General features: G+C 35.2%; 9 protein-coding genes, 1 non-coding gene and 1 pseudogene across 12 annotated transcripts; 7 read left to right on the forward strand and 4 right to left on the reverse strand.

Moving 5' to 3' along the window:
• Window positions 1-14216: 14216 nt before the first annotated feature.
• On the forward strand, window positions 14217-30584 carry LOC146883829 (uncharacterized; annotated as a pseudogene).
• A 7289-nt stretch (window positions 30585-37873) lies between these two features.
• On the forward strand, window positions 37874-38542 carry LOC146883830 (uncharacterized). The gene has a single exon (XM_085666729.1). The coding sequence runs from the start codon at window positions 37874-37876 to the stop codon at window positions 38540-38542; it is 669 nt and encodes a 222-aa protein (XP_085522855.1).
• A 171-nt stretch (window positions 38543-38713) lies between these two features.
• Window positions 38714-39379, forward strand: LOC114163577 (uncharacterized). The gene has a single exon (XM_085666730.1). It carries the CDS (start codon window positions 38714-38716, stop codon window positions 39377-39379), a length of 666 nt encoding a protein of 221 aa, XP_085522856.1.
• A 6093-nt stretch (window positions 39380-45472) lies between these two features.
• Window positions 45473-46585, forward strand: LOC114163300 (uncharacterized). The gene is made up of 4 exons (XM_028047528.2): window positions 45473-45788; window positions 45900-45958; window positions 46107-46224; window positions 46325-46585. Exons 1-4 carry the CDS (start codon window positions 45547-45549, stop codon window positions 46401-46403), a joined length of 498 nt encoding a protein of 165 aa, XP_027903329.1. The 5' UTR covers window positions 45473-45546; the 3' UTR covers window positions 46404-46585.
• Window positions 46533-50330, reverse strand: CRL (crumpled leaf). Of its 2 annotated transcripts, none has more exons than XM_028047524.2 (10): window positions 50175-50330; window positions 49822-50001; window positions 49684-49733; window positions 49521-49581; window positions 49367-49402; window positions 49109-49159; window positions 48401-48493; window positions 47223-47327; window positions 47028-47120; window positions 46533-46902 (listed from the first exon to the last, which is right to left on the reverse strand). In XM_028047524.2, the coding sequence occupies exons 2-10, from the start codon at window positions 49981-49983 to the stop codon at window positions 46762-46764; spliced, it is 792 nt and encodes a 263-aa protein (XP_027903325.1). In that variant the 5' UTR covers window positions 49984-50001; window positions 50175-50330; the 3' UTR covers window positions 46533-46761. The 2 variants fall into 2 exon arrangements, with proteins under 2 accessions (XP_027903325.1, XP_027903326.1); XM_028047525.2 differs by having other exon boundaries at window positions 49822-49993; window positions 50175-50312.
• Window positions 50331-54368: 4038 nt separating this feature from the next.
• Window positions 54369-56253, reverse strand: LOC114163299 (uncharacterized protein At4g14100-like). Its single transcript, XM_028047527.2, has 2 exons — window positions 55718-56253; window positions 54369-54822 (listed from the first exon to the last, which is right to left on the reverse strand). The coding sequence occupies exons 1-2, from the start codon at window positions 56196-56198 to the stop codon at window positions 54662-54664; spliced, it is 642 nt and encodes a 213-aa protein (XP_027903328.1). The 5' UTR covers window positions 56199-56253; the 3' UTR covers window positions 54369-54661.
• An 18321-nt stretch (window positions 56254-74574) lies between these two features.
• SDHAF2 (succinate dehydrogenase assembly factor) lies at window positions 74575-76724 on the reverse strand. The gene is made up of 5 exons (XM_028046134.2): window positions 76505-76724; window positions 76325-76432; window positions 76099-76225; window positions 75027-75095; window positions 74575-74927 (listed from the first exon to the last, which is right to left on the reverse strand). Exons 1-5 carry the CDS (start codon window positions 76600-76602, stop codon window positions 74781-74783), a joined length of 549 nt encoding a protein of 182 aa, XP_027901935.1. The 5' UTR covers window positions 76603-76724; the 3' UTR covers window positions 74575-74780.
• Window positions 76725-98976: 22252 nt separating this feature from the next.
• LOC114162999 (calcium-dependent mitochondrial ATP-magnesium/phosphate carrier protein 3-like) lies at window positions 98977-102168 on the forward strand. Of its 2 annotated transcripts, XR_003599341.2 has the most exons (5): window positions 98977-99555; window positions 100531-101313; window positions 101451-101541; window positions 101702-102017; window positions 102108-102168. XR_003599341.2 is itself a non-coding variant. In XM_028047035.2 (4 exons), exons 1-4 carry the CDS (start codon window positions 99192-99194, stop codon window positions 101892-101894), a joined length of 1431 nt encoding a protein of 476 aa, XP_027902836.1. In that variant the 5' UTR covers window positions 98977-99191; the 3' UTR covers window positions 101895-102168. The 2 variants fall into 2 exon arrangements, 1 of the variants encoding a protein (XP_027902836.1); XM_028047035.2 differs by having other exon boundaries at window positions 101702-102168.
• A 1025-nt stretch (window positions 102169-103193) lies between these two features.
• Window positions 103194-103275, forward strand: TRNAS-AGA (transfer RNA serine (anticodon AGA)). Its single transcript has one exon. It is a non-coding gene; the product is annotated as a tRNA-Ser (tRNA).
• A 5226-nt stretch (window positions 103276-108501) lies between these two features.
• Window positions 108502-115143, reverse strand: LOC114163110 (ribonuclease TUDOR 1-like). Its single transcript, XM_028047199.2, has 16 exons — window positions 114949-115143; window positions 114522-114691; window positions 114355-114429; window positions 113958-114071; window positions 113757-113861; window positions 113096-113302; window positions 112807-113019; window positions 112590-112697; window positions 111656-111826; window positions 111384-111581; window positions 110703-111305; window positions 110438-110626; window positions 110282-110359; window positions 110002-110196; window positions 109044-109421; window positions 108502-108936 (listed from the first exon to the last, which is right to left on the reverse strand). The coding sequence occupies exons 2-16, from the start codon at window positions 114678-114680 to the stop codon at window positions 108748-108750; spliced, it is 2982 nt and encodes a 993-aa protein (XP_027903000.1). The 5' UTR covers window positions 114681-114691; window positions 114949-115143; the 3' UTR covers window positions 108502-108747.
• Window positions 115144-138284: 23141 nt separating this feature from the next.
• On the forward strand, window positions 138285-143646 carry LOC114163579 (uncharacterized). The gene is made up of 8 exons (XM_085666731.1): window positions 138285-139007; window positions 139130-140498; window positions 140613-141071; window positions 141172-141464; window positions 141645-142070; window positions 142192-142356; window positions 142518-142744; window positions 143367-143646. Exons 1-8 carry the CDS (start codon window positions 138285-138287, stop codon window positions 143644-143646), a joined length of 3942 nt encoding a protein of 1313 aa, XP_085522857.1.
• Window positions 143647-144179: the final 533 nt, after the last annotated feature.

Genomic DNA, 144179 nt, shown 5'->3' on the forward strand with positions numbered 1-144179 from the left:
TTGAAATTAACTTTTAAATGTATTAATATGCTTGATGAGAGAGTAGATTCTAATATTAAAGAGGATGATGAATCAATTCAAACATTTAGAAAATCCGACAGGGGTAGATTACGAAAGAAAGTTAATATTAAATTTTCCAAAACAAAAACATCTAGAAAGTACTAATGAGTTTAGAGGTTCTTTTTGGAATGTGAGAGGATTGACTAATTATAAGTCTCTTAATATGTTGAGGAATTTGATTATTGGTATTGTTTGGTGTTTGCATTTTTTTAAACATACAAAGTTCAAAGTTTATCATATTTTTCTTGAAGAAAATCATAGAGAACCATTTAAATGATTTGATGTTTTATAGCCATGTTTTTTTTTTTTTTATCATGGATTTAGTGTGGTTTTCCTATTTTTCTTTCTCTTTTTAATAAAATTTTAATGTGATGCCTAATATGAATTTATTTGGAAAAAAACATTATGAAAGAATTGTTTAAAATTTGACTTTATATATTTATGTTTTTTTTATTTAGACTAATAAAATTGAAATTATTTTATAAAGTATTAACATTTTAAAACGTATATCTTGGTGTAACTCGTTTAACTTTACCTTTTAGAAAAAAAAAATTCATTTGTATTAATATTTTACTAATTAATTTTATTTGAATTGTACTTAAAAATTAATATTTTAGCTAAGTTTATATTTTAAAGATTTCATTTTAAATAATTTTTTTTAATATTTTAGAAAAACAAAAATAAAATATCCACCAATTCAGGTATAAAAAAATCATAAGTATTCACTTATAAATATCCGACAAATAACAGATAATGTGATAAATGAAACTAATAACATAAATGTTATTCATATTTAATCCGATTTGTTGTCGTCTTTAATGTTAACTTATCATGATTTTATTTTTATGTGAGAATAATGTATAAAGATGTAAAATAAATTATTTACTATTAACAATGATACTAATTATCAGTTTAATTTTTCATGTACAATATTTTCCATTTTTTTTTTGAAAATAATTTAAAATTAAATAACAATAAATAGGATATTTAATAATAGAAATGGGCAACCACACTAAGTCCAACAATTAAATAAAGTAAATAGGGTATTACTCCTGGCCTCTTACTACATTTGCAAGAAACAACATTGAACAACATAAACATAAACGAGGTTGAGTACATAAATAATACAATTTCATTATATTAGGTTAAACATCGGAAAGGTAGAAATATTACTACATTTAGGGTCGTTTAGTAACAGATGAATAAAAAAATGTTTGGCACATATTATACTAAGAAAGAACAACCAATGCTAGACTGTAATAAACCGTAAGATGATTAAAGAAGAATAGGTTGATTAGACTATGAATTTATGATTAAGACATGCACTACTAATAATAAATTTGATGCATACCTGATATATTCATATTCAATCTAACGTGTGTTAATGAGTTGAAACAAGATTTATTAAGAAAGCATTTATGGAGATCACATGATCCAAGTAAAAGAGAGATGACCAGACCATACTAGGCAATGTATTGACTAGATTAGGGATATCAACGGTAGGGATAGGATAGGGGTAATAGCATCCTCGTACCCTATCTACTGTATAAATATCTGTCCCGTATTCGTACCCATATTCGTCGGATATCCATTATGTGGGTACCCGCCTATTTTTTTATATTCGTAGGTATCCACGAGTACCCGTGGGTATTTACAAAATTATTTAAAAAATAAATATTTAATCATAAATTCAAATAAAATAAAATAAAATACATCATTGTCATAAATTTTAAATAAAGTTCAAATAAACTCAAGTTCATACAAGTCCAAATAATTAAAAAGAAATATAAAATGACGTTCAACACAATGAAAATTCTTTAATTAATGTTTTTTCTCCGATTGATTCCTGATAAATAAATAAATAATAAATCTCAACTGTCACGTGCCAAGTATTCTTATTTTGATTCCATCATTTGACAACAAGCATACCATAAACGTCACTATCTATATAGGGTTTGATTATGCCCAATTTCAAAGAAAGGAAAAAGAAGAATGTTAAGGGATGTACCTAGAAGAAGACAACGTACCAATACTTGAAACGAGAAGAATGAAGACAGAAGACAAGATGTGCAACTTAGAAAAAAATAGGTCAGAATATTTTTTACTAATATATATGAGGGTATTTTTGTGAATTAAAGTTTAGTGGGTACGAATATTATGATACCCATACCCGCCCCGTTAACATGCAGGTATCAAAAATACATGTACTCACGGGTAGCGAGTATTAATTTTTAATACTCGTTTCCTACTCATTGCGAGTTTTATCTGCGGATACCCGCGGTACGAGTTTTATTGACATCCCTATACTAGATGATATGATGTCAAACACCATCAAATGATGAAAGTACAAATAAACACTAGTCAAACGAAACAAGACAAAGTGATTCATCAAACAAATTATTAAGTCCCTATTTTATTGCACTTTTGATAGTTTATAGCATTCCTTTTGGGCCTTATTTAGTTCTATTTTTTTTGTTTTTAGTTCAGATTTTTTTTTCTTAGTAAAAGTCTTGCGTTTTTTTTTTGTTGAAAATGTGTTAATTTGGAGTTTTTAGATAGATATTTTGTTAATAAGTGTAAAAGTAAATTCTGACAATTTTGACCTATGCTGCTTGTTTGATCTATAACTTTTTAATAGTTATCCAGTTAAGTTTATTCTTTTTGCATCACATTCTTAATTCAATTATCTATAATTTGAGTGTAAGAACATAATTTGTAGAGTTTTATGGAAGTTTCAGTTTTACTTTGGAAATGCTAGACAATTTGTAGAGGTGTTGACTTGTGATATTAGGTGTAATTTTTTTCTTAGCTTGTGATACAATCCTATTCAGGAAAGAGTATGATCGTTTCTGAATTTGAATCCTCAAGAGGCACGACACGAATAAATCAGAGAAGAACGCGGAATAAGACAGAGATGAAGGACGCCACAATCTAGCAGATTGATAAGTCAAGTGAAGATTTGCCACAAAGATGTTAATCTTTGATAAGAACCAGAGGCCTAAGCCAAGAACAAAGAAAATTCTCTTTTTAATGAAATCAAATTCAATATATGACTAAAAGTGTCCACATCAGTTTTTAGTACCTTTATTTATAGGCACATAAGTTTAAGCAAACCTATAAACCCTACAAGAAGGCCCAAGCCCAAAACATAAAAGCATAAACTAATTATAAAAGAAAGCTCAAAGCTCAAAGCCCAAAAACATAAAACATAATTAATTTCTAAAAGAAAATCCAAAAGTTCATCTTCAAGTTCTTCTTTTATGGAATCTTGGGATAGTCCTCTATCATTCCCTCCTTCTTGAAGAGAATTTGTCCTCAAATTCGTACCACTTGAAGTTTAGGAAATAGACTTCTATCGTACCCTCCTTCTTAAAGAGAGTTTGTCCTCAAATTCGTCTCACTTGAAGATTCTGTATCATTCTCCCCTATTTGGAGAGAATTTGACCCGAATTCTGAAAGGTCTTCCCGGATCAAATACGCATCTTATAATGATATATTTGATGGCCCCGCAGTCATTGCACATTGACCCCAATCTATCTTTCATAGGTACCAGAATGACTAGAATAACACATGGACTCAAACTTTCTTGAACCGATCCTTTGTTCATAAGTTGCTCCACTTGCTTCTGTAGCTCTTTCGTTTCTATTGTGTTACTCCTATAAGTTAGCCTATTAGGAAGGGATGCACCTTGAATGAGATCTATATTATACTCAGTACCCCTTTTAGGAGATAAACCATGAGGGATGTCTTTAGGAAAGACATCATCATACTTCTTGAGAAATTGCTCCATACCTAAAGACAAATAAACTTGTATAGAAGAGAGACAAATATTGTTAGGCATAAACAAATATAAGGGCTGTTTCTTAATCAACGCTCTGTTTATTTCTTTTTCTCTCAATAAAAGGCTTTTATCACTCCTTATTTTTTTACCTTCCTTTTTCTTTCCTTTTTCTGGAATTTTCTCTCTTCCTTCTTTTCTCTCTTGCTCTCTTCTCACTCTCATCTTAATTTGATCCTCACAAACTTCTCTAGGAGATAAAGGTGTTAGGGACACCTTCTGCCCCATAAACAGGAAATAATACTTATTGGTTAGACCATCATGGGTTACCTTTCTATCATATTGCCAAGGCCTCCCCAACAACAAGTGACTCACCTCCATAGGTACCACATCACATACTACCTCATCGACATATTTACCTATAGAGAAAGCAATGTTCACCTGCTTATCTACCACCAATTCTCCATCCTCACTCAACCATTGCAAAGTATAAGGACTGGGGTGCATAGATGTCACCAAACCAAGCTTTTCCACTAGTCGTTTACTAGCTACATTTGTACAACTTTCTCCATCAATGATGAATGAACACACCTTTCCCCTAACCATACATCTAGAATGGAAAATATTTCTTCTTTGGCTCTCATCTTCCTCCGTATTCATACTACCCAACAACCGCTTAACCATCAAGAGATCTCCCTCCACAGGGGGGACTTCACACTCCTTTTCCTCCTCATCACTACTAGATGATTCACCCGCGGAATGCTCACTAATGTACTCACCATTCACCAACAACATCACAGTTCTTCTGTTGGGACATTCAACTGCGATATGTCCTCTACCCAAACATTTAAAACATTTTATTGCACTAGAACGTGAAGAATCATCATTACTAGCTTGAGAAGTTACTTTACCATTTGGGGACTCCTTCTCCTTAGATTTAGGAATGGTAGAAGTAGCTCCCTCCTTCTTATATTTCTCTGTATCTCTCCATGAGGTGGATGACTTCCTATAGGCACTTCTTCTCTTAAGTTGTTGTTCCACTCTGGTGGATTGGTGAATAAGATCCTCCAAGGTCTAATAATGGTGCATTTCCACCACATCTTAAATCTCCCTATTTAATCCATTCAAGAATCTATCCATTGTAGCCATATGTGTTTCTTCCACTTCAGCTTTCATCAAGGTGACCTCTATCTCTTGAACATACTCTTCAACACTCTTATTTCCCTGTGTAAGTCTTTGTAATTTGTTGAAGATCTCTTTTTTATAATAAGGAGGCACAAATCTTTCCTTCATAGCTACCTTTAATTGCTCCCATGTAGAAATTGGCAATTGCCTTCTTCTAGCTATGTCCACGGTGATTTGATTCCACCAATTCATAGCATAGCCTTCAAACTCCAAGGAAGCCATAAGCACCTTATCATCATCCTCATAATCGTAAGAGTTAAAGATTTGGTCAAGCTTCATTTTCCATGCCAGGTAGGCTTCTGGGTCATTAGCTCCATTAAATTTAGGAATTATAATCTTCCTCCACATCTTATCTCTTCGAGGTGTGTGGTTCCCGAACTCCTATCGTCTTTGGCCTTGTCTTGGCTTAAAATCATGCTCCTCCTCATCATTATCCCTCCTAAGCATGTGGTTCCCAATTGCCTCTCGTGTTTGGCCTCGTCGTGGCCTAAAAACATATGACGCTTCATCATTATGAGAAGAATGGTCTGAATCATCATGTCTCCTTCTTCTTCTCTCCACTCCCTCTAATCTCACGCTCACATCTTCATTAAACTTTTGGAGCCTTTCGAACTGTTGTTGATTGTGTTGTTGCATTTGATTCATTTGTAATGTGAGCTTATCAAGTGCAACCATAAGTGTCACAGTCTTAGGTGATAGAGGCTCACTATTCTGGGAAGAAGTCATGCCCTATAAGCAAATGTTAGCAACAATATTGTTTTTATTTATTTATTTATTTATTGGGACCTCACCACTCTGCTAAGTGTTTCATTCAATTTTTCACTCGTGTATCACACTTATAGGCTTTTCTTGAATGTACTCTCTTGCCTTTTACCACTCAAATTCCCTTTAGGGCTTAACAAAGAACTCTAGTAACTTAAGCAAAGAGTGAACAAACAATGTGAAAAATGTTGCGAGATATAAATCTTGACTTTAGAGGATAAAGAAAATTCAAAACTCTAGACAAAACTTCAAGGAATTTTAAAGACACAAAACAAGAAAATTAAAATTAGAAAATAATAGGACTACCAAAGAGATTCAAATGAGACAACACAGAGACTTTAAGAGAAAGACTGATTGCAAGGAGATATCAATAAATCACAAATAAATTGCAATAAAAGTTATGTTGAACTCCCTTTTTTTTGGATCCTTCTTTTTTTATTTCTTTTTCCAATATATATTTGTTTCCTTTGGCCTTGATCCACAATATTTTTTTTTGTAGTTCAACAAAAAAACAAACTTAAACAATTGATCCTTTAAATCCTCATACTCATGTAAATCAAAAGTAAGTGTACTTGCAAATCCCAAACACAAAAACAAATAATTTTCACGAATCAAATGTAGAAATACACAATTTAAATAAAGAACAGAAAAAAAAATACGCCAAATAAAAAAAATTCAACCAAATTGGAAACAACCTTAGGGGTTTCACTCCTTACAAACGAAACAAACAAAATTTAAAACAAAAAACAGAACAAGGAGACATTGAAAAATTGTAGTTTTTTTATATGACAGAAAAATAACATATAAGAAGAAATTTAAACCAGAATCTATCTCTAGATACCAGATGATACAATCCTATCTAGGAAAGAGTATGATCATTTCTGAATTTGAATCCTCAAGAGGCACAAAATGAATAAATCAGAGAAGAACGCAGAATAAGATAGAGATGGAGGACGCCACAATCTAGCATATTAATAAGTCAAGTGAAGATTCGCCACAAAGATGTTAATCTTTGATAAGAACCAGAGGCCTAAGCCAAGAATAAAGAGAATTCTCTTTTTAATGAAATCAAACTCAATATATGACTAAAAGTCTCCACATCAGTTTTTAGTACCTTTATTTATAGGCACATAAGTTTAAGCAAACCTGTAAACCCTACAAGAAGGCCCAATCCCAAAACATAAAAGCATAAACTAATTATAAAAGAAAGCTTAAAGCCCAAAAACATAAAACATAATTAATTTCTAAAAGAAAATCCAAAAGTTCATCTTCAAGTTCTTCTTGTATGGAATCTTGGAATAGTCCTCTATCATTCCCTCTTTCTTGAAGAGAATTTGTCCTCAAATTCGTACCACTTGAAGTTTAGGAAATAGACTTCTATCGTACCCTCCTTCTTAAAGAGAATTTGTCCTCAAATTCATCTCACTTGAAGATTTTGTATCATCTTGTTTATGCAGTTCATTTGAAAGAGTGGGACTTAGATGATTTTGTGGTGTTGTGAAGGTTTTGCTGGTATTTGGTCCAGTCACACTTGGTTGTGATGATTAGAGAAGCTTGCAAGAGAAGCTAAACCTGGATGAAACTATTAACTTGTCCATCACTTTACTCAATGGGTTGGTTGGTGTTGTGGTGCAAAGTTAGTTCTTCTGTAATTTTATCCTTCTTTGAGTGTTCATTGATATAAAATTTTGGAAATGCCACTATTGTGATGATACCTTAGTGATTCGTTGAATAAATCAACATAAGGGTTTAACTTTGGGCTTGGGAAAAAAATGAATGTGTGATGACGATAATGTTTGTTGTCCATGTTAAAAAGGTTGTGATTGTCGTGTTTGGTTGAATGTAATTGAGCGTGTACGGATATGGGAAGGCCAAATTGATATAATAAGGCCAGATTGCTACTGTTTTGGGGAGTTTGGTGTATCAATGAAAGTGTGGTATGTAAGTGAAACTTGGTTTGGCATGAGGGGATGGATTAAAGGAACTATTGCAGGTATTGTATTGGTGAGTTCATGATTCGTTGTTAATTTCATGTGTTAATATGAGCCAAAGTAGTGAATGCATGTGTGGATATAAGATAATGCATCTGATGTGTGGTAGTGTGTTTTGAGGCATGTTGTGACGTGTGGATCTGTGTTATTGTATTATGGAAGTATGCATTAGTGGTTGGTAAATTGGAACCTGTTTTGGGACATAAACCAACAGTTTGACGCTACTAGTATAGCGCATGGTGGCACTGTTGGACCGCCAAGCGATAGGTGGGACAAGGAGGCCCTAGAGGGTGTGGCACCAGGCGGTGTTACTGAACTGCTAGGTGGTCTACAATAGGAACCGATAGGCGGAGCTTTTGTTCTGCCAGGCGATGGTCAAAAGGTTGGTTGCGGGTTTTGGTTTTTATGCATACGTGAGTGTGATGGTCTTGTGATCTGGTTCCATTGAGAAATTAAGGGGCTTGTATGCTAAGTGTGATTAAGTGTGGTAAGCGATAAGGTATGAATCCTATGGGCTCCTCATGTTGGGTTATGGATATGCTACACTTGAATGTTACAAACGGGGAGGTTCATAAGGGAGGATCATACGCATGATAAAATACGGACGAGGAGGTTCGTTATGGTGGTTCCTTTGTGTGAGAAGTACGAGCGAGGAGGTTCATAGGATGATGCGTTCACACTTGGATTTTTTACGAGTAGGGAGGTTTGTAATTGGTTGTGTTCATGTGTGATGAAGGATTGACCCTAACCAAGGATGAAGGCACATGCTTAAGAAGACTAAACATGTTTAGAAAGGAAGTTCATTAATCTTTCATCCATGTTCATTGTTTTCATTATGTTTGAAATTCCCTAAGTTGACTTTGGATATTGAATTTTGGATTGTGATGCTTAATTCTAGTTTTAAATGTTGTTTTACACTTTTTTCTACACTAGAGTCATGATTGTGAACTTAATTATTGGTTTAGACTTTAATTTCTAGTTCTTGCTAGTAAGGTTACTTAATTTTGATATTTTAGGTTTCATGCTTTGGTTATAATTAGGATTTTTGACTATGTTATTGTTCTTGTTAAATTCTCCATTCTAGTAGTCAATTAAGAGAATTTTAAACTTGTTTGCATTTATGTTTGGTAAAGTTACTCAATTGTGCATTGTAGAATAAATAATATACATTGGATCAAAATGTTGTCATGTTGGTTCTACTACCAAATCGGTTTTTAATTGTTAGTCTGTGAATACATTGCATAAATTCAGTTTTGTATATTAGACCAAATAAACCTAGTGCTGTAAAACCTGGGTGCTAACTTGACTATAAATCTACCAAATGTGGTTTGATAATTTTGAATGGTTTGATAGTTCTTGATTCATCTCATGCATGGTTTTATATATTCAAGTAGGTTTCCATTCCTAGCATTACATCTATCTCAATTCTTCACAATATACTACAAGAAAATTGTATATTATCTATAAAAATTTATTTACAAAATATATTTCGTAGATAATTTAAATTTATCTACGAAAGTTGGTCGTAGATAAAATTAAAGTTCATAGGTAAAAAAAATAAATTATATGTGAAAATTTTCATAGGTAAGCATGGTAGATTTTGGCGGAAAATTTTCATACGATACTTTACCTATGAAATTTGGTGTAGAATGCTTTGTATGTAAGAATTTTTAATTTTGTTTATTAGAAATATATTTTTTTCTAAGTTACACATTCAAAAGCTAGGCAATTCCTTTCTAAAAGTTAGCCCTATGCAAGCATTCGAAAGCTCATGTCTGAAGCTCACCATGATTTCTGCAACTCCGAAGGTCACAATGTTCTCTACAACTCCGAAGCTAACTACAACTTCAAAATCTCAGTTTGAAGGTTCATCAACTGAGGTTCATCCACCGTTGAGGTTCATCCCACTTGATGCGTTGAGGTTCGTCGCGCAAAGCTAACGCAACAACGAGGTTGACTTCACGCGAGAAAGGTAAGGCATCCCAATTCCAACAACAACGAGGTTGACACTCATGAATTGGGTTTTTTCGTCAAGTAAGTGATGGGGTTTGGGGTTTTACATTTTGGGTATTTTTGAAAGATATGTCAAAATTTCTTGGAATCTTGAATGAAAAAAATTACAATATGATTATCATCTTTTCGATTGATTGATACACAGTTAAATAATGGCATAAAGAACAATGAAAACTTTGAGCATTATGATCTGGAAAGTATGTATAGGAAAAAAATTGTTATTTTGGAAGCTAGTGATTCTGTTAACGTGATAAAAAGGGAAGTGGTTCGATTCAAAATATTTAGATTGCTAGATTGCTTAATTAAGTACTAATTAGCTAGTATTATTATTATTATTGTCATGTGAGTGGTTTTGCAAGTGCCCCATCTTTGGAAACCGGGAATACAAGGGGAGCTTACCTAGTTTGACATTAAAGCCACAATCATGGACAAAGGTTGAGTATGCATGCATGTCTAGACATTGACTTCTTTCTTGAATTAGAAGTATTAGTTAATAACATTGATTTCATTTGCTATGTAGTTATTCCTTCTAGAACTTTCTTTGTTATTAGAATAATTTCTTTTATCCAAATAAACATAGGCTTAACTACACTGTTTAAATTTTTGTTTAATTATATTGTTTATATTTTTGTTGGTCAGGTAGGTAGCATTATATTTGTCGTCTGCCTTCGGGTACATGATTTTCTTATCCAAAAACAAAACTTGTTGTTCAGCAAAGGGCCTCCAAGCTAGTTCCCTATATCTCAAAATAAGTAACACTAATTTTTCCCATATCTCATTACTCCCAAGACACTTCAAACAACTACCATTGATAGCTTTCAGTTAGATAGATAAACAAATAATTGAATTAAAAACTACTGAAAATACAACGATTGTAAGAAAACTCGAGAAAACTCTATACTCTAGTAAGAGTACCACATCATTTGAGATAAGCATTTTAGTCGTGACTTCCTTGTTGGTTGCATTACACTGATAAAAATTGTGGCATTAGAAGGGATGAACTAGTTGTAGGATAGAAATTATGGTCCCTGTCTCCTTATCCTTGTTCTTCTACTGTAGTTATAAAATTTCAAATAAATTCATTATTTTGAAAATGTTATTGTGGTCAAAGGTCAAGAATAGCAAGTGTTATAAAAATACTAACTAACTGTTCTTGCAGAGAACAAACAAGATAAGTTAGGCACAAGCATCACCTTACCCATGTAGTCCGTTATCTTCTTAGTTGGCCTCTTCCTGCTTGACACATGTCAGTTTGGACCCAGCAGGGGTTACTGCAGAAGGGACTCCGAAGCTCAAGTGAGTCAAAACTCTAAAAAAGGTCAAATATGTGATTAAGGAATGCGTACCTTTAATTACTGGGGTCCACGCGTATTTATAGAGCATTAATTATGTCTGATTATCCCATGAGCCTGGCCTTGACTTGGGCTCTAGCTTGGGCTGTGAGTGGGCCTGGGCCCTAACCCAGGCCCTTAAGACCTATTGAACGCGGGGGCTTCCATTTTACTAAGTATATTGAAGTTATCGGCCTCAACTGACTACTTCCCTTGACGGTTTGTGTTGCTCGTGTACCGTCTTAGGCGAGTAGTTCCTCTAGACGTCTAGGTTACCGGTCTTGGCCGGTTACTCAAATGCCTTGGTATATGGTGATCGTTTTATCATTATTTTGTTAAGCTGGCTTGGTGTGATACACTAACAAAAAGCAAATCACACACACAATTGCACAATTATGCTATATCAAATTGGCATAACCCCAACTTAAATAAGATTTTTCTACATATATGCACATAATGAAAGTGAAAATAACGAGAGAGCAAAGATGCAAAATATGTAAAAAAAAAACACCTAAAACATCAACTAAAACCATCCATACAAGTCCTAATTAACTAAAAATGATCAAATGAAGTCTCAAAACATGACTCCTAAAAGAACTTCTAAAACCTACTACTTAAAACTCACAAAACTTGACTAGAACAACTAAAAACTTGAAACTACACTAAAATAGCTTAAAAATTTGTAAAGAAACTATCCTAACAAGTTTGAAACCATTAAATTTAGCAAAGAAACAAGTCACATTACAAAACTACCTAAACCAAAATTTGACTACCTAAACTAGGCTTAAAGTGGTAAAACTGAAAACTACATTACTCTAATTATTGAATATGCTATCTAACTACCTAAACAGCTTCCAAATGGTAGGAAACTAACAAGAAAAGAACTACCTACTAGAAACATGTAGAATATTATGTAGCTTGCTTTGTTTCCCTTCTAGCCCCCTATTAATCCTTTTGTTAAACAACCTAATTAGCGACTTAACCAATTGCTAAAATACTTGTATGTCACTGTGTCTCTGCCATAAGGGAATCCAAAGAAAAAAGGGCCTACAAACATCTTTTTAAACTGAATGAGAATTCGGTTTTGGAATATTGTCCATGGAAATAATAAAAAGAATCATTTTTATTGTTCTCCTAACACAACACTCTATGCTTTTGGTAGGATAGAGAAGTAGGTCATTATTCTTGATTAATCCTTAATCAAATTTTAAGCGCAAATAAATGGGTAATCTCCTCTTTAGCAAGATTTATTTCATATTCAAAATAATGATAACAACTATTAGAATTATAAACTTTATAGTCCATACATATAGTTCATATAACATTGTAAAGGTAGCTTACAAATTTAAATCCAACCTAGAATATGGATGAACAAACACATAAAATAATTTAAATCCTTACTGTTGAGAATAAAGAAGATAGAGATTGAGATTAATCTCCCTTGTGTATAAACCACACATAGGGTAATCTATTTATAATAGAGAGAGGTACAAGTAAAAAGAGTAACTGAAAATAAAAAGATTAAATAGAAGATATTGTTTGATATTGTGGTTATCAATATCTAACAATATCTTAATAATATCAAACTATATCTAACACTCCCCCTCAAGCTGGAGCATACAAATCGTATGTGCCAAGCTTGTTACAAATATAATTAATTCTAGGCCCCCGTAAAGACTTCGTAAAAATATCTGCTAACTAATCACTTGAGTTAACAAACTCAGTCTTGATGTCTCCAGACATAACCTTTTCCCGAACGAAATGACAATCAATCTCAATGTGTTTAGTCTTCTCATGAAAGACAAGATTAGAGCTAATATGAAGGGCAGCCTAATTGTCACACACAAGTGTCATTTGAGTAATATCTCCAAATTGTAACTCTTGAAGCAATTGCTTGAGCCAAACAAGTTCATAGGCAGCTGAGGCCATAGCTCTATATTCTGCTTCTGCACTAGATCTTGCTACAACACTCTGTTTCTTACTTTTCCACAAGATCAAGTTACCACCAATGGAGACACAATACCCAGATGTAGATCTTCTATCAGAAGGAGATCCTGCCCAATCAGCATCTGAATAGCAAACAACTCTTGTATGGTTATTAGAACCATATAACAATCCTTTTCCAGGAGATTTTTTAATATACTTCAAGATGCGAATGACTACATTCCAATGATCTTCACATGGAGAATTAAGAAATTGGCTTACCACACTGACTGCAAAGGAAATGTCAGGATGAGTAACAGTAAGATAATTCAATTTCCCAACCAATCGTCTATACTGCTCAGGATCAGATATAGGCTCCCCCTGATTTGGTAGAAGTTTAGTATTGGGATCCATGGGTGTATCAACAGACTTTGAACTCATCAACCCAGTTTCCTCCAGAATATCCATGGCATACTTTCTTTGAGATATAACAATACCATCATTGGACTGTGCCACCTCAATACCCAAGAAATATCTGAGTTTGCCAAGATCTTTGGTCTGAAAATGGTGACAGATATGTTGTTTCAACTGAGAGATGCCATGGTTGTTACTCCCTGTAAGAACGATGTCATCAACATATACTATCAAGTAAACACATCCAACACTCGAGTGTTGATAAAAAACAGAATGATCTGTTTCACACCGAGTCATACCAAATTGTTGAACAACATTGCTAAACTTTCCAAACCAGGCCCTAGGAGATTGTTTTAGGCCATATAGTGATTTGCGAAGACGACATACCATCCCAAAAGACTCCCCCTGAGCAACAAACCCAGGAGGTTGCTCCATATAGATTTCCTCTTGCAAATCACCATTGAGGAAAGCATTTTTAACATCCAATTGATAAAGAGGCCATTGTTTAAGAGCAGCCATGGCGATAAATAAACGAACAGAAGCCATCTTTGCCACGGGGGAAAAAGTATCTCCATAATCCAACCCTAAAATTTGAGTATAAACTTTGGCTACAAGACGAACTTTGAGGCGATCAATAGTACCATCAGGTCCAACTTTGATAGCAAACACCCACATGCAACCAACAACAAATTTCCTAGACGGCAACAGGACCAGTTCCCAAGTTCCACTATTATGAAGAGCACTTAATTCATCTGTCATAGCCTGACGCCAACCAGGATGGGCTAAAGCGTCACAGACAGTTTTTGGAATGGTCACAGAAGAAAGAGAGGAAAGACATGTATAAAAAGGTAATGACAAGCGATGATAACTCAAAGCAATATAATGGGGAGAGGGATTACGGGTAGAACGCATACCTTTTCGAAGGGCAATGGGAAGGTCAGACTCAGGTGTCAGAGCCAGAGGAGACAGAGTAGTTGGCACTGGAGTGGAGTCACATGGTGGTGGTTGTGATCGATTACAGCGACTATAAACCTGAAGAGGTGGTGGAGCAGGAACCGAGGGTGAAGAAGACACAGTAAGAGGGTCACAAACAATAGGAACATTAAAGGTATTAGAAGAGTTGTCAGGATTGGATGGAGTCAGAGGTGAAGATTGACTCTTAAAATAAAGGGACAACTCATTAAAGGTGACATCTGCAGACACAAAATAACGGTTAAGAAAAGGAGAAAAACATTTGTATCCTCTTTGTGATCTTGTAAACCCTAAGAAAACACACTTATGTGATCTAGGAGAAAGCTTGTCAAGACCAGGACTAAAATTATGAACAAAACATGTAGACCCGAAAACTCTCAAAGGTAAGGGATGAAGAGGTTCATGAGGGAATAAAATAGAGTGAGGTATGTTATTCTTTAAAACCGAAGAAGGCATACGATTAATGAGATAACAGGCAGTAAGAATAACATCACCCCAAAAATGTTCAGGAACCTCGCCATGAATTAAAAGAGTGCGAGTGGTTTCCATAAGATGTCTATTTTTACGTTCAGCTACACCATTTTGTTGAGGGGTATAAGCACAAGAAGTTTGATGTAGAATGCCGTGAGAAGCCATAAATTGTTTGAAAGAATGAGAAAGATATTCACGACCATTATCACTACGCAAAACTCTAATAGAAACACCGAACTGAGTTTTAATTTCATTAAAAAAAGATTGAAAGATATGAAATAATTTCGAACGATGTTTCATTAGAAATAACCAGGTGCATCTGGAGTAATCATCAATGAAAGTAACAAGGTATTGAAAACCTAAAGTAGACTTAACGCGGCTAGGACCCCAAATGTCAGAGTGAACCAAGGCAAAAGGGGACGAAGCATCACGTGTGACACTACGAGGAAAAGAAGTATGAGTATGCTTGCCTAATTGACACGACTCACAATCCAAACGAGACAACTTGGACAAGGCAGGGACAAGCTGTTGTAACTTGGCAAGGCTTGGATGACCAAACTGAGCATGAATAAGAGAGGGAGACTCCATAACTGCACCAATGTGTGTAGAGGGACGGAGATGATAAAGACCATGAGACTCATATCCTGTGCCAATCACCTGTTTCGAACTCTGATCCTGTAAACAGACAGAATTATTGGTAAAAGAAACAACACAATCAAGAGAACGAGTTAGGCGACTAATGGACAACATGTTAAAAGGAGACCCAGGGACATAAAAAACATTATCAATGGTTAAAGAAGGAAAAAGTTTAACAGTGCCAACACCATGAGATGAGACTCTAGAACCATCAGCCAGTGTAACAGAAGGTAAAGGATTAGTAAAGGATAAAGAAGAGAATAAAGATTTGTTACCAGTAATATGATCAGTGGCTCCTGAATCAAAAACCCAAGGACCAGGAGAAGAAGATTGAGTCAGACCAACAAAAGATGTACCTGTGTAAGCAACAGATGCAGTGGAACTAGAAAACTGTTGATCCTTATACAATTTGAGAAATTTGTTATACATAACAAGTATATCAGATGAAACAAAAGAGAGTTCAAAACTGAAAGAGGCAGCGGAAGGTAGTATGATTAAAGCTTCTACTTGAAGTGCTCTATTGTGGCATAAGTAAGGTTGAATTTTATGTACAATCTTGTATATAATAGTAGTTTGTAGTAATAAAACACTAATGTATTTATTTTCTTTACATTCAGTTTATGTATTTAGTAACTTTGGTAAACAAAGTGGATTGACATCTAAACCAACAAGATTAACAAACACAACCATTAAAGTGGAATGAAATAATAAGGCTCACATGCAGGACATTCAATAAATTGCTATTGAAGTTAATGCTTGTAATTATGAATCACTAAAATAGTTGTCAATTTTTCAATTGCACAAAGTACCGGTATACTACTTTTTTGTCTTGACCCCCAAACTTTGAATTACTAAGCAATCGGAAATACTACTTCTACTTTTGTTTCTCAAGCTTAAATTAACATTTGCCAGTAAAATTACATGCAAAGGATGAATTTTCTCGACAATTTCACATACCCTTAAAATGGCATGTATATTATACTATAATGTTGAACAATTCACACTAGTTAGATTGCATCTATGTATTAAGTTGTTATCCCATAGTGCTATGGTGCAGCCAATATTCATTCACATTTTTTCGTTCAAATTTCCTGAACCCACTAATTTCCCTCTTTACATCAACTATCATTGATCCTGGAAAGAACTTTGTCAAGAATTTTCTCTGCAAATCAGTCCAAGTAGTGTATGGACTTGAATAAGTGGTGTAGAAGAACCACTCCTTAGCTTTTATATCTAAAGGGAAAATAGAATGCCTTCATGATGATCTCTTCTTCTAAAACTTTTGTTGGCTTCATTGTTGAACATATCACATGAATTTGTAGCAAAAATCTTAATGGATCTTCTTCAGTATTATGTAATACTTAGGCAACTTCTCATTCAATTCTCCCATAAAATCCTGACTGGAAACTGAATTTCTATTTACAACAGAATTCACTTTTGAATTTCTATTTACAACAGACACTAAAACGTCAACTAAAATCATCCATACAAGTCCTGATTAACTAAAATTGAGCAGTATATGACAACAAGATTTGAGGTTGATATGATAATAACAAAGTCTCAATTACTAAGGTTTCACATTTTATCATTTGGAATTTGTTTATTGATATTGAAATGAATTACTAAAGTATTATTTTTTAGTATCTTTTAGTTTGGAGCATCTTATCTGTGTGTACTAGAATATCTTTTGCATTGTTACCATTGTCTATTTATTGTGAATGCATTTCTTTAGGGTCTAAGGGAAGCCATGAAGAATATTTCCCATAATTTTCATGATGCTTTAGGAAGTGGTATTCCTTTGACTAAAGGTGAAACAATTAACTTGATGCATGACATGTTGTGTAATGCTCTTAGACAACATAGGTCATTTGAAATACCGAAAACAAACTTTGAAGAGCCTCCGAATGAAGCAACTCAGCAATTTTATAATCTGTTAGTTGAGTCAAATGAACCATTATTTGAAGGATCATTAGAGTCTAAATTATCAATTTGTGTTAGACTTTTAGCATGCAAGTCTAATTGGAATGTCCCTGACTAATGTGTCGGTTTTATAATAAAAATGCTTCGAGATATAACGCTGATGAATAGAGCTTTGCCCAAAAATTACTATGATGTTAAAAAATTAGTATCAAAGCTTGGATTGACTTCTAGAAGGATTGATTGTTGCATACAAGGTTGCATGTTGTTTTATGACAGTGAATATGGGAAAACTGATGATTCACTTATTCGCTGCAAATTTTGTGATATGCCAAGGTATCGTGATCACAACATAGGAGGAAACACAAAAAAGCTTGTTCTGATAAAAGACAATGTTCTATTTACCTATAATTCCAAGGTTGCAGAGATTGTTTGCATAAATGGAAATTGTTGGTCACATGTCTTGGCACCATGAAAATAAAAGTACCTCGGGCGTGTTACGTGAAGCTTGGAAGCATTTTGATCGGGTACATCTAGACTTTGTAGCCGATCCATGCAACGTACGCCTGGGTTTATGCTTTGATGGATTTAATCCATTCACTCAATCAACAATCCCTTATTCTTGTTGGCCAATAATTGTCACCCCATGCAATCTTCCTCCTGAAATGTGCATGACAATGCCATTTATGTTCTTAAGTTGTCTAATACTTGGTCCACACAATCCAAAGGTAGGAATTGATGTGTATCTTGAACCTTTGGTGGATGATCTAAAGAAGTTATGGACTGGTGTAGAAACATATGATATCGTAAGAAAGAAGAATTGTATCATGAGAGCTAGTTTAATGTGGACTATAAATGCTTTCCCTGCATATGGGATGTTATCTGGTTGGGGTACTCAAGGTAAATTGGCTTGTCCACATTGTATGGAGCATTCAAAAAGCTTTTACATTAGAAAATGGGGGTGTAAGACCCAAGAAAAATTGGAATAAAGGGAAACATATAGAAAAATTGATGGATTGTTTGAGATTGTGGAGATATTTAAATTAGGTATTTTATTTAATTTTGATATATGATGAAATAATTAATTTATTGATTTAAGTTAAGTGTTGTTTATTTATTTTAATTATTTTATGGAAATATTAAATATGGAATATAAGTGTATATAAACAATTGCTGCGCTTTATTTCATGAGAATCTGTCTAGTTTAATGGCTAGCGCTATGAATTTGTAGAGCATGTACATGGGTTCGAATTTGGTCGTCCTCATATAGTGGTTTTAATTATTTTATTTATTATTCAATTAAAGCATGTGTAGCTTATGCGTTTAAAATTCAGTGGTGCGTAGAAGAGAAACATTCCAGAGAGACCCATCAGGTAGGGGAAGCCAACATTGCTTTCTTCTCTTGTTTTCTTGATGCTTGATGAATGAAGCTTGACCTTGTCTTTTTCTCTCTTTACACTTGTGCTGATTGTATGATTTATGAACCTAGCTTGTTGTGTGTATGCCATGTTTCTCTTTTTTTCTTGTTATGCATGTGTGGTCGTAAGGGTGATGTTTGAACGTAAGTTTTGGCATTCATGAAGTTTGGGTACATGGTATTTTTGGGGTAGTAATCGGAGATGGTGCATCCATGCTTGCCTTGTTGCAGCCACAATGAAAACAAAAGGAATTTATGTGCATGACCAGTCTTTCTTTGTTTTCTTTACTCTGCCATAGTTGTTGTTGTTACATGAAAGGTTGCATTTGGATGGCTTTCTAAGGTGTTAAAAAAAAAACTAGGTTCGTTTTGGTGTGGTCCTCTGAATTCTGCAACATGCCTCAGTTTTTGTTTTCCATTGTCACGGGGTTTGTTTTTGTTGTGCATGATGCAGCGAGGTTGGTCTCTTTCATTTGATTATATCACGTGAGGGGTTGGGTTACATGAAACCCAAGTCTTTTCTTTATGTTGTTTTGGTGTAGAAACTCATAAAGGTGTGGTTTTGGTTCTTCTTCGTGCAGACCCTTTCTTTAGGATTCTATTGTTTTATACTACATGCTTTTCATGCATACCTTTCTTACAATTCATGGTTCTTTTCATTTTGATTGTTTTCTTATCCACATTATGTTTTAAGTGCTTGGACCCACACATAAAACTAATTGCTTTAATCTTTTGGAATGGTGCAGACCACACATTTTTGGGTCCATCTATATTTGTGCTAAACTTTTGTGAATGTTTCTTATGCTTGAATCATGTTACTATATATGAAAAGAAAAGCCATGTATGCTCCATTTTTACGTTTTTAGTTCTTCTTTTTCCCATTTACGTTCTAGGTGAGAGACATGGAATTACAACCCTTTGTTTCACTCATCAAATATTCAAATATAGTATTCCTGTTGAAACCATGCCATTAGTTCTCTCTGTTGCCTTTGCGTCACATACGATAATTGAAACCAATAAACACTTAAGTTTCTTTTTCATATGGCTCCACACGTTTTGTCCTTTTACTTTAAAGGTTTGGGGTGCTTGCATGATCTTAGTACAAAGTTTATTTCTCTTTCTTTTTTTTTTCTATTCTCTTTCACGTAGCATGGTTCATGGGCACATGATGATTGGTTGTGAATGGTTTTGGTGGGGTTTTTCTTTTGGTTGTTCCCCTTTGTTTTAAGTGTAACCACATTTTTATTTTTGTAAAAGACTATTTAATAACTTTGTTTTCTCTCTTTCATTATCATTTAAGATAACTTTTCCTTGTGACAATCATGCATGGCCCACAAGTTATTTAAATTCTCTTTTTAGGCTTTTGGAGTGTGGATTACGAAAATAAATATGGTAATATAGCGTTTGTTTTTTTTTCTTGGTTCATATTAAAAGTATGTTTCGTTTTCTTATAGTCTTGGGATGAAATTCCATTTTGGTTTTTATACATTTGTGTGGTACTTTTTATTTGGTTTTACTAAAGTGGTGGTTTGAGGATAATTACTTGAGTGTGATGTTATGCTTGTGTTTGAATGAATGTCATTCCTTGAGTTTGTTGCAAGAATGTATTATTTGATAAGTTGATGGGTTTATGTTATGGAATTTTATTTCTCATGCATGATGTGGTGGCGTGTATTTTGTTGGCAATATATAAATTCTCATGTGTTGCATGTTGAGAGTGTTTTGCCTTGTTGATAACTCTTGGTGAAATTAAGTGTTGTGTGAGGTTTTCCGTACCTAGGAACCCAGTGAAGACTCTTTCGCCTGTGTGAAGCAGTGGAAAGGGGTTCTCTTTGCCTGTGTGAAGCAGTGGTCGAGGATTGGTTCAAGTGTTGTACTCGCTCGCCTGTGTGAAGCAGTAGGGAGAGGAAAGATGTTTCACCTTATTTTGGCTCATTGCGAGTATAGTGCCCGATGTGCGAAGCATCAACGTTTTTACTCATAACTCCTTGAGGAATAAAGGAGACAATTTGGTTGCGATAGTGGGACACGTCGAACCATCTCTTCTAGGAAACTAGATGTTGTTGTGGGGTGAGAGGCCGTGGAAAACCAAAGTTTGATTATGATCACTATGTTTGAAGATTCTAGATGAATGTGTTGCTATGTTTGCTTTGGTATGATTGGTTAGATTTTGGGGTTTGTGTGTTCAAACCAAGGATTAATTGTGATCATAATGCTTAAGTGTTACTTGAATGCGACGTTGAGTATTATTGGACATGTTTTATTTATGAATATCATTGTTTATGGTTAACTTACCCCTATTTGTTTGTTTTTGTGTTTGTTATATGTGCGATGATCGTATAACGTGTGTGTTATACGGGAGCATATGATATTGCAGATAATTTTGGCATAGAGTAGATTGACGAGAGGTTGGGGTGGATTCGAGAGTTTTTATAATATATTTAGTTGTGTTTTAAATCAGATACTAGAAATTATGTAATTTTCTTTTGGTCGCAAATGTTATTGGAAGTTTTTGACAAAGTGTTGGTGTGATGCAATTTAAATTAAATTAAAAGTTTTTATTAGTACATTTTCAATGTTAATTCTTTTTCCGCTAAACGCAAAAATTTTCTAACGTTCTGTGACGTCCCAAAAATTGGGGTGTTACAGGAGGGATTGTTGGTTTGACTCACACTGTAGGTTTTTACCTAGTGGTCATGCATTTAGAAAAAATAGAAAAGCCTTATTAAAAGGGAAAGTTGAAACCAATGACCCATCACCTACAATGACACCTGATTTGGTTTGGGGAAGAGTAAGGGATTTATCAATGGCCACGGAAAATCCTCGTTTGCCGAAATTACGAGGATATGGCGAGTTTCATAATTGGAGGAAAAAAAAGTATATTTTGGAATCTTCCTTATTGGAAAGATAATCTCTTAAAACGCAACCTAGACGTCATGTGTAAAACTTGGGAAAATTAAATAATTAAATAAATAATTATTTAATAAATGCGGGTAGTAGAAGCCTTTATGGCATTTAATATTAGTTGTTGTGACGTGAAAAAGTACTAGGCCAAGTGGTTGAGAGTACTTGATTGAGTGAGAGGACTTGGGTTCAAGACTTATATCTGTCAGTTGTGTGTTATTTTAATGTGTGCATTATTTTGTTAATATATTTGAATGCTAGCTATGATAATATAATCCTAAAATTATAGGAATTATCACAAATGTGAATTGGTTGAATTGGTTATGCACTTAACTTGTTAATTGAGTGGTTGTGGGTTCAACCCTTGTTGAGAACAACTTAATCTCTTTATTTTTGCTAGAATACTTGTGGTCTGAATGTGAAATGGTGGGAAAGCCCTAGAGACAATGGGCAGCCAAGGGAGTTGGGAAAAACAACCTATAAAAGATAATAATAGACATTAAAAAGGCCACTTTTCTTTTTATTTCTTTTTACCACAATTAGGAGCCATATAAAAGGGGAGATTTAGGCAATTAGAAGGGTTTTAGAAGTCTAAAACCTAGAGTGAGAAGGGAGCACGAATTCTGAGTGGAAAAGGTGAGTTTGGAATTGAGAGCAAAGCTGCAATTTTTTTGGGAGAGCACAAGAAGGTTCTTAGGTGTCACAAAGCCAAAGTACACAACCATTAGAAGCAAGGATTTTCAGGTTAGGGGAGCTAAGCCTAATTTGTGTATTGTTGAATTGTTTGCCTGATTTTGATGCATGCTCACTATGAATTTCGTGACTATTCTGTTGTGAATCAGAATCTGTTTGGCTTAATCTTATTGATTAAAATTTTGAATGCAATACTATGAATAAATGAGAATTTGATTCTATATGTGTGAATTGGGTTATACCTTATGTGTTGTGCGCAGTTTCCAATTGTATAAAATTGTAAGATATAGGTTTTGGGATATGAATTGGGCATGGCCTCTGGTTTTTCGTGTGCATAACAGTGGAAAGGTCTGGTATTCTCGAGCGAGCCAGGCTCGCCTAGGCAAGAAAACCAGAAATGCGAGAATGGTCGTACGCGAGCATCTCGCTCAAGCGAGTGTATCTCGCCTAAGCGAGAACCCATAAGGGTTTTGTAGTTCTGTTTGGGCACCTCGCTCGGACAGAGTGTTTTACAGTGGTGAATGAATTGCATGATTTCATTAATGAGTACCACGAATTTTCGTGCTAAGTCGAATTTGGTCTAAAGATGGGTTGTTTTGATATGTTTTGGAAAACATCTTATATTATTGTGTGAATATATATTGGGGGTTCCTATTTTGCATGATTGTCTGTATCAATCCTGACTCTTCTAAGGGGACAATTGGAGTTGGAACATGTTTATGCAAATTGTCACTGATTTTGGGGGAGAACATCTGAGGAGAGATTGCAGTCAACAAGTTGGCAGTGGAGGCAGTAGTGTTAGCACTCGTAAGTGTTATGCATGTGATCAGCCGGGGCAGTTTGCTAATAAGTGTCCTAATAAGAAGACCACTCCCGGAGCACGATCTCAGCCACCTTCCTCTGATAGGCTGAGAGCAACAGGCCGGGTTTTCGCCATGACCAACACTTAGGCCATCCGGTCAGGTAATCTTATTCTAGATTACTTTTTTTTGTATGGTAATAGTGTGTCAGTGCTTTTTGACTCAGGAGCTTCACACTCCTTCATATCCCACGACTGCGTGAAGAAACTGGGATTGTCGACTCGCGACCTGGGGTGCGAGTTGATCGTCTTGACACCAGCATCTGGGCAGGTTTCAACTAATTCTGCCTGTGTTGGATGCTCGTTGGAGGTAGAGGGCAGACAATTCAAGGTGAACCTTGTATGCTTGCCTTTGGAGGGTTTGGACGCGATATTGGGAATGAACTGGTTGTCAAGCAATCACATAGTCATTGATTCTGGACAACGCAGGGTGGTGTTCTTAGAGTCAGAGGGAATTGAGTTTATCTCTTCTCACAAAGCCTTGAAGGAAATTGAAGATGGAGCTACTTGTTTCATGATAGTGGCTCAAGGAGAAAAGAAGAGTACAAAGGAAAAGATCAAAAGTATACCAGTGGTGGACGAGTATGCCGACGTATTTTCTGACGAAATACTCGAATTGACACCAAGCAGGGACATAGATTTCTCTATTGATCTAATCCCTGGAGCGGGTCCAGTGTCGGTCGCCCCTTACAGAATGGCATCGGTGGAGCTGGCAGAGTTGAAAAAGTAGATCGAGGATTTGCTAGAAAAGAAATTCATCAGACCTAGTGCATCACCGTGGGGAGCTTCGGTGTTACTAGTGAAGAAGAAGGATGAGAGTTCTCGGTTATGCGTAGACTACCGACAGCTGAATAAGCTGACGATAAAGAACAAGTATCCATTGTCGAGAATTGATGATCTACTGGACCAGTTGAGAGGGGCAGGTGTATTCTCCAAGATTAACTTGAGGTCTGGATACCATCAGCTTTTGGTCAAACTAGAAGACGTTCAGAAGACAACATTCAGATCGAGATATGGGCATTACGAGTATGTAGTAATGCCATTTGGAGTGACTAATGCTCCAGCAGTCTTCATGGATTATATGAACCAGATTTTTTGACCTTATTTGGACAAATTTGTGGTGGTGTTTATAGATGACATTCTCATCTATTCCAGGAATAGGGAGGAGCACGCTGAGCATCTGAGAGTTGTATTGACAGTACTCAAAGAACATCAGCTCTATGGCAAGTTGTCCAAGTGCGAGTTTTGGTTAGAGGAGGTACAGTTTCTGGGGCATGTCATTTACTCACATTGTATTTTAGTGGATCCAAGCAAGATTGATACGGTATTGAAATGGGAATGACCACAGATTGTGACTAAGCTACAAAGTTTCTTGGGATTGGCCGGATACTACAGGCGATTTGTAGAAGGGTTCTCTAAAATGGTGAGTCCTTTGACCCAACTCACTAGAAAAGACCAACCATTCTCCTGGACGGAGAAGTGTGATGAATGTTTTGAGGCGATGAAGAAAAGATTGGCAACCGCTCCGGTGTTAGCTATACCAGACACAAGTAAGAAATTTGAGGTGTATTGTGATGCATCCTATCATGGCTTGGGGTGTGTATTGATGTAGGAAAAGAGGTCAGAAGCTTACGCGTCTCGACAGTTAAAGATGCATGAAAAGAACTACCCCACCCATGACTTAGAATTGGCTGTTGTGGTGTTTGCTCTCAAGACATGGAGGCACTACTTGTATGGCTCCCAGTTCCAAGTTTTCAACGATCACAAAAGTCTAAAATACCTGTTTGACTAGAAGGAGTTGAATATGAGACAGAGGTGATGGATGGAGTATCTCAAGGATTATGACTTCGAGTTACTTTACCATCCAGGTGAGGCGAATGTGGTAGCGGACGCCTTAAGTCGGAAAAGGATTCACATGTTAGCGATGATGGTGAAAGAGCTAGAGTTGATTGAGAAGCTCAAGGATATGAATATGGGTATACAGTTGGGAGAGGGTTCTATCTGATGTAGTTTACTAACCTTAACTAGTGACATCATGGGGTTGATTCGTGAGGGGCAAAAGAGTGACGCTGAATTACAGCAGTTTGTGAGCTGGTTGGGTACTGAGAAAGGGAAGGACTATCGAATGGGATCTGATGGCATCCTGCGTTTCAGAGATAGAGTTTGTGTGTCGGGAAATTGAAGATTGAGGAAGCAAATTCTGGAGGAGGGACACAAAAGTCGTCTTAGCATACACCTAGGTATGACTAAGATGTATCAGGATTTGGAACAGTCCTTTTGGTGGAATGGGATGAAAACTGATGTCGCCGACTTTGTGGCATCGTGCTTGGTGTGTCAGAAGGCCAAGATTGAACATCAGCGACCAGGGGGTACACTAGAACCATTAGACATCCCGCAGTGGAAATGGGATAGTATTACAATGGACTTCGTGACACATTTTCCGATATCAGCTAAGGGAAATGATTCGGTCTGGGTGATTGTTGACAGATTGACTAAGTGTGCCCATTTTTTGGCAATTAATCAAAAGATGTCAATGGACAAGCTGGCTGAGTTATATGTTAGAGAGGTAGTCAGATTGCATGGGGTGCCAACTAGTATCATATCTGACAAAGATTCAAGATTTACTTCTCGTTTTTGGCAGTCGCTGCAGGCAGCTTTAGGGACTCAGTTACGGATGAGTTTTGCTTATCATCCTCAGACGGATAGGCAGTCTGAGAGGACGATCCAGTCCTTGGAAGACCTGCTGTCATTGGGGTGACATGCTTCCTTTGGTGGGATTTACATACAACAACAGTTATCACTCCAGTATTGGTATGGCGCCATATGAGGCCTTGTATGGGTGACGGTGCAGGATAACACTTTGTTGGAATCAAGATGGCGAATCACTAGTATTGGGTCAAGAGTTTTTACAGCAGACTACTAAGAAGGTCAAAGCCATTCAGGAGAGAATGAAGGCAACTCAAAGTAGGCAAAAGTCCTATGCGGACAAGAAGAGGAAGCCCTTGGAATTTGAAGCAGGGGATCATGTGTTCCTCCAAGTAACACCGACGGCGTGTATGGGAAGAGCCATCAAATCAAGGAAGTTAACTCCAAGGTTTGTTGGACCCTATCAGATACTGAGAAGGATTGGCGCTGTAGCCTATGAGATTGCCCTGCCACCGCACTTGGCAAATCTGCATAATGTATTTCACGTTTCTCAGTTGAGGAAATACATAGCAGATCCATCGCATGTGCTGGAGTCAGATGATATTCAGATCATGGAAGACTTGACCATAAACACCGGACCAATACAAATTCTCGACTCGCAAGTGAAAAAGCTGCGAGGAAAGGAATTAAAGACAGTGAAGGTCCTGTAGGATGAAATTACTCAGGAGATGACTTGGGAGATAGAGGTTCACATGAGGCAATCCTACCCACACTTGTTTCCTGGTAAGTCTAATTTTCGAGGACGAAAATCTTTAAAGGTGGGGGGAATGTAAAACCCGAGAAAATTAAATAATTAAATAAATAATTATTTAATAAATGCGGATAGTAGAAGCCTTTATGGCATTTAATGTTAGTTGTTGTGACGTGGAAGAGTACTAGCTCAAGTGGTTGAGAGTACTTGATTGTATGAGAGGAATTGGGTTCAAGTCCTATGTATGCTAATTGTGTGTTATTTTAATGTGTGCATTATTTGTTAATATATTTGAATGCTAGTTGTGATAATATAATCCTAAAATTATAGGAATTATCACAAATGTGAATTGGTTGAAATGATTATGCACTTGACTTGTTAATTGAGTGGTTGTGGGTTCAACCCTTGATGAGAACAACTTAATCTCTTTATTTTTGCTAGAATACTTGTGGTCTGAATGTGAAAGGGTGGGAAAGCCCTAGAGACAATGCGCAGCCAAGAAAGTTGGGAAAAACAGCCTATAAAAGATAATAATAGACATTAAAAAGGCCATTTTTCGTTTTATTTCTTTTTACCACAATTAGGAGCCATATAAAAGGGGAGATTTAGGCTATTAGAAGGGTTTTAGAAGTCTGAAACCTAGAGTGAGAAGGGAGCACGAATCCTGAGTGGAAAAGGTGAGTTTGGAATTGAGAGCAAAGCTGCAATTTTTTTGGGAGAGCACAGGAAGGTTCTTAGGTGTCACAAAGCCAAAGTAGACAACCATTAGAAGCAAGGATTTTCAGGTTAAGGGAGCTGACCCTAATTTGTATATTGTTGAATTGTTTGCGTGATTTTTATGCATGCTCACTATGAATTTCGTGACTATTCTGTTGTGAATCAGAATCTGTTTGGCTTAATGTTATTGATTAAAATTGTGTATGCAATACTATGAATAAATGTGTATTTGATTTTGTATGCGTGAATTGGGTTCCCAACTCGAAAAGTTATGACCAGTATGAGTCTAGATTATACCTTATGTGTTGTGCGTAGTTTCCAATTGTATAAAATTGTAAGATATTGGTTTTGGGATATGAATTGGGCATGGCTTCTGGTTTTTCGTGTGCGTAACAGTGGAAAGGTCTGGTATTCTCACTCGAGCGAGCCAGGCTCGCCTAGGAGAGAAAACCAGAAATGCGAGAATGGTCGTACGCGAGCATCTCGCTCAGGCGAGTGTATCTCGCCCGAGCGAGAACCCGTAAGGGTTGTGTGGTTCTGTTTGGGCACCTCGCTCGGACGGAGTGTTTTACAGTGGTGAATGAATTGCATGATTTCATTATTGAGCACCACAAATTTTTGTGCTAAGTCGGATTGGGTCTAAAGATGGGTTGTTTTGATATGTTTTGGAAAGCATCTTATACTATTGTGTGAATATATATATTGGGGGTTCCTATTTTGCATGATTGTCTGTATCAATCCTGACTCTTCTGAGGGTTCAATTGGATTTGGAACATGTTTATGCAAATTGTCACTGATTTTGGATTACTTGGTGATGTTGGGAACATAGTTTGGTAATTGTTTCTACTTTGTATGTGCGTGAACAAGAATTCCATTCGCTAATTTCGCTCAGGCGAGCCTAGACGAGAGTTGCATAGACTTGACCCTGGTTCTGTTTGAGCCACTCGCTTAGGCAGAGGCCAAGTTCTTGGGCGACTGAGACTCTCGCTCAGGCGAGAGGTTCTCGCTTAAGCGAGAAGTCGTGCAGGGTTTTGTAGTTGGCTTAACTCGCCGCCTAAACGAGCGTTTTGGTGTTAGGCGAGGGACAATCTCGCCCAAGCGAGTAGAGGCTCGCTTAAGCGAGGCTTCGCTATGAATCACTGTGGCACGCTCGCTCAGGCGAGGAAGTTTCGCTTAGGCGAGACAGGCCTGGTCGCTTAAGCTAAGACTTCTAGCCCAAGTGAGTTTAGTGCAGTTTAGGTGTATTGTTTGTAAGCATTGATGCGAACGTGGATCAGGAGATGTTGTGCCATAAGCGGGTCGGTTCATGGATGGTGGTGGACATGTGATGGTATGAGCGGGGAGGTTCATACTCAATTACTCTCCTGTGGGGATACGAGTGAGGTAGGTTCGTATGTTCTGTGCTCACAGTTGAGAGATGCTGCGTGCGGGAAGGTACGTAGCTAGTGGATCACATATGTTGGACTACAGGCAGGTAAATCCGTGGAGTAGGACTACGAGCGGGTAGGTTCGTAGAGGCAGGACCACGAGCGGGCAAGTTCGTGTGAGCATCATGAATCCTGAGTCCATGGCTAACTTTGTTGTTAAATTGGAGGTTTAAAAGCCTTAGGGTATTGAGGATGTGACCATGGTCTAACTATGAGAATATAAAATGGGGTGGTTGTTCTATATATTATTTATTTGATATGTTTCTTATATTTCTTTTGAGCTCACTCTTTCTATGTGTGTGTGGCAATGATTGTGTAATTCGTTACACAGGAGTAGATGATGATACAGGTGATGCTGAGGGTGCTCAGGCGATGGAGTGAGGGCTATTTGGGATAGAGCTAGGGATTTACCATTGTTTTCATAGTTTTATTTGGAACTTGTAATGACTTTAGATTTAATTACATTTGAAATTTTTGTCACGTTGAATATTAAATTTTGTCGTTTCCGAGTATGAGATTTAATAATATTGCGACGTTTAACCTTCTTTTTATATCTTTAATATTTATTTAAGTAATATTCACTAGGGATGTTACATCATGCACATAGAAAAAAATTTCTTTGACAATATATTGAACACTATCATGAATGTCACTGGTAAAAGAAAAGACAATGAGAAAGCAAGGATGGGTCTCGCTTTGTATTGTAGTTGCCCTAACTTAGAGCTCAAACAGCTAGCTAATGGAAAAAGGTTTAAGCCAAAAGCCAATTACTCTTTAAGTATAGAGGAAGCGAAATTAGTTTGTCGTTGGATAAAAGAACTCAGGGTGCTTGATGGTTATTCATTGAACATGGAAAGATGTGCTCATAGGATGAAAAGCCATGATTGTAGCGTGTTCATGGAGTGTTTACTTCCTATTGCATTTCGTACATTGCCAATGCATGCTTTGAATCCCCTAATCAAAATAAGTTATTTCTTTAAAGACTTATGCTCTACGACATTGAGGTATGAATATTTAGTTACAATTGGAAGAAAACATTTCACTAATTCTTTGCAAGTTGGAAAGAGTATTTCCTCCTGCATTCTTTGATTCAATGAAACATCTCCCAATTCATCTAGCATATAAACCTAGACTTGGTGGCCCAATTCAATATAGGTGGATGTATCCTTTTGAAAGGTACTACATGATCAATGTATTTCACATAAAATGCATTTCTTTAACTATTACGAAGCATGACCCATTTATTATATTTGTATAGGTTTATGGGAGATTCTAAGCGATCAAAAAAAATAAGGCAAGGATTGAAGGATTGACATGTGCATCTTACGAACAACGAGAAACAACTTAATTTTGTTCCCATTATTTCAAAAGTTATATGTTATCAGTGCGAAGTAGTAAAAATGAAATGGGAGTTGAAAGCCAAAGTTGTCTAACATCGTTATCCATCTTCAACCATCCAACTCGTCCTTTTGGGAATCCATCAATTCACTGGTTAACCCAAAGAGAATGTGATTCGGTCCATGTTCATGTGCAGATCAATTGCCAAGAAGTCAAACCATACCTTGAGTAAATATTTTCCAACTATCCATTCCATTCTTATAATAAAGTTAATTCTTGTATTAAATTAACCTTTTGAATGACTTATTTGAATAGGTCATTCCTTCAATCTCAGGACTCAACTACTTCTAGTCGTGTACATGCTGATTTTCCTAGATAGTTCAAGAATCAAGTATGTACTTGAAAATTAATTTACTTTTTCAATATATAATAAATAAAATATGACATGAGTTTGTGTTATAACATAGGTTTACAATGAGTCTTTAAGTGTAACAAACCAACACTTGAGAGATTAATCATTAGGTCCTTTTACCGAGGTTAAACAATGGCATACGTTATATGTCAATGGGTATAAGTTCCACATTGATGCTTGGAGTCAAGGTAAGAAAAACAATGATGTTTGCAATGTGACCTCTACCAAGACACTTAAAGCCCTTAATGTCACTAGTGTGAGTGTGTGATGATGGTCCTTCCCTTTTTTTTTTCCCTTTCCTTCTCCTTCACTAGGATCTTATAGGGTTCTTCTCAAACTTGTTTGACATCCCTCTTGTATTCCTTCTTACCATAAGAGCTAGAGTGGATAGTTTTTGAACCTTTTCTCAAATTTTGTTGCTTTACCTTTATGTAGATTTGTTATGAGTCATTAAGTCTTTGTAGAGCAATAATTCCACTTTATCTCTTATGTTAAGGTAAATACCATTTAAGAACCTAGAGATTGTTGTATCCTCATGCTCACTAATCCTTTCCCTCAACATGTATAACTCCATCTTTTTGTTTATACTCTTCCACACTCATGTTCTTCTAATGGCGTCTTTGTAGCTTACCTATAAGCTCACTATGGTAGTAGGAAGGAATGTGTCTCCTCCTAAGGACACTTTTAAGATCATTCCAATATTGCATCGCGGGAGTTGTGTTAATTCTACACTCCCTCTCTAGTGATGTCCATTAATACATGGCATATGCTTGGAAGCTAAGGGTGGCCGAAGGCACTTTCCTCTCTTCACTCACTTAAAGGCAAGCAAAAGGTTGCTCCACCTTCATCTCTTAATCTATATATGTTTCCACATCATCCTCAATGTCTCCTTGGGATATGTTCTCTTCTATGTCTCCTTGGTGAAGGAGAAAAAGGTTGATAAAATTGATCCACTAAACTATTGTCCTCTTCAAAGGGTGTGATAAGTGTTGGAGTCTTGGAGCTTCTTGAGTTGCTCCTACTATTAATTTTCTTTTGTAACCTCTCATTATTTTTTGTTAAAATTCTAAGTTCCTTATCTAGAATGGCAAGTTGGACCTTTCTTTCAATTCTATCTTTTTCCTTTTGAATTGCCTCTTCCTTTTCTCCAAAGTTGTAGTGACTTTAGCTCTTGAGAAATTTTGGTTAAAATTTTTGAAGCTTTTTCACTACAATCATTACCAATTTGGTAAGAAGGATCTCTAGACATGATTTTGGTTTTTAGGTGTTTACTTAGTCTTTCAAATAAATTCCAAAGGAGAAGTAGCCAAAGCTAGGAAAAATAGGTGAATCACTTAGATTGCTTAAGTACTAGCCAAAGCTTACCTCAATACTTCTTGCCCAAAACTTATCAAGTGGAATTAAGTGAAAGAGAAAGTTAACACACACTAAACTATAAAGCAAAAAAAAAAAAAAACAAATCAAGAAAATTAAAGCACCTAAACTAAGTGTGTTCTAAGGTGAGCCTTGTTGGTACTTTTGAGCCTCAAGACACACCCACTATCTAAGCGCTTTTATTATTTGATTAAAGTTCTAATAAGAAGATGAGAGAACACCAAAGGCTCTCCCAAGACACCTAATTAGGTTGCACATACACATGTTTAGAAGCAAAAAAAATTACAACAAAAATAAAAGAATTCCTCTCTAAGTGTGTTTCGCTCCACTCCTTTCTTTTGCTCTCTTCTTTTGCTTTCTCTTCAATTGTCTCACTCTCTGGAACCTCCACTTGTTGAGTCCTCCATAGATGAGTTCCCTTCAAACTAGATGCTCCACTTCCTAAGATGCTACCTTAGGAATGTTAGTTCACATCCAAGCAGGAAACAACACCAATATAGCATAGCCAAACCAAGAGGTCAAGAAAATAAAGCAAGAAAAGCACATATTAAAGGATGCTAAATTCAAATAGAATGAAGTCAAGACATACTCAAAGGGTTTCAAACAAGACAAGAAAGAAATTAAAGGTGTAAAACAAAGAGGAAGCACTCTAAAGAAATTAACTGTAGAATGGCACTAGACTGGATTCAAAAACCAAAAATCAACTAGAATAAGATGAGTGCTACTAGCTATCACCAAGGTTGAATCAAAACAAAGTTTCTAGGTCATGAAATGCTATAAAGCCAAGAGCTCAATGTGCTGGAAAATCAAGATTTACAAGCTCAAATAACAAAGGCTTCAACACACACACTCAACTACATGTAGTGGTCAGCATATGATTTTTCAAACTTTTCTTTTCAATTATTTTTCTCTTTCCACAATTATTTGTATATATCTTTATGAATACTTCTTTTCAAAAATTTTGTTCAAACTATTCGGCTAATCACTACACTACACACATTCCTTCAAACAAAAGTTGCATTCAACCAAGGATGAACACTAGAGAAAAATGTCAAATGGAATTACCTGAGGAATCAACAATTTGATACACAAATTCAAATAAGAAACAAAAGACACCTAACTCTAAGAACTCACTAATAATCTACTAGGAAGTATGTACTCAAAATTGAAAAACAAAAGCATTCAAAGGAACATATTATCATGCGGTTTTCAAGACAACATTAAGATAACATGTTTTTCAATTTTTCAATCAATCAAACTATAAGTAAATGACATAACAAGGACTAAACATGACTCTAGACACAACATATGGATTTCAAAATCAAAATGACTAAAAATTAAAGCAAACCAATAGAACAAAATGAACAAAAACACAAGAAAATGTAAAAGCACACGCGACATATATTAGAAAGCCTAAAAGCACACATAGATGGTTCAAGATGAAGCAAATGAGTTTGAACCAAAGCAAAAAGACATAAAACAACAAATCAATTGGTGAAATGAACTCAAATCATGGAAAACATCATATGAACAACACAGAAATTGAAGACTAGGAGAATAAGCACTTATCTCTTGTAGAAATTGTGTAGAACCACGACTCTAAATACAAATTGATGGCCTTCATTAAAGTAAGCTTGATTCCAATGTATAGAATGGATGAAGCATGGTGATGTAATGGCGTGGAATAAATGAATTGATGAAGGTTTAAAGGTGTTTGGTTTGGCTATGGTGAGAAACCTAGGAAAAGGTGAGGTTAACTCCTAAGGAAGGAAGCTAGATTGGTCTAGAAGAGGAGACTAATCTAGAGAAAACTTTAAGATAAGTGAGTGGCTCAAATTTGGCACCATTTATCTACTAATCTCAAAGTTGATTTTACAAAAGGTGAGGCCTTTTATTTATAGGCCAAGAAACCCTAAAGTGGTCTCTAAAAAGGAGTGCCAAAATTCAAGTTCAAACACTCAAAATATGGAGCCAAATGAGTGATGTTTCTAATGTGACTTGCCTCTGTGGCAAGTTCATGCTTCCCATGCATAGAGGTGCCAATCGTACCTCTTGGAGAACAACCCATGCGGTCTAAGGTTGCTTGAGGCCCAAGTTAGCCCAAGTAATCATAATTCATGTCTCATACACAAAAGCCCAACCCTTTAGGCCCAAACTAGACTACTAAGCCCAAGCCCAAAGTAAAGCCCAAATATAAGTCCAAGGAGAAACATATACTACTTGGCCCAAAATACAAGGCACAAAAGAAACTTATTCTACTCATTTACAATCAGCATTGACCCAAGAAAATAAGAGCTTAGGCCCATTTATCTTAGATGGAGTCCATTCTTCTTGTGTACTCCTGGTTAGAGGTTTGCCATCCCTTGTGGAATCAGAAAGATGTGACTATCATTAAGAGTGGATCAATGTTTTTCAGGTCAATAGATGGATTTGGTGACATAAAAGATAAATATTTTATTGTTAAACACATGTGAGATGAAATTATGAAGGTTGGACCGAAAAATATGGTACAAATTATAATTAATAATGCAGCTATATGTAAGGCACCAAATATGCTCACGGAATTAGAATCTCCTTCCGTCTACTAGACTCCTTATGTACTACACACCTTGAATCTTGCATTAAAAAATATTTGTGCAACAAAAAGTACAAAAAAAATAGTGATACTTATCAAGAATGTACTTGGATCACACAAATTATTGACGATACTACATTTATTAAAAACTTTATTATGGGGGCACTATTTTATGAATGTTCAATAACATCAACTAATTGAAGCTGCTCTATGTTGGTCAAACAAGATTTGCTTCAAGCATTGTCATGCTCAAAAGGTTTAGAAGTTAGAAAAAAGGACTCCAAGAGATGGTTATTAGTGATGAATGGAATTCTTACATAGAGGGTAATGTGGATAGTGCACAATTTCTGAAAGAAACTTTATAGACTGATAATTGGTGGATGAAAGGTTATTATGTACTTGTTTTTAAGGTTTAATATGTTTTTGGTCCTTTAACTTTCAGTGAATTTTGGAATTAGTCCATTTCAAAATTTTGGACCAATTTAGTCATTCATCTTTCGAAATACGTGAATTTAGTCCTTTTAATCAAATTTTATTAAGTTTATTTGACATTTCAAGTGCATTTCAAGATTGTATTTGAGTTGTTTATACTATTTGACACATTTTTGCTTTAATGTTATGTCAAATATTGTTATGAAAGGTACTTGAAATGTCAAATAAACTTAACAAAATTTGATTAAAATGACTAAATTGGTCTAAGGTTTCGAAATGGACTAATTCCAAAATTCACTGAAAGTTAAGGGACCAAAAACATATTTAACCCTTGTTTTTATTATTCCTATTTATGATGTTATTAGAAAAATAGATATGAGGCTACTATTCGCTAAGTGTATGAAATGTAGGATTTACTGATTGAAAGTGTGAGAAAGATCATATACCAACATAAAAGAAAGATAGAAGTTGAACATTTATTCTTTTTTTAAGCAATAAACTCAATATTAATTGATCATTGGACTAAGTGTAAGGCCCATTAAAATCTGATGTTTCTCTTATGCCCTAAGTTAAAGGGGCTACCCTTGTGAGTGGGCCTAAGGGGCTGGCCCAGAATATAAAGCCACTCCTAGTTGCCCTAACTCATACTTCCATTCTTTCAGTGAACTTTAAGCCGCAGTCGTCAACCCCCTCTGCTAGGGTTTCTGCTTCCGTTGTTATGTTGAGCGAGGAGATTTCATTGCTCCATGTAAGTGTCCTTCGAGTTCATGCTAGTTCTCTTTTACCACTTTTTCGTGATCTACAGCTAAGAGCCTTGGTTAACTCCATTTTTGGTTTTGTTCCACTCTCATCTCAGCCCTGTAGTTTGTTCCTAGAGTTGTTGTGTTCCTCACGCTTGGCTGTCAAGTCCTCTTATTCCCTTTCTAGGTAAGGGAAGTTAGAACCCACTCGTGTGCTTCATTTTTTCTGTTGTTTTACTTTTGTGCTGAGAGTCTTTGGCTGTTTTGATGTTCTGAATGCGTGCAATGGTTTGGGGTGTTGTTTTGGATTGGTGGGTGTGACTGTTACAGGAGAACAGTGGCGAGACCTGTTAATCTCGCCCAAGCGAGCCAGTCTCGCCTAGGTGAGATGAACAGGGGACTCGCCCATAAAATTTGCGCGAAAGGTCGCCCAGGCGACCTGCTCTACTTTTTGAGCGAGCGAACACCTCGCCCAGACGAGAGGGGTCTCGCCTAAGCGAGATCCCGCATGTGCTCCTACTTCCTTTTCGAGCCCTCACCTAGGCGAATGGGGGCTCGCCTAGGCGAGAACGTCTCGCCTGAGCGAGACCCTTCAGCCTAAACGAGGGGCTGGGCGAGACAGTGCGCTGTTGGATTGTTTTGTGGCTCTCGGATGGTTGGTATTTGTTTAAGTATGCTTTCTATGATGAGAAATATATATATATATTGGAGTGTTATGTATGCGTGGCATGATTCATGAATGTTAGATGATGGGTTTGGTATGAACTTGGCATGTGAACTAAATGAGGTGGTTATTATTAAAGTGACATGATAACGAGATGAGTTGAATTCTATGTGCATGGATGGGTTATGATGAGTTGGAATGAGTTGGATTTGGAAACATGAAAGGTATGGGCTTTAAAGGTTGACATAATGAATATATCCTTGCATGATGAATACTAATTGACTGTGTGACCATGTTTTGTCTGTGTCAGTGCATAATCCCTTGGGGTCTCTAGGTGAGACTTTCAGGGTCGCGCTTCAGTGGTCGGGACGTAATTCCATGGCCCTTGTTAGTGGGTGTCCATGGTGGTTCCCCATCTGTATAACTAGGTAAGGATTCAAAGTAAGGTTGCATCCTGACACTCTAAGTAGTCTGTAGTCTCACCTAGAGCAGACTGACTCCTGTGGTGAGAGTAGCAGGAGGCCTGAAATTCATTAAGGGCTAACCTTGTGGTGAGGGAAAATTGATCCATCGTAACACTTGTGACACATAGCTCGGGGGTGAGCAGAGGTAACCACCACAAGTGCTAGCATCTGCTGAATCCGACCAGGTTATACGTATCCGGATGAGTTGAGTTGAGTTGTAGTGTATTGATTGAAAAGTCATAACATGCTTGATTGTTGTATGGATATTTAATGGTGAAAGTATATTTGACTGTATGATGAAAATGTTGTTGGCTCTAGCTTACCCTGTTTGTTGTATGGTTGTCTTGTATGTGGCTCTTCTTTCTTGCGATGATCATCAATTTAATTGATGGGAGCAGATGGGCGAGGTTCCCGCGGTCAGCAAGGAAATGGTGATTCCGTTGCTTAGCCATCTGGGCTGGAGTTTATGTTACTTTTCTTTATGAGTTTTCTTTAGGGCTATGGCCCATGTATTGCTTTATGCCTTACTACTTTACTCTCTTTTGTTAGACTTTTATCTAGTTTCCGTTGGCATCGTGGTGTGCCCAGTTTGTAGAGGTTGTGTTAAGGACCCCAGGACTACTCTACATTACTATTTTGTGTAACGTTTCTTTTGATTTCGCTTAATAATTAAATAGGACGTTACATTTATGGTATCAAAGCGGTCATTTCTTAGGTTTGTGGACTTGGATGTTCGCTTAAGCTTTCTCTGTGTCTTCTGAGTGTTCTTAGTTAAATTCTTGCCTTTATCGAGCCTAACCAAGTGATTTACTGTGTGCCAGTGAACTATGACACCTCCTCGTAGAACTTCGCAATTGTCCCAGGGTGACGTGCCCGATATCGCCAGGGCAATAGAGACGATGGTAGCTGCCATGACGCAGCAAAGCATAACTATGATGCAGTAGCATGAGGCATCAATGCAGCGACAGGCGGTGTCGCTTGAGCAACAACAGGTAGTGATGCAGTAGATGGAAGTTGCACGTGTGGCTGCCGAGGATGCACATAGGCAGCATATGAAGGCCCTCCCCCAGCTGGAGGAGAACAGGGCAACCGCCCCTGTGTTTGGCCCGGAGCCACGACCACCAATCAGGGAGTGGAGTCTGGAAGACTTCTTGAAACACCATCCCGTGAAGTTCAACGGGAAGACGAGCCCTGACGCAGCAGACCAGTCGTTGAAGGATCTGGAAAGGATCTTTGATGCAAAGACATGCCCAGCGGAGAACAGGTTGGCTTTCACAGTATACATGCTCACCGGGGAGGCTAAGCATTGGTGGATCAGCACCAAATCCATCATGGAGGAGAGGGGAGAACCAGTCACATGGGAGGTTTTCCGGGGGAGATTCCTCTCGGAGTATTTCCCCGATAACGTCAGGTATGCCAAAGAGGTGGAATTCCTCCAGCTCACCCAGGGAGGGAAGTCAGTAGCCGACTATGCTGAGAAGTTCAAGCACCTCAGCCGCTTCTATACCTTACCGCTCGATGAGGAGTGGAGATGCCGAAAATTTGAGAACGGCCTCAGGGGAGACATTCGCTTGATGGTAGCACCCTTATCCATCAAGGATTTTGCTGCGCTAGTAGAGAAGGCCAGAGTAATGGAGAAGATGAAGAATGAGGTAGAGGGTCAGCGGCCTCAGTAGCTTCAGAGGATTGATGGACCTTCTGGGTCCAAGCCCAAACATGACGAGCGGAGGAGACCATATGACAAACCTCTCCCTCAGCCTCAAGGGTTTAGGGGTCTTCCTCCCTAGCAGGGTAGAGTGTAGTGCTACATATGTGGAGGCCCTCACCTGAGGAGCGCCTGCCCACGCATGGAGGGTTACCGTAGATGCAACAACTATGGCAAGGAGGGCCACTTTGGGAAGGATTGTCCCACTCTTGCTAGGACTGCGGCACGCCCTCCGGTTCAGGCTTCCCACCAGCATCAGCGGAGAGACAGAGGCAACAGGCCTCAGGCGATGGGCCAAGTTTATGCTATGACAGGAGCAGAAGCTACAGGTTCAGGTAACCTCGTGATGGGTTTTTGTTTGATAGCTGGGATGAAATGTTGTGTGCTATATGATTCTGGAGCGATACACTCCTTTGTGTCAGATGCTTGTGTGAAAAAGTTGGGTCTGCCGGTGTGTGAACTGCAGTGTGAACTTGTGATATCTACTCTGGCATCGGGTTTGGTCAGGACGTCGTCCTTGTGTGCTAGGTGTCCTGTGGAGGTGGAGGGACGCAGATATAAGGTGAATCTGATATGTCTGCCTCTCCAAGAGCTAGAAGTAATCATAGGGATGGATTGGCTCTCTACCAACCGCATCCTTATAGACTGCCGGGAGAAGAGGTTGTTGTTTCCCGATTCAGAGGAGCTTGAGTTGGTGTCGCCTCAGAGGGTGGTGAGGGAGATTCAGAGTGGCGTGCAATGCTTCATAATCTTCGCCCGTATGGAAGTGGGGGAGAGAGAGACCATTAGTTATACCTATGGCACATGAGTTTGAGGACGTGTTTCCGGATGAACTGCCTGGGTTACCTCCTAGTAGAGAGGTGGAGTTCTCTATTGACCTAGTACCGGGGACAGGTCCGGTATCGATGGCTCCATACCGCATGGCTCCGGTAGAGTTGGTGGAACTCAAGAAATAGATAGAGGAACTGATGGAGAAACAGTTTATCCGACCCAGTACTTCGCCGTGGGGAGCACCAGTGTTGCTAGTAAAGAAGAAGGATGGGAGTTCACGTCTGTGTGTGGACTACAGGCAATTAAACAAGATGACTATCAAGAACAAATATCCACTTCCGAGGATTGATGACTTGATGGATCAGCTGCATGGGTCATCGGTGTTCTCGAAGATAGACCTACGGTCAAGATACCACCAGATTTTGGTAAAGGCTGATGATGTGCAGAAGACGGCCTTCTGATCCCAGTATGGACAGTATGAGTACGTGGTTATGCCTTTTGGTGTGACCAATGCTCCAGCAGTGTTCATGGACTACATGAACCGGATTTTCAGACCCTTCCTAGATAAGTTTGTCGTAGTCTTCATAGACGATATCCTTATCTATTCCCGGACTCAGGAGGAGCATACAGAACATCTGAGGCTGGTGCTAGGTGTTTTGAGAGAGAAGCAGTTGTACGCCAAGTTGTCCAAGTGTGAGTTCTGGATGAGTGAGGTTCAGTTTTTGGGACATGTGATATCCGCTCAGGGTATTGCAGTGGACCCATCGAAGGTCGAGGTAGTGGTGAAGTGGGAAAGCCTTAAGTCTGCCACAGAGATCAGGAGTTTTGTAGGGTTGGCGAGCTACTATAGAAGATTCATAGAGGGGTTCTCCAAGATAGTGGCACCCTTGACACTACTTACTCGGAAGGACCAGCCCTTCACTTGGACGAACAAGTGTGAGGAGAGTTTTCAGGAGCTTAAGAGGAGGTTGACCAGTGCTCCTATTTTGGTGATCCCTGATGTTGGAAAACCCTTTGAGGTTTATTGTGATGCCTCTCACCTTGGGCTCGGCTGTGTGTTAATGCAAGAGAAGAAGGCAGTAGCGTATGCTTCAAGGCAACTTAAGGTTCACGAGAGAAACTACCCCACTCGTGACTTGGAGTTGGCGACGATTGTCTTTGACTTGAAGATTTTGAGGCATTATCTTTATGGTGCCCAGTTTCCTGTGTTCAGCGACCACAAAAGTTTCAAGTACTTGTTTGACTAGAGGGAGCTAAACATGAGGCAGAGGAGGTGGATGGAGTTCCTGAAAGATTATAACTTTGAGCTCCTATATCATCTGGGGAAGGCAAACGTGGTAGCAAATGTCCTAAGTAGGAAGACTGTACATACGGCACACCTCATGATTAAGGAGGTGGAACTACTGGAGAAGTTCAGAGACATGAGGCTACAGGTGGAGATGGGGTCCGAGTCCATTAGGTGTAGTACCCTTACTATATCTAGTGACTTCTTGAGCTTAGTGAGAGAGAGACAGTTATTAGATGTCAGCCTGAACAGAGTCAGAGAGCAACTTGGGTCAGATGAGACTAGAGATTTCACTTTGGGCGATGATGATATCTTGAGGTTCCAAGGCAGGATCTGTGTACCAAATGATGTTGAGGTAAAGAAGTTAATTCTTGAGGAAGGACATAAGAGTCGTCTTAGTCTGCATCCCGGCATGACTAAGATGTACCAGGATCTCAAGGAAACTTTCTGGTGACAAGGGATGAAGAAGGATGTGGCTCAGTTCGTATCAGCATGTTTAACTTGTCAAAAGGCGAAGGTGGAGCACCAGAGGCCCAGTGGGAATCTACAGCCCTTGGAAATACCAGTGTGGAAATAGGACAACATCTCCATGGATTTTGTAACCCATTTGCCACGGACTTTTAGAGGACATGACACCATCTGGGTGATAGTGGATCGATTGCCAAAGAGTGCCCACTTCTTGGCGATGAACTTGAGGACGTCCATGGCCAAGTTGGTCCAACTGTACGTTAAGGAGATCGTGAGATTGCATGGAGTACCTTCGAGCATAGTCTCCGACAGAGACCCACGGTTTACATCCCGGTTCTGGCAAACCTTGTAGGAGGCCTTGGGGATCAAGTTGACTATGAGCTCAACCTACCATCCCCAGACTGATGGCCAATCGAAGAGGACCATTCAATCACTTGAGGACTTATTGCGGACGTGTATACTGGACCACCTGGGAGCTTGGGATGAGGTATTGCCTTTGATAGAGTTTACCTACAACAACAGTTTTCATGCGAGCATTGGCATGGCGCCATACGAGACTCTTTATGGCAGGAGGTGTAGGACTCCTCTTTGTTAGTATCAGGATGGAGAAGCGGTGTTGGTTGGACCAGAATTGTTAAAGCAGACCACCGAGAAGGTGAGGATGGTGAGAGATAGGATGTAGGCCTCTCAGAGTAGGCAAAAGGCATATGCAGACCGCAGGAGGAGGCCTTTAGAGTTTGCGGCAGGGGATCATGTATTCTTAAGGGTTTCGCCCAAGTTCCTTGGCCCCTATCAGATCATGAGGAGGATTGGGTCGGTGGCTTACGAGATAGCCCTACCCCCGCAGTTGGCAAACCTTCACCCAGTATTCCACATCTCACAGCTGAGGAAGTATGTGTTTGACCCGGCTCATGTGTTGGAAGCCGAGGATATACAGATCAGGGAAGACCTCACCGTGGAAGTGCCATCCATCGCCCTAGAGGAGCGCAAGGTTGAAGAACGCCGAGGAAAAGCGGTCAGTCTCGTTAAAGTCATCTGGGATCGGATAACGGGCAACTCGACTTGGGAGTTGGAGGAGGACATGAGAAAATCACATCCGCATTTGTTCACCTGGTGAGTCTTTATTTTCGTGGATGAAAATTTTTGATGTTGGAGGGGATGTAAGGCCCATTAAAATCTAATGTTTCTCTTATGCCCTAAGTTAAAGGGGCTGCCCTTGTGAGTGGGGGCCTAAGGGGCTGGCCCAGCAGATAAAGCCACTCCTAGTTTCCCTAACTCATACTTCCACTCTTTTAGTGAACCTTGAGCCGCAGCCGTCAACCCCCTCTGCTAGGGTTTCTGCTTTCGTTGTTACGTTGAGCCAGGAGATTTCGTTGCTCCATGTAACTGTCCTTCGAGTTCATGCTAGTTCTCTTTTACCACTTTTTCTTGATTTGTAGTTAAGAGCCTTGGTTAACTCCATTTTTGGTTTTGTTCACCTCTCATCTCAGCCTTGTAGTTCGTTCCTAGAGCTGTTGTGTTCCTCACCCTTGGCTCTCAAGTCCTCTTATTCCCTTTCCAGGTAAGGGAAGCTAGAACCCACTCGTGTGCTCCGTTTTTTTTCTGCTGTTTTACTTTTGTGTTGAGAGTCTTTGGTTGTTTTGATGTTCTGAATGCGTGCAATGGTTTGGGGTGTTGTATTGGATTGGTGGGTGCGACTGTTACAGGAGAACAGTGGCGAGACCTGTTAATCTCGCCCAAGCGAGCTAGTCTCGCCTAGGCGAGATGAACAGGGGACTCGCCAAGAACTTTTGCGCGAAAGGTCGCCCAGGCGACCTACTCTGCTTTTTGAGCGAGCGAACACCTCGCCCAGGCGAGAGGGGTCTTGCCTAAGCGAGATCCCGCGTGTGCTCCTGCTTCCTTTTCGAGCCCTCGCCTAGGCGAAGGGGGGCTCGCCTGGGCGAGAACATCTCGCCTGAGCGAGACCCTTCAGCCTGAGCGAGGGGCTGGGCGAGACAGTGCGCTGTTGGATTGTTTTGTGGCTCTCGGATGGTTGGTATTTGTTTAAGTATGCTTTCTATGATGAGAAATATATATATTGGAGTGTTATGTATGCGTGGCGTGATTCATGGATGTTAGATGATGGGTTTGGTATGAACTTGGCATGTGAACTAAATGAGGTGGTTATTATTAAAGTGACATGATAACGAGATGAGTTGAATTCTATGTGCATGGATGGGTTATGATGAGTTGGAATGAGTTGGATTTGGAAACATGAAAGGTATGGGCTTTAAAGGTTGACATAATGAATATATCCTTGCATGATGAATACTAATTGACTGTGTGACCATGTTTTGTCTGTGTCAGTGCATAATCCCTTGGGGTCTCTAGGTGAGACTTTCAGGGTCGCGCTTCAGTGGTCGGGACGTAATTCCATGGCCCCTATTAGTGGGTGTCCATGGTGGTGCCCCATCTGTATAACTAGGTAAGGATTCAAGGTAAGGTTGCATCCTGACACTCTAAGGAGTCAGTTAGTCTCACCTAGAGCGTGGTGAGAGTAGCAGGAGGCCTGAAATTCATTAAGGGCTAACCTTGTGGTGAGGGAAAATTGATCCATCGTAACACTTGTGACACATAACTTGGGGGTGAGCAGCTCGGGGGTGAGCAGAGGTAACCACCACAAGTGCAAGCATCCGCTGAATCCGACCAGGTTATACGTATCCGGATGAGTCGAGTCGTAGTGTATTGATTGAAAAGTCATAACATGCTTGGTTGTTGTATGGATATTGAAAATGTTGTTAGCTCTAGCTTACCCTGTTTGTTGTATGGTTGTCTTGTATGTGGCTCTTCTTTCTTGCGATGATCATCAATTAATTGATGGGAGCAGATGGGCGAGGTTCCCGCAGTCAGCAAGGAAATGGCGATTCCGCTGCTTAGCCATCTGGGCTGGACTTTACGTTACTTTTCTTCATGAGTTTTCTTTAGGGCTACGGCCCATGTATTGCTCTATGCCTTACTACTTTACTCTCTTTTGTTAGACTTTTATCTGGTTTCCGTTGGCATTGTGGTGTGCCCAGTTTGTAGGGGTTGTATTAAGGACCCCAGGACTACTCTACATTACTATTTTGTGTGAAGTTTATTTTAATTTCGCTTAATAATTAAATGGGATGTTACACTAAGAGTAGCTCATCTCTTTATTGTCTTACTCATTCTTTAAATCCAAGGTAATTAATTATATTATTAAATTATTTTATGATTATATTTTGTTACATATGTCTTATTTATAATCTAATGTTAATTTTTATTTATGTATTTTTTTAATATTGTAGATATTATAGCCATAAGAGGTTAAAAGAAGATTCACAAAGACGTATCCCACTTCAAGATATGGAACTTACTTATGAAAAGAAGAATTGTGTAGAGAGGTTTTCTGATGATGTGGATGTAAGGAGACAAGTAAATATAGAGTTTGCAAATTTTTCAAATGGAAGAGAAGATGTTGTGGATATTAACTCTTTAAGGGATAGAGGTAAAATGGATGCAAAATCATAGTGGATTATTTATGGATCTCATGCACCAACAGTTCAAAATATAACTCTTAAGCTACTCGGGCTACCATGTTCTTCTTCTTGTTGTGAAATGAATTGGAGAGTATCTACTCTTTTATAAATGCTTTAAAAATAAATAAAGTGACACCTAAAAAGACAGAGAATTTAGTAGTTATCTATAGTAATCTTTGTCTTCTCTCAAGAAACTTCTCAAAATACAAAGAGGAAACTAAATTGTGAGATGTTGTATAAGATAACTTTTCATTAAATGACAAAAGAATTTTTGAGATTTCTAACTTATCTCTTGATAATCCTGAATTATAAGTTGTATTTGTTAATGAAGAAAAACAAACATAAAAGTCAAACATTATGATTTATTTAACTTTTTTCTTTTGTTAGACTTCTTTTTTTTATAAATGTTTCCAAAAACTTTTAGATTATAAAGTATAATTAATATATTTTAATATATATATATATATATATATATATATATATATATATATATATATATATATAGCTGTGTATGATTCCTATATTTTAGCAATTTAGTTGTATGTTCTTATTCGTGTCATTGTCCGTATCTATGTTTCATTGGTGTTGAACCTAAACAACTTAATAAATTTATCCTCGTTTTGTTATCGGATTCAAGCAAAACTAAAAATTAGAAGGTATTGTGAAGGTTGGGACCATAGCATAGTTGCAGTAATACTTGGTGCCTATTGCATGAGAGTGGGAAAGAGCTTGTGTGGGGAGTATGAATGCCACGCTTTCCACGTAGGCTTCAGACACAAGCCGATTCCACAACATTCAAATGAGAATCACCCGTCGTTTCACAACCTTTTTCTTATCAACTTGTTTTTCTTTATATTCTCTCTTCCTTAACTCACTCTCCGTCCAGATACATAGTAAAGCAAAGGAAAACAAATGGCCATGCACCTGCAGCCATCCACAATAACCCTTAACACTGCAAGGTCCCCTCCTTCATTAGCCCCAACACTCAATGCTGGCTTGCGACCACAGTTCAACCCTTTAGCTTTGAAGTCGTCTTTCTTCTCTGGTCCCCTTAACCTCTTGTTTCATCCAAAACAACAACGTGTAACTTCTCCAGCTCCCAGGATTTCCATGCGTGTGGCTTCCAAGCAAGCTTATATCTGTCGTGATTGCGGGTTTCCTTTCATCTTTCCCTCACCCTTTATCCTTCTCTTTTCTCGGTCATAGATGATTCATGTATGAAGTATATCTAGCACAATTTTATGCCTCTGTTGATAATGATGCAGGTATATTTACAATGAGAGGACACCCTTTGAGAAATTACCCGATAAATTCTTCTGTCCGGGTAGTTAATCACTTTTTACTTCACCTCCTAAGTTGCTAACCAAAAATGCTAAAGGAAAATCATTGCATAATATAATTTTCTTTCCATGTTATATACAAAAGAAACATGGTATACTGTTTTTTCATTGCCTTAAAATGGCCTTTTGCAGTTTGTGGTGCTCCAAAAAAAAGGTTTAGGCCCTACGCTCCAGCTGTTGCAAGAAACGCAAATGATACAGATGTAAGAAAGGCAAGGAAATCCGACATCCAGAAAGAAGAAGCAACTGGGTGAGACATTTGTGATCTTTTTACCTTGTGTAGTATCTTCACTTTATCACATCATTTTCGCGTCTTAACAATATCTATCTAATATATATTAAATAAACAGGAAGGCACTTCCAATTGCAGCTGCTGTGGGAATTGCAGTGCTTGCAGGATTATACTTCTATCTGAACAACACGTTTTAGGCAGGATGTTAGATTCCATTACCCTTTACTTCAAAAAATATAGGCCTCTCATTTATTCCTATTCCTTTGTTATTTAGTTCAGTTTTACAGGTTTCTATCTTATTCCTTCCGTTAAGTTACCAATATATCTGTATCCCCAACAATTTGTTTTCAATGAATCAGATTATAATCTCTAAACAAAATCTAATACAAACATATGATCTAACAAGCCATCTCTTTATTTCACTATTACTTTTAACACTAACTGGGATAAAAATATGACTGAATATTGACAAGATAGCGCGACTAACAAGAAAGACATTACATTGACATACAGCTACAATAGCAGAATTACACAATGTAGTGATATGGAACGCTTTCATTCTTGCAAAACAAATGAGCCCTCTATTCTTCTTTCCATGGACGGTGGAGGGGGGAAGTTGAAGGGAGAAAACATATCATTAAAACTGGAGGTTGGTGCAGGCTTAAACTCATAAGGGCCTTCTTTCTGTCCCCAGACCTGCAAACAAATAGGAAGTAATTTATGTTTTTGATTTTCTATTGTCATATACTATATATCTATATTTGCAACTATAAAGGTAAAGCAATCCAACAAAGTAGATAAAACGAGATGAAGAAACTAACTTGATTTCCATCGTCATCATAACCCCTATCCCAGGTGTGTATCTCGTTGCTCTTCATAATTGCAAGTTCTGAAGTACAGTAGCTTGCTCCATTCTGCTACCAAGAGTACAGGTGTTTCAACCCAACTTTTATATAGTACTGGTAAAAAAGGACGAGGATGACAGATATTAAGACAACAGTGTGAACTGAAATTACCCATGAATTAGGAAATCCACCAGGTGGGGTTGAACCTTCATATAAGCAACGTTTTCCGCGTGAACAACGCTTAAGATGTACTGTTGTCAAATGTTCTGCAATATCCTGCAATCCGCAGTACAAGTATTACAAGTATTCAAGTACCAAAGACATCAAGACATTCAAATACACAAACTTGTCATGAATACCCATTTAGAGCATGCTAAAGTAATTACCTAAAAAACTTTCAATCAAATAGACTTATGCCCAGAATATTAAACAAGATAATCCATTTATGTAAAGTCTTTCAGAAATCTAAATATCAACTGAAATAATCTAAGAAAACCCACAGCAACACACACCAGAATAGCGAGAACAGATGGAGAAGACAAAATCAACAATGCATGGATATAGATCACTCTGTGATTAATCTACATGCATTTCATTAAAGAAAACTCCTTTATTATACCAGATCCTGTCCAGATAAAGACTTAAGAAGCCAGCCAAAAAAACTTCTACATCCTACTTTCTTAAGTCAGAATTATCGTAACATCATCTTATAAACAAAATTTGAGGAAAATAACAGCTGCACTTCCACAGACAAACAAGAACATTGTTACACTCATTTAATCAATTGTCATTTAAGAATAGTAGATGATACTGTGATGAATTTGACTCGCCACACTGCATTTATCAACCTAATGATGACCGAATTGATTGTTGGCATCTATGGCATTTTGTGAAATGGTCTATTTTATATGGCTCCCTAGTTATTAATATATTATGTTGATGTGGTATTAAATTAGGGAAATTTTATAACAAACTCTTGATTTAAGCTGTGATTTTATAATTGCTTCCCAAATGACATGTCTAACCAGTTTCAGGATATCCACTAATCTAATTACAATAATTATATTTTCAAAAAAATCCCACGGTTTTTATAGCATCCCCCTTTCCTTCTTTCTATCCTGAAGATATCTTTAATTTTCCCCTATCTCTTTCTTCCTTCTATTTACTTTTTACACTCTATACCCACAGAATTTATATTTAACATCCTAAGATTTGCCTCTTTTATTTTCAAATCATTCTCTCCTCTATTCCAGTCCTCTCTCTCTATCGATAAAGAAATCATAAATGTCTAGTGAAGAAGCGTCTAAGCTAAGAGTATGAATGAACAACGAGCATGACTAAATGCTTACCCCGATGACTTCTTCTGGCTGTGGACGCTGATCCCTTGGCCGATCACAGAAATTTTTGTACTCCTCCATGTCTCTAATGGCGTATGCACTTAACTGCCATCGAACAGAAATTAGTATGCCTGCTCTCATCATACAAATCCTAGCAGCATTTTTTTAAGTTGCAACAAGAAAACGAGTATACTATTCCTCTGAAAAGAAATAAGCCAAAATGAAATCATACTTCTACAAATCAGAGCATAAGCACAAGAGAAAATCTCAATAATAATCGAATGCTGGTAATATTTAAATCAATATTGTACACCAATGTAAATATAATCATCCATGATAGCCGAAATAGCAACCCCGCATTTAACTATAATTTGACCCCTACTGTCCTGCATTATTGTGCATATATAAAACTGGGAAAGCTTCATAAGAAGTTTCATACAGTCCAGACCACATTACTTAAGGAAGGTTTAGCATAAATTTTTATAATGTCATTCTGTATCAGGTTATGATACATTCCCTTTAAAGATCTCAATATTGTTTTACAAAGCTATAGATGTAAACAAGACAAAACATCAACATCATAAATATATGCTTAAGGCAAATGTGGTATGGCTAATTGAGCTACTCTTCTCAAAGAAAACTAAGCACCAGCACATGCCTCTACAACAAAGTACTAGAACAGAAAGGGTATCCTCATCATTAAAGTGAAGAAATACATACCTCAACGTCACATTTCAACTCTTTCGGACAAGGTTTCACCATAAAAAACCTCTGCAAACAAATGAATGGTAAAAACGAAGAATAATTAAAAAAAAAAAAACAGCTTTAAGAGATTAACATGCTGACATATTCCATCATAAACATATCAAACGGAAGCATCTTACTCCCGCTAAATATCTCAAGCACAAAGAAACAGAAACAGAAACAGAAACAGAAAACATAAATAGAAATTCTCACACACAAGATATGAAACTCTACCTGCCGAAAGGGCTTTTGTGGACTCCTCCAAAAAGCCTAGCAGTACAAAAAAGAACATCATTGAGCTAATAATATTTAATGCAAAGATAAAACGACTGAAAACAAAAACTCACAGATAAGTAACTTCCAAACTCGCATAGAAATGCTCACTCACCTGTTCAAAATACAACACCTTGGAACCATCCACTAGCTCTGCGGCGGGGCACGTAAGCATCCTGCAAAATCCAATTCTCAACGTTGTGCCGTTTCAAAAATTCCCTCCCATCCCAAAAAAGGAGGATAAACAAATATAACGACGATTACAAAAATAAAAATACCTAATATTGAAATAGTTATCAGGGTCTCTGGAAGCTTGGTCCTTTGAATACTACAGCAGCAAGAATAACAACAATTGAGAAATGGAAGTGAAAAGAAACATTAGGAGGTGAGAAGAGAGAAGAGAGAAGAAAAAGAACCTTTTGGCCGGTGAGGGCCTTAGAGACGAAATGAGCATGGTCCCAGCGCGTGGTGGACTTGCGGAGTCGCTTGACAAGAAGTGCGCCACCAATGAGTAGCAGAGTCTTAACAGCCAACCCTCTGGCACGGTTCCATCCATTCGAATCCGACCCCGAACCCATCTATTCTTTTCTTTTATGCTAATAATAATGAATACTCAATGATGGAATCTAGAGGAATTGGTTTTAGTCGCGGCGCTCAAAATCTCAGTGGAAGCGCCACAACCATAACCAGAATCGTGAAAGGTTGAATCCAGAGACAGAGAAAGAATAGAAAGAAGAGATAGAGAGAGAGAGATAGTTGAATTACTTACCTCTGCCTGTGTTATTTGACTCTGCCCAGTAAATCGCTCATCGTCTAGAGGTAGAAGCAGACACAGAGGAAGCAGAGATTCCAATTTCGATTCCACCCATATTGGTTCGGTTCGGTTTGTTTATACCCAAAATCCCAATTCTGTAAAATAGCTTATGTTCTGCAATAGTTTTGTGCTGTGCTATGTCCTGCGTTGTGCCAATAAATTAAATTAAAATAGTAATATAAAATCAAGCTTAAATTACTCATTTATTTTCTTTTTTATTTGTTACGAAGTTTCAGTTTAATTTTCAAGTTGTTTATTGCTTTAATTTGGTCTTTATTTTTTTGTAAAAGTTATTTAATTTGATTCTTATCGTTAATTTTTGGTTTTTTTTTTTAAATTTTTTGAATTTTTTTAAAATTTTTTAATTTTTGACACATGGTACAATTGTGAAGTGACACATGTCAAAAATTTAAAAAAAATTAAAAAAAATAAAAAATATTTTAAAAAAATTCAAAAAAATCAGAAATTGATCCGTGGTGTTCACTTTAATACCGTCTGGTCAAAGTGAACGGTGAAAACCAAATTGAGTCATTTTTTAAAAAATGAGGACCAAATTGAGACAACGAAAAAACTTGAGGATCAAACTGAAATTTCATGACAAATAGAAGGACAAAAAAGTAATTTAACCTAAAATCAACACTCTGATCTATATTATATTATTATTTTATTTTTAATCTCATTTTTTATTTTTGCAAGGATTATGTATGTTCTTCTATCAGTATTTTTTTATCAAATTGAAAATTTATTTTCATTTTTCTAATTTAAGAGAATGCGATTCTAATCTGATTTTAAGGATGATGAAAAACTGCAATGCAACTACGTGATTATCTAACATGTGTTTACTTTGAACTGTTTTAAATAATGAGGTATGATTTTAGATGCTATATTCATGTTTTTAAAATTTAGAGAAAAGCAAATTATTACAAATTTATGCTCTAAAAATATGATTAAGTCAAATTCATATTTTTTTAATATGTATTTTGTCATTTTTTTATATGAAATTAAACTAGGTAAAACATAGAATATGTCATCTGTAAGATTTTCGAGATAAAAAAAATAATAATCTTAAACTAGTAAAACATGTAACGTGGTTATGTAGGACCTTTCTTGTACATTGTGGTGAGGTAGATTATATATACTAGTTTCTTTTCTATCTTTAATTTGAAAACATATTAGTACAAATTATGAGTCTAAACAATCTTATAAATTGAATATAAATTTCCTAAAAATTAATTTTATTTAACATGATTCTATAGATAATAAAGTTTATCCATTTAATTTTTTATATATATTTTTAATTGTTATCATAAGTTTGAGAATTACATTTATTTTCGTCAATAATTATTTATGTTTTTTTAATGTTACTTTCATATATATATATATATATATATATATATATATATATATATATTTTGTTATTATTTTGTTTTTCAAAAAACATCCCCTTGTATTTTGTAATCCATTTTTCTTATTTATTTGTATAAATTTATTTATAGCTTCTTTTTGTAATGTAATTAAAGCTTCAATTTTTCTCTTCTTCTAGATTTTGAATAGCCTATTCAAATTTTCTAGTTAAGATATCTATATATTTTTATATGAAATGTGATTATTATCCACAACAACCACATGATTCATATGGTTATGAGCAACAAATTGTCACACTTACTACTACACTTGATACAAGTATGTTAACTATTTTTCAACTAAATTATCTATATCCTAGACCATCTTTTTTGGAATATGAGCGACCAACATTCCATGAGTAACAACTATATTCTAAATATCCACCCTAGCCATCATATGTTCCATTTGATTCTCAACCGCAACAACATGTACCACCACAACAAGTTACACCTACCAATGAATCATCCTATAAAGAAGTTGTGTTATTAATGGATGAAGTAGGGTGAGACTAGAGGTCAAAGATCAAAGGTTGTGAGCTTATCAACGATGAAAAAATATTGAGTAAGAGTGGTAGGAAAATGATCAAGTATTATACAACATAATGGAAGATGCAAATAACAACAACTTTGTAGAATTACTTTTATATGTTAACTCCATGTTCCAACTGAGGATTTTCTGAAACCGCAAAATTTAGAATATTTCATCATGACATAAAAACTATGCTCCTAAAGTTGGCTATTACTGCAAAACAAATGTTTGATAATTTAAATCATTTTTTTTTCTTGAACAAAATTATGATTTATCGAAAAAAAGTTTTAACTCATTAAATATCCAATGACACTAATAATAATTTAATTAAATTTTTTTTCAAATATAAATTTATAATTAATTTAATATAAATACATTAATACTATTTTTTAAATTTTTTTATCTTAAACATAATTTTATAATTAATTTAATTGAAGTATATTAGTACTAAAAATAAATTTTGAAATGTTTTTTTCGAAAGCCTAAAATGAATGCTTTGCATGCCGAACCGACTCTGATTGAAAACGAAAAAAATGTGAAAACAAACTTCTACAATTTACTAAAAATTAAATTTGATTTCCTCAGCTTATTGAGGAAGTTTTATTTCTATCACTGTAGTTCAATTTCTCTTTTGTCTAAATTAATAGCATCACATTTTCAATCTTTTTTTACAGTTCGCTTTTAATGAAGGGTATGCATTATTTTTTATTTAAAAGGGTTTGGACCAGAAAGAAGTTCGTTCACCTTTATCTAAGGATATAAGAAATGGGAACCTATTTGCACACTCTTTTTTCAATTCTAGCTAAGAATAACCGGTCACCACCAGCAGAAGAATTATTCTAGCTATAATAGAGAAAAGGGCTATGAATCGATTGTTAGAGTTCAACAACAAAAAGACTAGAAATTAAAAAACAAATTGTTATTGAAACATAAATAAGATGAATGTAAAAGTTTAAACGAGATAATAGAAAAGAGATGCAGAACCAGTTTATCTTCGTTTAATCACAACGTATTAACTTGAGTCCATATTTAAGTAATTATTTAAAAATTATATAAAAGTTTTGGGTACAACTTAGAAGGATTGTGATGAATTTCTTCTATGTCACACCCCAAAGCACAGTATATAATGGTTATGGTTTGATTTAAAAATAATAATAATTTCATAGAATCACGCTAATACTCTGTTTTTTTCTCCTAGTGATATTCTCTCCTAAATGTGCTTATAAATTTTCTTATAAAGCAAACTGCACTCATTTTTATTCTTAATGAACAATATTTTTATAAGTACAAAACTGCCAAAAATTCGACAGTGACAAATAACTAAATTTCATACAAATGTTCACTAGGGGATTTCTTTGATGCAAACAAAATAAATCATTAACTATCATGTGAAGAATTTAGGAGACAGATGTGACGATTTTTTTGTTATTACAAGATCGAATATATTTTACAAATAACTCTTCACAACGTTGACCAACCTTCAATCCGAGATGTTCAGGTTCCTTTGATTTGTTAGCTATCAGAGTGTTATCAGCCACACACAGTTCTTCAGTAGTTGGTTTATGTATTTTCCATAATTACTCTTTTCATTAATAATAGTTATTGATTTAACTTATTTTCTTTGTTATTTAATATTATATATGTCACACTTTTGCATTATTAGAAGGTTAGAATTTAGGAAGCAATCCATAAGGCTTAAATCATAACAACTCATTATTTTCTAATAATAATGGCATTTAAATCATTGACATGTTTTAGTGTACTACACACCATGAGTCAGAGAATTCTTTCATGAACAAACAAACAAGATCATAGTTGAAAGTTTAATGGTGCTTACCTCAACAACTCATTGTCTTTTTAACTTGGTTTTGAATCCATTTCAAGCTCTTGAGTGTCTTTTGATGTCTTTGATTTTTAGATCAAATCTTCTTCTTCATCATACTCCATAGAAAAGTATGAGATCACACAAAAGTTTTCACCATAAGCTCAAATATATATCTATAAAGAAAGTAGAGAAGAGACATATTTCATGAAAGCTACACTAGCTTATTCACGTCTCTTCATGTAGAATTTTATTCAAATCATAAGCAAAAGAATTGCAATGATTCCGCTTATCAGGATTCTATACAACATTAGGTTACACTTTCCCACTTCACTTACAATGGTTCCACTTATCAGTCATAAAAAATGTTTGACAAGTGAATGGAAGACCAACACTTTACAAAATATCTCTTTCCAAAGAGAATATTTCAAATTTTCTAATTCAATAACTTACAAGTATCTGGTAAACTAAGGCCAAGCCTTGATACCATCTCTTATGAGCCAACAAATTAAGCCTCTTTTACCAGAGTGTGACTACTAAAAGTAACAAAACATTAGATAAGTCCCACAAAAACAGAGCAAATTCAATAAAATTTGTGGGTACTTGGTCTAGCACAAGTTCCAAAGACTGTCATAGCTCACAAACAACAGAGTGATGCATGAGCACCTCTAGTTGATAAAAACTATAATTACATCATCAAACTCCTAAGAGAACCACCACGAACAGCAGATCTTAAAATGGGGTTATCATTTTCCTTTTCATTCTCAGTAAAACAGTACACAGGAGCCTGCCAATTTGGATCCTCAAGTACTGCACCGACCTCAAATGTCATCACGTGAGCAGTGTATCCTAAATTCACCAAATTAGATTAGTATTCACTAAATCAAACCGTGCTAACTTCAATAAACGCCCAAGGAAAGGTTTCAAAAATAAGGAAGACATACAAACATAGCTAACAAAAAAATACCAATAACTGCAAATTGACTAATGATATGACTACAATATAATTTTTGGGGTAATAACTGTTGATGTTCAGATAAAATCAAACTTCAGTTTTAAGATAATATCATAATCTATATAATAGTAGCTATTGTTGAGCTGATCGAATTAGTCATTATTGAAAAAAAATGAAGTAGTCCTAATCCACTACACGTACATTCATGTTTTCCATCAATATCTATTTAGCAAATATGTTCAAGCTTTTTCATTTGACAAAAAATAATAACAGTTGATTATCTTTATGTGTCTACGAAGATTAGGCATAAATCACCTCTCCCCATTTCCTCTACTGAATCATGTTCCTCCAATCAAGTTATGGCACATCAATTAAAAACTACATCTAAGGTTTAACTAAAGACAACGTGTTTGTGAGTGGGACTTTATTCATCCTACTAAGTTCAGCTTTGGGTTCACATGGTGACTGCGAAGTTATTTCTTCCCACTAAGATCAGGTGAAAAAGGTGTGTCAATTGTTGTTATCAGAAGTAATCATTTTTCAAAATTGAAACTTTGGAGACCTTTGCAAAAACTATGATTGAAGTTCAGAAAAGATAAAGTCTTGGACTATGGAAACGACTCATAAATGTTTAGTGCTTCAAATTTCATTTCTCCAATAAGTACTGATATATTAACTATCAATGTTAATTACATAATCAATTAAGTAATTGTTAATTGATTATATAATTAACATATAATGAATCATAGGTGAGGGTTTAGAAAGCAAGAGAGGAGTGTATAAGTGTACCTGAGTAGAAGATCCACTTAACAGGCCTGCGAGTGAGGACATCCTCGTAGTACCAAATGAAATCGACCTTCTCCCACACATTGCAGAGGAAATTATCAACGCGCTGCTGACCCAGATAGGTTGCACCCTGGAGCCAATTGGGGCGGAGAATACCCACTTCTACGTGCAGGACCTGGCACGTGGGGTTGGAGGGATGGAGCGTGTAGACGAAGGAGGTGCCGTTGTTCCACTCCAGGTCGTAGGTTACAACGTTGTCCAGCTGATTCTGAATGATGTTGAAGTTGCGACCGTTGGACCAGTCGTACCACAAGTCCACTTTCTGGAGAACTCCGGTTCGGTTCATGAACATCAACGCGTGGAACTGGTGAGGCCAATCTGCGGGAATTGGGTCCTCTGTTGCAGCCTCTGAGAATCTCAATCCCGAAGGAGAGAAGAGAAGGAGAAAGGCTATGAAATATATTCCTTCTCTTCCACTCCCCATTCTTGCTATTTTGTCTTTGTGTTTCCTCCCCTGAAAGGAAGATAAGAAGGAGAATTGATGTTAATGGATTTTAAAATATTAAAAACTATTTATATACTCTCCGAAATACTAAAACAATTATTTAAATTTGTAAATATAACGATAGGAGAATTATTCAAACAAATTTTTGTCATTTTAAAATTACTCATCAAATTTCATTAATTTAAAATTAAGATAGAGAAAGATATTTTATTGCTTAATTTCACACTTATTAATGTAAGGCTCATTTCTTTTCTCAGCCCTAAAAGTTATTGGGCTGCCCTACAGTATTGGGCCTAAAGGCCGGCCCACAGTATAAGTCCTTAGGTCTGCCCTAAACCTAATGTACTCTACCATTTTCAGAAAAGTTTACCCTTGCCTTGAGCTGCAGTCGCCTTTCACTTCCGCTAGGGTTCCGTTCGACTGTCACGTAAGCTAAAGGGGCTTCTACTCCATGTAAGTGTCTCCCCCAGCCGTACTGATTCCCTTTTCGCTACCTTGTTTCATATTTCCAGTTAACAAGCCTCTGTTGACTCAGTTTCCCTGATTCTTTTTCGCTGTCCTGCCAGTTCTGCGAGCCATCCTTGGGTTGGTGCACTCCGAGGTCCCGTGTTGAAGCTCCATTAGCCCTCTTCCAGGTACAGGAAGTTAGGGTTCTAGTTTCGAGTCTTTTTAGAACTGTTTTTGCGTTGGTTGTTGATTGTATGGTTGGATCTGTCGTTTTGATGTGTGAAAATACTTGGTATGTGTTGTTCGGTCGGAAAACATGGTTGTGCAGTGAAGAACAGTGGCGAGACCTGTTAATCTCGCCCAGGCGAGTCAGTCTCGCCTAAGCGAGATGAAATAGGGAGCTCGCCTAGAGCTCCTGCGCGAAGAGTCGCCCAGGCGGCTCGCTCAACTTTTGAGCGAGCAGGCAACTCGCCCAGGCGAGAGGGATCTCGCTTAAGCGAGATCCCGCGTTGCTCATGCTTCTGCCCTTGTGCCCTCGCCTAGGCGAGGGGGAGGCTCGCCTGAGCGAGACCCCTCAGCCTGAGCAAGGTGCTGGGCGAGACACTGCTGTGATTTGGATGTTTGATGGTTCCCGAGGAATTTATCTTGGTTGAGTATGATTGTGTAATGATGGATATGTATATAATAGAATATTCTGCATTTTTGGCATGAGTTATGAACGACGTATGACGGGTTGGGTATGATATTGACATGTGGAATGAATGAATGGATTGGAACTAAAGGAATACGTGATTAATATGAGATGAGACCCTAGATTCATGGGGTGGTGATGATCCGAGGTATGGATTTGAAATCTGACACGTATGAGGAATTAATCTCAGGGGTTGGTATGGAAATGTAAATATGGTGTTAATATTCTCTTATTGCTGAATTATGACTGTTAGTCCGTGTCAGCGTGTAAATTCCTTGGGATCTCTAGGTGAGACCTCTGGGGTCGCGCTTCAGTGGTCGGGACGTAATTCCACGGCTCCTGTTAGTGGGTGCCCATGGTGGTGCCCCATCTGTATAACTAGGTAAGGATTCAAGGTAAGGACTGCATCCTGACACTCTAAGGGGCCAGTTAGTCTCACTTAGAGCAGACTGACTCCTGTGGTGAGAGTAGCAGGAGACCTGAAATTCATTAAGGGCTAACCTTGTGGTGAGGGAGATTTGACTCATCGTAACACTTGTAACACATAGCTCGGAGATGAGCAGCTCAGAGTCGAGCAGGGGTATGCACCACAAGTGCAAGCATCCGCTGAATCCGATCAAGTTATACGTATCCGGATGAGTCGAGTCGAGTCGTAGTGTATTGAATGAAGAGTCATAACATGTTTGGTTGCTATGTGGATATGAGATGAGGAAAATATATTTGACTACATGATGAATATGTTGTTGGCTCTAGCTTACCCGTTTTGTTGCATGGTTGTGATGTATGTGGCTGTTCTCTCTTGCGATGATCATCAACTTGGTTGATGGGAGCAGATGGGCGAGGTTCTCATGGGCAACAAGGGAATGGCGACTCCGCTACTTAGCCATCTGGGCTGGATCTCACACTTCTTTCTTTCGTGTTTTCTTTAGGGCTATGGCCCCTGTATTCGTGGTTTTTAGATTGTAACTTTTAGTTAAACAACTATCCTACTTTTGTTGGCATCGTGGTGTGCCTAGTTTTGTAGGGGTGATGTTGGGAACCCTAGGACTGCGTTGTTATGCTATCTTATGTGTGGCGTTTCCTTTAATTGCGTTTATATATTAAATGGGACGTTACAATTAAAGTAGTATAAGTGAGATTTAACATTTTTATTTGGTCTACACCTTTTCACAAGAAGACATATGAAGTATAAGAATAAACATTTGGGACAGTGATTCAAATATCAACTATAACATTAATGATGTGTTTGGATATGAGTTCACACAAATGAAAAAGCGAGTGTTTATCTTCTTTGGATAATTGAGTTTCCAACGATTTGAGAGTGTTAATTTGGGAATAATTATCATTTTTAGAGAGCACTCATTTAAGTGAGAAGAACCAAAGGGAAAGTCACTTTACCAAACCCAAAATTACTTCTAAGAATTAAAGGGAAAGTCACGTCACCAACCTTGAAATTACTTCTTTCTCTCCCTTTGATTTTAACATCTTTATAGAGGTGAGTGATAGAGACTTGTGGTTTTGTGATTCAGTTTGGTTTGGGAAGAAGTTTAGAAGGAGAGAAGTGATGTAGATGAAGTTCTCATGTACAGAACGATCACAAAGGAAAGTTGATAGTACGATCATAACTAGAAAAATTAGAAATGAGTCAATCTCCTTTTTAGAACGAATTCAGAGTGATATTTGTGGTCTAATGGACCTATCATGTGGATCCCTTAGATATTTCATGGTTTTAATTGATGCATGAATTAGATGATCATATATTTATTTATTATCAACTTGCAATCAGGCATTTGCAAAGTTATTAAGACAATTTAAAGCTCACTTCCCAGATTATCCAATTAAGAAAATATGACTTGATAATGTTGGTAAATTTACATCTCATTCTTTTCATGAGTATTGTATATCAATTGGAATTGAAGTTGAACATCCAGTAGCACATGTTCACACTCAAAATGGACTTACAGAATAATTAGTAAAACGTCTAAAATTGGTTGTAAGATCATTACTTATGAGAGCTAATTTTCAATGGCTACTTGTAAGACCCGAGAATTTAAATAATTAAATAAATAATTATTAATAAATGCGGATAGTAGAAGCCTTTATGGCATTTAATGTTAAGTGTTGTGACATGGAAAAGTACTAGCTCAAGTGGTTGAGAGTACTTTGATTGTGTGAAAGGACTTGGGTTTGAGTCTTATATATGCCAATTGTATGATATTTTATTTTGTGCAATATTCTAAGGTTATGATTGAATAGGAGTAATGATAATCTAATCCTAAAACTATAGGAATTATCATGAAACATGATTGGTTGAATTGGTTATGCATATGCTTTGTGTTTGAGTGGTGGTGGGTTCAAACCTTGTTAAGGACGAAATTAAAAATTTCTTTTTGCTAAATTTTACCTTGACTTGAATATGAACAGGGAGGGGAAACCCTAGATGTCATGAGAGGGCAGCCACCAAAGTCCTTAAATGACCATTAACACCCAAAATATCAAATCATTAAGGACAATTTTAATTATTTTTGTTTTGCCATTTTTACCATAATTAAGGACATATAAAAAGGGAAACATAAGGCCAGTGGAAAGGTTTTGAGACTGAAAAACCTAGAGTGTTGAGAGGAGGACGAAATTCAAAAGGGAAGAGTCAGTTGGAATTGAGAGAAAAGATGTAGTTGTTTTGGGAGAGCAAAGGAGGGTTCTTGGGTACCACTAAGCCAAGGTTAGAAGGCCAAATTGGAGCAAGGATTTTCAGGTTAGGGGAGCTTTATGCTTTGATTTTATGGTTGTGAATGAATTGCATGATTTCATTATTGAGTACCATGAATTTTCTTGCTAAAGCTGATTTGAATTAGAGATGGGTTGTTTTGATATGTTTTGGAAAGCATCTTATGCAATTGTGTGAATATATTGGGGGTTTTCTGATTTGTATGATTGTCTGTATCAATCTTGATTTTTCTGAGTGGTCAATTTGAGTTGGAACATGTGTTATGCAAATTGTCATTGTTATTGGATTGCTTGGTGATGTTGGGAACAGGTTGGTAATTGTTTCTGCTTTGTGCGTGAGTAAACAGGGATTCCATCTGCTAATCTCGCTCAGGCGAGCCAATCTCGACTAGGCGAGAGTTGCAGAGTCTTGACCCTGATTCTGCTTGAGCTAATCGCTTAGGCAGAGTGCCCAGGTTTTGGGCGACCTGTTATCTCGCTCAGGCGAGTACCACTCGCCTAAGCGAGAAATCGAGGGGTGTGAGACTTTGATTTGAGCACCTCACATAGGCGAAAAGGTCAATTTTTAGGCGATAAGGCTTTTTGCTCAGGCGAGAGGTTCTCGCTTAAGTGAGAACTCTTGCTTAACTTTGTGTTTTGCTTAACTCGCCGCCTAGGCGAGAGTTTTTGGTGTTAGGCGAAGGGCGATCTCGCCCAGGCGAGGAGAGACTCGCTTAAGCGAGACTTCGCAGATAAACCAGGTTAGCACGCTCGCTCAGGCGAGAAAGCTTAGCCTAAGTGAGACAGACCTGGTCGCTTAAGCTAAGGCTTCTAGCCCAAGCGAGTTTAGTGCAGTTTGTGTATATTGTTTGTACGCAATGATGCGAACGTGGATCAGGAGACGCTATGCCATGAGCGGGTAGGTTCATGGATGGTGTTTAACATGTGATGGTATGAGCGGGGAGGTTCATACCCAGTTACTCTTATGTGAGGATACGAGCGAGGTAGGTTCGTATGTTCCGTGCTCACATTTGAGAGGTGTTGCATGCGGAGAGGTACGTGGCTGGTGGATCACATGTGTTGGACTACAGGCGGGCAGGTCTGTAGGGTAGGACTACGAGTGGGGAGGTTCGTAGAGGCAAGACCACGAGTGGGCAGGTTCGTGTAAGCATCATGAATCCTGAGTCCATGGCTAATTATGTTGTGTGTTGTGAAGGTTGCAAAGCCTTAGGGTTAGGGGTCTTAACCAAGAATTAATTAGGATGAATGAGATGGGTGCATTATTTTTATTTTGTTATCTTAAGTGCTAATCTATTTATAAGCTCACTCTTTTTGTGTGTGTTTGGCGATGATCGTGCGATTCATTACACGTGAGCAGATGATATTACAAGTGATGCTGGTGATGCATAGAGACGGAGAGAGGGCTAGCTTGGGGAATTTTGAGCTAGGGATTTTCTTATGTTTTCCATTGTTTTGTCAGATTTTGGAACTTGTAATGAAATTACTATTAAGCTGTATTTAAATTATGACACGATTAATAATGCTTTAAATTTTCCCACATTTTGGGAGTAATAAAGTACAACATTTGAATTTATTTATTCTTATTTATTTATTTTAATCAAGTAATTTCCAGTAGAGATGTTACACTACTTGGGTATATGTAATTTTGCATGCTATAGTATTGATTCGCATCAAGCCAACAAGTTATCATAAATACTATGTTATGCAGTTGGTTTTTAGTTAGTAACCTAATGTTTCTCCTTTAAGAATTTTTGGTGTGGTGTATATGTTCCAATTTCCCCACCAAAAGAGATTATGATGGGTCCTCAAAGACAAATGAGAGCATATGTTTAATATGATTCTCCATCAATAATAAAAAATATCTTGAACTATCAATAAAAGACTTATTTATAGTTTGATTTGACGATTGTCTTTTTGATGAATAAACTTTTCCAACATTAGGGGGAGAAAGAAAACAATTGAAAAAAGATATTGGTTGAATGAATTAACATGATCTCATCTTGATCCTCACAGAAAAAAAAATGTGAACTGGAAGTTCAAAGGATAATTCATTTACAAAATTAGTCAATCAATTACTAGATGCTTTTACTCACAAAAAAAGAGTATCTAAATCATATATACCAACTGTTAGTTCTCCAAATATAATTGACATTAATTCATAACATGCCTACAACATGGTAGGACTGTTGGTTCCAAAGACATAGTTGAAGCGTGGTAGACCTATTGGTTCCAAAGATAAAAACTCTTGAATGAGAAAAGGAGCTAAAATGCAAGATGACCTAGTCAAAAACTTGGAAATCCCAAGAGATTTATTTGAAATAATTAATGATTTGGTTCCAGAAGAATCTCAGGTACCTGAAATTGTTGAAAATGATGAAATCTCAATAAATTATGTCATAAATAAGATAATATGGAACCAAAATAAAGTCAATGTTGATAAGACTTTTGCATATAATATAACAATGAATGTTATGAGTGACAATGAGGATCAAGAACCAATTACAATTGAAGATTATTAACAAATAAATGATTGCCAAAATGAAAAGATGTAATAAATGCATAATGAGATGTCCTTGCAAAACGAAAGGTTTTTGAACATGTAGTTCACACACCTGAGGATGTAAAACCTGCTGGGTACAAATGGATTTTTTCTCAAAAACAAAATAAGAATGTTGAAATTGTTAGATACAAAGCATGATTAGTTGCTCAAGTTTTTTCACAAAAATATGGTATTGATTTGTGATAAGACATATTCACTAGTATGGATGCATCAATATTTCAAATATTTAATTATCCTAATTGCACAAGAAGCTTTGCATTTACATTTAATGGATGATGTTACATCCTATTTGTACGATTCTCTTAAGAATGATATGTATATGAAAATCCATAAAGGATTTAATTTGTCTAATAAAGAAAATTCTAAAGAGGATTATTCAATAAAATTGAATAAGTCCCCTTATTGATTAAAGCAATCACGACTAGGGATGTCAACGAGGCATGCAGATACTGACATATTTTTTTTAATATCCACAGGTACTCGCAAGTATTTACAAAAGAAAATTTTAATATTTAACAACATATTTTGACCATAAATTCAAATAAAAATACAATGCATAACATTCATAAATTTCAAACAAAGTGCAAATAACCCATTTAAATAGTGTTGAATGATAATTTACAAAGAAATAAAGATTTTTTAAAACCAATTGATAAAAAATAACCCATTTAAAATCAATGTGTGAATGTTTTAATCATTTTTTTTTAAATTTAAATTAGAGTATAGTGGGTATGGGTATCCATAGGTATAAATACTATGATACCCGTACCTGCCCCGGTAACATGTAAGTATAAAAAATACACGTACCTGTTACTCGTGGATATCCATTTATAATATCTATTTCCTACCTGTTACGGGTTTTATTAGTAGATACCCGCAGGTACGGATTTTTTTGACATCCCTAATTAGAACGTAAATGGTATAACCGTTTTAATGAATACTTGTTAAAAGGGTATATAAATGATTATATTTGCCCTTGTATTTATATGAAATTAGAAAATTGATTTGCCATAATTGTTGTTTATGTAGATGAGATAAACATCGTTGGAACTCTTAATGAGTTCACAAAGGCAATTGATTGCTTAAAGAAAGAATTTAAGATGAAGCATCTTGGGTAGGAAAAATTTTGTTTGAGATTCAAAATTGAGTATTTAAATAAAGGTGTTTTTATATATCAAGAGACTTATATAATGAAGGTGCTTAAAAGATTCTAAATAGAAAGACACACCCATTATGCACTCTAATGATTTGAAGTCGATAGATGTTGATAAAGGCTTTTTTAGATCCCAAGAAAATGATGAAGAACTTTTTGGTCCAGAAGTACCACATCTCAATGTTATAGGAGCACTAATGTATCTTGCTAACTATACTCGATCTGATATTGTATTTATTTTAAATTTGTTAAGCAAGATATTGTTCTTCACCTACAAGAAGACATTGGATTGGAGTAAAACATATACTTTGTTACCTTAAGAGTATTATGAATATGAGCTCATTTTATCCAAATAATTTAAAATCATATCTAATGGGTTATGGAGATGCATGTTATTTATCAGATCCTCACAATGTCACAATGGTTGATCACAAACAAAATATTTGTTCACATATGTTGTAGAATAATGATTTCATGGTGACATGTGAAACAAACCATAACAACAACATTGTCAAATCATGATGAATTTTAGCATTACATGAGGTAAGTCATGAATGTGTTTGGTTAAGGTGTATAATTCAACATGTGCAACAAACTTGTGGTCTATCCTCGGGAAAAATGGACTCAACAACCATACATGAAGACAATAATGCATTGTTCAATTGAAAGGGCGATATAGAGGTCCAAAAGATTTGTTCATATTAAAATTTGACAGATCTATTTATTTACAAAGTCTTTAACAAGAAGAACTTATGAGTAATTGGTTTATAAGATTGGACTTCGCGAACTTAATGATATGAGTTTACATCAGGGGGAGAAATAAAATATATGATGAACAATATTATATTAAACAATACAAAATGTTGTACTTTTTTTCCTTTACTTTTTTTCACAAAGAACATCCTCTTATCAATGGACACCCAAGTTGTATTAATTATTTTATTTATATCCTTTATGGGTTATATCTTCTATCCATAAATAAACTATTCCTATCACTAATAAGACACATAGAAAATTTAGTTCAATTCTCTCTTATTCTTTTTTTTTCTTCTCTATTATTAGCTTTATTTTATAATTATTTTGTCATTTTAAAATTACTCATCTAATTTCATTAATTTAAAAATTAATTAAGACATATATTTTATTGCTTAATCACTTACTGAAATAGTATAAGTGAGGTTTAACTCTTATTTATTTATTTTTATTTGGTCTAGATTTCCAATACAGCTTCTCACAAAAGATATACACCGAAAACAAACCTCACTTATTCGTATAGGTTAAGAGGATTTATATTATGAATTATAATAATGTCCACTAAACTAAAAAAAATAGATACATTATTAATAAATTAAAAAGTAATTAAACAGTGAATCAAAGTCTCTAAATTCATTGAAATTCGCTTGAATTAACTTCTGAGTTGAATAAAATTAAATCAATGTGATAAATTGCTAAATATTGTTAACTTTTATAAGTTTTAGAGATAAAAAATTTAAGTTTAATTAACAAAATATCACAAGTTAATTGTTTTACGTGAGAACTTAAAAAATGACTTTAGAGTAACTGTGATTTTATAAAAATATAGCACTGTAATATTTTAATAATAAAAGGTTAAGTTATATAAAAGCTTTTAAGAAAGAAAGTTTATTTTTAGAAAAACCACATCCTCTCTAAAAACCATTACTCTAAGTTCTATCTATCTTCTCTATTAGTTTATGACTCCAGCCTTTATCTGATTGAAGATCAGAGACCATACATTTGCTCCTAGCGAGAAGCTCTACAAAACTCACCGATCAGAAAGTTAAATAGTGTAAGTTTTTGTTTTGTTCTTTTCTACGTATTTTAGGTCTTGAGTCGCATATGATTCAAGGTTGCTCTTGGTGACTCTTTGTTGCTCTCTCATCCTAATGGTAGTCTTAGAACTCTAATCAGTATTTTTGTTGTTTGTCTAGGGGATCGTGTGCGTTTTGGTGTTTAGTGTTGTAGGATTTATTTAAAGAAGCGAGTTTGATTCAATTGGTACTAAAGAGTGTGTGTTGTTCTCGTAGAACCTTGGTTTTCTTGTTGATAGGAATTCCTTTATGAGACCTTGATTGATCAAATATGGTACTTCTTGAGTTAAAATATAGTTATACTACAATTTTATAAAGTTGTTTAAGTGGGGAATAACTCAGGACAAGTAAAAATTCTCAATCAAAACTCAGAGAAATATCTAGCTTCTCGTGCACCATTGAGCACCCTATAGTGTTGTCAGGCACCAATTGTGCAATGGTCACTAACTTTGCTTCTGTTGTGCAAAACTTTGGTACCTCTTGGCGCTACAAAGTTAGTGTGCTCACTAACTTATTGACGTTAGGCGCCAGAAAAGAACCACTAGGCGCAAGTCTCGTGTGAATATCCTGGGAAACATAAGCCTAATCACAAAGAAAGGGACAATAAAATTTCCAAAGCTAGGGGATGCTTCAAGAGTAAAGGTTGGGAAAGACCTCATGGGAGGGAGGAGAAATTACTTGCTCAAATAAAGTTAAACTCAACCAAGAAAGTCTTCAAGAATTTATGGTCAAACTCTTGCCAAGAATAGGAGGATGATGAGCCCTTAACCCCTACTAAGGATAGAGACACATGCTTAGGTAAAATAAACATGTTTAGAAGTGGAGTGATAAGTGCATATTTATGCTCTCAGTTAGCCTTTAACATTGGATTCCTAATTGGTTTTTGTGCTTTAAAATATTGTTTTAATTAGGATTTGTTATAATTGGATTTATTATACAAAAACATGTTAAAAATAGTTTTTTAGTTGCATAAATGTTCTTTGGATATTTTGAGGTGTGTTAGTGCAGTTGCAGCTAAGTTGAACTTATGGAGGTGTGGAAATAAATTGATTAAAGGTTCATGACATCTTAAAGGTGAATCCAAGAATAGAAAATTATCAAAATCACAAAAATCCAAGTCAAGCATTGAATGAAGAAGGCAAGAAAATATTGAAAAAGTGAAGTTTGGCTAAGCTAAGAAGAGGGAACATGCAACAAAAATTGAACCTTGTAGTTTTCTCTATCTTTTTCTAGGAAAAAAGGGCTTTGATAATTCATAAATATTTATGATTAAAGATAATCTGGAGAAAATATATCTTTAGATATTTTATTTGATATTTTAAATAATTATCTTATTTAATTATATCATAAAATATCAAAAGATAATAACTACCAATTTTTTTTAAATATGGCAAGATCTTCTTAAATCTTTTAAGATTTCCACAACAAACAACTATATCTTGAAGATATTGAATTATTTAGAAGATAATTGGAGGAGATTGCAAAAGGCTGATTTGAAAAAGTAATGCAAATATTAGTTGGTAATAATTTATAAGATATCTATATGTAATTAATTTATTTACTTATATCAGAAATTGTCAACTAACTATATTTATCAAATAGTTTAAAAGTAGTTATATCTCTCTAAATATGTTTAGATATTCATAACCACTATAAATATAAATGATACTTATGATTATTTTAAAGATATTTGAGAAATTACAACAATAGAAAGGCAAGATCTAAGCCCAATTAAGTCCTATATAAAGAAACCAAGAGAAAATAGAAGAAAAAAGTTTGGATCTTCAGAGGTTAGGAACCCTTTAAAGGGGGCCCTAATTTCATCCTCTCTCTACCCTCTCTTCTTTTATTTTGATGTTATTTTGATTCCATGGAGGGTTAAGCTTGTCAAGTTTGTTCCACTACAATTTCATTAGGGATTATGAGGTTAGAATGCAATAATTGGTTTGTTATTTTGATTACTACTGTGATTTATATTTTTCTATGTCTTTTGCCTTTTAATCAAGTAAAAGTAATGGTTTTTATATTGTAATAAGTTAGCACGATGTTAAATCTACATAACATATCAATCATATGTGTTCAAAGGTTTTTAATTTTAATTGAGAATGTACTTTGATTAAATTTAGAAACTTTCATATGATTGAGTGTGTTTTTGCCAATGATTGAGAATGTACTTTGATTAAAGGTAAAAACTTTAACAATAATTAATGAAGAATGTACTTTGATTAATTAGCTTTTTACTTGATATAAGAGGGAAAAGAATAAACATAATTAGGCATAGTAATATTTAATTGAGAATATACTTTGATTAAATTTACTATGATTAATTTATAAAGTTCTTGCTTTTAATAAATAATGTAATTTGGTTAATAGTAATAACGCCAACAAATTAATTGAAAACTTATATTGATTAATTTAAAAATCTAAGACAATAATTAATTGAACAATAATCCTTAGATAACTAGTGAATAATCTATTTTAAAAGAAATGAAACCAATATATTTTCTTTATCATTGTTTTTATATCTTTTTATATCTTTTATTTCTTAGGAGTTTCTTCATCTTCTTTTGGTTTAGTTTTTTTTTGACTTTCCCTAAGTTGACTTATTATGACTTGACTTTGGTTGACTTGTTGACCTTAGTTGACATGTTTGTAGAAAATGAAAGAAGTAATTAGCTAAAAAGGGGGTTTGAATTGGCCTTTTTGAAAACTTTAGTTCCTTTCAAACTTGTAAAAACACATGTAATTGAACCAAAATGATCAAGAACTCGGTATGCAATTACTACTGGAACATGCATTTTGAATCGATTGAAAATAGAGTTAACAAGTTGATTTTATTAAATAGAGAGTCAACCAAATAGATCAGTAAATTTCAACAGATTAAGACACATAAACTCATAAACAGTTCAAGCAACTCATCAAAATTGATTCCAAACAATGATACAAACAAAATTACAAGTCCATATTATGTCAATTCACACAAATGCCATACAAAGATTGCTAAAAACATGTTTCTTGAAACTTTTTATCAAAATATCAACCAAAGAGAGAAAGATCAAACCCTTGCACAAAACTTTTTGTACTAGTTTACTCAAAATTGAGCTACATCTAATTAGTCAAGGCAATCTGAGTCTGACTTTACACTATTTCAAAAGATTTACACAATTCACCAAGATTACACTTTCGAGATATACAAAACAACACCAAGACTCTTAAATCCCACAAGAATCTCTACAAAAGCACAACAAGACTCCTACTTGTAGACCTGGAAACTAACCAGGCAACACCCAGAAACTTGAGAAAGACCAAACATGGTTGATAGCTCTCCCTATCCAACTAAAACAGTTTCTCCAAGTCTCTACACCAAGCAAAAATGCTCTAAGAAATCAAAGATTACAACACGAATAACTGAAAATGGAACTCAAAAGAGTACAAAGAGAGAAATTTCTAAAAGTTCACATTGATTTCGCGCTCAAAATGGCAATTGTTACAATTCTCTCTAAAAAACTAGATTTTATAATCTATTTGTTAACATATTCAATAAGTTAATTTATCTGTTAAATCTGTTGATTTCATTTGACTTAAGGTGATTGAAATTTAATTTAACTGATTGAATATGTTAATAACAGAACTATAGCAGCTAGCCAATTAACATGTTAAAAACTCATTCAACAAGCTAAGACTGCAACCAAACATAAGAAACCTATACTATGTCAAATTGTCTTCACTTTAAGCTCTAATCTTCAATCACCTACTTATGAGGTGAGGTTTGCACATACTTATATGCTTTAAATGGTCTTATCTTTAGTCATTATGAGACTTCCAACACTATTCGTGGAAGAAATTCAACTGTTGAAAGACTTTTTTTTCATCACTCAATATATTTCAAAGATGCAAACAAAATTGACCAATTTATTGCGAAACCAAACACTACTGAGTCAATGTTCACAAGTTGGATCAAATGTAACAAGAAATTACAAGAGGCATGAAACTTAACCTACAGTCAATTTGTATTTGAGTTTGTTTATGTGAAAAAAGATAGATGTTGGAAACCAAGGAAAAAGGAAACACTATTGGAAGACTTATGTGGATAGCACCAAGTACAAGATAACTTTTGGTGGAAAAGTTAGTGTTTGGTGGAGAGTTCAGGCATACTCCTAGTTTTGTCAAGAGGAACAAGATCAAATATTATTCATACTACTATAAATTCTTCTTACCTTTGGAATCATTGTCAAATATTATCTTCGATAAAGAACATGTGTGTATCACAAGCTAGATTGGACCTGACTAAGACAGAAAAAATTAAAGAATTTGTTGATTGGATGGTAAAGGTCAGAGATGGTATATTAGTTGGACTAAATGATGCTTTAGTAGAAATTAACATTCGACCAGAATTTTTGATATTGGATTTTAATGATCGTATTGAAACTATTATCAACAGCGCATACCCAGATCTAACACAAAACTATTTCAATGATTACTTATTGTAGTCTAGACCATTTTTGGTTAGCAGAATAGAAATTGTAAATGAGATTAATGAATGTGTTTTGTCCTTAACACCAGGTATGCCCTTGATATTAACATCATCCTTCGGTGTAGTATGTTTAAATATATGAATAATGGTATATAATGCCTACTCAGTGTACTATTATAGGTAACACAAAGAATATCTCAATTTTGATACTTTGTCAACACTGAAGAAATGGTTGTTGATGTATATGATCAAATTACCTAAGAATATCTAAATACATTAAATACATCAAGTCTCCCAAAACATAACATTAAACTCAAGATTGGGCCCCAATTATGTTTTTTAGGAACTTGGACCAGGCTCGGGTATTATGTAATGACAGTAGATTAATAGTAAGTACACTAGCAAAATATGTTATTATAACAAAGATAATTACTAGAAATAGAAAAGGTCATGAAGTATATATACCTCGAATGTCTATGTCACCATCACATTTCCTATAGCCTTCCAAGCTTATTAAAAGACAATTCTCAGTTATCCTATCATATTCATTGATGATAAACAAATATCAAGGAAAATTTGTAGCATCAATAGGATTGTACCTTTCATCACCAATTTTCAGCCATGAACAACTATATGTTGTAATATCTAGAATTCAAAGTAAAGTTAGACCAAAAATACTAATACATGGTAGTCAAAAGAAACCTTTGAATTCTACAAACAATATAATCTTCAAAGAAGTTTTCTGCAATCTATTCCAAATATGCACCTAGGTTCCATCTAACCTATGTTATGCAATTCTAAAGTGCACAAAACAATCTAGGTTCCATCTAACCTATGTTATACAATTCTAAAGTGCACAAAACAATCTCAAACGTATGTTCCTATAATCATTTCTTCATTTATGCATACCAATATATTTTTCTATCTTCATTAGACATAAACTTATAATTTAATAAATTCCTTCGCAGTATCTAACTCAAACACCACGATTCTTCGGCAGTACCAGTCGTTGTTACTTTTCTTCAGCAATACTACTTGAAATTGTCGTTGTTATTACCACTACTATTGAAGGGATCGATACAATTAACCCCCACCCACGATATAACTTTCATATAACTAAATTACACAAAAATTCAAATTCAAAAAAGACCCAAACATTCCAATTAATTCATTCAAAGATGACGTATAATAGAGCACCAAGTTGTCCTCATATATCCTCCACAAGTTTGCTCTTCCATCAAGAAGAGCATTAACTACCCAAAAACCATCAAATTTTAGCCATCCAGGTGCACCCTAATCGCCACCACAGATCTAGTCACACAGTTAGGGATGGCAACGGGGCGGGGCGGTGACGGGTTTCGCTATCCCATACCCATCCCCGCATAAAAAATTCATCCCCATCCCCATACCCAAACCCAACGGGTATCAAACTTTTTTCCCATCCCCATCCCCACCGGGTAACGGGTATAATCTCGTACCCATACCCGTACCCGTGTTCTAATTACTTCAATATTAATTTTTATAAAAGAAAAAAATTACGGTAAAGAAAACATAATATTATGAAATTCAATATTAGGAGGATTTTCTTCGATGTCAAATACCTTAAAATAAATTATAATTGTTTACATTTTATATTAGAATACCAAATAAAATTTCATGTGAACCAAAACATTTATTAAATTTGCAAACTACAACATTGATGAACTTAGTTGATAAAATTAAAAAATATTTCAAAAAAATATAAAAGGAAAACAAATATTCAAATTAAAATATATTTTAAATGTTTGTTTACTTCAATTTTTTAAATTCTAATGAATCTCTTTTTTATACACTAATAAAAGTTATAATACATCACTTGATCAAAATGACACAAAGAACAAATAATAAACATAATAATAAAAGGAAAACAAATAATCAAATTAAAATATATTTTAAATGTTTGTTTACTTCAATTTTTTAAATTATAATGAATCTCTTTTTTATACACTAATAAAAGTTATAATACATCACTTGATCAAAATGACATAAAGAACAAATAATAAACATAATAATAAAATTTTGACATAGATTTTCTATCTTTTGAACTTCAATATATGTTGGATAGTGACAAAAAAATATTCATAACAATTACATTAAATTTTTATATTGTAGTAAATAAAAGTTATTTATACAATTAAAGTGAAAAAAATTACAGTATGATTAATAGTGAGTTATAAAATAACAAATAATTAGATAGAATATATCGAAATATTATTCTACATGATGAAAATAAACAATAAATAAAAATATTAAAAAACTAACAAATGTGTGTTTTAGAAATAATTTGAGAGATTATCGAAAGAAATCGCACAAAGAAAATCAAATGTATAATTAAGGTATGATAAAATGAAAAATACCTTAGAGAACTAATTATTAAATTATGTTTGAAGTGGTCAAAATTAAATAGAAATATCATTAGTGACCAAAAAATTTGTCATTAAATTACAAATAAATTAGTAATTAAATTGGTCACTAAATCAAGTACCGATTCGATCATTGAATCGGTCACTAATTTAGTCATTGATTCAGACAATAAATCAACTACTACCACCAATGACGAAAAATAGTGACTGATATGGGTTACTGACTAAATCAGTCACCATTTCATGTTTTTCTTGTAGTGAATTATCATATACTATTCCTAAATATCATTATATATATATATATATATATATATATATATATATATATTTAACCACTTCAAACAAAATTTAAAGTGAAAAGATTACATTATGATTAATAATGAGTTATTAAATAAAAAATAATTAGATAGAATATATCGAAATATTATTCTACATGATGAAAATAAAAACAATAAATAAAAATATTAAAAAACTAACAAATGTGTGTTTTAGAAATAATTTGAGAGACTATCGAAAAAAATCACACAAAGGAAATCAAATGTATAACTAAGGTATGATAAGACGAAAAATATCTTAGAGAACTAAGAAAACTTTTCAAATATCAACATATATACTTAATGGTTGAAAAATAATGAAAATTATTTTAATGAAACAAAAGAGTTCTTCAAATTAAACAAAAATTAATAATAATAATAAGTAAAGAATTTTTTTTATATTACCTTAAATTGAGAGTATAAACATTCTCATGTGAAAGGAAAATTTATAATAAATAAAAATATTAAAAAATAATATAAATATTCAAATGTGAGGCATAATTTTTTTTTTATTAACATACATCATTTTAACATAATTATATAAAGGTTATGATAAGATAAAAAATATATTGGAGATGAGAATGAGTTTCATGACAAATGAAATAATTAAAAGAAATAAAAAATAGAATATATATATATATATATATATATATATATATATATATATATATATATAGGGGTTACTTGATTAATTGTGAATATTTTAATAATTTAAACGAGAATGGAAATATGGCGGGGACGAGTATTATGACGGGTATATGTACATCCCCATACCCATCTCCATACCCAACTGAAAAAGTCGGGGATTCCCCATACCCATACCCATACCCAGTCAATGCGGGGATTCTCGTCAAAACGGGGACGGGTTCGGACAATACCCACGGGGACAACGGGGACGGGTTCGGACAATACCCACGGGGACAGGTTTATTTGCCATCTCTACACACATTCCACTTGTGTATGGTCTTTAATTACTGCACCCCACTAATTTCTCGTTGCATCCTTCCTATATCAAATTTATCTTTCAATCTCTATTTTCAAACCACATTAACCGACCAAATCATTCTGAAATAACAATTTTAAGTAACAATATTATTCTGACAAATACTTATTTCACCCACATGTATATGGAATACATATAAACAGATACATATCCATTACAAATCCTCTCAAAACCACACTTTCAAATTATACATATAAGTTCCTACTAAGCTTCAAATTTGACCATTTTAAACTTTAATATGATTACATTCAACCACGTTTATAATCACCATTTTAAATTGATATATTTAACTATTAAATGTAAACTATTCAATATTAAATAATATTCATTTTATTGTCATTTTAAAACCCATATTTATTTAAATACTTATACACAATTACAACATCTAAATATAAATATGTAAATAAATTATTTATTAAATATAATACTTATTCCATTAATTTTTTTTATTAAAAAATAAGTACAAAAACGACGACCCATGCCTAAACTCGGTCTCAAGCTAGTTAATATAAACACATAAAAATCAAGAAAACTGAGTTTTTATCTTTTCATTTTGGTTGCCTGTAGTGACAGCACATTGAACTGAACTTACTTTAAGAAAAATGAAACAAAACATTTAGCTACAAACCTACGAGAAACATTAAATTCTAAATATGAGACCATAAAAATTTAAAAATTAACACTTAAAATTATTTCTGTTTTACCTTCAAATCCTTTCAAATTATTTCAATCCGAATCAAACCACGCTAAGGATATCACTCAACAATAAACTTAGTAGATATAAAACAAACAAAAGTAAAGGTTACAACCAAGAAGGTTACTATCATCATAAAGTTTAGATCCTTTTTACTTAATTCTAGAAGCTAATACAAACCTTTGAGTTGTCCCCAACCCCTATTTATTTATTCATAGTTATAAAAATGGTGGACCAGATTTCGTTCATGGTAAAGATGACAACAATTTACTGATTTCCAGAAACGGGACCGTCTTGTCCTTTCTTAATATCATCCCAGCCTCTTACCCATGGTTGGCCAGGCGTTGCTCTTACTTCTGGAGCAGAATGGCTATTGAGGTTTTTCATAACTCTTTCATGCACTGCAGCAAAGACCTAAGCAACATATGACTAACCGGCATCAGAGCGCGCAAAGGGGAAAAAAATCAACCAAATTATCAGATTTCATCATTCAATTAATAAAATAAAACTCACTGGGTTTGTGCTGACTGATTCTGGGGGTTGTTCCTGCCCTGATATCCATTTCCATAAATCTGGGTTTTCCTGTACAGTACAAATATTTTGCCTTAAACTATTGGCATCTAGTTGCTACTTGCAGTTCTATTGTCATTTTCCATCACAACTTGGCAAAGTCCTCTAACAAAACCATTGCACATACGTGATTTCTCAGCCACCCTTCTAAATTAGGTTCAAATCTAGTAGTGACTAGAAAGGGGCAAAAGTTACGAAACTTCAGTCCAATTATATATGTGATGCATTATCAACAACTAGGAGAATGGAAAGCATCATTCAAAAGATCCCTTTTTTATGTACAAAAGAGAAAAGTGTTTTTGCGTACAAAAGAGAAAAGTGAAAGAAGCAGCAGCATTTTCCATTCAAAGATTCTAATTTCAAAACAGAAACTCTCTTAACAAAAACTAATAAACTAAATCCTCTTTAAGAGACAGAATAGAAACTTGTTTCCAAAACATCTAGATTCCTGTAGCCAGACTCTTATCCTACAGATGAACTCCCAAATTTATAATATTACAGATTAGGCTCTGTATTATTAACGGTCTTTAAGGCTTGATTTTTCATATAGCTTTGAAATCATGCAAACATCAAGTTGCCGTAAACCAAATAGCTGTTGCTTTCACTTTGAAACTTCCATCTCTTGTGCCCTTTAACTGAATTTAAGTCATCCTCTCAAGTCTCAAACCAGAAAACAGTTTTAAAAGACATCACTGACAGAAACAAGCTTATCTAAGAGATAAAAATGGAAATAAGATCTTAAGCAACCTTCATTATAATCTTTCAGTGAAAATTCTGATTCACAACTTTTCACAAGAGCCTTTTAGTGAGAATTTCAATTTGCTTAACAGGAGGACAGTGCAAATATTTTATGAAATATGCTAGTCCAAAAAACCTCACATTCAGGTTTAGAAATTGTTCAAGTTCCTGAATATCATAAAGTAGCCGAGAAGCAGCAACTCTAGCATTTGAATTGTTCAAAATTTATATAAGCCTAATAATAGTTCCAATGTGAAGATGAAAATAAATAAATTACCAGGTCGAGAACATAGATGAGAGCCTTAATCCGATTTTCATCCAAAGTGTGAATGTTTTCCTCAACCCATTTGCCGAGGACCAAATCGAGTTCCAGGAACCCTCGTTGCTTGCTTCTATACAATAGCCTGTTGAAGAAAAAATAAAGCAAATCAAAAAGATTTTGAAAATAACAGATTCACCAATTGAAAAAACTGATAAAGCTATAAAAAAGGAAAAACACTAACTGGTTAAACAAGCGTCTTTTGCTTTCTTCGTTTGATAAATCGATTTCCTGGGATGGGGTTTGAGTGTGGGACGAGAAAGGGGTAAACCTGGAATAACCAAAAAAAGGTCTGCGGAAAAAACTTGGTTAAAAGGGGAAAAATAGAAGAAGAAGAACAAGTGAAGGTGCGATTGAAGGGTACCTGAGAGTGTTAGCAGGGTTTGTGAAAGTAGCGATGGTGGCTTTGTTGGAATTGATGACTCTGTAGACGTTGATCGCAACTTTTCTGAAACTTGCCATTAGAAAAACAACTCAAATTCGAATTTAATTTGATAGGAATGTTTTTTCTCCAGCCATTCGAGAAGAAGGAGTATACAATTTCTGCACAATTTCCACCGTGAAAGGTAAAACTTGAACTCTTTTGTATACCTACCATTTTAACCATCCAACATATATTGTGACCTTATGTCAATTAATATTAGTTTTAAAATATTTTAAGTTATTTTTTTTAATTAGTCGTTATAATATACTAGCAAAAACATAGACGTTGTCCCATTTATGTGTTTGATTTTTTTAATTTTTATAGAATATATAATTAATTTTTGAAATAGTTGTTAAATGTAAAAATAGAAAAAAAATATGTACACAAATTTTTTTAAAAAAATATATGTTAAAGATAAAAGAAGGTTTTAGAATAACGGTTAAAAATAAACAATTTTTAAAATAATTAAATTTAAAATACTTAAGGGTAAAATTGAAATAACGAATGTGGACAGAGAAAAGGATATTTCTTTATATATTCTTATAGATAATTTTTGGTCATGTTTGTCTATTCTTTCTTAAACGAATTTTCCTCTAAATGATTAGGAAGAACGTCAATCCATCCCTAGCTCTACTTTGAAAATTAGGAATCCCAAATAAATTTGTTTTGTGAATATTATTTGAATTCGTCATCGTTTTGACAAAAAATTTCTGCATTGACTGAATATGGTATGGATTTGGAGAGTTCCTGACTTTTTCAATTAAATATGGGAATGTCCATATCTATACCATCTTCGTCTCCGTACCCGTCATAATACTCATCCCCACCATATCTCATCCCTATTTAAATTATTAAAATATTCATAATCAATCAAATAATCTTTATATATATATATATATATATATATATATATTATTTTGACTCGTGCATTGTGCGAGATTATTTTGAATATTGAGTATAAATTAATGTTCTACTATAAATAAAATTTAGCATAAATTAATGAATAAAATTATGAATATTATATTTGACATACTTTGAATCAATTGATTAAGTTATAGAGACATAGATGTAGGTTAGTAACCAAAAAAACCTTCCAACACAGTAATCTTCTAACATAGAAATAATGAAATATAAAAGAAACATATATTCAAATTTTACTCAACAAAATAGCAGTAGATGAATAAACATGTATTTAAACTTAGTAGTAATTGATGCTTCTACTTATTAGAACTAGTACCAAAATTTGAAAGCCCAATATGTCTTCAAGTCGACACATAACCAAGTTGAATAACCATACATGAATGTTCAATAGTCATAAAGAAGTAAAGAAAGTGTGGAAATACAACCTCCTGTTTTTAAGGCATTTTCAATACCTAAAAAAGAATTTATTGTATTTATGAAAATTAAGAAAAGTACGTTGTAGCCACTTGCATCTTTCTGAAGTTTGGTTCCATACATCAGTTTTCGTTATTTTTCATTCATAAATATCTATGTGAAATTGGACCTAATTCATATCCAAGTTTCCTTTAACCTATAGCATATAATGGGAACCAACACTATTTACAGAGCAACCATATAATGGCATACCTTCGAATCGAATATATGTAGATAGTGTTAAACTTCTAAAATATGGTTGTGTAGGTTTCATGTTGCTTCATGTCCGTTGTCATACTTGTAGAAGAGACTCACTCCTCATATATTTGTGAAATTGAAATTTGGAGATGGAAGAAATAATAACCATACGAACATGCAAACAGTGAAAAATAGTAAAAAAGTCTTAGTGGGAGGTCCAAACAAAGCCTACATTATTGTCCACATTTACATTAATGGGAGGGCCTTTAGAATAACCATGTTAATGTTAATAATGTTGGGTTAAAATTTTAAAACATGAATATAATTATAAGTAAATTAAAATATTAAAAGATTAATATAATTAAAACTAAAATAGTCATCGGTGTAATTTTCTTTTCAAGAAATTTTTTAAGATTGTATAAATTTTTATAGTATAATTTTATTAAGGCAAGCCACACACACACATATATATATAATTATAAGAAAATTAAAATATTAAAAGATTAATATAATTAAAACTAAAATAGTCATTGGTGTAATTTTCTTTTCAAGACTTTTTTTTAAGATCATATAATTTTTACTGTATAAAACTAATTTTTTTTTGTTTAGTCAGCAAGATTATCATGTAGTAGCATTCACCTGATCTTGGAGGAACATATGTCAGTCTACCAATACTATAACCATGTTTTCTTGGTTTCCATTGTTTTTTTTGAGACACCCAAACAAACTTTGTTGGAAATTCAACATAGGTCAAGTTCATGCCTTTCTCAAATTTCTTGTTAGCTTCAAACCAAGTTAAAATCATTGTATTCATATTCTCATTCTTGTCCAACATCATCAATTCAATCATCATCTTTAAACAAAACTGGTTGTTGATCTTGTAGGTGAAAAGTTGAACGTTGAACAGCAGGTCATCTATAATGGATATCAAAACCAAAAATTCTCCAAACTGCTTCACATGGCAATAAATATCTACAATCATAATATCGTTTTATCTCATCAACAACGATCGTTTATGTAGATTCATTCTCTTTATTTGTAATTTTCATTGTGGCTTTATCAGGACATTTGTTGACATATTTGAACAAATATTTAATTGAGTTTGATTTGTTACAATATTTTGTATTAACATGAGCTTCTCATTAAGAGAAGAGGACTATAAGGCACCACATTTCTATTGCCTAATTTATGTCCATTTTTCTCCACAAATAAACCATCATCTCTACATCTATATACATGTCTAAACTTTTCAAGAAAAAATTTAGAGCACCGACCTTCTTTCATGTATGGTGAGTTGAATCTAGCAGCTCTACATGGACCATGTATCATATATATTTGAATAACCTTTGAAAGTTTTAGATATAGATCTGGATGAGGAAGTTCAGTAAAGATTACATGATCTATGTGCTTTGCATTTTCTAACTTGTTTGAGTCACTCAACCATAATAATATACGAGCATGTGGCAAATCTCTCTTCTGAAAGTCTATTATATACATTCCTAAAATCAAAAAGTAATGATTAGATACAATAATTTATAGTAATAATCTGAAATATATTCTTTATATATATATATATATATATATATATATATATATATATATATATATATATATTAGTACATTTATATATTTTAGTACATTCAGTAAACGTTGTTATAAGAACCTAATCTCTACTTTGAGGATTGACTATTTTCCAAGCATAATACGCGTCAGTTGTACCAAAAAGGAAGTATACCACATATGCACATTCTGAAATGAAGCATAGCAATGTTGCTAATCACTATTTTGGACATTGCAAATCAATTTTCTTTGCAAAAGATACGTTGTTCAAAATATCCAATTATGTGTTTAAATTTTGATATTTCCATATAAATTACTGGGTTGCTCTTCTGCCTAAAAAGATTGAATGTATATTACCCAGCTTAGAAATAATTTGCATGGAAGACTATAAATGTGCCTACATCTGGTCATACCCTTTTAGTGTCGATGTTGATTCTTCTTTCTTCATAGTGCACTACTAATGATGTTTATGTATATTTTTTCAATATTAACTTGTACATCGACCCATACGTATACATATGTTGCATTTTTTATTTTGTATAACAAAATAATAAAGTAGTGAAAATATTATGAAAATTAGGTTATGTTGTTGTAAATGTTATTATTAAAGTAATAAAGTAATAAATTTAAGTGATATGATAATAATTTCAATTTTAAATATAATAAATAAAATTGATATTAAAATATGGTGCAATTAATTGATTTTACGAAATAATTATAATAGTCTATGATCCTGTGTACGTAGGTTTTTTTTTTTTATTTCAAATCTTTTCAGAATAATAATATAATTGTTATTATATTTATTTAACCTTTAATAATAATAATAATAATAATAATAATAATAATAGTAATAGTGATTATTATAAATTATAAATTTTTAAAAGATTAAAAATCTATTTAGCAAAAGTATTTAGTATAATAACGTTTTTTATAATTAAAAAAATGTATAATTACGCATTTGGTACCTCAACTTTTTCGTTAAGTTCAATTTGATACCCAAACTTTTGGTTTGTTCAATTTAGTACCCCAATTTTTTAAAGAGATTCAAATTGGTCATCTCCGTTAAGTTGGAGTTAACACCGTGTCCGTATAGGACACGTGTCAAGCCATAAAATTTTTAATTTTTAAAAAAAAAAATTTTTAAAAATTTTAAAATGCCACGTGTCAGTTTATCATCGTGCCACATGGCAACTTACAATCATGACACATTGTAGTGTAATAGTTGTTTTCAATTTAATACCCCAATTTAAATTTTTGGTTCAATTTAGTACCCCAATTTTTTAAAATGATTCAATTTCGTCCTCTCCCATTTCAGACCAAATTAGTAAATAAGCTTAATTACATCATGTTACAATAACTTTTTCTAATATATACATCAAATCATTTCACCTAAATACTTAAATTATTTAATTTTTTACATTTTAACCTTTGTAATTTTTTACACATGAAACCTTTTTACACTTGTAAAAAATAAAATAATTTGAATATTTAGATGTAGTGTTTGATGTATAAATTCAAAACAATTATTTTAACATGTATATATAAGTTATAATTAAACTTAGTTACTAATTTGGCCTCAAATTGGAAAGGACGAAATTGAATCATTTTACAAAATTGAGGTACTAAATTGAAACAAAAATTTAAATTAGGGTACTAAATTGAAAACAACTATTATCACTGTCACGTGTCATGATTGTAAGCTGTCACGTGGCATGATGATAAACTGACACATGACAGTTTTAATATTTTTTGAAAAAAAAAATTTTGAAAAAAAATTAAAAATTCCATGGCTTGACACGTGTTCTGTACGGAGACGGTGTTAACTCCAACTTAACGGAGAGGACCAAATTGAATCTCTTTAGAAAATTGGGTACTAAATTGAACAAACCAAAAATTTGGGTACCAAATTGAACTTAACGAAAAAGTTGAAGAACAAATCAGTAATTATACACTTAAAAAAAACTTGTATAATAACACCCATATGAATAATAATAATAATAAAAAAATAATAATGATACCAATATATTTAACAAAAGTATCTAGTATACTAAAAAATTTTATAATTAAAAAAAACACTTCTAATAATAACACATAATAATAGTAATAATAATAATAATAATAATAATAATAATGATAATAATAATAATAATAAAAATAATAATAGAAATGATACCAATAATTAAAAAACTAATCTACTATATGTATAAGAAAATTAAGTACTATTGAAATTTCTAAACCACCCCTATTTTAAAATTTGACACCTATACACTTTTTGGGTTAATTGGTAACTTTGCATTGATCTATTATCCAATTTACGAAGCTGTCTTTACTACTTTTTCCCATACACGAAATTGCCACTGAATTACTACCCCTACTATCTTTCCTTATTCACGAACATGCCACTTACGTTATTTACGAACATGCCACTTATAATACTTTTATTATTATTACTATTATTAAATTTATTATTAATAATACTTTTATTATTATTATTATGAAAATTAATATTAATAATACTATAATTTTTATTATTTTTATTATTTTTACTACAATGTAATTATTATTATTATTAATAACATTATTATAATTAATATTTTTATTATTATTAATGTTACTTTTTTATTGTAATTATTACATTATTATTATTATTATTATTATTATTATTATTATCATTAAATAAAATTTATATTAATTATATTTCTGTTTTGTTTATTGCAATATTTTATATTATTATTAATATTATTATGAATATTATTATAATTATAATATTATTATATTCATTGTTGTTATTATTATTATTATTGAAATTATTACCATTTATATTGTTATTTTCGTTTTTAATATTATTTTTAATATTAATATATTAATTTTATACCTCAAATCATTATAATTATTTGTAATATTATTATTATAATTATTATTACTTTCATTATAATATTATCATAAATATTGTTATTATTATAATGTTTTTGTAATAATATTATTTTTTCTATTATTATATTATTATTATTACAATTAATTTTATTTTTATTATTAATATTATTTTTATTATTATTAGAATTGTTAATACTAATATTATTTTTATAATTATAATACTTATGATTATAATATTTTTATTTTATTTTTCATATTAACTTTTATTAATACTAATATTATTATTGTGAATATTATAATATTTATTATAATAATAATTATAAATATTATTTTATTTATAATAGTACTTTTTTATTGTAATTTATATCGTTACGATTATTACAATAATAATTATTATGATAGTATTATTATATTAATTATTTTTACAATAATTATTGAAATTATTATTGTTTTTATTGTTTTTTAATTATCATTCTTTTTAAAATTATTATATTTTTATTATTATACTTTTTATTATTATTGATATTACATCATTTAGAATTTACATTATTGTTATTATTTTTGTTGTTGTTATAATTATAGTAATAAAAATAAATTGTTATTATATTATTATTATTATTATTAAAATTATTATTAATATTATTAGTATTATCATAATAATAATATTATTATTATTATTATATATATATCGAATTAATTTATTGAATTCAAATAAGTAGTTACAAAATTAATAAAATAATAAAATTGAAAAAAAAATTCTATCATCTATAATTATTTAAATTTAAAAAATAAAAATTAAGAGGATAAAATTATAAAAATAAAATAGGATATTAAATATGTGTATCTCTTTACATACATGTAGTTGTTGTATTATCATTATAATTTTTTATCACATAATAATAATAATAATAATAATAATAATAATATTAGTATTATTATTATTATTATAGACACACATTTTATTTTTATTTACTTCAGGATCATAGTACTTTTATTTGTGTAGTGGTTGATTTATCTTTAAATATTTCGCCTAAAAAAATAGTTACTAAAATAAGTAAATTAATAGAACTGGAAATTTTATTTTTATTATGATAATCATACTGTATTTATAATGGTTATTATTATTATTATATTTCTATAAAATTATTTTTATTATTATTATATTACTATATAATAATTATTATTTGTATTATTATTATTATTATTATTATTATTAGTTTTATATAAACAAAATGTTAATTTTATAGTGGTATCGTAAGGTCCACTTTTCGTTCTGCCCTTTTATTTAAAAGCTGCCCCAAACTTTTGGACCTTAGGGCTGGCCCAAAGGGGAAAATAGACCTAAGTCTGTCCTAACTTACTCTTTCAACTCACTTTCAGAAAACCTTGAGTTGTAGCCGTCTTCCACTCTGCTAGGGTTTGGTGTCACCTTGGTCAATCGAGTTAGAACCAATACTTTTTGTTCCACGTAAGTTGCCTCCCATTCCTTACCTCTCTTGTTTAGCGGTGTTACTTTGTGTCCCAACTAAGGTCGTTCTGGGGAGTTTCGTTTTAAATTGTTCTGTATGTTTCCAGCTCGCTAAACTGCTCTAGGAGCTGTTGTGTTCCTCTATTCGTACCCAAGAACCCAGCTGCTAGCCCTTTTTCCAGGTACGAGAAGCTAGGGTTCACCTTTTTATCGTGTGTAATCTGTTTGTACTACTGTTTTATCGTGGCTTAATATGAACCTGTGAATGGCGTTTTTGAACTATGGGTGATATGTTGTGTGTTTGTGCACGCGAGAACAGTGGTGAACTCTGGTTTTCTCGTCCAAGCGAGCATGTCTTGCCTAGGCGAGATTAACATAGGCTCGGCCAAACTACTTCACGCAAGTAGTCGCTCAGGCGACCCACGTCCTTTCTGAGCGAGCGAACATCTCGCCTAAGCGAGAGGGGTCTCGCCTAAGCGATTTCCCGTGTGAGATTATTGTTCCCCTCTTCGAGCCCTCGCCTAGGTGAAGGGGGCTCGCCTGAGCAAGAGTCTCTCGCCTGAGCGAGACCCTTCAGCATGAGCGAGGAGTTGGGCGAGGGCAGTGAGGTTTGTGGTGGTTTATTGTTCTTGGATGATTGGCACTTGCTTGGGTATATTGTTTATGATGAAAAATATGTGATGAACTGCTATGTATGAGTGATATGATTAATGGATGGTGAATGATAGGTTTGGTATGAACTTGGCTTGTAAATTAAATGAGGCAATTGGTATCAAATAGGAATGACATTGATATGAAATACAAAGGTTGAGTTGGCATGGATTCAATACTTGGATATGAATGAGGATTGGTTAAAAAGGGTTGGCATGAGGATACGTGTATGATAAATATTACCTGATTGATTGAGCATGATTGGTCCGTGTTAGTGCGTAATTCCTTGAAATCTCTAGGTGGGGTTTCAGGGTAGTGTTTCGGTGGTTGGGACGTAATTCCATGGCCCCTGTTAGTGGCTGTCCATGGTGGTGCCCTATCTATATAATTCGTTAAGGATTCAAGGTAAGGATTGCATCCTAACACTCTAAGGAGTCAATTAGTCTCACTTAGAGCGGACTAACTCTTGTGGTGAGAGTAGCAGGAGGCTTGAAACTCATTAAGGACTAACCTTGTGTGGGGGGGATTGATTCATTGTAACACATAGCTCGGGGGTGAGCAGAGGTATCCACCACAAGTGCAAGCATCCGCTGAATCCGACCAGATTATATGTATCCGGATGAGTCGAGTCAGAGTCTAGTGTATTGCTTGAGAAAGTCATAACATGTTGGATGATTTACAAATATTGCTTGGATTGGTTCATAGTATGTGACTGCATGATAAATTGTTTTCTACTCTAGCTTACCCTACTATTTGTTGTTGTATGTTCTGTGGTATGGTCTTTTCTTTTGCAATGATCATCAACTTGTTGATGTGAGCAGAGGTGAGAGCTTCTTGTAATCATCAGGGTGATGGAGGTTCTGCTACATAGTCTGCTTGGACTGGATCTATTCTTTTTGGGTTGTGGCCCATGTATTAGTTTCCTTTTTAATTTCCTTTTGAAATTACTGTTGAATGTTGTAACTAGTTTAGTTTTGGCATCGTGGTGTGCCTAGGATATTGTAGGGGTTGTGTTTAAGACCCCATGAATGCGCTACTATACTGTTTGTGTATGACGCTTCCTTTAATTACGCTTATTAATTAAATGGGACGTTATAGGTATTATTATTGTAATTACACACACATTTTAGTTTTATTTGCTACCACTCTTATCTCTTGCAATTTTTTTTATTGGTTGTTTATTTATCAATCCAACCGAGTATTATTTGAATTCAATAAATAGTTACAAAAAATAATAAAATTTAAAATATTTTTTTAATGAAAAATTAGATAAATTTAAAAATTAATAAGATGATAAAATTCTAAAAACAAAATAGGACATTAAAATGTTTGTTTCTTTATTTATTTATTTATATATATATATATATAGTTGTATTATTATTATTATTATTATTATTATTTTTCACGGGATATTATTATTATTGTGGTATTAATATTATTATTATTATTAGTAGTAGTAGTAGTATGGTGGGACAAACATCTTATTTTTATTTAATATGGGATTATATATCAATTATTTGCATTTTTTATTTGTTTTATTATTGATTTATCTTGAAATCTTTGAACTCAAAAAGTAGTTAGTAAAATCAGTAAATTAATAGAACTGAAAAATATTTTTTTATTATGATAATCATATTGCATTTATAATAATAATAATAATTATATTATTAGAGTGGTATTATTATTATTATTGTTGTTGTTATTATTATCACTCCGAAATATTATTATAGTGATAATATTATTATTACTATTGTTATTAGTATTTTTATCATTATGGGATATTATTATAGTGATATTATTATTATTATTATTATTATTATTATTATTATTATAATAGTTAGACATACATTTTATTTTTGTTTACTACGGAAGTATGTCTCAATTAATTGCAATTTATATTTATTGTGTTGTTCATTTATCTATACATCTGAGTATTATTTGAATTCAAACAAGTAGTTAGAAAAGTAATAAAATAATAAAATTGAAAATAATATTTTTATTATGAACAAATATTTAAATAGAAAAAATAATAATTAAAAAGATAAAATTCTCAAATCTTCCCGTGATCGTTACAAATTTCAACCTATCTTGGCATCTATCAAAATCTGAATCAATATACCCAATGATCTCAACCTTATCCAACCTTTGATATGTAAGTACCATATGACATTTAATTGTTTTCAAAAGATGCAATCCTAGGTTTCAAAAATATCTCCCTAACACCTTTGTAACGTACATAATATACGAAGGCATACAAAAATGAACATATATTAGACTCTCTTTTGTTGATGCATAAGGAATTTTTGCATTTCCTTTTTTCTTCAAGGAATTCTTAATTTTTTAAACTAAATCTTTTTGAATATTTTGAAACAATGTTTCCCAATTGCACTAGACAAGTTGTTCCCATCTAATGTAACCTAAGATTAAAATGCGCCAAATTCCATTATTGTCCTTTTGTTGGTGGATTTCCTTAATGGCTTAGGTTTTTCTTGGAGGAAGAGTTTGTTATCATGGAACAATTTCTTGTGCAGAAAGTGTAAGTGGTGAAAGAAGTAATTAGCCAATAATAGGGGTTGAATTGGCCCTTTCTAAAACTTTAGATCTTTTTAATCTTGTAAAAACCATTTTATTTGAATCGGATTTACCAATAACTCAACACACAATCACTTATGAAACAAGCATTTTAGTCTATTGAAAATAGAGTTAACATATTGATTTCATTAAACAGAGAGTCACTTAGACAGACCAGTACTTTTCAAAAGATTAAAACCATAAAACAACATATTCAAATACTGGAAAAATTATGCAGAAAACACAATTAATGATAAACTTAGAAACAACTTGCACAACCAATCAATATTTAATTCTAATCAATAGTACAAACACAGTTACAACTCCAAATTACATCAAATCACTAGAAAACCATACAAAGATTACTTAAAACAGTTTTCTTGAAAGTTTTTAACAAAGAACAAGCAAGGAAATGAAGAACAAGCAAACATACACAAAATTTTATATTGGTTCACTTAAATCTGAGCTACATCTAGTTTGTCAAAACTACACCAAGACCATTGAATCCTAGAATAATCTAAAAAAAGAATGACAAGACTCTCACTTGGAAATCTAGAATCACACCAGACAACACCCAGAAACTTAAGAAAGACCAAACCTTAGTGATGACTCTCACTAGTCAACCAAACCTCTTTCTCCAAGTCTCTTACACCAAGCAAAACGCTCCAAGAATTCAAAGAACACTTCACGAACAACTGGAAATCTATGTAGTTCAGAGAGAGAGAATTTTCCAAAGTATTCACACTGATTTCATGCTCAATGTTAGTGATCTCTCTGAAAAATCAGACTTTATAGTTTGTCTATTAGCATATTCAACAAGTTGAATTACCTATTCAATCCGTTGATTTCACTTGACTTAAGGGAAATCAGTTGATTGAATGTTAATTCAGCTTATTGAATTTGTTAATAACAAAACTATATCAACCAGCCAATTAACCTGTCAAAAACCCATTTAACAGACTAAAAGACAGCAACTAGACACAAGATAACTATTCTATGTCAAATTGTCCTCATGTTAAGCTCCAATCTTCAAGCTTTAAGATATTTATGTGTTAGTCAGATGAAACACACATCAAGCTTGATCAACACGTCATTTCTTCAAGTCTTTATCAATTTTTCATACGACATACCAACCCAAAAGACTCCCCTTGAGCAACAAACCAAGGAGGTTGCTCCATATAAATCTCTTCTTGCAAATCGTTATTGAGGAATGCATTTTTAACTTCTTGTTGATAAAGAGACCCCTTTTGAAGATCCGCCATGGCAATGAATAGACGAACAAAAGTCATTTTCACAACTGGAGAAAAAGTATCACCATAATCCAACCCAAAGATTTGGGTGTAATCTTTGGCCACAAGACGTGCTTTGAGACAATCAATAGTACCATTAGGTTCAATTTTAATAGCAAACACCCACCTGCAACCAACAACAGATTTTCCAGGCGGTAATGGGACAAGCTCCCAAGTTTCACCATTATAAAGAGCACTCAGTTCATTGAGCATGGCTTGACGCCAACCAGGATGGGCTAATGCATCACAAACAAATTTTGGAATGGCCATAGAAGAAATAGACGAAAGACAAGCATAAAAAGGTGAAGACAATCTATGGTAACTTAAAACAATATAATGAGGAGAAGGATAACGTGTAGAACAAATACCTTTTTGAGGGCGATTGGAAGGTTACTCGGTGGAAGGGAAGACTCAATTGTCGGATCCGGAGGAGACACAATAGTTGGAACTTGAGGTGAGTCACTCCCTGGTTGTTGAGGACGATGACGACGACTATAAACTTGAAGAGGTGGTGGAGCAGAAACTGACAGCGTACAAGGCACACCTGGAAGATCACATAGCATAAGAATATTGACAAGACTAAGAAAATTGACAGTATTAGATGGAGACTCAGTGGAAGGAGAAAAACTTTTATAGTAAAAGGAAAACTCATTGAAGGTGACATCTGCACAAACAAAATAACGATTAAGAGAAGGAGAAAAACACTTGTATCTTTCTTGGGATCGCGTAAACCCTAAAAAACACATTTGTGTGATTGAAGAGACAATTTATCAAGCCCAGAACTAAAATTGTGCACACAACATGTAGACCCAAAAACCTTAAGAGGTAAGGGATGAAGAGGTTCATGAGGAATAAAATGGAATGAGGTATTTTATTATTTAAAACCGAAGAAGGCATGCGATTAATAAGAAATAGGCAGTAAGAACAACATCACCCTAAAAAGATTGAGGAACCCCACCATGAATTAAAAGAGTGTGAGCGGTTTCAATAAGATGTCTATTTTTCTGTTCAACCACCCCATTTTGTTGAGGTGTATATGCATAAGATGTTTGATGCAAAATGCCACGCGAAGCCATAACATGTTTAAAAGAATTGGAAAGATATTCACGACCATTATCACTTCGCAAAATTTTAATAGGAACACAAAATTGAGTTTGAATTTCATTAAAAAAAGATTGAAAGATATGAAATAATTTAGAACGAATCTTCATTAAAAATAACCAAGTACACTGTGAATGATCATCAATAAAAGTAACAAAGTATTTAAAACCTAGACTAGATGCAACACGACTAGGTCCCCAAATGTCAGAATGAACTAAGGCAAAAAGAGATGAAGCACTGTGTGCGACACTACGAGGAAAAGAACTATGACTATGCTTGCCTAACTAGCATGACTCACACACCAACTTAGACAACTTAGAGAAGCCAGGAATAAGCTGCTGCAACTTGGCAAGACTAGGATGGCCTAACTGGGCATGAAGAAGAAGAGGTGAAGACTCCATAACTGCGCCAACATGAGAAGAGGGGTAGAGATGATAAAGACCACGGGACTCACATCTAGTGCCAATTACTTGTCTCGAACCCCAATCTTTTAAACAAACAGAAGATTAGGTAAAGTAAATAACACAATAAAGAGATCAAGTTAGACGACTAATGGATAATAAGTTAAAAGGAGACCTAGGGACATAAAGAACATTATCAATGAATAAAAAGGGAAAAGATCGATAGTCCCAACACCATGAGCTAAAACACGAGACTCATTAGCCATTGTAACGAAGGGTAAATTATCTGGAGAGGACAAAAAGGAAAACAAAGATTTGTTACTAATGATGTGATTGGTGGCACCTCAGTCGAACACCCAAGGACCAATAGACGAATATTAAGTCAGACTAGCAAAAGATGTACCTGTGTGGGCAACAAAAGTCGTGGAACTAGAAAGCTTACGATCCTCACTCCATTTGAGAAATTTATTGAAGAGAGCATATGATGAAGGATCGTCTCGGATTTCGCGGTGAGATTTGTCTAGAATGAAAATGGGTATGAACCCTAGAACGAATGGGGGAAAATGGAGGACATCGATTTTGGGGTTTTCGGAACGGGAGGAATTCACGCCACTTGGAGGAGATTCCAAGATAAATGAGGAAGATCCGCCACTTTGAATCGGAGATTCAAATATAAGGATCGGTGGTTTTGAGGAGAACCTCGAGACTTGAGAGAAAACTCACTATTTTATAAAACTCAAATCTGAATACAAATGTGTGTCACAAGGGCTTATATACTATGGGCCGAAAAACAAAAAGGCCCAACACAACTAAAGGTCCGATAAAGCCCAAACAAAAAAAAACTTTACAAAAATTATAAAAGAGTTCATATTCTACGATCTGAATCTAATCCGAGATCTCTTTGAAGGTCTTGGGCATGATTCCATCAATTGCTTTAAAATCCTTGTGACGATATCGAACCACGCCTCCATCATTGCCTCCGGGTTGGAGAAAATTCGACCTCGAATTTTAGCATTTATTACCTACAACCAATCACACAAACATAAGTGTTGAAAGCACACAAAACCAGAATAGTCTAAAGACATAAATAAAATGCTATAAAAAAATGAGATTGGAATCATGGAAGAGGCCAATCTCTTATTATCAAGGTGCTTGGAGATTGCCCTCCAGGATCAAAGATAAACCTGCAGAACACATCAAAGAGTTTCAACACAACTAAACTATCCACAATGAAACAAAAAGGAAAACAACCTATAGTAATCAGAACAGAAAAAGAGTGTCCCTGAAATCCTTCTGGATTTTCATGATAGGCCAAACACACAATCAGATTATTAAAGTTAGGTTCATGTTTGGCCCATGTTGTTGCTGCCTTTTCTATCATCTTTTCCTCACCCCATTGCTTATGCCATTGCTCCTTAATGTATAAGTCTTCCCTACGCATTAAGACAAAAAGAGATGGGTTACTAAGTGTTCCCAATGAAAATGCAATATCATGATGTGAATGAGAACAACAATTTAACACATTATCATCCCCCTTTAAGGATTTCATCTCAACCATGCATGTCAGGGGTGTGAGGAGAGACTCCTTCTCGTGTTTTTCTCTTTGTGCGTCTTCTTCCTTTTCTCTTCGCTCTTTCTCTTCTCCCTTCTTTAGCTCTTTCTCTTGTTTGGCTTTTTCCCACATTTCCTTTAGTACTCTTTTTGCGTTTTCTCTCTCCCTTTGTGCTTGTTGTCCTTGTTTGACTTCGAGCTTTTTCCTAACACTCATTTTCACCTCTTTTAAGTATACAATGTAATCTTGGAGTTTTTGAAGAGTCATGTACTTGGCGTTCCAATTAGGACATTGATAATTTTCGTGTCCATAACCTGCACACTTGGTGCACCTAATAGCACTTGTTTTGTCTTTTGGCAATGATCGTCTATCTTCATGGTGCTCCCTTCTAAGACTCTCAAGTTTTCTCAAGTTTGCTATTCAACCTTGTAATTCTAGACACAATGAAGTTGATATCTTCTATCAAGGTCGAACGTGTATGGAACATTTTGAAGTGCTCAGAATTCCTAATTCCTGTAGGGAAAGAGAGAAAACAAGAACTAACACAAAACACAGTAAGTGGTTAGCAAAAGTAATGTGGATAAAATTATCAAATGGGCCTCACCACTCCTTACGTGTTTACACTCAATTCCACTCGTGTTTCACTCTCAAAGTGTATTCACTCGCTCTCAAGTTCCTGTTCAATTCTTCAAAGAACCTCCAATCAACCCATCAAGAATTCAACATCAAAGTGAAAGACGTAACAGATCTAAGTTCAACTCAAGAGGCCAATGAAAGGAAAACTCCAAGAGAAAACCAAGGAACTTTAAAGACAAACTAAAAAGCACCAAAAGCAAGAAAAGGTTAAACCAAAGAGAGTGAATATGTGACAAACTAAGATCCTAACAACGAGAAAAGCACTTTAAAAGACAAGAGTGAATATGTGACAAACTAAGATTCTAAACAAAGTATTTAGAATTACTACTGGAAATGTGAAACAAAATACTCAAGCTAAATTGTGATGATTAATACAAACTTACACAAGCAATACTTCCAACAATTTAGCTTAAGGTACATTGACCCACAACACAAGAAACCAAGGAAAATCAAACTCAAAGAGAAATGATGGACAAGGGACTCAAGCAAAGCGATAATGAACAATTAATGACTCTAAATGGTAAGAACTAAGCAAAGCAAAATGCAAAAAGTGCATCAGAAATTCAACCAGAAACATGACTAAAGTGCCACAATTTTGCACCAAATAATACTCCAAAATAGCACCAAAAATCACCTCAGGATAGCATCCACGGTGGTAGGCCAAAGCAGCAGTAAAAGATGAAAAACACTGCATTAAATAACTGCTGTTTCAAGCTTCAAATCAGCACCAAAAATAGCCAGGACAAACTCTGCACTGCTCCAAACAGCAGACGCAACTAAGCCACATGTACCAATTCAAGAAAAACTTATTGCACCGCTTTAAGCTAGGAGTGTGGCTGCCACGTTTTGACTTCGGGTTAGCTTTGGTTGCTGCCACACAACTGCTTCAAAAAGAAAACAAACTCCTCAAGGCTGTCACGTAAATGAGTTTGCATGTAAATGAGTTTTCTACTCTACAACTTTTCAAATTTTGCTGCTACAGTAGTAAAAGGCTCGCTTAAGCCTTGGCAACTCTACACCGAGTGGAGCAAGAAGCCAAACACAATGACAATAAACTCCACCACCTTTTAAAGAAATCTGCTCCACCATTTAAACCATAATTATTTGACCAAAAACTGCACCAAAAACGAATTTATGCACCGAGAGGACTGTAATGAAACTACTGCACGAAATTAGATAAACCAATTTTCTTCCAAGATTGCCAGAATTCCCAAAATCCTGTTGCTACAAATTATTTCGCTTAAGCGAGGGGGTTGATGTCCAACACCAAAGAAAGCAGCATCCATTTCCCAATCTGCACCGCTTGAAAATCTCATTCCATAACTCGAACCAACAACCAAGATTAATGATGTATAATTAGACGCATGGCTGCCGAAAAAGGAATTGTGTTTCTTGATGCCACTGGACGTGCCAAATTCAAATGAAGACTTCCTTTTGCACCAATCTCACTTTGGATAAAGGGAAGCAGCTAAAGCACCACTTACTTACTGCCTAATACAATTTCTACACTGAATTTTCGGCAAGCACACTACTCATTCAATTTTTTTTTATTAATTGGCTGCACCGAATGCAAACAAAAGTTGTTACAACAATTTACGAAACCAGCAAGGATCACTAGGCTATAACATCTTTATGTGCTAAATTGGACCAATGAGAAAGCAAAAAGCAGTCACACTATCACTAGCTCAAACTGAATGCACACCAATCTGCTGCACCGATTGGACCAAAAGGAAATGGGTGTCCCTTTTTGCTGCACCACTTAGCACCTTTACATCACTGCAAGAGGACTTTGGTTACTGCACAAAATTTTCATTGCACCAATTAAGCAAGCAACGAGCCCAGCAAAGTCACCACTGCCAACATATGAAAGGTTAAGCTTGCACCGCAAAAAGTAGCTGCTGCAATTGATCTATACGCTACATCAAATGGCAACACTAGTGAACCAATCACCAAATTAGAAGTAGCTTGTTTTCAGATTGCAAGACTCAAATGTGACTGCTGGAACGTGCTAGATAGAACCACATCACAAGCTTCAAAATTTTTGCATCAAATTTTGCACCAAGAAACTTGAAATAGTTGCCACTGCCATTCAAATCTTGCAGGAAAATTTTAATTGCACCTAATGGATTTAAGCAAGCTGCTGTCAAACATAATTCATAGGACGCTGCTGAAAGCTTCCTGCACAGGAAGAAAAATTGCACTGAAAGGAATTCCTCTTCCCAATTTGCACCGCCTCAAGTTGGCTATTATAGCCTGCCAATCCAACCACTACCGCACTGCCCCGCACAAGCAAGGTTCTACAGCTGGCACCGCTTCAATTTTTCAGCCACTACTTGATTGCACCGAGAGTAGAACAATTCAATTTTAGTGTGATTGCTACCCCTGCTTAAACCTGAAAGTTGTTGGCATTTGCAAGAGGCAAAGGAGGCTATTGTTGTGCACACTGAATGGGCTAAGAAAGCTACTATCCAAGAATCACTTCGCCGTCTACAAGCTTGTCCCAAACTAAAGAAATTGATGCACCAATTAATGTTGCAGGAAACAGATCTGGACTACATCGAAAGCGCACATTTAGCTTGGCCTTAATGCATAAAAATTGGAATGGTTGCCACGTTGAGATAAAACCAATTTGCACTTGAGCCAATTTTCTGCACCGTCTGAACAACAAGGTGTTGTTGTACCGCATCAAGCATCACGCATGATAATTCCACCTCAAGCCTGACAACTTGGTTATTCCACCGTTTGAAACCAAAAAGTAAAGGACTAAACCAGCTACTGCACTATGCTATTGCAATAACACATAAGCTGCTCCCACACGATAAACTTACACCAACCCACTTCTCCCGCCAACTGAAACAAAATTGAACTTGAACACAATTTTTTTTTCACCGACGCAATTTTGCAAACACTTGGTACTCATGAATTTCAAGAACACAAGCTATCCACGAATGGCTACTCGGCGTGCCAACCAAAAGCTTCCAACAAGAGAATCAAAATATTTTAGCAGCCTTTTGCAATTGGAGACCATTCGGGGGGTTTGACAAGAACAACTACTAAATGGCAATTCACTACCATGAAAGACCATGGAAAGGCCACTTTGACGGAGTCATTTTGAAGGCCACAAAATTGTGCCGCTATGGATAAACACTCTCGAAGGATCAATTAACCGAGCTCTGATTACCAGATGATGAAGGATCGTCTCGGATTTCGCGGTGAGATTCGTCTAGAACGAAAATGGGTATGAACCCTAGAACGAATGAGGGAAATGGAGGACATCGATTTAGGAGTTTTCGGAACGGGAGGAATTCACGCCACTTGGAGGAGATTCCAAGATAAGTGAGGAAGATCTGCCACTTTGAATCGAAGATTCAAAGATAAGGATCGGTGGTTCTGAGGAGAACCTCGAGACTTGAGAGAAAACTCATTGTTTTATAAAACTCAAATCTGAATACAAATGTGTGTCACACGGGCTTATATACTATGGGCCGAAACACAAAAAGGCCCAACACAACTAAAGGTCCTATAAAGCCCAAACAAAAAAAAAACTTTACAAAAATTATAAAAGAGTTCATATTCTACGATCTGAATCTAATCTGAGATCTCTTTTAAGGTCTTGGGCATGATTCCATCAATTGCTTTGAAATCCTTGTGACGATACCGAACCACGCCTCCATCAGCAGATTTGTTAGTGGCAGAAACAAATGAATGAGAATTCGCAGAAGATGGCTGTGACGGAGGATCAGTGTGCGCAATAACAGCAGATCGAGGAGGACGACCATGTAAGTGATAACACCGATCAATTTTGTGGCCGAACTTGCCACAATGATCACACTTGTGACGCCCTTTCTTCGGCTTGCGTGAGCAGTGGCGATCATCACGGTGAGATACCAAAGTAGAGGAATCATTGACATGGATAGGTGGATCAGCGGAAGGTTGATAAGGCACACACAAAAGGGTGGAACAAGTAGAGGTAAAATTGGGTATAATAGTAGAACCCAAAATCTGATCACAGACATGGGAATATTTTTCAACAAGCCTGTGTAACATCACAACCATGAAGAATCGTGATCGTTGCTCGATTTCTTCAACAGGAGTAGAGGCAAGAGGTAATACTTCATTGAATTCATGAAAAAGATCAGTCACCTTTGCCACATAATCTGCCATAGGATCTTGAGTACAAGAATCAACAACATTAAGCAGGTCGTGACAGACACCATATAGACGTTGAGTGTCATTGGTGTACAGTAATTTGGCATGTTCCCATACTTCATAAGATGTGTTGTAAGCATGAAACAATGGTTTCAAAGAAGCGTGAATCGTATTCTTGAGAACCATGCATAAGTAAGCATCAATTCTCTTCCAACGAGGAAACACAGTGGGATCAACATCAGTCACTTTGAGGGTAAGATGATCAAGATACCCCTGACTCTCAAGCCAAAGTTTAACGTCGGACGCCCATGTCGAATAATTCTTGCCATCTAACTTATCAATAGGCAATAATTGACATTTGGAGGAAAAATGGACGAAGTAGACATGGAGGTGACAAAAGTGGACGAAGCAGCAACAAAAGACGCCATAGAGGAGAGAAAGAAACCCTAAAATTTGAAAGTGCTCCAATGGAAACACGAAGCCCAGATCTTGAACGTCGAGGGAAAGAGGCGAGTGCAGCGGTGGTGATCGACGCCGAAAACTATGGGGCACAGAAGCGCATGGGACCTACGATGATCGCGAAACCAATGACGTTGGGGTCGCCTTGCCGAGAAGAGCACAACCGTGTGGTCGTCGATAAAAACTGGACCTCCGGCGACAACGATTGTGTCGGCCGACGGCCGACGAAGGTGGACGATGGACGACGGTGGAAAGCGACAAAAGTCGACGCTGGTAGTGAACCAGTGAGAGAGGCGAAAAAAATCCTTAAGCTCTAGATACCATGTTGAATATAGAGAAAATAGGGTTTAAGACTAATCTCCCTTGTGTAAAAAATATACATAGGGGTTGTATTTATAATACAGAAAATATGAGCTAAGCCCAAAATACATATGAAGACTAATAATAGTAGAAACATAAAATAAGATGTTAATGATATCTTAACAAAATGAGACATAAATTAAGGATTAAAGAGAATAAAAAAAGTAAGTTGAATACTTGAAATTGAGAGTAAAAATTTTTATGTGAAAAAATAAATAAACAAAGGAAGTAGAAATATTCAAATGTGAGACATAAAAATTATTTGATTTACTATAATTAATAATTACCATTTAAACATAACTTCACAACAGTTATGATAATAAATAAATTACCTTGGAGATTTGAGTGAATTTCATGGATATAAAACAAGTCAAACAATAAGAAAAAAAAAGAATAAGTGTGTAGCAAAACAAAGTTATATAATTAAAGACTAAGAGAATAATATATATATATATATATATATATATATATATATATATATATATATATATATATATATGTATGTATGTATTGTAATATGTACATGCGAGATCATCTCGATCTTAACATAATAACGGTATAACCATGTAGTGATATCTTAAAACCATGACAACTAAGTGTTCCAATATCATCTCAAATGTAACAATTGATATATTTTCTTAACCATATGACACCTTAGAAGGGACGACATCATGTTGGCCTCACTACAACTAACACCATGTCGGCCTAATTATAGCTAAGATCATGTTGGCATTGTTATTTTTCAAATATGGACAAAATTAAGAGTTAAACCATTTTACTACATCATTAGGCAAATAAACTTTGATGTTTCTAGTGTAGGGTCAAACATCCACTTAAACAATTTCCTGGTGTGCTCACTCTAATGTTGTCTCCTATTTGTTCGGGTAATCTAGTTATCAACCAATAGGTGGATACTTGCTAAAGATACTCTAATGCTAAAGTTAGTTCAAGCTCGATTGGTTTAAGCAGTTAATGTTGTAATAAATGCGTGATGAATGTTCCAACAACCATACTTTTGATATGTATTTATAGTTTTTCCATGGACTTTTGATTAGAAACGACCTAATTACAGTCCAAATCCATTTTGTTTACTGACTAGTTTAGACTAATTATGTGTTTAACTGATTTTAGTGTTTACCGATCAATTTTCTCCTTAATTGTTTGGTTATTATATCCAATTTCGTTCGACTGTATCAGTCGGTACATATAGTACAACGAGAAAAATCTAATTTTAAAATAATAGAGAGAAAGTCAAGGAATAAGAACCCATTAAATCTCAAAATTAAAAGGATTAAGAACACGTAAAGTCCAAAATTAAAGAGGTTCTACAACTGAGATAGAAGACAAGGTAAAAGTTAGAAGTATGTTTGTATTTATAGTATGAATAGGTTTACAATATAGCTAACTAAATTTTATATAGGTAGCTAGTCTACTAAGAGCTTAAGAGTGAGTCGTAAGGCTCATACAAAGCTTATTTCATAAGATTGTCCCATTAAGAATTGAATTGTGGCCAATTGGGTAGGTAAGATGACAAGTAATTGTTGCCCCCATAGGGTCTTTCCAATTGTCATCTAGCAATTTGAAGCAACGGGAATCTTATCTTAGTAACAATTTGTTTTGGATAAAATTAGCCAGCACTGAACGAAAAGCTTATGGACACCGACTATAGTATATACAAAATTAAAAGTTTGTCACTCCAGAATGTTGGAGAGAAGAATATCCAATTAAATTCCCTTTTTCTCCTTTCCTTTTCGATCCTCGTGTTAAACACCATAAAATAAAACTCATGATTATAGGGTAAAATAATAAAATATCTGAACTAAAAAGGTGGAATAAAAAAAGTCCCACTTACTTGCAGGTTTCTCGATCTCCACTGTTTCAGTTCAACCAACTTTGACTTGTGTCTCCCCTCTTTCCCGTATTTGCTACACTACGTCTCGGACCAACCACCGCGGAGGCTCAGATCTGGAATTGGAATGCTCGTATGAGCAGAGACGGTGTCGTTTCGATGGATCACCTCCTCGTGGCGTTGGGGGAGACGAAGGAGGAGAGGGAGGTTCGTATTAGGAGCCTATTCAATTTCTTCGACGCCGCCAACAACGGTTACCTGGACGTCGCTCAGATAGAGGCCGGTTTGTCGGCGCTGCAGATTCCGCCGGAGTACAAGTACGCCAGGGAGCTCTGCGACGTTTGCGACGCCAACAGCGATGGCAGAGTGGAGTACCACGAGTTCCGCCGCTACATGGACGACAAGGAGTTGGAGCTTTACCGCATCTTCCAAGCCATTGATGTTGAACACGACGGCAACATTATCCCTGAAGAGCTCTACGAAGCCCTTCTTAAAGCTGGTAGTGCTTTTTATTTAGGTTTCCGAAGACTTTTCTGCTCCTCAAATGAAACTTCTTTTTATATTGGCTAACTTACTCTTCAGTGTAGGATTAAAAAATTGAAACTAAAAAGTAGAGTGAATTCAATTTACGTATTCAAATTTTATAATAAATAAGTTTCATTAAAAGCTGATAACTATAGTTGATTGATTTTACTTTTAACAAAAACTATTTTTTTTTATTTTCTTTTTCATGGAATTGTTTACACAGACTTTTACCCCCAAATAGTGATTAGTTGTGTCCAATAAGAATTTTGCAAAAACTAAACGTGTTTAGTTTATGTTTGTTAGAATCAATCAAGCTTGTTCATGAAAGCAAACATGAATAAAGATAGAGAAAATGTTGCCTTTCTGTTTAGTTGAGAGTTTTTATACTAAATTTTACTATTCAAATTTAATTTTACTGTAACTTATCTGACAAAATTAAGGTAATTTGAAATCAAATTTGGAACACAGCGAAATAGAGTTGAGGTAAGACATTGGCATTTGATGTTTTGGCTGGCTGATAACGTTTTTTCTGAGGTAAGGCTGTTTTTAGTAGGAAACAGATTTATTGATTCTGTAATTGGAAAGAGGTTTGCTTACTTTTTTGACGGACATTTTATGCTTGAAGAATGTTAGAGTTAGAGCGACTTGAGATGTGTCTTTTTAACTTTGTCATGTATACTTTTAGTCTGCGTTCATTCTTTGGATCTGCATGATGCTTGAAACATGGGAAGGCTGGTTCAGTTTCTTATGATGGATTCTGTAATGTGTTTGTTACTTCTGTGCTTGCTTAGTTTTTGGTGTGCCATAATCTGCTCTAATCTGTGCACTTCTAGTGGATTTTGAAGATGGTTTTTTAATGTTCTTTATGCCTTTTGCGGAAGCTTTTTCAGTGTTATCTGTTTCTCCCTAATAGCATTTATAATAAGCTTGTGCAGCTTCAATCCTGCAGGGATTGAAATGGATGACGAGGAGCTTGCTCGCTTTGTGGACCATGTTGATAAGGATAACAATGGAATTATCACTTTCGAAGAATGGAGAGATTTTCTTCTACTTTACCCTCATGAAGCAACTATTGAAAATATATATCATCATTGGGAGAGGGTGTGCCTTGTTGACATTGGGGAGCAAGCTGTGATTCCTGAAGGCATCAGCAAGCATGCGAACAGGAGCAAATACTTTCTAGCTGGTGGAGTAGCAGGAAGCATTTCTCGTACAGCAACTGCTCCTCTTGATCGTCTGAAGGTGGTTTTACAAGTTCAAACTGCACATGCTTCTATCATGCCAGCAGTGAAGAAGATACTGAAGCAAGATGGTCTGTTAGGATTTTTCCGGGGTAATGGATTGAATATTGTGAAGGTAGCACCAGAAAGTGCAATCAAATTTTATGCTTTTGAAATGCTGAAAAAGGTAATTGGAGAGGCTCAAGGCGGCAAGTCAGATATTGGTACTGCTGGGAGGCTTTTTGCAGGTGGTATGGCTGGTGCAGTTGCACAGGCTGCTATCTATCCAATGGATCTCATTAAAACTAGGTTACAGACTTGTCCCTCTGAAGGTGGAAAGGTTCCAAAGCTGGGAACCCTTACAATGAATATATGGGTTCAAGAGGGACCTCGAGCTTTCTACAGAGGACTTGTTCCATCACTGCTTGGCATGATTCCCTATGCAGCCATTGATCTCACTGCTTATGATACCTTGAAAGATATGTCCAAGAGATATATTCTTAAGGACAGTGGTATGTTATTACTGCAGCCACAAAATCTCCTGAATTGGCTGATTTTATAAACAGCTTCAATTTTGTTTACGATAGATTAACTCTTGAAAGTTTTTCTCTTTGGAGTGAGACCTTTTACTCTTTTTTCTCCTTCATAGAACCTGGTCCTCTAGTACAACTAGGATGTGGGACAATTTCTGGGACTGTTGGAGCTACTTGTGTCTATCCACTGCAGGTTATTCGAACAAGGTATTTTTTTCACTTGTCAGTATTACTGTTTCTTTGTTCTCCTTCCCCAAAAGAATTGATTTGGGTGAAGCATCGTATTAGTCGCATTCTTTAAAGTTGTTATTTTTTTTTTTTCTTAGGATGTTCTTTATTGACAATCTTACATTACCATCTTTCTCAGACTGCAGGCACAACCTTCTAACGCTTCCGATGCGTACAAGGGGATGTTTGATGCCTTTCGGAGAACTTTTCAGCTTGAAGGCTTTGTAGGTTTCTACAAGGGACTCTTTCCGAATCTCCTCAAAGTTGTGCCGGCTGTAAGCATTACTTATGTGGTCTATGAAAGTATGAAGAAGAATCTAGGTCTGGACTAGAGTATGTACGGGTACCATCACAATACGTTTCCAGGCAACAAAAAAGCACGTTTTTAAGTATCGAGAATTCAGCTTAGCCCTAGGCACAACGTACTTCCAGAGTCGTGAAAATTCACATTGCAGGTAAAATTTATTTACTCAGTATACCATATCTCATGGTTTGAGTATAATGTGTTGCTGATGCAATTGTACTGATGACATTTTTTTTGTAAGTCATGAATCGCTGATGATGACGATAAGAAGCTATATTAGAAAATCATTCATTCTGAGGATACCTTAAAACAGGATTTTGTTGTCAGAAGCTGAGAAAGTTTTTCTCCTTGTTTATGTGAACTACGTCTGATCGAGAATTAATGCTATATTATTCTAAGATGGAAAAATACCTTGCCATAACTCATGCCTAGAGAGATGGTTGGAAAACAACGCCATCTGATGGCTGAAAGCTTTTGGTAACACAAGCATGCGAAATACTGTATAAAACAATATTCTACGATGCGTTCTTCTGTCACGAGCTCATCTTCTGGAAATTTAGAATTTACAGCTGTTTGAGCCAAATATTCAAAGGTACATAAAGTATGTGTGGACGAAGAAACACAACAGAAATTATCACCATTCATAACATAGCAATCAGTTCAGACTATCCAAATGTTTAAATTAAATTATTTATCCAACAATACCTTCATTTTAACTTAAACTAATTTATTAAACGAGTCTATCTATTATGTACCAATGAGTGCTATATACGTATCTTATATTTAAGCATATTGTTATTTATTTACGAGCTTAATTAATTGTTACAAAATTACCAATTTTAATTATTTTAACAATACAATATAAAAATAAAACTTGTCGCCTCTTTTTCACTGACTATTTTCTTTCTCTGTAGTTCATTTTCACGCAACCGAAAAGTTGATTCTTTGAAAGCTGAAACTTTAGTATTAAATCTTAATTTTAATATTAAAATAAGAAAGATGATTCTGTGGAACCCTATTCCTGTGTAATAATTGTGATTTGTGTTACGAAAATATTATTTGAATAAATTTGTTTTGATCCTTTCCCCTTTTACACTAACTATACCTAAACTATATTGTTACAACTAATTTTTGTTATTTCCAGTCATGACGTTTAATCTTCTGAAAAAAAAAATTCTTATTTTACCAACAAATGTTATTTATTATATGTGAACATTTTCTTTTTCAATTAAGCATTTATTTTGAAAGATAAATAACCATGGTATGGAATACTTAAAATGAAATAAACTTAATAGTTATATGAAAGAATGCTAAAAACAGATATAAAGTGGACGTGCCGGAGTGGTTATCGGGCATGACTAGAAATCATGTGGGCTCTGCCCGCGCAGGTTCGAATCCTGCCGTTCACGCTTTTACTTAGATAATTCTCTTTTTCTGTGTTTTAATTTTAAAAATTTCAGGAAAATAAAATATATTATAAACGAAACATACTTTTAATCTCCTTTGGTTCTTTTTCAAGTCTTACATTTTATTTTTCTTCGCAAAACCAACTTTCTCTTCTTACTGATTCACAATTTCCAACTTTAGCAAAACTTCATTGTTGTTTGCCTATAAACAGAGTTTGAATAATGATTGACAACCCAAGATTCATTCACACAAATTTATGCTTGATCACACCGAAAAATAATGTTATGTTGACATTTCAGAAAAGAGAAAACAGCTTGTACATTGAACTCCTTTTTCAACTTGCTTTGACATGTCGGGAGGTAATTATGTCACATTTTATCTATGGAATGAAGTCAAATAACGTTAATGTTTTATCTCTCGCATTAAGAAGCAAGCTAATAATATATATATATTATCTTTTACTTTCTTTGTTTTCTGTTGCTTTCCCTTCTCTTTTCTTGCTCATCATGGAGGATGTAATCTACATCCCATTGTGCAATAACTTTTTGTACATCCATTCCGGTGAGAATCTTGCAACTAGTTTAGTTTCCCCTGTTTTTGATGCTAACAATTATCATTTTTGGAGTAGAACAATGGTTACAACCCTTAGTGCAGAGAACAAAGTGGAGTTTAGGGATTGTATGAAAATGATCCATCTACCTTGCTTGGCATCATTACATAAATATGGTAGTATCTTTGGTTATGTATTTTGTGTTTGTGCCCATATGATAGTATGCATGGACAAGGTAGAGAGGAGATATGGAGCGACCTCAAATCTTGATATTTTTAGGAAGACCTTCACATATTCAAACTTCAAATGGACGCTTCCTCTCTCAAGCAAGGAAACCTTGTTTTTAAACAAACATAGAGTTATTTGGGATGAACTTGAGAACTTCATGCCTAACCTCATGTGTGTTTGTCACAATAACTTCTTGCATTGTTCTTTCAACTATTGTACTTATTTGATCCAATAGAGGATGTAGCCCACTACGATCCAGCGCACCCTATTGGCCAGAACTCTCCCATACCTGCTAATCTCGGTAGTACGATTGTAACCGTTCCGTATGTCCAGTAAAACATCACGCCCTATCAAAATATCACAGTAAGGAAATTGCCATTTGGCATAACAGGTAATGTCACTATAAATAAGAACATTTTATTAAACCAAAGGACACCTCAATATATACTTATACTAAACCCTGTTTTATACAATAGATACAAATTCCCCTACTGACTTAAGTATTAGATAGTCTTTGCAAGTGAAGCTCCACCCATTAGAATGACAAAGAAGTTGGAATCCAGCTGTAGGATCCTGGTGGACAATTATCCAAACCTTACCACTTGCATTTAGACCCCTAGTAAGATCAAATATACATATCTCTTATGTTATCCATAACTTGCTTTTTCTAATGTTATCCGTAACTTGCTTTTTCAATCTAATCTTACTCAACAATTTTGTTGTTATGTTGTTCATGTTGTATACTTGATAAACTGTATTCTTTACACCATTCCTTGACAATATCTCTCCTTTTACAAAATTATGTGACAAGCCTTGTAATGTTGCTAATCTTAAAGTTTTTACCTCAATACTGGATAGATTAAACAAAAGATGGATAAAACTATGGATGGATATAAAGTCATAACTATTGTAAGGGATCTACTCAGCTTGAATTTCTTTGATACCTTTACACCTGTAACCAAGCTAACCACGGTAAGAAAATTATTTTCCATTACTAAAATTAACATATGACATCTTAATATAAAATATAGTTAAATATGTTTTTAGTCCTTTAATTTTGGGTGAAAATTGAAATTAGTCATTCTTCAAAAGTTTAGTCCAATTTAATCCTCCAACTTTATAAATGTTTGGATTTAGTCATTTTAACCAAATTTTGTTAAATTTATTTGATATTTCAAACACTTTTACAAATAATATTTGAGTTGTTAACACCGTTTGACACATTTCCGCTTCAACGTTAACTAAAAACTATCATGAAACGTATTTGAAACGTCAAATAAACTTAACAAAATTTGGTTAAAAGGACTAAATTCACACATATCTAAAGTTGGGAGACTAAATTAGACTAAATATTTGAAGAGGGACTAATTCCAATTTTCACTAAAATTTAAGGGACTAAAAACATATTTAATCCTGTAAAATAATCTATCATATATATATATATATATATATATATATATATATATATATATATATATATATTTATATCATGCGATAGACATAACTATTGTACATTATCTTAATATAAAATTATTTTAAACAAAACTATTTCTTATTCATATAAGACATATAACTCTGACTTTTGTACATCATCTCTTTCAATTTTTATCTTTTAATACTTCATGTACCAAATAAATAGAGAGCACAAATAAAAAAATACTGAGAATTTTCATTCATTTTCTTATAATTTTTAAATGTAATATTTAATAACTATTTTATTTTAAGCTTAAATAGATTTTGGTTAAGTTTGTTCAATTTGATTTCTCTCTTTTTTTTCTTAGCGTTTAATTTGGTCTTTCTTTTGCTAAATTATGTTAATCTCGTCATTTTCGTTGACACCATTTAAATTAATAACGACAGAGTGTACAAGTTGACATGACACTGATACGTGGACTGTTTTAATTATGACTATTTATATTTTGTTCAAATAAGTCCTTATTTGTTAATTTTGTTCAATTTAATTTTACCCTCCACTTCATTACCCTCAATCTCTACTTCATTATTACCATCACCATCCACTTCTTCATCACTCTCACCCTCCGTTTCATAACCCTTCACCACACCCACCACCGGCATCGTCGCCACCAAGCTAAAACCACCCAACAATCACTATCACCACCACCACAATCACCATACAACCACCAACACAACCACACCCCTACAACCACTACCACCTCACTAAAATCACAATCATCATTACCACCCCACTACCACACTAACATCACACTCACCACCATTGTACTAAACCCACCAACAACACTCATAGATGTAGGAGTTTTAGTGTGATCGTGGTGAATGTGATTTTAGTGTAGTGGTGGGTTGGTAGTGATGGTGGTGATTTTAGTGTGGTGACGATGGTTGTAGGGGTGGTTGTGGTGATTGTAGGTTTAATTTGGTGGTAGTGATAGTTTAGTGTGGTGATGGCTGTAGTGGTGGTTGTAAGGTAGTAGTAGTGGTTTTAGTTTTGTGGTGATGGCGACAACAATAGTAGCAATAATGATAAAGGGTCATGAAATAGATGATAAGGATAATGTGAACCATATTAACCTCTATACTCAATTGTTATAAATTTAAATGACGGTAACGAAAAAAAAAATTGAACATAATTTTGAAAAAAAATAAAATTAAACACATAAAGAGAGACAAAACTGAATAAAAAAGAGTATTTAAACCTTTTTTTTATTTTAAATTTCGGATGTCTTCCGTTATATCTTCATTAATATAAAATAGTCAACATTAAAAGATTTGTTTTTATAAAAAATACTTTTTTTTATCTAAATATATGATTTCCACTTTTTATTGAACAAGTTCTTTGAAGTTGATAAATCTCTTTTAATTTTCTTATCCAGCAATTAAATTTTGGTTTAATTATGCCTTTAGTCCCCATTTTGGAGTCAAAATCTCAAAATGGTACCCAAATTTTTAAAAGTCTCAAATTGGTCGCCTTTTTTGTTAAAACGTCTCACGTTTGCCCTTTCCGTTAAGTCAAGGTTGACGCCGTTAGAGGGAGTGCCACGTGTTAGTTCCTCGATTTTTTGAATTATTTTTGAATTATTTTTATTTTATTTTTTTGAATTTTTTTAATAAAATCAAAAAAATTGCCACGTGTCAAGCTGTCATTGTGCCACGTGGCAGTGACGTGACAATGACAATGACACGTCAGTATTATACTAGGTGTCATTCCCTTAGTCTCAATTTGGTCCCTTTATTATAATTTGTCTCAATTTAGTCCCAATTTTTGTAAAAATTAGCAATTTTGTCCCTCTTCAAATTGAAACAAAAATTAATTTTATATAAATGTTATACAAATATTTTTGTTAAATTTGATATTTTTATTCAAATTGATTTTTTATTATATATTTTTAACATAGCTAAGTTTATTTAAAATTATGTTTCACATTCAACTTTACTTAAAATTGTTTTCAAATTTTAAATTTATGTGTTTTATTGTTACATGAACTAGTTAATTTATGAATTTTTTTCTATTAACATTTTTTTCTATTAACAACTTTTAAACCATTTTAAATAAAGTTCAATGTAAAATATCAATTAAATGAACTTAATTTGGTTAAAAATATTTACTTGAAATTTCAATTTTGATGGAAATATTTGTGTACATTTATATAGAAATTAAATTTGATTTCAATTTGGAGAGGGACAAAATTGCTAATTTTTACAAAAATTGGGACTAAATTGAGACAAATTAAAATAAAGGGACTAAATTGAGACTAAAGAAATGACACCTGGCGTAATACTGACACGTGTCACTGTCACTGCCACGTGGCACAATGATAGCTTGACACGTGACAATTTTTTTGATTTTTTAAAAAAAATTCAAAAAAATAAAATAATAAAAAAAATTCAAAAAAATAAAATAAAAAATTCAAAAAATCGAAGAATTGACACGTGACACTGTGACACTCCCTCTAACGCCGTCAACCTTGACTTAACAGAAAGGGCAAACGTGAGACGTTTTAACAAAAAAAGGGACCAATTTAAGACTTTTAAAAATTTAGATACTATTTTGAGATTTTGATTCCAAAATGGGGACTAAAGGCATGATTAAACCTTAAATTTTTTAAATTTATTTTTAAGGACACATGTCCAAAAATGGAGAGATGACTTAACACATCATCTGCTACATAAAAAAAGTAAGTTAATGTCATTGAACATTCCAAATTGAATCCATGTTTATTAAGTATAAAGATATAAAATTATCAAATGTTTGAAAAGGATACTCTTATTTTCTTATTTTAAGTTTTATCCAGTTTAAAGATTTGATTGTGTTGGACAAATAACATAAATCTATTACATCCATATAAAGGTATGATAATTTGAAAATAGACCTCCAACTTGATAACCCATCCTGATATAAAATCTATTATTAATATAATTAATTTGCATAAACATGGTAATTATGTTAAACATGCAGTTTATCTCTATTATAACATTGTTAAACTAAAACAGAGAAACTTCTTATTAAGTTGTCTAAAGAAAACAATTGTCCCATTAACCTAAAGGCAAAATTCAAAACAAAACTTACAACGAATCCGCAGGACATTTTGTTTTTTGTTTTTTTCTCTCTAACTTAAAAAATAAATAAATAAAAATTGTCCAAACCTATAACTTCAATCCTGTTCTGTGAAGGTGAAGATGTCTACATTACATAATTTAGCTCCTCCTCTTACTGCTACACTCATCTCCGACCACCACCCTTTCTAGGAGGAGGAGCAGTGTCCTCCTCGTCTGACTGAATGTCTCCATACTGCCACATCCCACGTCTGCTGCTCTTTGCTTCTTCCTGAAAATTCTCCAAATTATCAATGGCTGATTGTCGTTCTTTTCTGTCCCACCTGTTTCTTTTTTCAGTCCTAGCAAGCCCTTCCTGGAAATTTCAGACAAAAACATATATTGTTAGATAATTTTTCCTCTATGAATATGGTGGACTTTGAAAGCACATAAAGTAAGAATGAGTAGTAGCAGCAATATTACCTGTAGCATGGCAGCATTAACGCTGATCTCAGCATCCACAGCAACAAGAGTTACGGCAAGAATTGTCCCAGTTCCCTGCCCTTTAACTTTTCCTCCCGAGGTGTCTTTTTCCTCAACTTTGGCCCTGAACTCTTTTCCACTGTTTAAAGTCAGTTCACTCAAATATTCAGCTGCTTCTTGCCCAAAATCCTCTTCCAAGTTTGGAATCTTGATGTAAGCAAGGCTGCACAGTTGAGCAAGACCAGGTGCAGCAGACACAGATGGATCAACAGGCCGTAGCTGACTGTAGGCTACTGCTTCTTGATTTCCATAATCAATGTAAAATACTTCAAACATGTCGGTGGGGGATTCAACTGGTCCTCGAGGGGTGTTCACAACCTACAAAATTCAATTATGAATAATCAATATAGAAAACATAACAGACACTTAAGGAAGAGACAAATTGGGTGAGTATCTACGGACTATTTAGCAATTCATCAACTTCTGTAAAATTACAGGACATTGTAGAAAGTGGTAATGAACATGTGTAGGTCATAAGATAAAATATACGACTACATGATTTTTAATTGAATTGTGGGAGATTGTGAACAAGAAAAACTGATGTCCCTAGGTGAAACCGCTTTATACTAATATATTCTTAACTTGCAAATCTAACGGTTCGCTTTAAAACCGAGAAGCAAATTACAAACAGTTCCCTTTAAAAATACATCGCATTGAAAGAATATCAACTTAAATGCGTGTCAAGAAGCATAGATAAAAAAAAAATAAAAATAAAAAATTGGGGAAGATGGGAACCCGAACAAAAGATCTACTATAAAAGAGAAAGTTGTGAAAAAATTGGGTCATGAGACCCAGAAGAGACTCAAGTTATGTATTGTTTTCACAAACTCCTATTTCACGGTCACATTTTCTTCTGCTACAGAATTGCAATGCTTAGACCAATATGGTAAGAACTTACCATTGCCCGGTACCAAGACTTGTCAGCATGAAAATAACAAAGGACTATGTCACCCTTCTTAGGATTGAAAGCTCCAATCACAGGAGCATCCTTCAGATTCAAAGCAGCTAGCTGTTGTTGAATGGATGCGATCTTTTGATCTCCAACTGTCTGGACATAGAATTTGCCACCACCCAAGACTTCTGTAACAATTACCTACCAATGTAATAACAGAACAAGTCATTCACCATTTTTAAGCATGAAAATGGTCATTAGTGAAAATATACTAATTCCTGAGCACCTTAAGCACTTCTTGCTGTTTGTTTTCTATAACTGAATCATTGGATACTTCCTCTCCTTCGACAAAATTCTCCCATATCTGCAAAACAATTTACTTTAGAATAGTTAACAAGGAAATAATAGTGTTTAACGTAAACACCATATGACTCATTCTTACTTTCAGCTTTTGCCTCTTTGCAGATTGTTCAGCTTGCTGCAGAAGATGAAAATCAGGAATTCTATCAGTGCCAAAGGATGTTTGGAGTTTTGCAAGACCAGCTTCAAGCAGAGTAGCTGCCACATTGATTCTTGACTCCCACAAGGATCCCAAAAATGTTCCAGTTCTATCAACGGTTTCAACCTCTATCTGCAAACAGTAAAAAAGTATTTAACAAAACAAAAGCAACATACAGGAATCAAAACTCAGAAGGGAATTGAGTTACCTCAACATCTCTTTGCATTATTTTTCTCCTCATCAAAGCAATTGCTTCATCAGAATATGGTTCATCACGACCTGGACACCTGACTCCAGAAAAAGAGAAAGCAATGCTGCAAGTTTCTTTAGGAATCAGTACTTTAAAACGATGACCACTGAGCACGTATTCTACAACAGCAGGAACTCTTCCACTTCTTTTCAGGAAAGGACAGAAGTCTTTGGCTTTCTTAACAACATTTTTGTGTACCGTGGTCAAGTCTGTTATATGCATCACTGGGGGATCCTTGGCAGAGTGGATGCCTTTCCTTCCTGCAGTAGCACGCGATTCAGCAGCAAGAAGTGCATCATAATAGTTAGATCTCTCTTCAAAGTCACGATGTCTAATGACAGTTCCAAAACCACGACCAACAACCAATTCTGCAACATTCACACCATTTTGCTGACTTCCAGCAGATGGAGCAGCCGACACAGCATCTTCATTGTCAACCTTTGCAGTGGACAATAAAAAGACTGATCCAAAATCCATTACTCTGGAATCAGCACCGACTGATGGAACTACAGATCCATCTGTGGGAGAAACCTTCCTAGAATATTCCATCTGAACATTGACCTGAAAAGATAGCGACAATCCATTACAACTGAATTCAGATATGATATTAAAAGAAGTTATCATAAGATATTTTCATACTTGACGACCAATGAGGCGTGTTCTCAAGAATTCCTTTGCTTCACGGGCATAGGGAGCTGGTTTTTCATCGCGCCGAGGATTGCCCATTTTTGGACACCTGATACTTGAAAGGTTAACTCGTCTCTCCGCTAGTGGACTACCATATGGAATGGAATCATCAGCAACAACAACACAATCTCCACTCACAACCTCAACCACCTGTATAAAATTAAAATGTTATTTGAGTGAAAAGAATAACCATTCGATATAAATAAATGTTAGAAATATTTTACCTTGCCAGAAAAATTCTGATTATGAATTGCCTTTGAATTGGAAGGTGGTGGTACATAGTTTGTCCACATCCTTAACCTGTTTTTCTTAGCCTGTAGCTCTGCAGTTTTCAGCTTTCGTTTCGCCTCTTCTTCCATCATGTTGGCACTCCATTCAACATATTTTGCATAACCCTGTTTGATTAAAAATGTGAAATGAGAAGGATATTTGGTACATGACTAATATTTCATAACACAAAAAAAAAAAAAAAAACAAACAAGAAGAAACACTCTATACATCTCCCCTCTAGAAAAATATCTGGAAAATCACTTCAGCAAAGTCTAAATTCAAAACAGAAAAAGCTAGAAAAATCAGACTCCAACAAAATGTCATGCAGAAAATAGAACCTGGAAATGTTATTGCATTAAAACTAAGACAGCAATAAAATCACAAGTATGTGGAGTCTATAGTCCCCCCAACCCCAAGCCAATAAAGCTAGTAATGATACCAAGTATAATATTCCCCTTTTCAAATTCATTTAATCAAATACTAGATTAGAATTTCAATACATTGTTAAAGATACTGGAAGAATATGTAATTCAATTTGATTAAATAAATTTTAGTAGTTGTTGTTCAGAGTATTTCCCAATTATATAAATAAGAGTGTTCACTTCCTGCATGCAAATTACACAAACAGAATTCATGATAAATTACACAAACAGAGTTCATTTCATGTCTCTGTTGACTCCGTTTTCACAACATGCATATTTTATCATGCTCATCATAAGTATAATTTACCTCAACAAGAAAAGACTAAGTACAAATATAAGGGAAACAAAAAAAACTTGTTTCAATCTCAAATAAACCAGTGAACAGTAAACACAGTCATGTCCACCATGGATTAATTTAGAACAAATAAATAATGCTAATATCACCCCACCCACGGGAATTACATACGTTTTCTACAAGTTCCAATGCCAGGTCCTTTGCGGATTCACCATCAGGATAATACACTGATCCAATTAAATTGCTGAACTTATCAACACCCTCCAATACAATCCGAACCTGCATCCCATTGGATTAACAAGAATTTTAAAATGCAAATGTACCCATTGGGATTAACAAAAATTTTAAAATGCAAAAGTAATGTAAGTCATAGAAACATGTTACTTACATCTCGATTCAATACACGCATTTCAGTGAAAAATTTAGCCTCATGTGCAAAAGGATCAGCAGCAGTTTCTGTAGCTGTGGTTGAAACAGCGAGTCTTTGTGCAGATGTAAGTGCAGCACGTGGTTCCCCAGAAACATCACCATTGGTGTCATCAGATGCCAATTCTGATTCAACAACACTTTCAGGTGCAGCTCTCCTTCCCATTTGTGGGGACTAGGGTAAAGGGAAAACAATTAATTGTATGTGTAGATAAAGATAGTAGCAATTAGCAATAGAATTTGACTCTTACCTGAATTCCAGCAACAAAAACTTGGACAAACTGAAATTGTGGGAGCAAATAGATTCGGAGAGTACTGCCATCACGAATCTGCTCAACAATTGCCTCCATGGGCAATCCCTTGTTTGCTGCTAACAAACCCATTGCATCCAAGTTACTAGGGTCACCAATGGCTGAACGTGGTAGATTTCTGATTGATGCCTCAGCAGCACCAGGAACCTGCAATCACCATAAAGCCATATATTGCTCATATAGGAGGAATTTCTTAACATTAAACAGAAAGAGTCAATTCACATCTCCAATTTTGATCCCATTCTAGCATCATATCCCTTATTAATTTAAATTACAGAAAGCCAATATCTTTAAATAGATTGTAATACAAGGGACAAGTTTTTTCATTCCTTTAAAACAAACTAGGCAAGTGGTCATTTCCAAAATACACAAGTAAATTACAAGCAAGTAACTTTAAGATAATGACAGCAGTAAACACTTGTTTTACATTATCAAAGATGCAAAGCACAACACATTTTGGTTTCCAAGCAAACCAAGTTGCCAGGACACCAATGAATGCACATCTGATTTTCAAATTTTTTGTGCCAAATGCATGCCTCAATTACAAATTTTTTTCAAAAAATATCTTCAGTGCTAAAGTGGAAAACCAAAACAAACAAACCTTACTCCACCGGCCAAGGCCTTCTTGTTTAGCTTGTTCTTCCAGGCGTAACAATTCTGCCAAGTATGGACTTGCTTCACCTTTCTGCTGCCCCTGTTCCCTTATCTGCATGCACAAAAACACCAATTCATGGACGGGTCAGTAAAACATTCCCAACATGGTACACTGAGATACTACAGCACAAAGGACACGGTTTTCAACCTTAACCCATCCTTGGGAAACAGCCAACACAGCAACATTTTTGTCCCCGAGAAAAACAGTTCCGAAGTCTCGATTGATGGCTGGCACGTTGTAGTCCACTCTGAAGGTCACCTCCTGTTTCAAATTCCAAAATCAAATCACGTAAGGCACACACCACTCTTCACCAGGGAAAATTATTAGGTAGTCCAAGACCATCACTTGTCTTGATCAATCCCGCCATGACGCGAACTCAATTTTTCAGTTTATGATAGAGCATTAATAACGCCATGTGAAGATTAGTTCGTGCCATGATGGTCCTAAAATCCTAATAATTTCTCCTTCACCAGAAGGAGACAAAACCACAACACTCGATCAAATCCAGGTAGCAACTGAATGAATAAACTATATTTGAACGCACCTTCCCTATGCAGAGCTTTCTCAGAAATTCCCTGCTTTCCCATGCAAATGGCTCGTCCACACCATCTCTACGTGCCTAGAACAATTAGCAAATAATAAAACTAAAGCAATTAACACGCATTACACTATTTGACCAATTGTAAATAAAAGTGAAATAACTAAAAATACCAGTCTAGGTGCCATCAAAGAAGACAGAGTAATGGTCTTTTCAGGCAAAGGACCAGGTTTGGCGCTGGAAATTGCCACAATGACCAAACAATCGCCAGAAGGAACAGCCTTCACTCTTCCCCTGTACCATCCCGTGGCGCTGCTCGCTGCTGATGCCATTCTCCAACGATCTACAACAAAGACAAAACGTAAAAACAACCAAAACCAGTTTCAGCGACATTCAAAGCAAAGCAACAGAGATGAAATTAATTCAGCATAAAAAAATCAGATCCAGAAGAAAAAAAAAAAACTTTCATCACTGGCTTAGAGGTTTCTTAATTTCTTCCAATTTCGAAAATCAATGCACGAAATAACGAAATAACCAGTAGATTAGGGATCCAACAATTAAACTGAAAATGCAACCGATCAAGCAGAGTGCAGTGGATACCTTGAAATGGTTCAAGCTTTGGATCTACCAAATCCAAAAGAGCTGAACCAAAAGTCAAATCAGAAAATGACTAATCCTATGAGATTTTGGATCCAAAGTCAAACACAACTCCAGCAATACTAGAGTTTCCGGCGGAGGATCCAGAAGACTAAAACAGAGAGAAAACAGTAAGAGAGAAAGGTGGGTTTAGAAGAAACTGGCTTATATATATACTCAAAGATCATGAGGAAAATGCGAGCAATATGTGCGTAGGTGTGCGCCCCTTGTTTTTCGACTAATTACTAAAACTACCCTTTAACTGCACTAATATCAGATAGATAAGTAAATAACTATCCTCTGTTAAAAGAATCACATAAGAATATCTATTTATTAATTGTTATTTATTAATTCTTATTTATTGTAGATAATAGATATATTTTAGATACAAAAATCACACATTATCCTTGATTTTAGCTTCTCTAATTTTAAGTTTCTGTTTTATCCAAATCCAAATTCCAAAACATTTGCTTGTCTTTTTGCCTAATTATGGTGGTAAATTTAAATTTAAATTTAAATTTAAAATTTGTTTATTTTTTAATAAAGTTAGCTTCTTTTTTTGAGTAAAAAACAGTTTAAAATAAGATTGTTTGTCTTAAGTAAAATGGTTTTGTTATATAAATAAAAGTATAGCTCCTGTAAAACCACAATGCACTTTATTTAAAATGTGATAAAAATGCCTTAATAAAAAGTCAACGGTTCAAAGATATAATAAATTTAAATATATGTTCAATAAAATCTAATTTAATTATAATTATTTTGCAATAAATGTTGCTTCATTATCTTATCTTTTCAGAGTATATTTTTATCGCTTTAAACGATTCCAGTCATTCGATAAATTGAAATTTTAAAGAGAAATAATTTTTCTAAAGATTAAAATCTAAAAGAAATTATCATGAAATTATATATGTAAAACTTGTTCAACTGTAACATATCATAACAATAAAAATTAAATCATCTATGCTCCAAATTTTAGTTATATAATAACAGACTAATAAATGAAATAACATCATCATATAATTCGATAATTTGCAAATAATAGTATTTACAAAATAAATAATTGAGTATCAATTGACATATTTTACAAGGTCATTGTTGTCTTTTCACACAATATGAAGTAGGTGGCATGTAAGTATTTGTTTAAATGGAAATTATAACTTAAGTGTTTTTTTTTGGAATTGAAAATTGAACTCGTATTTTAGGGTATACCAGCCTTCCTCATATATCAAAATTCGGAAGGGACAAAAGGTAAAAAGAATAAAGAAAAAAAAAAAACACACACGTGTTACAAGAAAGAACCACGTGTTCTTGAAGCTGCACCTAAGCTAATTAGAGATGTTAAAGAGTTGAACCCAAATCTTGTTGGCAAATTTCTATAAAATATGTTTTCTTTCAAAATTGCTGATAATCTCAAAAGAATAAAAGAAAAAAATGTACTTTTTATATAAAGAATGTATAAGATTTTAACAGATAGAAATCCTCCTATCAAAAGAGAGGAGATATCTAACACTATTAATATTAAAAGAATATTTATTTTAATAAATAATTTAAAATGATTTTTATTTTAATTCAATTTTGGAAAAAAATCTTATGTAAAAATATTTACAATAATCTTAATTCAATTTTTATTTTAATTCATGTTTTATAAGGCAATAATCTATTTTATTGGTAAACATTTTAAGCCTTATATGAGGGCATTTATTCTTCTTGTATGACAACACATATCAAAAACAGGGAAATCTCTATAATCAATCTACCCAAATCTTGATATAAAATGTGATTGGACAGATAAATATCTCTTTTTAAAAATAGGATTAATAGGGAGATTTCTAATTAATTTTTTTATTTATTTTTTAATATTTTTAATTAAATATTTATTATTTAATCTTTTAGTTAAGTAGGTAACATAATTATTATATTACTTTATCATCTTATTTATAATAATAATAATAATAATTAAAATTACATAAACATTAATAAATTAAAAAATAAAAATATGTAATCAAAATAATTAAATAAAAATTTAATATATTATTAAAAATAAAATGATAGAGTAAGACAATAAATAACACGAGATGGTAAAATGAACTATTTCTCGTGAGTATTGTCCAAAATCATTTCTTTTTTGACATGGAAATTTTGTATTGATTGAATATTAGTATGAGTATGGGTAATACCTGATTTTTTAAATTGGATATGAGAATGGTGATGAGTGTATACATACCCGTCATGTCTTCGTTCTCATATTCGTGCCAATTTATATCCCATTTTTATCTCGTCTCATTTAAAGTACCAATAATTTATTAAGCAACCTAATATATATATATATATATATATATATATATATATATATATATATATATATATATATATATAATATTTAAACGGGGTATTTTTTTACGATGTTCAATCGTGTAAGTCATTCATTTAATAGGTAATATAAAAATTTATCTTTTTCATTCTCTTTAATTCTTAATTTTTGTTTTATTTGGAAAAAAATTGTTTTGTTAAAATAACTTTCATAACCTCTCAACAGTTCAACTATTATGCTACTATGATATTTAGAAAACTTTCTTAGGTCATCACGATATTTTTCATCTTATCCTACCTTTAATTATTCATTTTTTTATAATCTTTTAAAAATACGTTCAAATTTATTAACTTTGTTTCATTAAAGTTTGCAAAATTTATAGATGGTTTTGTATTTATGTTAATTGTGAGATATTGTATGTAATTCCTTCACTTTTATGCAATTGTTATTTGGTATGCTAATTTTAAATTTATACCATCATAATTTATTTCTAAATATTTGACATTGAAGATATGAAAATATATATTTTTTATTTTGAAGATTTTATAATGTTATGTTTTCTTTGATGTAATTTTTACCTTTTTATAAAAATAATTAATTAATATTAAAATAGTAAAAAAGCGGGTATAGGTACAGAGTATACCCGTTACTCGAGGAAGATGGGGATGAGACAATACTCTTATGGCCGTTGAGTATGGGGATGAGAATGTGGATGAACTTTTACTTTGGGATTGGATATGAGATGATGAAATTCGTCTCCACCCCACCCCACTACAAGAAAAATCCTTATTATTGTAGCCTTTTGTTGACGAATTTTATTCTGTCGGTAATGATCACTTTCCGACGGATTTACCGACGGATCATACTCTTTATTTTACCGATGACCTATATCCGTTGGTAAAGTCTACGATCAAATTGTTGACTTACTTTACTGGCAAAGTTAGCAACAGATTTTGGTTTTGAATGTGCTAACGGACGTATCCTTCAGTAAAGTATGCAATGAAAGTGTTGACCAAAGGATTAACCGATAGATCTTAGCCATCGGTAATGTTGTCGATTAAATCAGAATTTCAATTGAGATTCCCTCCCCCAATTTCACTTTTTCTTTGCTTTCTCTCCGCAACTTTCCCTTTTGTCTCTTGCATACACTTTCAATTGAGTCACTAAGCCCTGCCAAACCACTGCCCTGCCACACTAGACTGAGTCACTCCATAACAAAGCTCGTTGTTGCCCCATTGTCCCTATTCGCCGGCGAGCCACCATAGCAAAGCAGAAGGCGTGCGTATGCTCAAGCTCATGGAAGAGGGGTTTCGTTTCACCCTTGAGTTATTGCCTCTTGAGCTCGCCGCAGCCACCACCTCTCTCACCAGCATCAAACAAGTGCGTTTTGGGCGAGTGTTATTTTCACGGGATATTCAATCCAATTGGACGTGGTTTAATTGAGAATCACTGTTCGATTTGTTGAATTTGTTTTTTGTTTCCAATTTGTTTGAATTTGAAGCCAGAGTTGAAGAATTATTGTTCTGTGAAGTTGGTTGATGGTTGTTGCCGCACTGGTCTGGGGCTAGAGACAAAGTGGTGGAGCAAAGGTTGATGGTGCAAGGGGAACACATATTGGAGGAGAAATAACCAGGTAAGGGGTAACATGGGTTGTGTATAGTTTGATGCTAAAGAATAGGTCATGTAGTATTGAAATGATGATTCATGTTTCTTGTTTGTTCTTATGTGATTGATGTTCATTTCACGATTCTTGGCTGCCATTTATTTTTTCATTGCCATGTTTCCTTTGTTGTTTAGTGGGTAGCTACACCCACACAAATTAGCCACTGTAATTCAATGAAAACACCTTTAAAAGTTATTTGAATAGACTAGTTTTGCTAAAAATCTAAAACAACACTTAAAACTAAATTCTAATTAGCTAAGACTCTAATTGAATAACACTACTGCTAATGCAGTGTAGTTAAACTATTGTGATGTTAACAATGCAAGGAATCTATTTACTACACTCACTCTCCTAATGAAACTAGGCTACCAACACTAAGTCACCAAACTAAAGTTCTAATTGTAAGACCCGCGAAATTTAATTAATTAATTAATAAATGCGAATAATAGAAGCCTTTATGACATTTAATACTGACATGTATGATGTGGAAAAGTATTAGCTTAAATGGTTAAAAATACTTAGTTATGTGAGAGGACTTGGGTTCAAGTCCTATGTATGCCATCTATGTGTTATTTAATTTATTATTATTTTTAATAATATGCTTGATTATGATGAGTGATAACTTAATCCTATATTTATAGGAATTATCATAAAACATGAATTGCTTGAATGGTTATGCATTGGTTTGACATTGGCATGGTTATGGGTTTGAACCTTGGTGAACCCAAACTAAACTTTCTTTTTGCCAAAATTTCTTTTGGCATGAAGGTGAAAGGATAGAGAAACCCTAGCCACCTTAGATGGGCAGAAAGGAGGGCTGAAAAACCACTAAATTATGGAAAAACCACTAAATTATGGTCATTGAATAGCCATTAAGCTCCTTGCTAATTAATTTTCGTTTTGGTGAGTAAATGGGGTAATTATTGGGTGGTAGTGGTGAGAGAGAAGGGAATTAGAAGAGAGAACAACATTGCATTGTTGTGAGGGTATTGAGCTGCAGAGTTTCAGAGCACTAGAGCTGAATTGCAGAGAGATTGAGAGCTATTGATTTGAGAGTCAATGGGAGGCCATTGGAGATCGAAGAAGAACTCTAGCATTGTCTTTTAAACAAGGATTTCCAGGTTAGGGGAGCTGGAACTTGTTTGTTTTGTGTTTTAAATTATATTGCTTGATATATAACATGATATGCATGATTCCTCATCGCCATGGCGGGTATTCATAGCCATCAGGCGATGCATACTGATTCTTATGGTTTTTTGGGTTCCTTTGAGGAACCGCCTAGCGATGAGCATCGTGCAGCCAGGTGACACAAGCAGATCAACCCAGTTTTCTGGGTTTTTGATAAATGGCATGGTGGTGATGAACATCTGCCAGGCGACGAGGGTCAATTTTGGCTCGACTTTGACATTTTTTGGGTTTTAGGTAAATTTTGATTGATGGGAAAGGTGTTTAATCATAGAATGATTAAAAGGAGATGATTAATTGTGAAAATTACGTTATAGTGTGAGGGAATTAAGCGGTATTAGTTATGTATGAATATTAGGGTTGACAAATTGGGGGATTTGAATGATTTGAGTATAATTATGGTTGAATTGTATTAGATTTATTACTGGATGTACTTAAAGTTGAGTATTTGTACCACTGTTACCATGTTCACGTGCGAATTGCGAAGATGGGCAGAGAATTGTGTTAGAAAACTATGGGAAGAGGCTTGAGGGTGCTCGAAATTCTAGAATTTCTCCAGAATGACATGAACCGCCTGGCAGCACGGGGCCTATCGCCAGGCGCCAACGCATAGAAGGAAGAATTGCGTGACTGTGAGGAGAAATGTTGGGTTTGGAATTCTTGAAAATCAGATATTGTTGTATTTGGGACTGAGAAATTAACTAAATAGAGGTTTAAGGTGAATATATATATATATATATATATATATATATATATATATATATATATATATATATATATAAGCTATTAGTATAAATTAATTGGAAGGTAATGGGAAGTGGGAAGCATCAGTATTGTGATGACAATACCATAGGGAGCCTTATTAAACAAAAGCATTGACAGCGTTGGGAGTTATATGACCATTAGGAACTGGAAGTATTAAATAAATATGCACTAGTGGGATATGTGATATGGGTTTATGGTAGGATAAGGATTTATATGTGGGAAATACCTTTATTGGAAATGGGCAGCTTGTGTGAGCAAGACTAGACAGTAATATGGTAGTGGTGAATATGGATCCTATAGTGTAAGGAAATACTTGACTTAGAGCGTTGATAGAGAGAAAGATAAGGTGTATCTATGGATTAAGTGCGAAATAATGAAATTGTGGTATATGAGTCACATGGCATGATGGAAGTGTCTATTATGGAGAGTAAGTATGATTCCCATGAGTCCAAATGTGTGAAACAAGGGTCTACAGCCTTAGAGAAAACCAATATTGCACAACTACTCGTGTATCGCTTGACGGTGAGGTATGCTTCGCCAGACGATAGTGACAAAATTAAAAAAGGTTGGGAACAGGTGGCGCCTGGCGACAGAGTTAGTTCCGTAAGGCGATAGACACAAAGTCAATGTGTGCAGAGGCGCTTGGCGCCTGGCGGTACGTGTCCCCCGCCAGGTGGTCTGGAAGCATGTTTTGCCTGGTGGCTCAAGAGTAGCGCCAGACAATAATGCAGAGATCATGCCTCTAATTTGCTTGCTTTGAGTGTGCGTGGTCTACTAGGCTTTGGTGATGCTTCGAAGGTCGGCTTTTTGGTGTTCCTTGAAATGTGGTTCATAATGTATCCCTTGAGTTGTGGCTCGGGATAGGGGTTAAGCACGTGGCATTCCTTGAGTTGTGGCTCGGAATGGCATCCCTTGAGTTGTAGCTCGGGATGGCGGATGAACACGAGGAACTTTTGATTTGTGGCTCGGGTTGGTGAGTGTTGCCGGTGTGAGTGTGCACATTGTGGCATGTACGAAGGGTCCAATTAGATTGCCCTCCTCAATATTAAACTAACAAGTTTGGTAGTTTTGGGATGTTACAAATGTTATTCGTATGGGGAACTCCACCTGACGTTATAAAGTGTGGTCCATAGCATGGTTTCCCGCACGTGCTCTATCAGTTGTGGCTGGTAGGTGTGGCCGCATGACACCTTGAGGTACTCATTAAGAGATGTAGAACACGGTTAACATGGTGGTGGCCGTGTGGCATGAAATCAAAGGATGGAATTACTTTGGTATATTTATATTGATATATAAATGTTTTATACATATGATTTGTTTGATATTAGCTCACTCTATCTGCTTGTGTTTGGCGATGATTGTGTACGCGGTACACGAGAGCAGATGATGTTGCAGGTGGATCTGGTGAGGCATAGAGCCGAAACGGGGCTAGCTTGGGAGATTTTCTATAGAGTTGTTTTATTATGGATTTTATAGATTTGTAATCTTTGGTTTATGAACATGGATTTATTTTATAATTGAGTTTATAAATTGAATTTGAGATACTTTTATAAATGTATTAAAGTTTTAAATTTCACGCGCTTTTGGGAAATGAGGTTTCATTAATTGACTATTATTTATTATTTCTTTATTTTATTATTTAAATTCGTAATATCCTGACGGGATGTTACACTAATTGTTATGAATACTAAACTAAAGTACTAGAACTAATGTGTAATTATTTAATCCTAAAAAGATACACTAAAACCACCTTATAGACGTGTGTTCTATGCTAACTTTAATAAAATCTAATTCTAAAGTTACTTATGTTATTCTATTATAGCTAAACTAGTTAGTGACACAACTGGTAGCAGTTAAGTGCACTCTAATGGTTCTTTTTGCCTTCAACACGTCACATGATATCTCTTTTAAAGGTCTCCAACATGTACAACTTGCATTTGAGCTTAAAAAAGTCAACTATGCAATCAAACTTAAACTCTTTAATGATTCTTTTCTGCAGTAGTTTGATTTGTTGTAGAAATTTCCTCTTAATTCTCCTTCAATTAACTATGTACAAGTGTATTTAATTGTCTTCAAAGGTTTCCGACAACTTGTGCATGGTTTTGAACCTCCAAAGTGAAAGTCAACACTAAGGTCAAATGCTTAAATTTAAGAGCAAGAGCATTTTAATGAGTGTATCGCACAAAGAAGAATTTCAATTATAGCTCAAGTCTCAACAAGGTAAAATGTAAATAGTGATCAACACTAATCTTTTGATGAAAACCTTTTCAAACTATCTATGCATGGCTGGATTAGCACAAGTATAAAGACTCTTTCAACCTAAAATGCGGTAATCTAGCTAAATGCAAACCACAAAACCAGAACTATACCAATTAAATCTGAAACAACAATTTTAAAAAATTCTATCCTAAAAACAACAAAGACAAACTATATTTAAGTAATGAAACATGTTAGCAAACCTAAAATTCTAAAAACACTAAAACAAAATTAATTTTAGACTAAAATAAAATTAAAAACTAAACTAAAACAGTATCAAGAAAATACATTGTTGCAACAACCAATCCCTGAAGCTGCCAATGATGGGCAACAAAGGCCATCACCATCCTCACTAAATCTCTAAATGCAAAACTCATTTTATAAAGCCAAAAACTCATCCTAGCAGCTTTTATGCACTAGGTTGCTATTCTGTTGTATTTTGCTCTTCCTCAAGCTCCATTGAACTCTTGTTGACTCCTCTTTTGATTCAATTCTACTCGAATATACTTAGAGTTTTCTTACTAGTTCAAACATCAAGTATGAACTTCATCGAGTTTCTTCAACAAATTGTTATCGAAATTGAAGTAACAATTTATTGTTGCGTATTTGTAGGTTCATAACCCACCAATAAGTCCCACAAATCAAGAGTTAAGGGATTTGGCAAATTGGCCCATGAGATGCGTCAAAGAATGGCACACCTACTTTGTCAATGGGTACAAGTTTCACACTAACGAATGGTCCAAAGGAAAGAAGACAGTTAACTATGGTGTGTACGTCAAAGGCCTTACAGAGGGTGGTTATAATGATTTTTATGGAATAATTCATAAAATATATAAGCTAGAGTACAACACTTGTACTTCTCCAAAAAAAGTAGTTGTTTTTTTATTGTGAATGATTTGATTTTCTAGATATGGCACAAGAGTGAATCCTAAGTATAATATTATCGAACTTGAAATGAGTAAAAGATATCGACCATTTGATCCATTCATTCTAGCAAATAATGTTAGACAAATTTATTATATCCATTCATTCTGCCGGTAATCCATTAACGACGCTGGTTTTTCTAGGAGAAAAACAAACCGCTGGTAATGCCTTTAACGAGGGTTAAAACCCCTAGAAATGCCATAAATAACCTCTGGTAAAAATTATTTTTTTTGTAGTGTATCAATGAACAAAGAAAGAGATACACAACCTTTTATTCTTGAATGAATAAGTTACACCAATGAATGAATTTATCAATGTTTTGAACATTTGAATGTGTTAGTGTAGAGGTGTCATGTGGAATGAGTCAAAAAATTCATTGGAAATTAAGGTGAAAATTGAGGACTTTGTAGAAGAATTTACCAACAAAAATTAGTTGTTGATATATTTAGTTTTTTTTTTTGTAATATAACTTCACTATTTATAAGACAAAATCATGTTGTCGTGAATTATCGTTGTGCTAAAGAACCTTAAACTTGTGAATATGAAATCTTCTATGACTAATTTGGAATCTAAAATCCTCCTAAGCCTTTAAATCCTATCAACCTACCTAAACTACCAAATAATGTATTGACTATGGTATGCATCCATGGAAAGCTTCTTTACATGCTGGAGGAGAGGATAAGATTCAAATCCATTGATGCATCAAAACAAAGAGCTAGAAAAAGAATAAAAAAATTTGTGATATTTTTTTATTGAAAAACTTACATGTACATTTTGAGAACATATCTTAAATAGGTTTTAACTGATGAAAGTTAGTTACAATAAACAAAAAAAAAAGGCTAAACACAATATCCTCCCTTCTAACCGGATAATGGATACTCATTATTCCGAGCTTGGATATAATGTTTGTGAAAGATAATCGGTGAACAGATTTAGTGAAAATGTCTACGAGTTGTTCATTTGATCGAAAAGGAAAAATGCGAAACAAATTTGCTTGAAGCCTCTCACGAACCACATGGCAATCGATATCAATATGCTTGGTGTGTACGTCAAAGGCCTTACAGAGGGTGGTTATGATGATTTTTATGGAATAATTCATAAAATATATAAGCTAGAGTACAACACTTGTACTTCTCCAAAAAAAGTAGTTATTTTTTATTGTGAATGATTTGATCCTTCTAGATATGGTACAAGAATGAATCCTAAGTATAATATTGTCGAACTTGAAATGAGTAAAAGATACCGACCATTTGATCCATTCATTCTAGCAAATAATGTTAGACAAGTGTATTATATCCCTTATCCAACATTTCGGAGCATCGACAAAAGTGGTTGGTGTGTTGCAATACAAACTAAGCCTAAGGGTCACATTGAGTCAAATGAGGTGGAATAAGATATTCCCTATTAAGTTGATGAAATGTCACATGCCCATGAAATAATTGAAGTTGAAGGTGTATCTACATTGCACGACTTTCATAGTGCTCATGAAGAATTGGAAGGAGAAATGCAAGAAGAAGATGAAGAAAATCTGGACAACCAAGAAGAAGGAGAAGAAGAAGAAGAAGATGATGATCATGATCATGATCATGAAGATGACGGCGACGACTATGTGGATCATTACAAAAATGATGACAACGAGGATGATGACGATTGAATTATTTGGTTATTGTCATATGTTATTGTGGTTGTTATAATTGTTAAATTTATGTAAAAGATTCCCTAATTATCTTTTGGCAAACTCTAAATATATCACTTATAAAAGTATTATCTTTGTGGTTGATATTGTTGGTAATAACAATTGTCATCTAAAATTGTAATACAACTATTTGCTTCATACTTGATGTTTAATTTTGTTATTTTATATAGTTTGATAGTTGCAATGTCACCTAAACGTCCATCTAGTTCCAATATAGGGAAGAAGATATCAAAACCAAGAAAGCAACCACGCTATATTAGAAAGGTTCCTAACCAAATACCATAGAGTGCACCCACTCAGGCACCATCCCTTGTTGGGGTACCCATACCACATCCTGCTATGTCTACCACACCATCTACATCCACACCACAACCTTCACATACAGGACCAACTTAGAGTACACCCATTCAGTCACCATCCCTTACTAAGGTTCCTACACCACACTCTATTATGGTACCTACACCATACATTGCTAGGGTACCCACACCATACCCTACTGTGGTTCCCATACCTCTTACATCCACACCACAACCTTCCCATATAGGACCATCCCCTATTGTGGTTCACATTGCTTCTAGATGTTCCTCATCCTTTAATCCCTCTCGTGATATTGTTCATGCAGCATATGCTATTGATTCAGCTGTTGATGATATTGAACCTCCTCTTCATGAACGATCGATGATTGAGCTGTTTAATAAAGGGTTATATCCCATTATCTTAAAATACAAATTTGTATTACATGACTTGTTATTTGCTTTGGCTTTTGTTTGATGACTTTTATGCATTTATATTTAGGTTCTTCCTTTTGTCTTAGCCATCATGGGAGCAATACCTGAAAAAGAGAAGGGACCTTTTGGGCAGCGATTTAAGGTAAAATGTCATGAATTTTTTTTTTCATTTTCTATTAATGTATTTATTTCAAATGCGCAATAGATGTCCATTGTTGTATTTGATATATTTTATAGATGAAGGTTCAGTGGAGACATGAGCATGAAGCTCAAATTAGAAAACATTTCCACAACAGAGCATCTCATAGGCTCTATGAGATGTTTAGAGATGCTAGGAATGCAGGACAACGCCCTTATTGGATTAGACACCATATTTGGAATCGCTTGCTAGAACATTGGAATTCTGCTTCTTATTGCAATAAATGTGCGACAACCCAAAGGAATAAAGCTTCGGAAAAGGGTAGGACCCTACACACAAGTGGTTCCATTACCACTCATGAGCATGCCCTTCGTATGGTATAAACCATAATTCTTTTATTTTCATATTATGACTAAATTACGTCTTTTATAATGTATATATGTTTGCCTTTATTTTATTATAAGCAAAAGAGCTGGGCGGGAGGCGTATATTGATGAGGTATTTTACCAAACTCATCTTCGCAAGTGGTGGAACCCCTTGGATGAAGGTGAAGAAGAGAGCTCCATGGAAGAGTGTGGGTTGGCGAAAGCAAGGTGAAGGTTGAAGGTTATTCTCGAAATTTGGAGTGAAAGGTGAGTAATGAAGTCTATCTTAGAGAAGATAGAGGAAGGTGGCTAGAGGAGATTATTCAATCCTCTATTTCAAGTGACTCTCAAAAGGCAATAGGAGTGGAGTACTCTCAACACTATGCATCTATTGATTAAATTTCAAGAGTGATTACAATAGCCTAAAATTTAGGCTTTTATATGAAAGCAAATACACATAAGCACTCTTAGCCCTTGGATGAGAATGGGTTTCAATCTTGGCCGTGAAAGATGGCTTGGAGAAGGAGGAAGGCTCACGGCCATTGGATGATGCCTTGGAAAAGGACGAAGCATTCCTAGCCCTTGGATGCTTTGGATCCATGAGGTGTAGGAAGGAGTGTTGACTTCCATTTAGTCCACCTTGGACCTTTTGATAAGCTCACGACCACACTCCTTTTGGACTTAGTCAAGCCCAATTTTATCAATTCAACTACACATTGTTTAAGTTATTATTCTAGAAAGCAAGGCCTAAACAATGGGCCAATCTTATTGCTATTCTATGGCTCTTTGATACACCTTCTCAAATCTTCACATCTTCTTTGACCCATGTGAAGAGTGTGAGAAACCCATGTGGGTTTGGGCCATCTTGAATGAAGCCCAATTAGATCTTTTTTAGCATACCCCTTATTATTGGGCCTTTTGATGGGCTTGGGCTTGAAGGTGTACTTTGGCTTGATGTTGGGCTTGTTGGGGTCACATCAGCAAGGGATCTAGCCAGTTTGTTGATGAAAGGTCTAGGAGAACACATGTAAGCAAAAACTTATATTATAAATTCCTTTAAACTTAAATGTCATACCTTATTGAACTAATTTCTCATTGTTTTCTCTTAATAGGAAGAATTTTCAACTAGACTATCATAGGTCAGAATTGAGCAAAGGTCGTGTGTTGATGCGTCAGACCATATTGATGATGCTGATCAGGAAGACGTCATTAGGACACAGTGTTGGGTTGACGTTGTTAGTGGAAAAAAACAAAAGAAAGACTTTATGGGACTAGAGAACTTGGCAAAAGTTACACTGCTGGAAGAGGTATCCATAAACAACAACCATCTTCTTCTAGGAGGCCGTAAATTGACTCACACAACGACTAGAAGAGCATGATCAAGCTTATCAAAATTTGAGCCAGGAATTTCAAAACCTCCAAAATCTAGTTGTGGCATATCTATCTCCTAAGGCCCACACTCGTCTTCAACAATAGTCCAACCCAGCACCGCCCCAACAACAACCCACTCTAGTCCACCCCAACACAGTCCAGTCACAATCCCAGCAGTAACAGGACCATGAAGTAGAAGAAAAGCATTCTGATGATTATGTAGACTATTAGATTAGGGCTTCGTTATATATTGACTATCTTACATATTATATGGTTACATTAGTTAAACAACACACTGGACGTTGTGACTGATGGATGTTTAGATTGTTTTTTCTTTTATAAGCAGACCTTTTAGAACCTTAATGTTTGTATGATGTATCAAGACATATGATATTAATTGTATGATGTTTGTCTGGATTACTTGGCTAGGATTATATATGAAGTTGACAAGTCCGATTGTATTTGTGAGATTGTAGGTCTGATAATAATTTTGTATGTTTGGAAAGCTTAAATTACAGAATGCACCAGAAAATGGCATTGCCACTATCGACGGATATATTTGTTGCCAAATCCATCAAAAATTGAATTCCCCAACGCATGACATTACCGATAGATTATACTCATCGGGAATTACCAACGAATCAAGCAGTTGGTAATTACCGATGGGTATAGTCTGTCGGAAAGTATTACCTACGTCACATTTATCGATGGATTCGCGCCTGTCGATAATCGATCAGAAAAAAATATTTACCGACAAATTTTTCTTAATTTCAATGAATTTTGACCATCGATAATACCTATTTTCTTTGTAGTGTCCCGTTGTCATCCATAAGCATAAAAATAAATAAAAAAGGTCAAGCATTCGGTTAATGATAAAAATATCAATTACTATATATGAATTAAATAGTAAAAACAGAAAATGAAATTAATTATCGTGTTATCTACATTAATATATAAAGGAATTTTCCTTTTTGGTGTCGACATTTGCTTTCCAATTTTATACTTTGATTAAAAGTTTTTTTTTTTAAATTAAAATAATTATTTTATTAATTTTACTCTTTAAGAAAGTATGTCTTTAAATTTAACTAATTTTTTCGATTTGACTTTTTTAAACTTAACATTTTTTTTATAAAACTACTTACAAAATAAATCAAAACTATTTAAAATAAATATGGAACAATTATTTATATTTAATTTTATAATTATAACTATAATAATTATAATTTTATTATTCTTTCTTATTATAAAAGAAATAAAAGAAAGTGAATACACATGCGCTTTCTTTGTAGGTTTTCTCTCCTGATGGAGATAGAGAGAAAGGAACAAGAATAGAAACTTACGTTCTGTGTGTGTGCTCTCAGAAGGGGACCATGACCCTTTAAATAACCTAATTTGGTTAATTACTTTAAGATTCAATGTTTCTAATTTGGCCCCTCATCAAATTAGAAATTACTTTATGATCTCTACACAGTTTTTATTTTCATGACAAATGTGTTTAGCCAAAACTTTAATTTAGTTAGATCACTTTATTATTTGGCTTAATAAATAATGGTTCTAACACATTTAAATATGTATCATATATATGTATGACCCAAAATTATCAACATGTTATTCTCAATTAAATTTAAGTTTAAATTTTAGTATGTCTTCTGATATATACTAAGATGCAAAGAACATAATATGTAGGGAATTTGATTGACTTCTTATGATTTGTATCACTTTATCAATGAACAAAGAAAGAGATACACAACCTTTTATTCTTGAATGAATAAGTTACACCAATGAATGAATTTATCAATGTTTTGAACATTTGAATGTATTAGTGTAGAGATGTCATGTGGAATGAGTCAAAAAATTCATTAGAAATTAAGGTGAAAAATTGAGGATTTTGTAGAAGAATTTACCAACAAAAATTAGTTGTTGATATATTTAGTTTTTTTTTTGTAATATAACTTCACAATTTATAAGACAAAATCATGTTGTCGTGAATTATCGTTGTGCTAAAGAACCTTAAACTTGCGAATATGAAATCTTCTATGACTAATTTGGAATCTAAAATCCTCCTAAGCCTTTAAATCCTGTCAACCTGCCTGAACTACCAAATAGTGTATTGACTATGGTATGCATCCATGGAAAGCTTCTTTACATGCTGGAGGAGAGGATAAGATTCAAATCCATTGATGCATCAAAACAAAGAGCTAGAAAAAGAATAAAAAAATTTGTGATATTTTTTTATTGAAAAACTTACCTGTACACTTTGAGAACATATCTTAAATAGGTCTTAACTGATGAAAGTTAGTTACAATAAACAAAAAAAATGGCTAAACACAATATTCTCCCCTCTAACCGGATAATGGATACTCATTATTCCGAGCTTGGATATAATGTTTGTGAAAGATCGGTGAACAGATTTAGTGAAAATGTCTACGAGTTGTTCATTTGATCAAAAAGGAAAAATGCGAAACAAATTTGCTTGAAGCCTCTCACGAACCACATGGCAATCGATATCAATATGCTTGGTGTGTTCATGGAAGCTAGGGTTGTTCGCTATATGATGGGCAACTTGGTTGTCGCAATAGAGAATGGTCGTTGCTGAAGGTTGGATGTAAAGGTCTTGAAAGAGATAGTGAATCCATTGAAGCTCACAGGAAGTAGTGGCGAGAGCACCATACTCTACTTCGAAGGATGAATGGGAAATTGTATTTTGTTTTTTAGACTTCCATGAAATTAGAGGAGATTCCAGGAAAATACCAAACCCTGTAACAGAGCGTCTAGTGGTTGGACAGAAGCCCAATCGGAATCGCTAAACGCCTTTAGTTGAATGTCAGTATTAGAAGCAAAAAGTAACCCTTGTGAAGGATTAGCCTTGATGTATCTTAAAACACGTTGAGTTGCTTGATGATGATGTTTGGTAGGCCTTTGAAGAAACTAACTAAGGAGATGTATAGCATAACAAATATCTGGTCTGGTGTTTGTGAGGTATAACAATCTCCCAATGAGTCTGTGATAAGACTCAATGTCTTGTATGGCATCTTCAATGTTGAATAAAACCTTAGTGTCTTTCATAAGAGGTGTCGAGCAGGGCTTACTCCCAAGCATTCATGTGTCTTTTAAAAGGTCTAAGGCATACTTTCTCTAACACACATGAATTCCTTTTCTTGACCTAGCAACTTCAAATCCTAGAAAGTATTTGACACTTTATGTTTTCAATTTCTTTTAGAGAGTATCCTAGAAGAACAATATCGTCTACATATATGACAAGAGTAGTAAAAGTAGTATGAGTTTTCTTGACAAAAAGAGAATGGTCAGATTGAAATTGAATGCAATTAATTGAAATAAGAAATGAAGAAAGTTTAGCAAACCATTGACAACTTGCGTGTTTTAGGCCATACAATGATTTTGTGAGTTTGCAGACTTGATTGTGCTTGATATCTTTGAGTCTTGGGGGTGGTATCATGTATACCTCCTCATTAAGAACTCCATGAAGAAAGGCATTGTCGATATCCAACTGATGTAAATGCAAATTTTTATCAGCTACAAGGGCTAAGATAAGTCTAATGGTAGTGTGCTTAGCAACTGGCGGGAAAATGTCAAGATAATCAATTCCCTCAAGTTGTGTGAATCCCTTAACAACTAGGCAGGCTTTATATCTTTCAATGGTACCATCCACTTTTCATTTAATCTTGTATACCCACATACACCAGTAGGTGTTTTATTTGGAGGAAGCTTTGTGATGTACCAGGTTCTGTTATCCTATAAGGCTTTAATCTCTTTTTTAATGGCAGCAATCCACTCAGGATGTTGACATGCTTCATCATAAGTATGAGGTTCTATGTTAGAAGATATAACAAGGGTATATTGTAAAAAATCTAAGTTGTTTTGATTATTATAGCCCTTGTCAGATTCAATATTTACATTATGCTCCTTGTAGGGAAAAGTATTTTCATAAAATATTACATTTTTGCTTATAAAGATTTCTCTACTCATTATATCAAGAAGGACATATCCTTTTATCCCAATTTTATAGCCTAGGAAAATACATTTTCGAGATCTTGGCTGAAGCTTAGTTTTATTGTTTTCTAAAGTACAGGTAAAGCATAAAGATCCAAACACTTTTAAGTTAAGATACATAGGAGGAGTTTCATGTAACAATTCATAGGGGGATTTTCCATTAAGAATAATAGAAGGCAATTTATTTATCAAATGTATAGCATGTGAAATAGCATATGACCAGTAACTATTAGGCAAGTTAGATTGAAAAAGAAGGTTACATGCAACATTTAAAATGTATTGATGTTTCCTTTCAACATAACTTATTTGATGGATAATCCTAAACCTTTCATACAAATCATTATAGTCAAATTCCTTACCATTGTCAGATCTAATGACCTTAATACTATGATTAAATTGGTGTTTAGTTTATATGACAATATTAAGCAACAAAGGTCTAGTTGTAATTTTATTTTTCACAAGGAAGATCCAAATGTGTTTGGTTTTATCATCAACAATAGTTAAGAAGTACCTATGACCATGGACAAATGGTATAACAATGGGTCCCCATATATCAACATGAATTAAGTTAAAGGCATTCATAGAAACAATAGTACTTTGCTGAAAAGATAGTTTGTGTTGTTTAGCAAAGTGACATATGTCACAAATCTCTTTTGAAATAGGATGTATATAGGGAAAGTGTTTACAAATAAATTCTAGAGTTTTAACACCAGGATGCCCTAACCTATAATGCCAAACATCAATATTAGACTGTTTATAATTCAACATAGCATTCACACAAAAATGCCTTTTATCAATAAAAGACAATTGATGTAGATAGTATAATCCCTTGTTCAAATCAGCACGACCAATCATCTTGGATGTACTGTTGTCCTAAATCTGACAGGTCTTAGAAGAAAAAGTTAGTTTGCAGTTCAAGTCTTGAATCAATTTTTGAACAGATAGTAGATTGAAAGTAAATTTTGGAATGTAAAGGACATAAAAATAGCAAAATTTCTTGAAAATTGGATGGTTCCAGCAAGGTGAGCAGTAACATAAGATTCATTGGGAAATTTAACACAAATAGGTTTAATTTTATAGAAAGTAAGGAAAAGATTTTTATCATGTGTGGCACCCGTGTCAAGTATCCAAGAGATCTTACCAGTTTGTGTCTCATTGGTAGGAGCAGTGTCACCATGCCTTTGAATATGATTGATGTTGTGATTGTGAGGTGTGTCTTGCAAGAGTTTTAAAATCTTTTGAATATGTTCCGGAGTAAACGAATTATCGCCCTTTTTATCATTTTCTTGAGAAGACTCATTCTTCATATTCAGATTACAAGATTGTTGATCACTTCTTTCTTGATTACTATTGGAGTAATCATTCTTTTGCTTATACCATGGAAAGCCATGTTTAGCATAACATTCGTCAACAGTATGGTTGGTCCTATGACAATAAGAACAATTTTTTTTTTGTATTTTAGGGTCTATTGGAAGTCAAATTTGTATAAATGGGTTCCTTTTTTTTTTGCAAAAATGGGTCAAGTCGTCAGGATGGAGGACAACATTGGAAGTGAAGTCGTCCTCCCCTGACCGGTTTCTTTATTTTTTTTTTAAAAAGGTAATGTCGTCATGTAGATGACATTTTGTTCTATTTGGAAAAAGTGAAGTCATACTCATATATGACGACTTCACTTTTTCAATTTTTTTGTTTTTTTTTAAATTGATAACTGAAAATTTAAAAAAAAATAACTAAACTGAAAAAAAAAATCAAAACTGAAAAAAAAAGAAAAATAATGAAAACTGAAAAATTTGAAAGAAAGGAAAAATACTGAAAAAAAAACCGTTAAATCAGAAAAATAAAAGGAAAAATAAAAAAATCTGAGATATTTAAAAAAAATAATCAAAAGTGAAATTTTTGAAAAGAAAAATAAAAAATAATTAAAACTGAAAAGTTTGAGAAAATAATGAAAAGTGAAGTCGTCATGTTAGAGGATGACTTAACTTTTCAATTTAAATAAAATTGTTCTCTCCAACGACAACATTACTTTAAAAAGAAAAAAAGCTAAACTGGTAGGGTGGAGGACGACTTCACCCTGAATGTCATCCTTCCCCATAACGACTTGACCCAATTTAAACGGATCCTATTTTAAATTTTGTGTAAAGGACCCTTAAATACAAAAAAGCCCAATAAGAACACTATTTTTGAGTAGAATTTCTTCCCTACCTCTACCTTGTTGACCACGCCAGTTTCCCTTACCTTGAGATTTCCAAGAATTCTGATCTTGTTGCCTCCATCTGTGATGTTTTTCTGCAATATTCTACAATCCATGATGCTTTTCTGCATTATTCTGCAACACTCTATTTTCAACAAGATTATTTCCAACTGCTGAATGACTAAAGAATCTGTGTTTGGAACCTTGTTTATATTTGGAAGCAGGTCCATTAAAAGAATTTGTGTCTTAACAGTGTTGTAAATTTCTCCTAATCCCTTTAGAAAACATATCACATACTCAGTCTCTGTATTGTGGAGAACCACACTTACATTTTGATAAAGGTTTTAAAGACTCAAGTTCTTCCCATAAAGTTTTAATGTCAATAAAGAACTAAGTTATGCTCATCTCACCTTGTTTGATTGAGTGTACTTCTTGAAGAAGATAAGAAATTCTAAAATGATCACTTTTACCAAACTTTTCTTTTAAATTATCCTATAGTTGCTTAGCAATGTCAATGTAGATAATGCTCTCTACAATTTATGGGGATAAAGTGCACGTTATCCATGAGAGGATTATCACATTGCATCTCTCCCATGCTTCAAAGGTAGGATCATCCGGTTGGGGAACATCAATGCTCCCATCTACAAACTTCATCTTATTCTTGGACATGAGGGCACGCCGCATACTTCTGCTCCAGCAAATTGGTATGGTTCAACTGAGGTGAAACAAGAATGAGTTTTGGATTTTCTCCGGGATGCAAGTAATAGGGACTGTTAGGATTCTGGCAACAATGCAGGGTGCTTTGCGTTTCATTTGTATTTGTATTTATTGATGTCATTGTTCAAAAAGGAGATATGAAACTGAGATTAGTAGCTGTAAAGAATTAAAGAAACTAAAGAAGGATCAAGAACAATAGTAGCGGAAGCACAACAGGCCTTAACCTGCTCTGATACCTATTGACTATGGTATGCATCCATGGAAAGCTTCTTTACGTGTTAGAGGAGAGGTTGAGATTCAAATTCATTGATTCATCAAAACAGCGAGCCAGAGAAAGAATCAAAAAGTCTGTTAATTTTTTTTATCGAAAAACGCACCTGTACATTTTGAGAACCTATGTTAAGTAGGTTTTAACCGATGAAAGTCAGTTACAATAAAAAAAGGGCTAAACACAATATAGAGAGTATAGTGAATCAAAAGGGCTAAACACAATATAGTGAGTACAGTGAATCGTGATGTTTTGAATGAGAAAGCACAAACGAAGAAGGATGAAGGCAAAAGCGTGAATGAACTTTGCAAAAGGGAAGGACGATGATGTTTGGTCAGTACTTTTTGTTCTTTTTATAATATACTAGTTTGTGATCCATACGCACATTTTAAAAAACAAATATAATGGACATTATATTTGTTTAAATAAATTTAAAAAATATATATTATCCATTAAAAATACTAATAACAATATTAATAAAAATGATATAAAAAATTTATTTAATTAAGTTATTTAGTGTAAGCCCCTTTTTCTGTCCCAAAAAGGGTTGGGCCTGGCCTTTCGTAGGCCCAAGGTCAGCCCTTCTGAAGGAACCCAATACCCTGCCAGCCCCCTCACAATCTCACTTTACCTTTGTTTCAGAAAAATAGCTTTCCTCACATCTCTCTCTTGTCTTCTGCTAGGAGCTCTGCTAGGGCACGAAGTCTGTCTGTCTCAGAGCAAGCAAAACCCCCTTTCTTTTTCCAGGTAAGCTGAGCTTTAGAGCTTTTGGTCCGTTCTTTTCCGTTTCCACACTGTTTGACCACGTTGGTCAAGTTAGGGTTAAGTCTCCTAACCTCGTCTTGTGCGAATCTTCTTTTTCCAGCTCACTGCTTTGGCCTTGGAGCTGAAGTACTCCTTAGTTTCGAGATTGTTTGCATTTTGGTTAGCATCTAAGCAAGGTAAGGGAAGCTATGTTTTGAGTCTTTAAGAACTATTTCTGCATGCCTTTGGTCTGTACCATGAAATTATACTTGATTGATGTTTTGGGTGGTATGAACTGTCTTGTTTATGTTCTGATATGTTGCTTTTGAGTTGTATCCCTGCTGCATGCGCGTAACAGTAGACGAGTACTGTTATTCTCGCCCAAGCGAGCTCGTCTCGCCTAGGCGAGAATAGTTGAGACTCGCCCAAGTTCTGTTCGAGCAGCTCGCCTAGGCGGAGGGCTCTTGGTTTGGGCGACACGCTGTCTTGCTCAGGAGAGAGTGACTCGCCCAAGCGAGTTCTCAAAGAAGAACCTGATGTGCTTTGCTCACGTCCTTGTCCAGGCGAAGGATTTGATTTTTGGGCGAAGGGCGATCTCGCCCAGGCGAGCTGGTCTCGCCCAAGCGAGATGCTCATAGAGTGCCACTGTTACAGGCCTCGCCTAGGCAAGAATGCCTAGCCTAAGCGAGATAGTTGCTGTAGCTTAGGCGAGGACTTCTAGCCTGGGCGAGAATAGTGCAGATTCATATGTTATATTTCTAATTCCCTTGAGTGTGGCTATTTATCTCGAACGTGCATGATTATTGTGTGTTTGCATGAGTTGTGTACACTGAAAGTTGTATATTGGCATGAGTAATATATGGAAATTCTGTTTGGTTGGTTGAGAACATGCATGAGAATTAAATGTTGAGATGATAAGTGGTGGTTGTGGTATGAGAGACATGAAAATGGTATGTGATAGGCGTAATTCCATGAGTCTCGTGGGGAGACTTCATGGTGGCGTGTAGTGTATATATTAAGATATGGATTCAAGTAAGGATCACATCCTGAAACTCTAAAGGGTCAGTGAGTATCAAGTAGAGCAAACTGACCCAAGTGGTGAGAGTGGCGGTCTTTGGTAGGATAATGGCCTTAGATGCTTGAAGGTTAACCTTGTGCGTGGTAGGGTGAAACCCATTGGCAATGGCTCTGTAGATCAGTAGAGGCCACCACGAGTGCAAGCGTCCAGTGAATCCGATCTTAGTATATGTATCCAGATAATTGAGTCATAGTGTCCTGTGTGTTTGCTGTAACTTGATTTCTCTGTGCCTACTGTGCTGCATGATTGAACTGTTTAATTACTTGTCTGCTATACCCTGATAAAAAAAATTATATTGCATTAGCTTACCCTTGCGTTTCTGTTTATGTTCCTATTATGTTTTCTCTTTTGCGATGATCACCCTTGGTGGGAGCAGATGGAGGAAATTCTGGGAGTATGCCTGGTGGTAGCAGTGGCGCAGCTTAGGGGATCTGTTTGTGTGCCTCTCAGGAGCATTCTATGGCCCTAGTGCCTTTGTAACCCCTAGCTCTAGGAGCTTTTCTTTTGCATAACTATGAATCTGGTTGTTTCTGTTTTGGCTATGGCATGGTTGTATGCCTAGAACCCTTTTCAAGTACTCGTTTGGATGACTGTAAAAGTGAATTCTCTGTCTATGGTTTTCATCAGTTTGCCTTGCTCTCTATTATTATGATCATGTGATATTTTATTAAGTAGTCGATTCTATTTAAATGGGATGTCATATTTTTATGGTATCAAAGCCTTCGTTCCTGTCTGTGGGCTATGTGTTTGCTTAGCTTCCGTTGTAGCCTTCTTGTCATGCTTAGATAAGTTTCTAGTGTAACCAAGTTCTGATGGTTCTTTCTGTGTGTCCAGCCTCCACCTCCTTAGGGCGATGGGCAAGATCTGGCTAGGGCGATCGAGGCAATGGCTGCTGCTTTGACCCAGCAAAGCAATGCCATGTTGCAGCAGCACGAGGTGGCGATGCAGCGCCAGGAAGCCTCTCTTGAGCAACAGAACTTTGTGATGCAGCAGATGGAGGCTGCTAGGCATGCTGCTGAGGACGCTCAGAGGCAGCACATGGATGCTCTCCACCAGTTAGGGGAGAATGCTGTTGGTGCTCAGATGTATGGTCCTCATCCCCAACCTCCACCCCCTGAATGGAGTTTGGAAGACTTCTTGAAGCACCAACCCGCCAAGTTTGATGGCAAGACGAGTCCCGATCAGGCGGACCAATGGATGAAGGATATGGAGCGCATCTTTGATGCCAAGAGGTGCCCCGATGAGAGCAGGCTTGCTTTCACTGAGCATTGGTGGGCCAGCATGAGGCTAGTGATGGAAGAGAAGCATGAGGATATCACATGGGAGACCTTCAAGAGGAGGTTCCTATCTGAGTATTTCCCTGATAGTGTGAGGTACGCTAAGGAGGTAGAGTTCCTCCAACTGACACAGGGGAACAAGTCAGTAGCTAAGTACGCCGAGAGGTTCAAGCATCTGGGGCGTTTCTACACCATGCCGCTCGATGAGGAGTGGCGTTGCAGAAAGTTTGAGAATGGTCTTAGAGGAGACATTCGCTTGATGGTGGACCCGTTGTCCATCAAGGACTTTGCGGCCTTGGTAGAAAAGGCCAGGGTCATGGAGCGGATGAAGGTAGAGGTGGAAGCCTAGCAGCAGCCACAACAGAGAGTTAGTGGACCATCTGGGTCCAGGCTGAGAGTTGATGAGAAGAAGAAGCCGTATGCTAGGCCTCATCCACATCCACATGGGTCTAGAGGCTTTTCTTCCCCTCCCAGCAAGATCCAGTGCCACCACTGCGGAGGACCACACTGAAGAGTTTTTGCCCGCAGCTATCGAGTTTCCGCAGGTGCAACCATTGTGGCAGGGAGGGCCACTTTAGTAGGGACTGTCCCACTTTGAGGAGGGCAGTGGCACGACCTTCATCACAGACTCCGAGCCAGACTTCTGGTCAGACTCAGCAGAGGAGGGGAGGCAGCAAGCCTCAAGCTACAGGCATGATTTTTGCAATGACCGGGTCAGAGGCAGCAAGTGCAGGTAACCTCGTCGTTGGTTGTTGTGTGATTTCTGGCAAAGCTTGTTGTGTTCTTTTTGATTCTGGAGCGACACACTCGTTTGTGTCAGAGTCTTGTGTGCGGGAGTTGGGTCTTCCGGTGTGTGAGCTACCGTTTGACCTAGTGGTATCTACCTCGACATCTGGGTTGGTTAGGACTTCTTCTGTGTGTGCTAGATGTCCAGTTGAGGTAGAGGGACGCGTATACAAAGTCAATCTCATATGCCTCCCTCTGCAAGGGCTAGATGTGATCTTGGGAATGGATTGGCTCTCTGCCAATCATGTTCTCATAGACTGTCGGGAGAAGAAGTTGTTGTTCTCCAACTCAGAGGAGCCTGAGTTGTTGTCTTCTCATGGGGTTATGAAGGAAATTCAGAGCGGCGCACAGTGTTATATGATCTTTGACAAGATAGAGGTTGAGAAGGAGGAGAGGATCACCGTGATACCAGTGGTCAGGGACTTTGAGGATGTGTTCCCCGAAGAGGTACCAACTTTACCCCCGAGGAGAGAAGTTGAGTTCTCCATAGATTTGGTACCGGGAGCTGGCCCTGTGTCGATAGCTCCTTACCGCATGGCCCCAGCGAAGTTGGTGGAGTTAAAGAAGCAGATAGAAGGATTGTTTGAGAAACAGTTTAGACGGTCGAGTGCTTCGCCGTGGGTAGCGCCCGTCTTGTTGGTAAAGAAGAAGGATGGCGACTCGAGGTTGTGTGTGGATTATAGGCAGCTAAACAAGCTGACTATCAAAAACAAGTACCCCTTGCCAAGAATAGATGATTTGATGGATCAGCTACATGGGGCGTTAGTGTTCTCCAAGATTGATCTCCGATCAGGTTATCATCAGATTCTGGTGAAGGCAGAAAACGTAGAGAAGACTGCTTTCAGATCCAGATATGGGCACTTCAAGTATGTTGTCATGCTATTCGATGTGACTAATGCCCCGACTTTGTTCATGGACTACATGAACCGGATCTTCCGCCCGTTTCTAGATAAGTTTGCCGTGGTCTTCATAGACGATATACTGATATACTCCAGGACGCATGAGGAGCATGCCGAGCACCTGAGGATAGTGCTTGGTATCTTGAGGGATAAGCAACTATTTTCCAAGTTGTCGAAGTGTGATTTCTAGATGAGAGAGGTGCAGTTCTTAGAGCACGTAATATTAGCTTAGGGCATAGTTGTGGATCCAGCTAAGGTGGAGGCCGTGATACAGTGGGAATATCCCAAGTCTGTGACCGAGATTCGGAGCTTCGTGGGTTTAGTTGGCTACTACAGGAGGTTTATAGAGGGGTTCTCCAAGATAGTGGCACCCCTAACACAGCTAACCAGGAAAGACCAACCGTTTGCATGGACTGATAGGTGTGAGGAGAGCTTCAAAGAGCTTAAGCAGAGGCTGACGAGTGCTTCAGTGTTGGTAATCCCGGATGTGAGTAAACCCTTTGAGGTCTACTGTGATGCCTCTCATCAGGGCCTTGGGTGTGTCTTGATGCAAGAGAGGAAGGTGGTGGCTTATGCTTCAAGGCAGTTGAAGGTTCATGAGAAGAACTACCCCACTCATGACCTAGAATTAGCAGCAATGGTTTTTGCTTTGAAAATCTGGAGGCACTACTTGTATGGTGCACAGTTCCGTGTGTTTAGTGACCACAAGAGTTTGAAGTGTCTCTTTGATAAAAAAAGAGTTGAATATGAGGCAGAGGCGGTGGATAGAATTTTTGAAGGACTACGACTTTGAGCTTCTCTATCACCCAGGGAAGGTGAATGTGGTGGTAGACGCACTGAGTAGGAAGACCGTGCATGTGGCACACCTGATGATAAAAGAGATAGAGTTGCTTGAGAGCTTCAGAGACATGAAGCTACAGTTTGAGCTGGAGCCGGAATTCATTAGGTGTAGCACCTTGGTTATATCTAGTGACTTCCTAAGCTTGATTAAGGAGAAGCAAGCACAAGATGCTAGTTTGCAGAGGGTAAAAGAGCTACTTGGGTCGGATCAGGCCAAGGAGTTTGCCTTGGGTAGTGATGGTGTGCTGAGGTTCAGAGGCAGGGTCTGTGTACCAGATGATGTTGATTTGAGAAGATTGGTCCTTGAGGAAGGACATAAGAGTCGTTTTAGTCTGCACCCTGGCATGACTAAAATGTACCAAGACCTCAAGGAAAACTTTTGGTGGCAAGGCATGAAAAAGGAAGTTACATAGTTCGTATCAGCCTGTTTGACTTGTCAAAAGGCTAAGGTGGAGCATCAGAAACCTGGTGGAACGCTTCAGCCCTTGGATATTCCGGTGTGGAAGTGGGATAACATAGCTATGGATTTTGTTACCCACTTGCCTCGCACTGTGAGAGGGCATGATGCTATATGGGTGGTGGTGGATCGACTAACGAAGAGTGCTCACTTTTTGGCAGTGAATCTCAGAATGTCTATGGCCAAGTTGGCCCAGCTCTACATCCGAGAGATAGTGAGACTTCATGGAGTGCCCAGTAGCATAGTGTCTGACAGAGACCCCCGGTTCACTTCGAGGTTCTGGCAGACGCTACAGGAGGCTATGGGTAGCAGGCTGAGGATGAGTTCTGCTTGTCATCCTCAGACAGATGGCCAGTCAGAGAGGGTGATTCAGTCCTTGGAGGACTTGTATCTTGGACCACCTTGGCAGTTGGTATGAGGTGTTACTGCTGGTGGAGTTCACCTACAACAATAGTTACCAGGCGAGTATAGGGATGGCGCCATATGAGGTTTTGTATGGGAGGAGGTGTAGGACTCCCTTATGTTGGTACTAGGATGGTGAGTCGGTTTTGGTAGGACCTAAGTTGTTGCAACAAACCACAGAGAAGGTGCAGTTGGTGAGGGATAGGTTGCAGGCATCTCAGAGTCGGCAGAAAGCATATGCAGACCGGAGGAAGAGGCCCTTAGAGTTTAAGGCTGGGGAGCATGTGTTCTTGAGGGTGACCCGAACCACTGGCGTGGGGAGGGCTATCCGCTCAAGGAAGTTGTCTCCTAAGTTCTTGGGTCCGTATCAGATCTTGAGGAGGATAGGACCCGTGGCTTATGAGATTGCATTGCCACTCCAGTTGGTTAATTACACCCAGTCTTCCATGTCTCACAGCTACAGAAGTATGTTTTTGACCCGTCACATGTGTTGGAGGCGGAGGATATGCAAGTCAGGGAGGATCTCCGTGTAGTGGTACAGCCTGTGGCTATAGAGGACCGCCAAGTGAAGGAGCGCAAGGGAAGAGCCACTAGTCTTGTGAAGGTTATCTGGGACCGGAGGACAGGGGACTCTACCTGGGAGCTAGAGGAGGAGATGAGGAGTTCATATCCATATCTATTCTGGTAAGTTTAATTTGTCGAGGAAGAAAAATTTTTGTTGTTGGGGAGATATTGTAAGCCCCTTTTTCTGTCCCAAAAAGGGTTGGGCCTAGCCTTTCGTAGGCCCAAGGTCAGCCCTTCTGAAGGACCCCAATACCCTGTCAGCCCCCTCACAATCTCACTTTACCTTTATTTCAGAAAAATAGCTTTCCTCCCATCTCTCTCTTGTCTTCTGCTAGGGCACGAAGTCTGTCCGTCTCAGAGCAAGCAAAACCCCCTTTCTTTTTCCAGGTAAGCTGAGCTTTAGAGCTTCTGGTCCGTTCTTTTCCTTTTCCTCACTATTTGACCACGTTGGTCAAGTTAGGGTTAAGTCTCCTAACCTTGTCTTGTGCGAATCTTCTTTTTCCAGCTCACTACTCTGGCCTTGGAGCTGAAGTATTCCTTAGTTTCGAGATTGTTTGCGTTTTCGTTAGCATCTAAGCAAGGTAAGGGAAGCTATGTTTTGAGTCTTTAAGAACTATTTCCGCATCCCTTTGGTCTGTACCATGAAATTATACTTGATTGATGTTTTGGATGGTATGAACTGGCTTGTTTGCATTCTGATATGTTGCTTTTGAGTTGTATCTCTGCTGCATGTGCGTAACAGTAGGCGAGTACTGTTATTCTCGTCCAAGCGAGCTCGTCTCGCCTGGGCGAGAATAGTTGAGACTCGCCCAGGTTCTGTTCGAGCAGCTCGCCTAGGCGGAGGGCTCTTGGTTTGGGCGACACGCTGTCTTGCTCAGGAGAGAGTGACTCACCCAAGCGAGTTCTCAAAGAAGAACCTGATGTGCTTTGCTCGCGTCCTTGTCCAGGCGAAGGATTTGATTTTTGGGCGAAGGGCGATCTCGCCCAGGCGAGCTGGTCTCGCCCAAGCGAGATGCTCATAGAGTGCCACTGTTACAGGCCTCGCCTAGGCGAGAATGCATAGCCTAAGCGAGATAGTTGCTGTAGCTTAGGCGAGGACTTCTAGTCTGGGCGAGAATAGTGCAGATTCATATGTTATATTTCTAATTCCCTTGAGTGTGGCTATTTATCTCGAACGTGCATGATTATTGTGTGTTTGCATGAGTTGTGTACACTGAAAGTTGTATATTGGCATGAGTAATATATGGAAATTCTGTTTGGTTGGTTGAGAACATGCATGAGAATTAAATGTTGAGATGATAAGTGGTGGTTGTGGTATGAGAGACATGAAAATGGTATGTGATAGGCGTAATTCCATGAGTCTCGTGGGGAGACTTCATGGTGGCGTGTAGTGTATATATTAAGATATGGATTCAAGTAAGGATCACATCCTGAAACTCTAAAGGGTCAGTGAGTATCAAGTAGAGCAAACTGACCCAAGTGGTGAGAGTGGTGGGAGGCCTTAGTCTTTGGCAGGATAATGGCCTTAGATGCTTGAAGGTTAACCTTGTGCGTG

Source organism: Vigna unguiculata, chromosome 9, assembly GCF_037176805.1.
Source record: "Vigna unguiculata cultivar grain cowpea cultivar isolate G323 ecotype 2 chromosome 9, ASM3717680v1, whole genome shotgun sequence".
Lineage (NCBI taxonomy): Eukaryota > Viridiplantae > Streptophyta > Magnoliopsida > Fabales > Fabaceae > Vigna > Vigna unguiculata.

Coding starts and splice junctions, on each gene's coding strand:
- LOC146883830 (XM_085666729.1), top strand. CDS start 37,874: ATGGAAGTTGCACGTGTGGCTGCCGAGGATGCACATAGGCAGCATATG.
- LOC114163577 (XM_085666730.1), top strand. CDS start 38,714: ATGGAGGGTTACCGTAGATGCAACAACTATGGCAAGGAGGGCCACTTT.
- LOC114163300 (XM_028047528.2), top strand. CDS start 45,547: ATGGCCATGCACCTGCAGCCATCCACAATAACCCTTAACACTGCAAGG. Junction 45,789..45,899: donor TATATCTGTCGTGATTGCGG/GTTTCCTTTCAT, acceptor ATAATGATGCAG/GTATATTTACAATGAGAGGA. Junction 46,225..46,324: donor CAGAAAGAAGAAGCAACTGG/GTGAGACATTTG, acceptor TTAAATAAACAG/GAAGGCACTTCCAATTGCAG.
- CRL (XM_028047524.2), bottom strand. CDS start 49,983: ATGGGTTCGGGGTCGGATTCGAATGGATGGAACCGTGCCAGAGGGTTG. Junction 49,160..49,366: donor CACAAAAGCCCTTTCGGCAG/GTAGAGTTTCAT, acceptor ATTTGTTTGCAG/AGGTTTTTTATGGTGAAACC. Junction 47,121..47,222: donor GTGGATTTCCTAATTCATGG/GTAATTTCAGTT, acceptor TCTTGGTAGCAG/AATGGAGCAAGCTACTGTAC.
- LOC114163299 (XM_028047527.2), bottom strand. CDS start 56,198: ATGGGGAGTGGAAGAGAAGGAATATATTTCATAGCCTTTCTCCTTCTC. Junction 54,823..55,717: donor TAAGTGGATCTTCTACTCAG/GTACACTTATAC, acceptor TGGTGAATTTAG/GATACACTGCTCACGTGATG.
- SDHAF2 (XM_028046134.2), bottom strand. CDS start 76,602: ATGGCAAGTTTCAGAAAAGTTGCGATCAACGTCTACAGAGTCATCAAT. Junction 76,226..76,324: donor AAAAGACGCTTGTTTAACCA/GTTAGTGTTTTT, acceptor TTTCTTCAACAG/GCTATTGTATAGAAGCAAGC. Junction 74,928..75,026: donor AATCAGTCAGCACAAACCCA/GTGAGTTTTATT, acceptor TATGTTGCTTAG/GTCTTTGCTGCAGTGCATGA.
- LOC114162999 (XM_028047035.2), top strand. CDS start 99,192: ATGAGCAGAGACGGTGTCGTTTCGATGGATCACCTCCTCGTGGCGTTG. Junction 101,314..101,450: donor ATATATTCTTAAGGACAGTG/GTATGTTATTAC, acceptor TCTCCTTCATAG/AACCTGGTCCTCTAGTACAA. Junction 101,542..101,701: donor CTGCAGGTTATTCGAACAAG/GTATTTTTTTCA, acceptor CATCTTTCTCAG/ACTGCAGGCACAACCTTCTA.
- LOC114163110 (XM_028047199.2), bottom strand. CDS start 114,680: ATGGCATCAGCAGCGAGCAGCGCCACGGGATGGTACAGGGGAAGAGTG. Junction 113,862..113,957: donor TTTCCCAAGGATGGGTTAAG/GTTGAAAACCGT, acceptor TTGTGCATGCAG/ATAAGGGAACAGGGGCAGCA. Junction 108,937..109,043: donor TTAATGCTGCCATGCTACAG/GTAATATTGCTG, acceptor TGAAATTTCCAG/GAAGGGCTTGCTAGGACTGA.
- LOC114163579 (XM_085666731.1), top strand. CDS start 138,285: ATGGCTGCTGCTTTGACCCAGCAAAGCAATGCCATGTTGCAGCAGCAC. Junction 139,008..139,129: donor GGGTCATGGAGCGGATGAAG/GTAGAGGTGGAA, acceptor ACATGGGTCTAG/AGGCTTTTCTTCCCCTCCCA. Junction 142,745..143,366: donor TCATATCCATATCTATTCTG/GTAAGTTTAATT, acceptor TGTGCGTAACAG/TAGGCGAGTACTGTTATTCT.